At 43.4% G+C, this 142,744-nt stretch overlaps 8 protein-coding genes and 1 long non-coding RNA gene across 16 annotated transcripts; 3 read left to right on the top strand and 6 right to left on the bottom strand.

Moving 5' to 3' along the window:
- Window positions 1–724: 724 nt before the first annotated feature.
- On the bottom strand, window positions 725–2,537 carry LOC100694887 (beta-1,3-galactosyltransferase 1-like). The gene is made up of 2 exons (XM_013275980.3): window positions 2,398–2,537; window positions 725–2,330 (listed from the first exon to the last, which is right to left on the bottom strand). Exons 1-2 carry the CDS (start codon window positions 2,406–2,408, stop codon window positions 1,181–1,183), a joined length of 1,161 nt encoding a protein of 386 aa, XP_013131434.2. The 5' UTR covers window positions 2,409–2,537; the 3' UTR covers window positions 725–1,180.
- Window positions 2,538–34,544: 32,007 nt separating this feature from the next.
- Window positions 34,545–96,642, top strand: kiaa0895l. Of its 3 annotated transcripts, XM_025901483.1 has the most exons (8): window positions 34,545–34,746; window positions 35,348–36,102; window positions 36,192–36,335; window positions 37,786–37,918; window positions 40,212–40,517; window positions 45,645–45,742; window positions 94,868–94,956; window positions 95,117–96,642. In XM_025901483.1, exons 2-7 carry the CDS (start codon window positions 35,614–35,616, stop codon window positions 94,919–94,921), a joined length of 1,224 nt encoding a protein of 407 aa, XP_025757268.1. In that variant the 5' UTR covers window positions 34,545–34,746; window positions 35,348–35,613; the 3' UTR covers window positions 94,922–94,956; window positions 95,117–96,642. The 3 variants fall into 3 exon arrangements, with proteins under 3 accessions (XP_025757268.1, XP_005457435.2, XP_005457434.2); XM_005457377.3 differs by lacking the exons at window positions 94,868–94,956; window positions 95,117–96,642 and adding an exon at window positions 62,131–64,380 and having other exon boundaries at window positions 34,546–34,746; XM_005457378.4 differs by lacking the exons at window positions 45,645–45,742; window positions 94,868–94,956; window positions 95,117–96,642 and adding an exon at window positions 43,754–44,576.
- On the bottom strand, window positions 48,605–51,497 carry LOC109202177 (zinc finger BED domain-containing protein 1). Of its 3 annotated transcripts, XM_025902340.1 has the most exons (3): window positions 50,329–51,494; window positions 49,566–50,072; window positions 48,605–49,476 (listed from the first exon to the last, which is right to left on the bottom strand). In XM_025902340.1, exons 2-3 carry the CDS (start codon window positions 50,013–50,015, stop codon window positions 49,084–49,086), a joined length of 843 nt encoding a protein of 280 aa, XP_025758125.1. In that variant the 5' UTR covers window positions 50,016–50,072; window positions 50,329–51,494; the 3' UTR covers window positions 48,605–49,083. The 3 variants fall into 3 exon arrangements, 2 of the variants coding, with proteins under 2 accessions (XP_025758125.1, XP_025757965.1); XR_003215793.1 differs by having other exon boundaries at window positions 49,566–51,497; XM_025902180.1 differs by having other exon boundaries at window positions 48,605–50,072; window positions 50,329–51,497.
- LOC100690588 (casein kinase II subunit alpha') lies at window positions 64,728–82,236 on the bottom strand. Its single transcript, XM_003452587.4, has 13 exons — window positions 82,005–82,236; window positions 76,031–76,407; window positions 75,834–75,945; window positions 70,808–70,909; window positions 70,635–70,685; window positions 70,411–70,470; window positions 69,723–69,806; window positions 68,337–68,447; window positions 68,151–68,252; window positions 67,307–67,407; window positions 67,051–67,199; window positions 66,300–66,387; window positions 64,728–65,176 (listed from the first exon to the last, which is right to left on the bottom strand). Exons 2-12 carry the CDS (start codon window positions 76,135–76,137, stop codon window positions 66,314–66,316), a joined length of 1,053 nt encoding a protein of 350 aa, XP_003452635.1. The 5' UTR covers window positions 76,138–76,407; window positions 82,005–82,236; the 3' UTR covers window positions 64,728–65,176; window positions 66,300–66,313.
- Window positions 83,790–88,617, bottom strand: znf319a (zinc finger protein 319a). 2 transcript variants are annotated; one of them, XM_005457374.4, is made up of 2 exons: window positions 88,270–88,617; window positions 83,790–87,273 (listed from the first exon to the last, which is right to left on the bottom strand). In XM_005457374.4, the coding sequence occupies exon 2, from the start codon at window positions 87,103–87,105 to the stop codon at window positions 85,342–85,344; it is 1,764 nt and encodes a 587-aa protein (XP_005457431.1). In that variant the 5' UTR covers window positions 87,106–87,273; window positions 88,270–88,617; the 3' UTR covers window positions 83,790–85,341. The 2 variants fall into 2 exon arrangements, with proteins under 2 accessions (XP_005457431.1, XP_005457433.1); XM_005457376.4 differs by lacking the exon at window positions 88,270–88,617 and adding an exon at window positions 88,134–88,213.
- On the top strand, window positions 88,415–89,275 carry LOC112843579 (uncharacterized). Its single transcript, XR_003216086.1, has 2 exons — window positions 88,415–88,555; window positions 88,638–89,275. It is a non-coding gene; the product is annotated as an uncharacterized LOC112843579 (long non-coding RNA).
- A 3,233-nt stretch (window positions 96,643–99,875) lies between the features above and the next one.
- jph3a (junctophilin 3a) lies at window positions 99,876–117,119 on the bottom strand. Its single transcript, XM_003452599.5, is given in 7 exon segments — window positions 99,876–101,689; window positions 104,229–105,478; window positions 106,597–106,721; window positions 107,284–107,842; window positions 107,845–108,063; window positions 115,078–115,409; window positions 115,411–117,119. Coding segments are annotated over 7 exon segments (2,613 nt in total). The 5' UTR covers window positions 115,458–117,119; the 3' UTR covers window positions 99,876–101,608.
- Window positions 117,120–121,940: 4,821 nt separating this feature from the next.
- On the bottom strand, window positions 121,941–127,569 carry psmd13 (proteasome 26S subunit, non-ATPase 13). The gene is made up of 13 exons (XM_003452586.5): window positions 127,362–127,569; window positions 125,989–126,067; window positions 125,340–125,374; window positions 125,193–125,248; window positions 125,070–125,113; window positions 124,886–124,972; window positions 123,834–124,005; window positions 123,670–123,749; window positions 123,464–123,589; window positions 123,046–123,108; window positions 122,863–122,943; window positions 122,588–122,704; window positions 121,941–122,222 (listed from the first exon to the last, which is right to left on the bottom strand). The coding sequence occupies exons 1-13, from the start codon at window positions 127,460–127,462 to the stop codon at window positions 122,127–122,129; spliced, it is 1,137 nt and encodes a 378-aa protein (XP_003452634.1). The 5' UTR covers window positions 127,463–127,569; the 3' UTR covers window positions 121,941–122,126.
- sirt3 (sirtuin 3) lies at window positions 127,481–135,729 on the top strand. 3 transcript variants are annotated; one of them, XM_005457371.4, is made up of 8 exons: window positions 127,481–128,002; window positions 128,090–128,141; window positions 129,906–130,073; window positions 130,178–130,410; window positions 130,505–130,605; window positions 131,915–132,076; window positions 132,626–132,835; window positions 135,501–135,729. In XM_005457371.4, the coding sequence occupies exons 1-8, from the start codon at window positions 127,909–127,911 to the stop codon at window positions 135,522–135,524; spliced, it is 1,044 nt and encodes a 347-aa protein (XP_005457428.1). In that variant the 5' UTR covers window positions 127,481–127,908; the 3' UTR covers window positions 135,525–135,729. The 3 variants fall into 3 exon arrangements, 2 of the variants coding, with proteins under 2 accessions (XP_005457428.1, XP_013131450.1); XR_003214962.1 differs by having other exon boundaries at window positions 127,755–128,002; window positions 132,691–132,835; XM_013275996.3 differs by lacking the exon at window positions 127,481–128,002 and having other exon boundaries at window positions 128,099–128,236.
- The last annotated feature ends 7,015 nt before the right edge of the window (window positions 135,730–142,744 follow it).

Below are 142,744 nucleotides of genomic sequence, written 5' to 3'. Positions count from 1 at the left end.
CTTAGATATATTTAGCAAGTATAAGGATATATAAGGATTTACAAAATGCATGTAACATTGACAAACGCCAGTGTTGTTCCACATTAACAAGATCTCATAAATTGCAAACATGTTAAATACCAGTTTATCAGATATAATAGAATACATTAGTATTCAAATTACATAATTATGTAGGTTTAACATTAGGTAGCTAAATACAGTAGTGTCAAATTAACATGAGATGTGCATATGTTTTTCATGCTAATACAACAGCTTTTTTTTCTGTGCAGGTCTACTCATGTCTGAACTCATTTTCTCCACAGCAGTATGCCCAACAAACGTCAACAGTTAATGCTTATTATAGTTTTCTTGTGATTTGTTCTGATCATGTGATTTCATCTTCCTAGCTACAAATCATATCATAAACTGACCTGTTACAAAATGTCCCTTTAATACAATGTGAAGCCACAGAGGCCGGTCTGTAACTCGATAACATGCTCAGGCTTCATAACGTCGTAAGAACAGACGTGACTGCCTGATCTGACATGACTTTTAATTTGTTATTTATAAAGAGGGAGTCTCAGAATTATGGCCAAAGTCATACATATGTATGTGTATAGTATACACATACATGTTTAATATATATATATATATATATATATATATATATATATATATATATATATATATATGATATTGACATTTATATATATTTTAAATATTATATTTTAAAATAAATCAGCAATATTGTGTTTATAAGACATATACGATAATATTATACATAATTGCAATTATTCATTATGTAAACTTTACACAGTGCAGGTCAGTGCTGAGTCTCTCCATGAGTATTTAGAACGTAACTTATTTGCCAAATAAGAGACAAAAGTCACATTAACTAAAGTCCATTAGACTGTAGTCTTTTTTTTCCTACATTGATCCTGTTAACATCATCATTGTAAAAAAGTATGTGTCTGTTTTTTTTCTTTTTTTCTCTTTTGCTACCTTCATATTTTGTTATGTTAGCTACATGGATAGTACAAATAATAAACTGCATTTAATGAGTAGAACTGTGTGTAGATATAAAGTGTAACATTAGATTTTAATGAAAATTGAGATAGGGGAAGTTAAAAAAGGAAATATAAAATGTTCCAATATGCAGCCGTTGTTTGTGTTCTATTTGCATCATTGCAGCATTCTTAGATCAGCAGTACGGGCCGGGTTTTTTAAAATCTTTCCAAATGTGCACATGGTCAGTGGATGGATGAGTTGTGGTGGCTACTATACGGGAGAAGTGACATCGATTATATGCCAAAGGTAAAACATGGAAGTAATCACCGTTTGGGGGGTCAGTGGGAGAGATTCCCAGGTGTTGCATTAAAAGCCCTAAATACACATCCTCAATGTAAAGTGCTTTAACATGTCTGGATCCCTCAGTGAGCTTTTTAGGGAGGTCTAAAGACATAATGTAGCCCAGGCCCAGAGCATAGACAGGGTACACAGCTGGTGCATAAATGTCAGGTGGTACGTACCACTTAGAGTGTGGATCTCTCAGTACTGTACCCGATCGCACCACAAGTCCAGTCATGTAGTTTGTTTTTTGAGCATTCAAAAGCATAGTGACAAGATTGTGCACATTCAGAAACATGTCTGAGTCAATCTTCATGGCATAAGAAGCACCAGAGCAGTGCGCAGTCAGCCACTCCAGCATTACCATGGTCTTAATGGTGAGATTCTTGTAGCAGTCCACAAAGTTGCTCTGGATCAGGTCGTGATGCTTGTTGCTCTCCTGAAGCACCTGCTGTTGGACCTGCTCTGCTCCCGGCCCCGTGTGTAGCCCCAGTAAAAAGAAGAGTGTCACCACTTTGTCCTGCACAACCCTGTCGTTCCCCCAGGTGCTGCGGATGATGTCACGGTCTCGCCTATTGTTGGGTGCTACGGGAACCATCAGAACCACAAAAGGTTTTTCCTGCTCACATTTTTGTGGCTCATTGATGATGAAGCTGTACTCATAAGGGTATTCGACTAAATATGGTCCAGGAGAAACATAAGGAGCGACCACTGCAGTTTCTCTCTTCACTTCTGGTGCCGATGTCACATTATCAGTTTGAGGATGTGTAGATGAGCTGACATTAACCACAGAGTGGAGAGAGATTTTTTTTTGTCTCTGCCGTTCTAAGAAAATCCACAAGTCTGACGACTGATTTTGCATCCACATTTTTGGGTTCCAGTCTGGTGTCATTTCCCATATGCTGTAAATGAAGAATACACCCCCAATTACCAGAATAATGGCAAAATACTGAGTCCCGGATATCCTAAACCAACTTCTGCTCCGATCAGCGGCCATTTCCTGCCTAAGAGGAGGGAAAAGGCATTGAGATTATGCACATGAAAAAAATAGCACTTAAATAGTGTACAGACCTTTGTTTCATCTTATCATTCAGCCTCCACAAATTTGGATTTTTTTCTTCTTCAGATAATGAGAGAAAAAAAAAGATGTAATTCTCCTGAGAAATTCCTGCTGGCGCTTTAGGAATTTTGCTCTAAAGGCTAGACTAGGAATGAACATGTAACCATGACATTGGGGGACTTACTTTACCCTCTAAGGGAGCCAAACCTTTGTTTTCTCCGCCCCCTGTTTACTTTACCGATGAAGGGTTCCAAAGTTTCCAGAGGCTCTGGGAACGCCTTTGCAACTGAATTTGATTTGGGCCAACAACGCACATCTTGTGTGGATCTTTGATTGGGTGGAGTTTGACACGAGGTTGCTGAGTACAGGTGCCTTTTTATGGCTTTGTTCAGTTATAGTTTAGTTATTTTTTAATTTATTATCGACTGTCTAACTTTTAAACCAGTTTTTACACACCTCAGTTAGTTGTTTAAAGAAACTAGACATTTTCTGTAGCTACAGTTTACAGAAGACTTCTACACAACTCACATACATGCACCCTGTTAACAGACACACATACTGTCTGATAAGAGGGCAGCTGTAACCATACATTTATCAGATGTGTGTGTTGATAAAAAAAATAACAAAAACCACACTGAGCATACAGAATGATACCATGGAGAGTCACCTTGTGTGTGTGTGTGTGTGTGTGTGTGTGTGTGTGTGTGTGTGTACATACATTTGTGATTTATTAAGCTTTTTTTCTTTCTTTTCTACAAAGCATTCTGTTCAAATGACATTATACTGTGTCTATGAGTTACTGACATACTTGGATAGTTTCTGGTCAGCTGTGCTCAAATAGGTTTGTTGTTTTCACAGTAAACCCCACCCACTCTTACACACACTCAACCTTTCCAAAGGCTCTTCCCACAGCTCGGCTTAATACTGACAAAATCTCACCAAGTCGATGATACCCAGGCAGGTTCAGGCAGGTTCCTCTCCAAACACTGTGGAACACACAGCTGGATCACTGACTCTTCAGAATCTGAATGTTTTTATAGCCAAGCATCAGTCAGTTAGTTTTCTGTACATTTGACTTTGCTGCAGGCACATATTTTACTATAAAATGTCAGTGTTAGTGTGTTGAAATCTTTCTTTTCTGAATGTGTATCATATACGGCATTCAGTCTAAAAGGCAGATTTACAACAGAAGAAAAGATGGGATAAAGAAGCTGGAGACCTCTTGCAGAAGATAGCTGCAGATAACAAGTCCACTGTGCTACGTTTGTGCTGGTTTATGATAAACTAGCTATTATTTTGGAGTTATTGTGTTAAACTTGAGAGGCTCGACAGGTCCATGTATTTAGTTTGGCAACATTATTCTGATAGTTTTGTATTCTGCAAGTTTTTTTTCTCTGACAGAATGCATAGTTTATTTTAAATATTATACGTTACCTGTTGTTTTGGGGGGGGGTTAACCCTTTAAAGCCAGGCGTATCGTATTTGATACGCCTGGCTTGAGACTTCTACATCATTGGCGTGACATTTTTTAACCTCAAAAAATAATATAAATTGCATGACACGTTTTTAGTGACTAAATTGCAAAATATGGCTTATGTAGCAAATTAAAACTCATATGTGCAGATTAAAAATTGATATATTCTTATATATTTTGTCTAAAGGTTCAACAAACACTCTATTAAAATATTTAAAGCTTTCTGGCAGTTATTTCATGGTTCAGGTTTCAAAGGGTTAAAGAGTGTGATCATGATAAAAAAAAAAAATCAGATTATGGTTTATGTTTCATAGGGCTGCTCAATTAATCGAATTTTAATCTCGATTACGATCTGGGTTTTCAACGATCATTAAAAATGACTGAGCCGATTATTAGCACCTCCCTCGTGCTTTACTCTCGCGCTGCTCCGTGTGGCAAATCGAGCGCACCTCCCTGCGTTTCGAACACGTGTCACAACAATTAAGACAGGGGTCTGCAACCTTTAACACCCAAAGAGCCACTTGGACCCGGTTTCCACGCAAAAGAAAACACTGGGAGCCACAAATACTTTTTGAAATCTAAAATGAAGATAACACTGTATATATTGTTTTTTGTGCTTTGTGTGAACAACTAAAGTAAGTAAGTAAACTTTATTTATTAAGCGCTTTTCACAGACAGGCAGTCACAAAGCGCTGTACACAAATATTAAAATAAGCAATACAATCAATAGACATTATACACAATGTAAAAGATCAAATGTAAATAATGTAAAGAATATAAAATACGTAGATCAACAAAAGGCTTGTTTGAACAGAAAAGTTTTTAACTGCTTTTTAAAAGAATCCACAGAGCAACTAAGGTGTGTTGCTTATGTAATCCATGAAGTGCTACAGAGAAAATTACATTTTATTTATGTAATTAACACATTTTGAACTCTTAAAGAAATATAACAAAAGGAAAGACACCCAGCTGAACTAAAATGATCCATGTAGCAAACAAAAACTGTTGTGAGCCGCCACCCTTTTTACCTAAAAAGTAATTGGAAAAAAAGCTCTATGCCGCAGAAAAAAATAAAATAAATAATAGATATTTGCAAAATTCTGCCTAAATATCTATTTTACCTTGTTAATGTGTGTGGCGGGGCGTGGTCTGCAGTGTCGCTGCAGGGGAGTCGGACGCACCTGAGCGGCACCCGCAATCGCGCCTCGCCGCCTTAAAGCCTGTGCTCTCTCTGCTGTTGTGTTGTTGGTGGTGTGTGTTGGGCTGTGAGCTGAAAAGCTACAGCCGGCTGTATGCGTACAGCAACCGTGTGTGAAAAGTGCTCAATAAAGAGATGCTGAAAAGCGTGTTCATGGAAACATCGTCGGGTCTGCCGTGATGTGTTTACAATGAGACTTCTGGTCCCAAACCTCGGCGCACAGCGTCTGCAAATCGGGGCTTTCATCTTTACGCAGGACTGTAAGCTGTCATCTGTGAGGCGTGAGCGGTGTTTGTTTTTAACATAGTTCACGGTGGAGAACAGCTGCCGACATAATGTGAATTCGAAGATCCATAATTGGCCTACCTGGGGTTGAAAGTCTCGATAAATGCACGGCGTTTCTGCGGGTACACCGGCTTCCGTGAGTGTGACGCTTATTGTGAGCGATGAAAAAAATAATAAGATATCATTTTATTTTTATATTTCAAAATCACAATAATCTTCCAATTTAGAACTACAAGTTAAAAAAAAAAGAACTAAACACAAACAAAATGCACTTCAGCTAAATACTTCTAATTTCCATCCATCCATCCATCCATCCATCCATCCATCCTCATCCGCTTTATCCGAGGCCGGGTCGCGGGGGCAGCAGCCTAAGCAGAGAAGCCCAGACCTCCCTCTCCCCAGCCACCTCCTCCAGCTCATCCGGGGGAACACCAAGGCGTTCCCAGGCCAGCCGAGAGATATAATCTCTCCAGCGCGTCCTGGGTCTGCCCCGGGGCCTCCTCCCGGTGGGACATGCCCGGAACACCTCACCCAGGAGGCGCCCAGGAGGCATCCTTGTCAGATGCCCGAACCACCTCAACTGGCTCCTTTCGATGTGGAGGAGCAGCGGCTCTACTCTGAGCCCCTCCCGGATGGCCGAACTTCTCACCCTATCTCTAAGGGAGAGGCCAGCCACCCTTCGGAGGAAGCTCATTTCTGCCGCTTGTATCCGCGATCTCGTTCTTTCGGACATTATCCACAGCTCGTGGCCATAGGTGAGGGTCGGGACGTAGATCGACCGGTAAATTGAGAGCTTCGCTTTTACACTCAGCTCCCTCTTCACCACGACGGACCGGTGCAGCGTCCGCATCACTGCAGCCGCAGCACCAATCCGTCTGTCGATCTCCGGCTCCCTTCTCCCATCACTCGCGAACAAGACCCCGAGATACTTAAACTCCTCCACTTGGGGCAGGAACTCATCCCCGACCCGGAGTGGGCACTCCACCCTTTTCCGGCTGAGAACCATGGCCTCAGATTTGGAGGTGCTGATCCTCATTCCCGCTGCTTCACACTCGGCTGCGAACCGTTCCAGTGCGAGCTGGAGGCCCCCACCCGATGAAGCCATCAGAACCACATCATCCGCAAAAAGCAGAGATGAGATTCTGAGGCCACCGAAGTGAAAGCCCTCCGCCACTTGGCTGCGCCTAGAAATCCTGTCCATAAAAATTATGAACAGAATCGGTGATAAAGGGCAGCCCTGGCGGAGCCCATCACCCACTGGAAACGAGTCCGACTTATTGCCGGCAATGCGAACTTCTAATTTATTTTCCCAAACCACCCGGAGCCGCAGTATAAGGACTAAAGAGCCGCATGCAGCTCCGGAGCCGCAGGTTGCCGACCCCTGAATTAAGAGGACCCGAGGGAAGCTCGGAAAGCTAAGCAGAAGTTATTTGGAGAGGAGAGGATAATGGCTGCTGAAGAAAGAATGCCGTTGGTTGAAAAGAGAGGTAAAACGACTTCAGTGGTGTGGAAACCAATGTTCCCTCTAAGCTGCGCACGTGCGCAATTGCGCACTGCTGGCACGGTCTCTGCGCACAGAAAATCTGCGTTGGGCACAAAAAAAATCTAACCTGAATTGAAATTAAAATTAAAACTTTAACAATCCTGTTTTGCAGTGTTAGTCAGTGAGTGACTGGCTGCTCCTGTATGGGATTAGAACGATGCCACCTTATCCTATAGTCCAGCCAATAATGCGATTCACATTCGTATGTACGCAGCCAATCAACGTCACTGACAGGCTATGACAACGTCCTTATGTGCCGACACCGGTGTTTTAGCTAGCAAAGCGGCGTGGCTGATGTGCAGTGAAGCCACATTAATGACAACGTGTACAACCATTGGAGATGTGAGCAGGACAGACGGAACAACTGACGGAAAAAGTGTGGACTTTATACCAGTTTTTAAATTGTGTTGATCGGTCACGTAAAACCAGAGTTATGATAAAAATACATGAAATGTTTGTTTTCTTCCTGAATACTATCGTTGTTTATATTTACTGCGGGAAGAAACGGTAAAAACGGCGTTTTATAAGGAAAACCTCGAAAGCACTCTCCGCCTGTGAGCAAAAACTAAACCAAAAAAACCCCCACCCTTTCCTATTGGTCGAAAAAAGTACCGTGTCGACCAATCAAAAAATGATATGGCAACGTGGCATCTAGTTGTTAAGAAACGGGGGGAAGTTTTAGGAGTGACGGCGGTGTTCTGAGATGTGAGAGATTTGCGACGTTTAGCGCAAATCTTGTGTAGTTAGTGTGTAGTTAGTGTGTAGTGTAGTCAATAGTTTTGTTGTGTGTGTCAGAACAATGAGGCGGCTGCTGAGTGTTACAGGTGTTACAGCAGTGATACATCTGCTGTTGTCAGGCCTGCAGGTATCAGGCTGTTGTTCTCCTTTATCTCATAGTGGACAGAAATGATTTTTTGGAGTGGCACAAATAATTTGTGTGGCATCAGATTTGATGCAGAACAGCTGATTGTTCTGTAAATAGTTTGAAATGTTTATTTAAAAAAACGCCTTGGCTGCATTAAAAAAAATAAATAGCTGCAAAAAACTTTGTTGTTTGCCAAACTGAGTTACTTTTTTTAAGTAGTAACTATATAATTAATTGCCCAGCATTGGTCATTATATACTGTATTTGCAGACAGAGTTACAGACTCTCTCCCAGACCACAGACTCATAATACAAGTCAGAGCATTATGAAAAAAAAGAAAAGAAAGAAAGTTGTGTTTTCAAAATTGGAGTTCAAGTTATTTTTACTTCCAATAGTGTTAACATCCTACACAGGTCATGAACAGGATTTTTTACATTTTCATTGTAAGTGGGCTAAAGCAGTTAATTAAAAGTAGTCTAACATAAATGTAAATGCTGTAATTTGATTATTTTAATAAACCATGTAACTTGGATGGATTAGATGCTGGCGTGACCACAGTGCACACGTCTGATGTCGCTCACAGTGGTCCAAGGGACGCTCAGGGAGTTTGTGTGTTCGCTCAGACACATGAAAAATTAGAGGGAACATTGGTGGAAACATTATGGGTTCGTGGAGTCAGATGTGGATCAAATATTGTGCAGTATTTTGAAGTTCACTAAACATAGATGTTTACATTTTTCATTTATTTTTTATATTGCAAACATTTGCACTGTAATCAGTATTTGCACACTATTTTATATTATTTTTTGACAGTCTTTAAAGCCGTTATTCAATATATTGTTATTGTTAAATAAATATCGTCAAATAATCGAGATCTCAATTTCAGTGAAAATAATCGTGATTATCATTTTTGCCATAATTGAGCAGCCCTAATGTTTCACAACCTTTCCAGGGTAAAGAAAGGGGCTGGCTGACCTTTGATGACCTCTAGAAACTTTTATTAACATCTTTAAAACAAAAGCAGCAAAAATGTTTAACATCAGTTTCATTTGATTTGAAGGGGGGGGCAACTTCACTCAGGTAAATAGGAAACTAATGTGGAAGTGCAGAAGAGGAAGTAAAATGGTGTATGTGTGAAAGTGGGCATAAAAACTCTTACAGCTGAGCAGTTCCTGAAAATAAACGTTTGCAATTTTTTTTATAACACTGAGACTAAAATACAGAACCAAGAATATGTGACACATCAGTAAAAGGAGAAGTACAGCAAGTCTAATGTAATCAAACCCCTTCATAGTGGGTAAAAGGCACCCACTGACACCCAATGAGTCATTCCCTTTTATAGTATTAGCATCTAACGGCACAGTTTTAGAGCATTTATGTTGGAATTTCATGTTTTTACTGGCCTGTTTATAAATCATCACTGGCTACAAAATTAAGTTTTAGGACTTTAGTTATTAATTTAAAATGTAGGTCTGCTATGAGAATGAAGGTCCAGAGAAGTTTCAAAGTAATCCAGCGGACTTGTAAAGAAGGAGAGAAGCTGAGGCATGATGAAGAAGACAATGTTGAAAGTAATGAACATTCCTCGGGTCCATGTCCCTGCTAGTCAACAGATCAATTAATAACCTCAGTGACACAGGGCACAATTAATGGGGAGACAGTTGCTAAGTTATCCAAATGAGACTTCAAAAGCAATTAGTCCAGTATCCTAGGAGGACTACTGTTGCTAAGAGGTAACTGTCTTCAGAAGAAACCCTTGGTGGGTCTGGGAACCTCCAAGATCAGCCACTGTCCAAGGGAGCCCTGCTCCACTCTGCCTCCAGATCTTCCTACAGAAACTGACAGGATGTTTGCTAAGAGGAATCAGAGGCAGCTGAAATCCAAACGAGACTTCAAAAGGGATTACTCCTCTACTTTAGGAGAACTATTGTGGGTCCACGTCAGTGGGAAGCTTCGGGTTGAGGGGTTGAGCCACTTACCCAGTCTAACGATTGGACTGAAATCGTTAGACTGGGTAAGTGAAAACCTGAGGATAAACTGATCTCAGCTCCCAGGTACAGAGATTTGTAATCCCAAGAAGCAAGTTGAAAGTCTCTAGACTTTTCACTGGGAGGCAAAGTCCTTGCATTACTCTTTTCTTCCAGCTCAAGGTCACGAAAGTGGAAAGGACCCTTGGTGATCACGTAGCGAGTGGGGAAGTTGACTATAAAGTGGTACAACTGGACAAGGGAGGAGCCATTCTATTATATCACCGCAACCTCCTGGAAGCATGAACAGAGACTGAATTAGCCAATGTGGCTACAACAAGCTTTATTTAGCGTTTTTCTCTCCAGCTAACACAGTTAGTGTTCTTGTTATTTGCATGAAGCTTACTTGCTGTAAACACATAGAGATACAAATCTCGTTCACTGTGTCATCTTAAAAAAACAACAAATTTCAAATTTGTTTGGAACATATACATTTTCTGAGGCAGAGATCGAGTCTACAGTAGCGCAAAGTCTACGGTGACCGTAGACACTGTAGACTCTGGCCCAATAGGAGTGCTTAATCCCACTGTAGACTACCAATCATCTGTCGACAGAAGTTGTGTCACCAAAACAACAACATGGGGCATTTCTTTTATGTTTACAGTAAGTTATAGCGACACTAGCAATTCGTGTTATAAATCCAGATGCCCCTGCACATCGTCAGCAGGCTGGGTGAGACGTATGGTGTTCACCAAATCACCACAGGAGCTGCTCAGCCGAGTCGCTGCCCTCGCTCACGCACAGAAGGTATCCACGCGCCTTCATGTCAGCAGTCCCTGGTGGTGCTTTCGGTGGGATGATCTGATATCGTCGTGTTGGTATTGTTCCCAGATCATCATGAAAATGTTGTTCCAGGTTCAACATTGCAAGTCACCAATCACATTGTTGTGACGTTATTCTTTTGCGCGCCAAGCCATTCGTGCATTTATGAAATTCCAATGTTGCAAGGACAATATCAATTCTGCTTACCGTTTATTAAAGGGTTAGGGTCAGGGTCCGTTGATCGGTGGACAGAGGCGGTTTCTCGCAGCTTAAGTACAGTTTTTTGTTTTACGGCAGTTTTTCCCGAAGTCGCAAAACTATGACGTCACAAGATTCTGATTGGTCACTTGCAATGTTGATCCTGGAACAACATTTAGTATGATGATCTGGGAACAACACCAACACGACGATATCAGATTGTGCGCTTTCGGTGGCTCCTTACAAACGATGTGAGATATATGAAGTAGTAAGTGTATCATATTTTTAATATCATACTAGGCAGGTTTACTGCACTTCCATTTACTACACATTTACCCGTGTATGGCCTGGACTTCCTCCAGGTGCTCTCTCTGCTCTTTACTAATGGACGTGGCCTCTAGATCTGGTCGCCTTTAGGTCTGGTGAGCAGTCTGTGTCTATAATTCTACTGTTATGGGAAAGAGAAATATGTTTTATATATATTTTTATTAAGTTACACACAAATAGCATTCTCTGCCAACAAGCTCAGAAGACACAACTATGTAGAAACACATAACAGACCAGAACCAAAGAAGCGATTTGTACAAGCAGGTGGCAAACACAGGTTTGTGAAGTGTTTGTACCACACATGCCTCCGCAACAGCTTCAGTGTTTCCTGGGAGTGATTTGGAAACACTATCCATCCATCCATCCATCTTCATCTCCTTTATCCGAGGCCGGGTCGCGGGGGCAGCAGCCTAAGCAGAGAAGCCCAGACCTCCCTCTCCCCAGCCACCTCCTCCAGCTTATCCGGGGGAACACCAAGGCGTTCCCAGGCCAGCCGAGAGATATAATCTCTCCAGCGTGTCCTGGGTCTGCCCCGGGGCCTCCTCCCGGTGGGACATGCCCGGAACACCTCACCCAGGAGGCGCCCAGGAGGCATCCTTGTCAGATGCCCGAACCACCTCAACTGGCTCTTTTCGATGTGGAGGAGCAGTGGCTCTACTCTGAGCCCCTCCCGGATGGCCGAACTTCTCACCCTATCTCTAAGGGAGAGGCCAGCCACCCTTCGGAGGAAGCTCATTTCTGCCGCTTGTATCCGCGATCTTGTTCTTTCGGTCACTACCCATAGCTCGTGGCCATAGGTGAGGGTAGGGACGTAGATCGACCGGTAAATTGAGAGCTTCGCTTTTACACTCAGCTCCCTCTTCACCACGACGGACCGGTGCAGCGTCCGCATCACTGCAGCTGCAGCACCAATCTGTCTGTCGATCTCCGGCTCCCTTCTCCCATCACTCGCGAACAAGACCCCGAGATACTTGAACTCCTCCACTTGGGGCAGGAACTCATCCCCGACCCGGAGTGGGCACTCCACCCTTTTCCGGCTGAGAACCATGGCCTCAGATTTGGAGGTGCTGATCCTCATTCCCGCTGCTTCACACTCGGCTGCGAACCGCTCCAGTGCGAGCTGGAGGCCCTCACCTGATGAAGCCAACAGAACCACATCATCCGCAAAAAGCAGAGATGAGATTCTGAGGCCACCAAAGTGAAAGCCCTCCACCACTTGGCTGCGCCTAGAAATCCTGTCCATAAAAATTATGAACAGAACCGGTGACAAAGGGCAGCCCTGGCGGAGCCCATCACCCACCGGGAACGATTCCGACTTATTGCCGGCAATGCGAACCAAACTCTTGCAACGGTTGTATAGGGATCGAATGGCCCGTAGCAATGGGCCAGACACCCCATACTCCCGCAACACCTCCCACAGGACACCCCGAGGGACACGGTCGAATGCCTTCTCCAAGTCCACAAAACACATGTAGACTGGTTGGGCAAACTCCCATGCACCCTCAAGTATCCTTGAGAGGATAAAGAGCTGGTCCAGTGTTCTGCGACCAGGACGAAAACCGCATTGTTCCTCCTGTATCCGAGGTTCAACTAACGGACGAACTCTCCTTTCCAGCACCCTGGCATGGACTTTCCCAGGGAGGCTGAGGAGTGTGATCCCCCTGTAGTTGGAACACACCCTCCGGTCTCCCTTCTTAAAGATGGGGACCACCACCCCGGTCTGCCAGTCCAGGGGTACTGCCCCTGATCTCCACGCAACATTGCAGAGGCGTGTCAACCAGGACAGCCCTACAACATCCAGAGCCTTCAGGAACTCGGGGCGGACTTCATCAACACCAGGGGCTCTGCCACCAAGGAGTTGTTTAACTGCCTCAGTGACCTCGCCCCCGGAAATTGGCGCGTCATTCCCCTCATCCCCAGACTCTGCTTCCTCCTCGGAAGACGTGTCAGTAGGATTAAGGAGGTCCTCGAAGTATTCCTTCCACCGCCTGACAATTTTCTCAGTCGACATCAGCAGCGCTCCGCCAGCACTATACACAGTGCAGGTAGAGCACCGCTTTCCCCTCCTGAGACGCCTGACGGTTTGCCAGAATCTCTTCGAGGCAGTCCGAAAGTCTTTTTCCATGGCCTCTCCGAACTCCTCCCACACCCGAGTTTTTGCTTCAGCCACTGCCCGAGCTGCATTCCGCTTGGCCTGTCGATACCTGTCGGCTGCCTCCGGAGTCCCACAGGCTAACCAAGCCCGATAGGACTCCTTCTTCAGCTTGGTGGCTCCCTTCACCTCTGGTGTCCACCATTTGGTTTGGGGATTACCACCACGGCAGGCACCAACCACCTTGCGGCCGCAGCTCAATGCAGCAGCTTCGGCGATGGAGACGCTGAACATGGTCCATTCGGACTCAATGTCCCCAGTCTCCCTCGGAATGCTGTTGAAGCTCTGCCGGAGGTGTGCGTTGAAGATCTCGCGGATTGGGGCCTCTGCTAGACGTTCCCAGCGCACCCTCACTACGCGTTTAGGTGCACCGGGTCTGTCCAGCATCCTCCCCCGCCACCTGATCCAACTCACCACCAGGTGGTGATCAGTTGACAGCTCAGCCCCTCTCTTTACCCGAGTGTCCAGAACATATGGTCGCAGGTCTGGTGATACGATTACAAAATCGATCATCGACCTGCGGCCTAGAGCGTCCTGGTGCCACATGCACTTATGGACACTCTTATGTTCGAACAAGGTGTTCGTTATGGCCAAACTGTGATTTGCACAGAAGTCCAATAACAAAACTCCGCTCGGATTCAGATCAGGGAGGCCGTTCCTCCCAATCACGCCCCTCCAGGTCTCGCTGCTGTTACCCACGTGAGCATTGAAGTCTCCCAGCAGGACAACAGAGTCTCCAGGTGGGGCACCTTCCAGCACCCCCCCCCAGGGACTCTAAGAAGGCTGGGTACTCGGCGCATAAGCGCAGATGACCGTCAGGACCCGTTCCCCGACCCTAAGGCGCAGGGAACAAACCCTCTCATCCACCGGGAAAAACCCCAACGTACCGGCAGCAAGCCGAGGGATATTAGAATACCCACCCCAGCCCGCCGCCTCTCACCAGGGGCAACTCCAGACTGAGACAGAGTCCAGCCCCTCTCCAGGAGACTGGTTCCAGAGCCCAAGCCATGCATAGAGGTGAGCCCGACTATATCTAGCCGGTACCTCTCAACCTCACGCACTAACTCAGGCTCCTTCCCCACCAGAGAGGTGACATTCCATGTCCCTATTGCCAGTCTTGGCAGCCGGGATCAGTCCGCCAGGGCCTCCGCTCCTGGCCGCCGCCCAGCACACAATGCACCCGACCCCTATGGCGCCTCCTGCGGGTGGTGGGCCTGCGGGAGGATGGGCCCATGTCTCCTCTTCGGGCTGTGCCCGGCCGGGCCCCATGGACTAAGGCCCGGCCACCAGACGCTCACCCTCGGGCACCCTCCCCGGGCCTGGCTCCAGGGCGGGGCCCCGGTAACCCTATCCCGGGCAGGGTAAACTGTTCCCTCGATGTTTTCTTCATAGGGGTCAATTGGAAACACTAACAGAGCTATTATCTATCTGTTATGACAGACAAATAACGTTGTTAAGTGCGACTCATAAACTCAAGTTTCACTCCCTGACTGAAAAGTTTAAAGCCTAAAATGCTCTTGGTTGATATCTGATGACTGTGAAAGCCATGGTATATGATCACACCATTTTCATAATCAACTATTCAGTGAGCCCTCTTCAAATACTTCGTCACAGGACAAAGATAATCTGTCATAGCAACTTTGCACTGATTTTACGACTTTTTCCTTTGACAAGTGGACCCTAACATGGCAGCAAAGTGCAACGGTGGCTGTATCCCAATTCAGGGTCTGCAGCCTTAAAGGCCGCATTTTAAGGTCGATTACGTCACAGTGACGCGACGAAGGTTGTCCCAGTTAAAAGGCTGCTCGAAATGCAGCCTCAAATGCATCCTTCATTTCCCTTAATTTTAAGGATTGGTCGATGTATCCTTCATGGCCCAACATATCCCAGACTTCATAGCGTGGTGGTGGGTGTGGATAATTTTGCCGAAAAAAATGGCGGAAGAGGGGCGGCCGAAGAGTAAACTTTTAAAAGTAAGTACTGAATAATATGTCACTTATTTATGTGCAAATATTGAATAATGAAGAACATTAAAACATTACTGTTGGCCACATGTTGGCAAAGTTATGCTGGGTGCTGAGCACCCAGAGAGCTGCCCAGCCAGGCAAGATAAACTTTACTCGTAACGATGAGAAGTCTTCCCTGTCTCTGTCAGTCCCTGCATCCTTAAATGTCTCCAGTTGTCCCGAGTTCCCTCTGACTGTCTCCTTGGTGCATTTAAACCCCTGTTCCTCCCTGTCCTCGTCGTCTGTTGTCTTCATCTCCATTATCAGTCAGAAATTGCAGGGCAGCAGAAAGGAGATGGAGGAAAAATAAAAATGCAATCAACCATCAAATACTTTGCGAGCAACTTAAAATGTACAATAATACACTAAGGAATTCAAGAAATTCATACTTCGCCAAAATAATCAGTAATAAGCAGTTTGCAGACCACTTCAGGGGAAAAATCAACGCCATCAGATGTGATATTTTATCTTCTCGTGTTATGATTTTAAACACATCTGAGGGCTCGACTGTACCTGAGGAGACACTGGACAGCTTTGTCCTGGTTAATGGTGAGAACCTTAAGAAAGTTTTCTCCACAGTGAGACCCACCACATGTCTTTTAGATCCAATCCCCTCTTCACTTTTTAAAACACTTTATGGATTTTTTGAAGCTGAGCTTTTATACATGATGAATTGCTCTCTTCAGTTGGGTGTCTTCCCTGCTGCCTTTAAAACGGCGGTGGTGAGGCCCCTTCTGAAGAAGAGCAATTTGGATTGTAATGATTTTAATAACCACAGACCTGTATCCAACTTACCATTTTTAAGTAAAATTTTAGAAAAACTTGTTTTTACTCAGATTAATGATTTTCTGAATGATAGACAGATCCTGGAGATATTTCAGTCTGGATTTAGGGTGAACCACAGCACAGAGACCGCTCTCCTAAAGGTTTTAAATGATCTTAGATGTAACTGGGATTCCCAAAAGCTCTCAGTCCTGGTGCTACTGGATCTAAGCGCAGCCTTTGATACAGTAGACCACGCTATACTTTTAAACAGATTGAAACACATGGTGGGCCTTTCTGGTGCTCTACACAACTGGTTCACTTCCTATCTCTCAGACAGAACTTTTATGGTGAGTATGGATACATGCTCCTCTAAGATCCATAAAATGACATGTGGTGTGCCTCAAGGGTCGGTTTTAGGCCCTGTACTTTTTAATTTGTATATGCTCCCTCTTGGCAGTGTCATCAGGAGGCATGGAGTGAACTTCCACAGTTACGCTGATGACACTCAGCTGTACATCTCCGTGTCTCCGGATGACACCAGACCAATGGATGCCCTTTTTAACCTGGGTGTTATTTTTGACTCTGAGCTTGGTTTTATCCCACATATTAAACATGTAACCAAAACTGGATTTTATCATCTAAAAAATATAGCCAGAGTCCGCCCTATTCTCTCTCGGGCCAACACGGAGATGCTGATGCATGCTTTTATTACCAGTCGCATTGATTACTGTAATGCTCTGCTCTCTGGTCTCCCCAAAAAGAATATTTCACCTTTACAACTTTTACAAAACTCTGCAGCTCGTGTGCTGACGAAGACCAGAGGGCGGGCCCACATTACACCGGTTTTAGAATTGCTGCATTGGCTCCCCGTGTGTTTCAGGATCGATTTTAAAGTTCTTTTATTGGTTTTTAAATGTCTTAATGGTCTTGGGCCTTCTTATCTCTCAGATTTGCTTTTACCATATGAACCCTCGCGGACCCTGAGGTCCTCTGGTACTGGCCTTTTGACTGTCCCTAAAGTCAGGACACATACTCACGGAGAGGCAGCTTTTCAGTGTTATGGTCCTCGTCTGTGGAACAGCCTGCCGGAGGAGCTCAGGGCCGCAGAGAACGTACATGTTTTTAAGAACAGGCTCAAGACCCACCTTTTTAATTTAGCTTTTACCTAACGTTTATTTGTTTTATGATTATTCATTTTTTATCTTCTTACTCTATTTATATTTATATTGTATCCCATTCTTATTTATTTTATCTTTTTATCCTGTATATATTCTTATTGGGTCATATCTCCAGTGTTTCCTCGGAGGGGGCTCTCTGCACCGGGGCTGTGATCGACCGTGGCTGCTGGGGCTCTGTGGGTCTTCTCAGCCTGGCTGGGGGGCTTCTTGGCCTCCCTCCTGCTGTGTGCCCAGCCTGGAGGCTGCGGTCTGTGACCGGCTCCCGGTGCAGACGGCTCCCTGTGATAGTGTTTCCTCACCTGGCTCATGTCTGCCCAGCCCAATTTTACTCTTTGTGTGTGTGTGTGTCCATGATCATTTATGTTAATGAGAGTGTGGGGAGTGAGTTGGAGGGCGGGGTGGGCTGCTTTTAACCATGTGAAGCACTTTGTGCTACATTTCTGTATGAAAAGTGCTTTATAAATAAAGATTGATTGATCAGTCATCATAATTTTACCATCTCTGTGCAAGTCTGCAAATTTCTTTATTAAATCATAAGATTCTTAAATTCATCAAGTCTCTCTGTGCCTGGGTCCTCGTCACAAAACATGACATCATTGTTTTGTACATTTTAACACAATTTGTCACAGCTGCCGGGGCAAGCCGCGTGGTGTTGGAGGAAAAGGACCCAAAATGCAGGCAGCAGACTGATGAAGTGTGTGATGTTTATTTACAAAGTGGCAGTGGCAAAAACAGGCAACGAAGCATGAGAAATTACTGAAGGAAACCTAAACTGGGAAAAACTAAAGAGCAAACTTGAAACCATCATGAAACGGGGTGAAAGGCAGAGCGACGCAGACTAACAAATAGGACACCATGGAACGCAGATGAGCCGACAAGGAACACACACACACACAGGTAGGAGCACAGCTGATTCTAATACACAAGACAACCTGAGGATACAAGCTGAACACAGTGACAACAAACACAGACCTTCAAAATAAAACAGGAAATCCACAACACGAACAGGGCACAAGGGCACAGAATACCAACATCAGAATAAACTAGAACAGAAGACAATCATATTAAACACAAAACGCTGGGTCAACGACCCAACACCATGACAGTACCTCCCCCCCCTCCAAGGGCTGGCACCAGACAGCCCAAAACAAAAACAAACAACCAACCCTGGGCGGGCGGTGGGGGGTCCAGGACAGAGGGACCAAAACCAAACAAAAAGAAGCTCCAGTGATTCAAACGGGATGTCTAAGACAAAATCACACACACCGGAGGCCGGCCACGCGGAAGGCGGCGGCGGCGGCGACAGAGCGGGTCCGGAGGCCGGCTACGCGGAAGGCGGCAGCGACAGAGCAGGTCCGGAGGCCGGCCATGCGGAAGGCGGCGGCGGTGACGCCAGTCCGGAGGGCGTCCACGATGGCGAAGATGTCCTGCCAGCGGCCTAGAAGATGGCCAGCGACGTTGGGGCGCCAGACGCGGACTGGATGGCGGCGTGGCAGCAGCAGTACCAGGCGAGGATGAGGACGCGGATGCAGCTACATCTGAGGCCAAAGCTGACGCTGAACCTGGACCAGACGAGGATGAAGACGCTGAAGCTGGACCAGATGAGGATGAAGACGCTGAAGCTGGACCAGGCGAGGATGAAGACTCGGAGGCTGCTGCAGGCGTGGATGAAGACTCGGAGGCTGCTGCAGGCGTGGATGAAGACTCGGACCCTCCAGCGGAGACAGGAGGCTGAAGCGCCCCCTCGGACCCTCCAGCAGAGACAGGAGGCTGAAGAGGTGCCTCTGACCCTCCAGTGGAGACGATGACGGGCTGGCCGGGCTCTCCAGAACCCCCAGCGGACATGAGGACGGGCTGGACGGGCTCTCCAGAACCCCCAGCGGAAACCGTCACAGAACCAGCGGGCACAGGGGCCCCTGGCACACATAGGGCTGAACCAGCAGGCTCGTGGGCCTCTGGCAGGGAAAAAACAGAAGCAGCAGGTGCGCGGGCCTCTGGTAAACACATAGCAGACTGCAGCTGCGCGGAGCACTGATCCTGCTCAGGCAGCAACAGCCGGGTGCAGTCCTCAGCTGGGTTCTTAGCCTCCAGGGGTCCAGAGTGGGCTGAGGGCTGAAACTCAGCCTCTGGGGAGGCCCTGGAGTGCGTCACAGTCTCTGAACTGGCCAGCTTTTGTGGAATGATTACATTATTATTTGGTTTGTCTCTCTGCTTGGAATGAACGGACGAAAAACAGGTTGAATTGACCTAGCTTGTTGTACAGGAGGAGTAGGTGAAGATGATGGCTGAATAGGTGGCTGAGCTGAGGGCAAATGAAGTAAAGGTTGAGATGATAACAGTGGTGAAGTTGGAGTAGGTGGTGGAGTAGATGACTGCACTAGCGGGGACACAGGAGACTGAGCTAGTGAAAGAAAGGATGACTGAGCTTCAGGCTGGGCAGCCAACTGAGCTTGGTGTTTGGATGCAGGGCCCAGTAGTGGGCCCTGCATCCAAACACCAAGCACGCTCTCCACTGAGGAGCCGTAGAAGCAGTTTCCAGTCCAGATTATTCTTCCTCAGGACACGGAGGGTGATGCATTGAGTTTTTCCTTTCCAGTCACCTTTCTCACTCAGTATGTGTTAATAGACCTCTCTGCTGAATCATACCTGTTATTAATCTCTGTCTCTCTTCCACAGCATGTCTTTATCCTGTCTTCCTTCTCTCACCCCAACCAATCACAGCAGATGGCCCCGCCCCTCCCTGAGCCTGGTTCTGCCGGAGGTTTCTTCCTGTTAAAAGGGAGTTTTTCCTTCCCACTGTCGCCAAAGTGCTTGCTCATAGGGAGTCATATGATTGTTGGGTTTTTCTCTGTACCTATGAAGCGCCTTGAGGTGACTTTTGTTGTGATTTGGCGCTATATAAATAAAATTGAATTGAATTGAATTGAATTGAATTGAATTGAATTGGTGTACGGAAGCTCCAAACGGTGTACGGAAGCTCCAAACGCAATTTCATTGTTTTCTGACAATGACAATAAATATTTGAATTGAATTGAATTGAATTGGAGGAAGTGCAGCCACTTGGATCCCTGGCGGGAGCAAAAGTCTTCAGTAAGTTAGACGCAAACAGAGGCTTCTGGCAGGTTCCATTGTCACCAGAGTCAGCACACTACACAACATTTATTACTCCCTTTGGGCGCTTCCACTTCAACAGACTTCCCTTTGGAATAGCATCAGCCCCAGAACATTTTCAGCGTAGAATGTCAGTGATCCTTAATGGGCTGCCAGGCGTGGTTTGTCACATGGATGACATCCTCATTTGGGGACAGGATCAGCAGGAACACAACGCCAGGCTGCACACAGTGCTCAATAAACTGCAAGAGGCCGGTGTCACACTAAACCTGGAGAAATGTGACCTGAGTAAACAGGAAGTGAAGTTCCTCGGACACGTTTTGTCTGCGGCGGGAGTACAGCCTGACCCAGACAAAATTAGAGCGGTCACAGCAATGAAAGAGCCGTCAAACGTCAGTGAAGTGCGCAGCTTTCTCGGGATGGTTAACCAATTAGGCAAATTCATCCCAGGTCTGGCCGAAAAAGACAAGCCCCTAAGAGATCTGCTCTCGAAGAAAAATCAGTGGGTTTGGAGCTGCGCACAGCAAAAAGCATTCAATCAGCTGAAAGGCGATCTGACGTCAACTCCCATTCTTGCACTCTATGACCCAAACAAAGAGTTAAAACTGTCTGCAGATGCTTCCTCCTATGGACTGGGAGCAGTCCTATTTCAACAAGAGGGAGAGCAATGGAGACCTGTTGCATATGCGTCTCGTTCTTTAACGGAAACAGAACAGAGGTATGCTCAGGTGGAGAAGGAGGCGCTTGGACTAACGTGGGGTTGTGAAAGATTCAAAGATTTTCTCATCGGGAGACACTTCTCCTTAGAGACTGACCACAAGCCACTCATCAGCCTACTAGGACAACAAGCTCTAACCGAGCTTCCACCCAGAATCCAACGGTTCCGCCTAAGGCTCATGAGGTACAATTACACCATCTCACACATTCCAGGCAAAGCACTCCTCACAGCAGATGCACTGTCACGTGCACCCGTTAACCAAGACCCTGATTCTAAGGCTACAGCTGAACTACTGGATGACACAAATATATATGTGGATGAAATAGTCAAGTGCATGCCTGCTACCTCGACACACATCACACAGTTAAAGGAACAGCTTAAAACCGACAGCATATGCTCAGATGTCATGGCTTTTTGTCAGAGCAGCTGGCCAGAATACAGCCATCTCACAGGCCCAATTAAAGCATATTGGCCACACAGAGACACCTTAACGGTACACGACAATCTGCTACTGAAAGACACCAGACTAGTGATCCCTACTGCTATGCGCCACTCTGTCCTCATTGCCCTACACGAGGGACATCAAGGAATGTCTAGATGCAGAGAGAGAGCCAGGGAGACAGTATGGTGGCCTGGTCTGAGTGGGCAAATAAATGAACTTGTGAAAAACTGCACCATATGCATAAAAGAGCGTACCAACCCAGTGGAACCTTTAATGTCAAGCCAACTCCCGGAGAGACCATGGCAAAAAGTTGGACCAGACCTTTTTACGTTTAACAACAGCAACTATGTGCTTCTGGTGGACTACTACTCTAAATTTGTGGAAATAGCCAAACTTACTCCCACAAGATCGGATGATGTTATAGTGCATCTAAAATCAATCTTTTCCAGACACGGGATTCCAGAGCTTCTCTACAGTGACAATGGACCTCAGTTTTCAAGCCAACAGTTCAAAGACTTCGCAGCAGCTTATGGGTTCATGCATGTAACGAGCAGTCCAAGATTTGCACAAAGCAATGGTGAGGCTGAGCGTCATGTCCAAACTGTGAAAAGTCTACTAAAGAAAGCAAAAGACCCATATCTTGCACTTCTAGCTTACAGAGCAACCCCATTGGCTAATGGATATAGCCCAGCGCAACTACTAATGGGACGAAGACTGCGCACGCCAGTTCCCCAGCTTCCTTCTTTACTCAATCCCAGCCTGCCCAACAAGGCTACAGTGTTGACAAAAGCGAGAGAGAGAGTGATGAAGGACAGTGTTGCGTACAACAGGAGACATCGTGTGACAGAACTTCCTCCACTCTCACCGGGATAACCAGTGTGGATTACAGACACTAGGCGTGAAGGGACTGTCATCTCCTCTCACTCCACACCCCGCTCATACATTGTAGAGACCCCTTCAGGAGCCATCAGGAGAAACAGGCATCACCTCCAGCCATTGCCAGATGCCACACCAAAGTTACAAACCCCAAGTACACCAGTCAGTCCATCAGAGAACGCCCTGCCTGCTTCAAACCTATCGGCGGCTACAACTCTGACTCCTAAGATAACAGACCCAGGTCCTGTCAGAACTAGGGCTGGCAGGGGTTGTCATAAAACCACAACGATTGGACTTGTGAAAACAAACAAAACAAAAAAGAGGTTGAAGAGAAAGAAAAGTTTCTATGAAAGGTTCTAAGGAAAAAAAAGTACAGTTTTCATGTATGCAGTAAATGTTCTTGTAAGTTTGATGTTTTCAGCGAAAGGAGGATGTGGTGTAATCTGTTTGAGTTTAACCTGTTTTATTGTGAAAGGGGGGTTCGAGAACAGGAAGTAAACAATAAAGGTCGGAGTTTGAGTGCTCTACAGAGTGTCGCTTGAATCCTTGCCTAAAACCACGACAGGGGGAAGGGGGTGCAGAGGAGAAGTAGTCTTAAACCGAGCAAAGGTGTTGAGCTCCTCTGCGAGTTTGAGGCTGCTGTCAGGTGTTGGGGGGCTCTGTCCTTTGTAGTTGGTCAGGGCTTAGATGCTTCACACCTGGCGGGGGTTGTTGTCATTGAGTAAGCCCTCTGTCCTCCTCCTGTATATTGTAAGGTAGACCCAGTAGCGGTTTTTGATATGGGCGACACGGTCGGTTGCCCGGGGCAGCATCGTGGTGGGGGGGGCGGCATCACAAAAAAAAAAAAAAAAATTGCTCGTACTCATGCTGCCCCGACATCAGCAATCGCATACTGGGGATGGCATAGGCACCGATCGGTTTTCTATCGCCCATTTGCTGGGAGTAAGGGCGCCCTCCGTTTGCGAGGTGCGCCTGCTGCCTGCGGCAGAGGGAGGAGAGGGCGGGGCGGCGGGGGATTCTCTGGCTGGCTGGAGCAGCATCTAATAACCAACTCGCAAAATAAAAGAAAATAAAAACAAACCAACAAACACGAAAACAGCAGACATTATGACACAGACTTATAATCTGCACCGATGTTTTTTCGAAATTCTATGTGCGAAAACTGAGCGCGAGAGCCCTCAGTGCGCCTGCTCGCTGCTGAAGTCAAAGTAAACTTTATTGTCATCTCCGCTACATACAGTCCAGTACACAGAGAGTCGAGACGACGAGGCTCCAGTTACAGCAGTGCAAGTAAACAAACAATAAATATAAGAAGAGTAAGAAAATAAATATACACTTTAGGACTGGGGGTAAAGGGATCAATAACAATTTAAAATTTATATTTTATATTTTGATGATTTAATGTCTTACACACAACCCTTGAAAAGGGGAGGGAGACCTGCTGCCTCCAAATAGAGCACATTTCATTCATAATGTTGTAAATACAAGCCCATTACGTATTCTTGATCTGAATCCTGGGTTCAAAGCCATCAGGTGCTCAGTTTAGAAAAAAGAGAAAAGAAGAGGAGAAACGAGCGAAAGATACAGGTAAGCAGATGTGTCATTCGAAATTGGCAGGTCATCCTGAAACAATCAGAATCAGAATACTTTATTAATCCCTAAGGAAATTATGTGGGTTACAGTTGCTCCAAGAAGAAATGGTAAAAATAGTAACAGTAACAGACTAAACTCCAAACAATACATCATGTTACAGATTTTAATATTAATTAGTCATTGTCAATTGTTGATTTGTCCTGTTCTCATTGTATGACGAATTATGACGGCTGTTTGGTAGCTGTTTGCATACTATGCATACTCTCTCTCTCTCTTCATATGTGTGTGTGTTTCTCTGGTGAAATTCAGTATGGTTCCGACAACAGTTTTATGTTAATGTACAATCCTGTGTGTGTTGGGTGGGTTGGGGGGGGGGGGGGGGGGGGCAGAGGGAGTCTTCGCCCAGGGCGCCAAACAGGCAAGGACCGCCACTGGGTATACCCTATGTAACAGTGTTTATGTGGTATTATTCCACTTGCCACAAATGTCAGTGTAATGGGGAAACAGCGTCCCCCCCCCCCCCCCCCCCTCTCGGTGTGGCTGGTTAGGTGAGGCTGGCTGCAGTAATCGCTGCCAGTCTGCCGTAGCCATACGAGAGGTGAGTTGTATTGTTCCGCACACGATATAGCTAAGTAGTACAGACACATAAAACATGTTTGATTAGCTGATGGGCACCGAGTGTAATAAGTGCTCAGTGGACACATGTCCAACACCAGTTTTATGTACTTTTCATTTGTTTATTATTGTGTAAAACTGTATGCTAAAGCGGAATGCTAATGGGATGTTCTGCCGTAGTGTGCTGTGCGGAGTGGTGTGTGGCGAGCCTGTACACTGATAAAACACCGTTGTTTCCATTCAGGAAACAAAGTGGCAACGATCGATCAGAGACTCCTTGTCTTCTTAAAAACACAACACAACGCAGAGTCGAGGAGTCTGTTTGGGCCGAACTGTTGCAGCAGGATGAAGCAGAAACCGGTTACACTGGTGCCGTGACCCAAGCTCCTGCAATCCTGCGACCGCAACGGGGCCGTCTACTTCCTGGAAGGTGGAAAGGTCGCGGGAGACTGGCTTTTCTTAGTCCCGCCATTTTCTGCGTTCTTTAGAGACATTGGGGTGGGGTTCTGTGCTTTCTTCTTTTTTGGAGAGTTTTAAAAAAGAAAAAAAAAGGAGAGACTCATTGCTGAGCCATGGCAGATTTTCCCAGTTTTGGCAGGGGAAGGGGGGCAGTTGGTTTTACCCCTCTGCAGTCATTTGGCAGAGGCAGATCAAGGTTGCTGACAGCTCCAGATTCATCCACACCTAAGCCTGTCCTTACTGAGTTAAACGAAAGCCCTATTGATGTGAACTGTGATGATCTACAAAATGCTAGATCAGAAAGCAGTCCCACAAAAGAGAACCTTTATGCAGAGATTGCAACGCAAATTGGGTTTTCTATTGGGGAAAGCATTGCCTCTTGTCTTGAATCTCGGTTGGGCTTTGGAGTGGGAAACAGTGTTGTTGGGTCTGCCAATAATGTGTTATCAGAACCCTCGCTATTGAATGTGATTGTAAAGTCTGATGTTAAAGAACCTGTGTGTTTTAGAGGGGATGGCTGTGATACATGCAGTGTTCAGGAATGGGAGGAAATGATGATGACTTTTTTTGAGAGAAGAGGGGTACCAGTTGCTGAACAAGCTGATGATGTGCTAAGTAAACTGCTGGGGAGGGCACGAGAAATAGTCAAGGTGGGCATACGTAGTAAGCCATCTGTGTGTCTTGAGAGGGGCCCAGAGCCCATTTTTGAGATCTTAAAGCGGCACTTTAGTGACACTGCCTGTTCAAGCATGCCTTTAGCTGACTTTTATGCAACACTACCCAACTCAGGTGAAACCCCGTTTGATTACTGGCTCAGGTTGAACAGAGCCATGGAGGTGACAGAAGACTGTCTGAAGAGACAAAATAAGTCCTTTGCATATCTGACAAAAGAGCTGACTGCTATGTTTATCCGTCACTGCCCAGACTCAGAACTGTCTCTTATTTTCAAGTGCAAGCCCCTGCAGCAGTGGACGGTTGCTGATGTGCACGAGAAATTGCTGGAGCATGGCAAGGACCAGAAGTGCACCCCTCAGTTTAGTGCAGTCAGTGCCTTGAGTTTTCGGAGACAGGAGGTGAGTCCTAATGTGCAGCAGATGACATGCAGCAGTAAGTGTGTTACACCATCACCAACCTCTACCTCAGCACCACTTGCCGACCTTAATGCACAACTGATCGTCTTGATCATGTGATAGCCCTGTTAGAGAAAGTCCTGGAGGGACAGCCTCGACAAGCAAAGCTGCCTGCTAAGGATGATGTAAGGGCTCCCCGGAACCAAACACACAAAATCGTGCCTTGCGTGATTTGTGGTAACAGTGAACACTCTACGTATTACCACTGTAGAGCCCATCAGCTGTGTTTCATCTGCCATGCTGGCGACCACACACGGGCTCAATGCCCCAGGGCCGTGTCTGTCAGAGTGAGGGGGCCTGAACCAGCCACCCAGCAGCTGGGAAACTAGATGGCCTACATGTGGAGGGGGCAAGTGTTAGGCCTGAAATCGCCCCCAAAAAGGATGATTATAATGATTTAGAATCTGTATACCACACTGTTTGTGAGGAGTGCCAGTTAGGCCGGCGACCGATTTTTCAGAACACACACAGACTAAAACAGCATGATGAGCTGTTCTATGAAAATGTGACCCTGGGTGGCAAAGTGTTTGTTAAAGCCATGCTTGACAGTGGCTCTATGGCCTGCACCCTCAGCACCAATATGATGCCCCAACTATTACATCATGCAGTGCTGCAGACCCCCACCTTGCAACCCACTGATGTCGTCCTGATTGGACGACATCAGTGGGTCTGGACCGAGGTCAGTTATGGTTGGGAGAACTGTAGCGCATCTAAACAGTGATGGGTGGCTCCCTGTGAAAGTGCTGAACCCCTTTGACAAGCCGATAACACTGAAACGGAACATGAAGTTGGCTGACGTGTCCCCCTGTACAGCCCCACTGGCTCCTACTTGCAACAGAACATGCAACGGTCTACTGGCTCAGCTTGGTGCCATGATGAGCAGAGTCACCGATGTTTCCACTCTGCCAGATGATTCACCCTCACGGGAGGTGACAAGTGGTTGTAGCCCCTTACATGCAGTGCTCCAAAATCTGGGGCTGTCTGATATCGACATTGATTTATGTGCAGTTTCGCCGGCTGGCAAAGAGGAACTGGTTGGCCTTATAGCCCAGTTTGAGTGTATCTTCTCGAGAGACAAGCTGGATTGCTGCAAGGCTAACGGCTGCCTACATCAAATTCAAGTTGTGGACAACAAGCCATTCCGGTTGCCATGCCGACGTGTGCCGCTTAGTCTTAGTTTGGAAGAAGTCCGGTGAGTTGAGAATCTGTAATGACTTTCGCTGCCTTAATGCTAGAACTGTCAAGGATGCTCACCCACTCCCGCATCCGGCTGATGCACTGGCTGCATTGGGGGGGAACGGATTGTTCTCCACAATGAACTTAACTTCGGGTTATTATAATGTGGAGGTGCATGAGGAGGACCGTAAGTACACAGCATTTACGTCTCCATTTGGGTTGTACAAATATAATCATATGCCACAAGGGCTGTGCAACAGCCCGGCAACCTTCATGAGGATGATGCTAGGCATTTTTGGGGATCAGAACTTCCTCAGTGTGCTGTGCTATCTTGACGATGTTCTGGTTTTTGCCCCCACTGAAGAATTGGCACTGGAGCGCTTGCATATGGTGTTCCAGAGACTCCAGGTTCACAACCTCAAGTTGGCTCCAAAGAAGTGCCATTTTCTGAGACAGTCTGTGAAATTCTTAGGGCACATTGTAAATGCTGATGGGATACAGTCAGACCCTGACAAAATAGCATCCATTACATCCCTTACAGAGGCAGACCTTATGGAAGAGGGTTCGAGTGTTCCGTCCCAACAGAAGGTCCGCTCATTTTTGGGGATGGTAATGTTCTACCAACAATTTATTGAGAACTGCTCATCCATCGCAAAACCTCTGTTTCGGCTGACATCTGGGGATAAAGGCCCTCGTGGTTCACGGCGAAAGCACCGACTGGTGCGTACAAAGCTGTGTGAAGAGGACTGGACGGATGAATGCAGGGCAGCTTTCAATGAGCTGAAGCAGGCCTTGTTGGATCGAGTGCTCCTGGCCCATCCTAATTTTGAGGAGCCCTTTTTGCTCTCTGTTGATGCCTCCAGCAGTGGCCTTGGTGCCGTGTTGTCGCAAGTTCTTGCTGGGGCTTCTACATCAAGACCGATCGCCTTTGCCAGTAAGACACTCAATCATGCACAGTCCAAGTACCCGGCACATAGGCTGGAGTTCTTTGCATTAAAGTGGGCGGTGTGCGACAAGTTCCATCACTGGTTGAGGGGTCATCAGTTTACCGTATGGACGGATAATAACCCTCTCACTTACATACTTTCTAAGCCAAGACTGGATGCATGTGAGCAGAGGTGGATCGCAAAGCTAGTGCCTTTCCAGTTTGACATAAAGTACATTCCTGGTCCTAAAAATGTGGTTGCTGACGCGCTGAGCAGGGAGCCCTTCGTGCACCCCAGGGCCTCCCACCGGTTGATAAGGGTTCCATATAAAGAACTTCTGGCAGAAGCAGAGGCGGTCACCACTGGTGGGGTTCAGGAGGCCTTCAGATGGACTGTTCACTCAGCTGATAAGGCCTCAAGCAATGACCCGCCTGTTGTTTCTCAGTGCACGGCTGTTGCACAGACTGGAATGCTGACGTCTTCTGAGGTGGGAGCTGTCTTCCAGGCCCATAGTGAACATGAGTCCAGGGTGTGGCCACATGCTCTCCTTCTGCCCCAATGCTCTCAGACTGTGCTTACGACAAACCAGTCTGACTCTGAACCCTTCTCGCATGATGATCTAGTGCAGGGGTCGGCAACCCGCGGCTCTTTAGTCTTTATTTTGCGGCTCCGCCTGGTTTCGGAAAATAAATTAGAAGTATTTAGCTGAAGTGCATTTTATTTGTGTTTAGTTCTTTTTTTTTACTTGTAGTTCTAAATTGGAAGATTATTGTGATATTGAAATATAAAAATAAAATTATATTCTATTATTTTTTTCATCGCTCATAAGCGTCACACTCGCGGAAGCCAGTGTACCCGCCGTAACGCCGTGCATTTATTGAGACTTTCAACCCCAGGTAGGCCAATTATGGATCTTCGGATCCACATTATGTCTGCAGCTGTTCTCCACTGTGAACTATGTTAAAAACAAACACCGCTCACGCCTCACAGATGACAGCTTACAGTCCTGCATGAAGATGAATGCCCCGATTTGCAGACGCTGTGCGCAAAAGTTCGGGACCAGAAGTCTTATTGTAAACATACCACGGCAGACCCGACGATGTTTGCATGAACACGCTTTTCAGCATCTCTTTATTGACCGCTTTTCACACGGTTGCTGTAGCATACAGCCGGCTGTAGCTTTTCAGCTCACAGCCCGACAACACAACAGCAGAGAGAGAACAGACTTTAAGGCGGCGAGGCATGATTGCAGGTGCCGCTCAGGTGCGTCTGACTCCCCTGCAGCGGCGCTGCAGACCACGCCCCGCCACACACATTAACGTGGTAAAATACATATTTAGGCAGAATTTTGCAAATACATATTTTTCATCTTTTAGCAGCATAGTGCTTTTTTTCCAATTATTTTTTAAAAGTCAGGTCAAGGCTCCAAAAGCCCAAAGGCGATATGAGGGTGGCGGCTCACAACAGTTTTTGTTTGCTACATGGATCATTTTAGTTCAGCTGGGTGTCTTTCCTTTTGTTATATTTCTTTAAGAGTTCAAAATGTGTTAATTACATAAATAAAATGTAATTTTCTCTGTAGCACTTCATGGATTTCATAAGCAACACACCTTAGTTGCTCTGTGGATTCTTTTAAAAAGCAGTTAAAAACTTTTCTGTTCAAACAAGCCTTTTGTTGATCTACGTATTTTATATTCTTTACATTATTTACATTTGATCTTTTACATTGTGTATAAAGTCTATTGATTGTATTGCTTATTTTAATATTTGTGTACAGCGCTTTGTGACTGCCTGTCTGTGAAAAGCGCTTAATAAATAAAGTTTACTTACTTACTTTAGTTGTTCACACAAAGCACAAAAAACAATATATACAGTGTTATCTTCATTTTAGATTTCAAAAAGTATTTGCGGCTCCCAGTGTTTTCTTTTGCGTGGAAACCGGGTCCAAGTGGCTCTTTGGGTGTTAAAGGTTGCAGACCCCTGATCTAGTGGGACACCAACGGCGTGATGATGTGCTGTGCAGAGTGATCTCCTATGTGGAAAGGGGACGGAGACTCTCGAGGAGGGAGCGGGCAAGTGAACCGGTTGATACGAAGAGACTTCTAAAGGTTTGGGACAAGTTAACTGTGAGAGATGGTGTGCTGTATCGAGTCTCCAAGAATCCCGTCACGAAGACGAACACTTATCTGTATGTTGTTCCGCCGACCTTGCGTCTCGCTGTACTGAAAGGCGTCCATGATGGAGCCGGTCACCAGGGACAACAAAGAACGCTTTATCTGGCCAGGCATAGATTCTACTGGCCTGGTATGGCCAAACATGTATCAGAGTATGTACGGTGCTACAGAAGGTGTGTTGTTAGCAAGTCACCTGAGCCAGATGCGAGAGCGCCTTTGGAGAATATCAGAACATCAGAGCCCCTTGAACTGGTCTGCATAGATTTTTGGTCTGCAGAGGATTCGGCGAATAAATCAGTGGATGTGCTTGTGGTCACAGACCACTTTACTAAGATGGCTCAGGCCTTTCTGTGCCCCAATCAGTCTGCTAAGGCAGTAGCACACCAACTCTGGCATAACTACTTCTGCATCTACGGCTTTCTGAAACGCCTTCACTCAGATCAGGGAGCTAATTTTGAGAGTGTGCTTATTGCCGAGCTATTGAATGTGGCAGGTGTCCAAAAGTCTCACACAACCCCATACCATCCGATGGGAAACGGCTCCTGCAAGAGGACGAACCGTACCTTGGGCAACATGATTCGTGCATTACCCCGGAGAGCCAAACAAAGGTGGCCTGATGCACTGAAAGCTCTCACATTCGCCTACAACTGTACAGTCCATGAGACGACTGGCTATGCGCCATTTCTGCTGATGTTTGGCAGAGTGCCAAGACTGCCGATTGACGTGATCTTTGGCTCTGTTATTGAGCGCCAAGACATCATGGACTATGATCGATATGTCCAGACATTGAGGAGGGACCTCAAAGAGGCCATGGATTTGGCGCAGGAGGTGGCACGCAAAAATTTGAAGCGTCACACGGACCTCTACAACCGGAAGGTGCGGGGAGCCCCAGTAGTGATTGGTGATCGTGTCCTTTTGGCCAACAAAAAGGGACGTGGCAAAAGAAAACTTGCTGATCGCTGGGAGAGTGTTGTCTATACAGTTTTTGACAAAAATGATGAGAGTCACACCTTTAAGCTGATGGATGATTCCACAGGGCAAGTGAAGGTTGTGCATCGCAACCTGATAATGCCAGTGAACTTCCTCCCTCTCAGTGGTGCTTCAGTTCAGGATGATGGAGATGAGCTTTCTGAGTCTGGCTCGCTGATGGTTGGATGTGACGGAGAAGCTGTCTGCAACTCATCAGTGGGCACGGCTGAGTACAGAACAAGAGCTTGGGTGTCTGACTTACCGTCTGCAGTGTCCAGCGACTCGCTGAGGACAGAGGTTACTCAACCAGAAGGCAGCATTGTAGATCAAGAACTTGCCTGTACCAGTGTTCCCCCTGTTGACACTGAGGAGCAGGTAAATGCCACCTCTGGTGGTCAACATTCTGACCTGCTTATGTCTGTGGCCCCAGTAACAATCTCCTCTGTTTTGGAGTTGGCAGCCACTACTGATGGTGACCAAGACAATACAGCTGCTATTGAGGGTCATGTCTCAACCACAGTTGTTCTGCCCAACGCAGATCCGACTGATGTTAGCAGGGTGGTGGGGGCCCGTGCTAGATCGAGAGTGGGATGGTTACTTAAGCCTGTCTCCAGGTTGATTGAAATGATGCACCAGAAACCTGTTAAAGTTTGAATATTGTTGGATAACTGCAAGTTGATTCTATTGTTGTTGAAGTGGGACTTTGATCTTTAGAATTGAGACAGATTATTTGTCGTTGATTTTTCTGTGTCAGAGTGGCGTACAGTTATGATGTGATGAAATATGTAACTGGCATATTTTGTTCTTTTTTGGAAGGGGTCAACTTCTTCTTCTACTGATTCTTTTGGGAATAGTCCTCTGACTGAATTTTCTTTGTGACTGTACGACCTGGTGTTGCTGAACAGATTTATCACATGTTGATAGCTGTGGATTAGCTATTGGATTTTTTTTTTTTTAATCTTGTTTTTTTTGAGGATTATTGGGTTTTTGTCCTCTGTTGTGTTATGGTGATTGTGGTGTACCTGTTTTTTTAAGGGTATTATTTTGTTTGTGGTGTTTGTTTATTTGAGTGTGCAAGTGGAATTCAGCAGGGGGGAATGTAACAGTGTTTATGTGGTATTATTCCACTTGCCACAAATGTCAGTGTAATGGGGAAACAGCGCCCCCCCTCTCGGTGTGGCTGGTTAGGTGAGCTCTGTAGGTCTGTACACATGGCCTGGACTTCCTCCAGGTGCTCTCTCTGTGCTTTACTAATGGATGTGGCCTCGAGATCTGGTCGCCTTTAGGTTTGGTGAGCAGTCAGTGTCTATAATTCTACTGTTATGGGACCTGTCCTGAAGCACATGAGCACAGAGCCCAACACTGTTTTCCTTATGTCAGGGGTGGGCAACTCCATTCCTCAAGGGCCAATGTCCTGCAGGTTTTAGATCTCACTCTGGGTCAACACACCTGAATCACCTGAATTATTTCATTACCAGGCCTCTGGAGAACTTCAAGACGTGTTGAGGAGGTAATTTAGCCATTTAAATCAGCTGTGTTGGACCAAGGACACGTCTAAAACCTGCAGGACACCGGCCCTTGAGGACAGGAGTTGGCCACCCTTGCCTTGCCTATGGAGACTTTTTTGCAGTCCTGCAAACTCCACTGCGGCATCAGGGATGTTTGGATGTAACAATCAGTAGACAACACCGCTGTCTGCGTCGCTTGCTGATCAAAGCGTTGCAGGAAGACACAACGAAAAAGAATTAAAAAAACAAAAACACAAAAAGATGCACAGTAGTTGAAAGCGCTGTGCTGCCTCTCATGTCCATACGCACCACCATCTTATAAAAATAAATTAAAAAAAACAAATAACAAAGTTTTACAGTTTAGAGTAAAATGTCCATCATTTATGATTAATTTCTGTAATATTCTGGATATTCATAATTGAGCTATTTGTATATATTAAAGCTGTTTCTTACATTTTGTAACTTTGTAATATAGTTGCTTAATTTAAATTAGTTCAGTCTGTTACTGTTCTTAATGTCTTGGAGCTTGTGTAACCAAATAGCTTCCTTAGGGAATAGTAAAGTATTCTGATTAAGATTTTTCTCTGGAATAGGAGTGTGACAACTGATATTTCCTCAAATTTATTATCAAGTTCTTGCTGTTTTTCCTTTTTTATGGGACAAGTATGTATTTTCTCTGATTTTCATCTGATTAATTAGGGGCGATCGTGGCTCAAGAGTTGGCAGTTCGTCTTGTAATCAGAAGGTTGCCGGTTTGAGCCCTGGCTCCGACACTCTCGGTCGTTGTGTCCTTGGGCAAGACACTTCACCCGTTGCCTACTGGTGGTGGTCAGAGGGCCCGGTGGCGCCAGTGTCCGGCAGCCTCGCCTCTGTCAGTGCGCCCCAGGGCAGCTGTGGCTACAATGTAGCTTGCCATCACCAATGTGTGAATGGGTGGATGACTGAATGCAGTGTAAAGCGCTTTGGGGTCCTTAGGGACTACGTAAAGTGCTATACAAATACAGGCCATTTTAATTAGGTGCTTCCTAAAAGTCTTCCTTTGTTTAAATGGCTTTGGGATGGCCTGTTGGGCTGTGTTTTAATCCATTCAGTAGTGGCTATAGCAGTAATTGATATAATCCTCCTGTTGTGTTAATTTCTCCAATATATTAGATATAGTAGATTCTAGACAAACTCCAGTACTTGTCAAAAATTACATATAGTTTAGTTTTCTCTCAATGCCTCGATGAAGCTCCCCCTCAGAGTAACATCTTAGGATGAAATCCAATGTGGAGCAAACTTCCAAAACAGAAAGCTACACCTCCACAGAGCCTCTGGAAGTCTTGGAAAGTGGGAGTTTTCCTTACATTATCTTTTCGAAGGACTTTACTAATTTGTGAGGGCACAGTGCCTGTCACCATCTTTCATATACAGTCTATGGATAAGTAGCTTTGTTTTTGCTTGTTGTTTTATTTTCGCTTATTCTTTGTTGTTATTGTTTTTAAACTGAATACCGTTATTATTCTGTGTGAAAAGAGCTTTCGCTACGTAGCTTATGGCTGATGCTAATGGTGCTTAGTTGTGATAGTTGAGGTAGTTTGATAGCTAATTTCTCAGTGGATTCCATCAGGTTCCCATCCCACGCCGCTTTGTACGTAATGACGCAGGAGAGCGTCATGGACGGCGTACACTGCGTGACGCGTCATATCTTCCAACTCAACCGCCGCTTCCTGGCCGGCCCAGGCAGCCGCCTCAGGCCCCGCTCCTCACTGAACCGCTATCCGCTTATTCTTGTTATCACACCGACAGAAGAGAGCTCCGCTCCGGCTGCGTGGAGCTGCCGCCGGGATGAGCGGACGGAAAGGCTGAAATTTCCGCATCCTCCGCAGAAGTCTGGCCGCTTGGTTAGTGTTTGACCTCTTTTTATTTGTTTGGGGAGTTAAAGGCTTGCAGGGAACTGATTTTTTTTGTATTTGTCTTCCTCCAATAAGAAACGTTACTGTAAAACTCTAATGGCAGCTAACTCCACGGAGAGGCTCTAATTAAACTGCTTATCACAAGTTTTATTGTCGCAGGAGCTGAGCTCTGCCGTTTTCACCTCTGTTTTCTGTTTTTATTTTTTGTGTTTGCGCGGATATCATCTGCTGCCACTCATTTGAAACTCTGACACCCCATTTTCCTGTCCTTTCACACCCAGCAACATGAACACACAGTGGTACACTCACACATTTATCAGTCTTAATGAAGAAGCTGGAAACCTTCATTACATTTGTTTATAAAGGTGTTTAGATACATGTGATTTTTGAGTGGTTTATTGGCTCTTAGTAATAAAATTTTGAATTTAGGGGGTTTTCTTTGTTATTTCATTTCATGTTTACAAATATCATTTTCCCCATATATATGGATTTATATATCTGTACATGGGATTTATTATATGGTTGTCTATAATAACAATAATAAGTCTAATAAAATGAGTGGTGTACATTAATCTTGCTATTGTTACAGCAGCGCGGGGCTGAGCGAGGTGCAGCCTGAGGAGTAGCTGTTGTGGTGATGGTGTTGGACTTGGGCGCAGTCTTCATGGATCGGGTTGAGGGTGAAAGAAGCGCTGGGGACCTGTTGAAAACAGACGCTCGAGAAGATCCACCCAAAACTGTTAAAAGGTGTGGCGCCACAAAAAGGGAGACGGTGTCACACAACGGGCTCGCAGCCCCAACAAGCTGCAGCAGCCAGGTACTACAGAGAAGATTGTCAACATCATCATCATCAAAATGTGGGACTGCGTCCAGAACGCCACTGCGAAGGCCCCTCAGCCTGGAGGTGACGTCCCAGCGCATGAGAGGGTCTCAGGAGCAGATGGTGGACCGGAGGATCCTACAGCCTCCTTGGCGCAGTGGTACGGCTGCCCCCTCCCCCCGGCTCGTAGCCTGACCAGCCCCAGCCTGGGAGTGAGTGGCTGGATGCGCCGTAGTGAAAGCACCTGCTCCGTGAACTACTCCCTGGGGCTGCGGGCCAGTAAGGGGCAAATGCGACCGGCCACCTCCCTCCCTCATATTGCTAAAGGAGTGGGTGGTTCAACACTCCCTACAGCCACCAGGCCCTGCCTGCTCGTTGCCCTCAGACCTCTAAACTTGGAGCAGGAGAAGCAGGCTTTCTTCCAGTCTGACTACAAGTATGAGCCTCAGTTTGAGTATGCGCAGCCTGAGCCCAGGAGCGTGCTGGACAAGTACAGAGAAGGCTCAGGTCTCTTTCTTGAACAGGTGTGTCACATTCAACCAGTCTAACAGTCAGCTCTGAGCTCATGAGATGATGAGGATGGTGATAATGATGATGATGTGTTTAACTGCAGGCAGTTGGGATCATGGAGTGCGTCCTGAGGAAGTTTGGCTCCTATGAGAACTTTGAGGAGGTGACTGGTGGCAGCGTTCTGCCTAAAAGTCAGGTGTGGGCTGCTGTGCGCAAATACCTGCAGAAAGAGGGCTGTGTGGGGGAGGTGAGTGGAGTGGCCAAATTTTAGTATATCTCTGCAGGACAGACTATGTTGTTTCCATTGGCTTTTGTTTAATTCTGTAAGCTTATAACAAAGCTTGATGGTGACTAGGGCTGGGCCATATTACACCGTTCACAGTAATACCGGTACAATGTTAGGCAACGATAAGAAAATGAAATATCGCGATAGAATATGGGTAAAATGCGCATGCGCAGTGCCTTTGTTTTCATACGCATGGCCGAAAAATCACGTTAGCATTAACTATGAAGTTTAACATCCAGGCATCCATGAAAACAGAATTTATTACATTTAACAGAGTTAGAAGTTAGCAGGAAGCTAGCTCGCTAGCTTCCACCTAAACATGATATAGCATGTTCTGACTGAGAGATTTCTGAAAAATTCAAACGTACAGCTCTGCTATCACTTCCAACATAAATGAAGACAGAAAACTAAACAGCAGTGACGTTTGTAGGGTTACTGAAGTTGGGCTAGCTGCTATATAATGATGTGCTATGTGATTGCTAGCGACACAGCTATGTTAGCATAACATAAACAGTGAAGCTGGAGGATGAAGGCTAACTTTTTTCCACTCGATAAAAGTTAACGTGAGGGTTCCTGATGGTTAGGGACAAATGCAATCGCATGGCAGGATGCTGTAAACGGACCAAACTTCAGTCAGGAGAACAACTGAGATAATCCATCCACAATACGAGGTTAGTCATTAATACACTGCAACAACATGGGAATAGAGCAGCTGTGATAGAATACAGCATTAATGAATCAATGGTACAGAAGTGGAGGAAGCAAGAAGAATGAGATGAATCAAGTTTGATTTATCCGACTGCTTTGTTTCTCTTAATGTGTCTTATAATCCCGTGCACCTTATGGTCAGAAAAATACGTATTTGGGTTTTTTATTTGGCACACTGCAGTTTAATGTTGCAAAGCACCTCTTTTTAACTTCAGTGGATATTATACATGGTTATGCTCAGGATATGTCAGCCCATTTCTACTGGAAATGCCTTTTGGTTAAACTTTCAGCAAGGAATTTGCATTTGCACTGTTAAATTTTTATATAGATTTAATGCACATAAAAAAACAGCTGCTTGTTTAAGTGAAAATAAATGGATGGGGGGGGTTTGCACTAGTAAAGTTGTGGAGTTGTATTTTGTCTCGCATCAATTATATCGTCAGTTATATCGTTATCGCAAATTTTCAAATTAATATCGTGATAAATATTTTTGGCCATATCGCCCTGCTCTAATGGTGACTGATCAAAATGTGGCAGAACAGCTGCAGAAGTGACGAGCTAACAGTAAACCTATATCTACTGTATTACTTGAACCCTGTGACTCTGTAGCTTTAGGTACAATTTAGCTGAACCACTTTCCACAAAGGAGCGGATGAGCAAAATCTTGCTGCTGATGATTTTGTGTGCGTGTTTGTGTCTCCAGGTTGTTGTGCGTCTATCTGAAGAGCTGCTGTCTCAAGCTGTGATGGTGGTGGAAAGCTGCCGTCCTACTCTGACCATTAACCTATCTGGGGCTCGACAGCACTGGCTGGAGGGGATGCTGAGACATGAGATCGGTGAGCAGATATTAATACGTGAGCTTGGTAGGAGTCTTTCCACATTGTTTCTATTCCCCATAGCAGTTGTGACACAAAGAGGTAATTGATTATTATTATTATTGTTATTATTATTATTACTATGGCTGACATCATTAATGGTTTATAACAGCGGTCCCCAGCCCCTGGGCCATGGAGCGGTCGTTTGGCTCGGGTGTGAAATTGATGGTTTTCAGGGTTTTTACCATTAACTCTGTTTCCTGGGTCTTTAATGGTGTACACATTAAACATGTGTACACCAATCTATATTTTGGTTTTTATAACCAATTTTCAACTTCATGACAACAGCACGGGGCTGCGTTTTCATACAGTTAGCCTGGCGGTGTCAGAATGGTAGACAACAAGCCGACCGATGGTGTCATGCTGGCTATACTTCAATAAACGTCTGTGGTTGAATCAACAGTCAGTTGCTAAACTTGAATGTATTTTGCCTTTTTGTTTCTTTGATGTTGTATATTAGCATGCTAAAATATAGCTTTATGGTGTGTCACAATAAGCACAAAGGAACATTTTCTCTTGGTGCAGCTACTTGGGTGGCTGTAGCTCAGGAAGTAGAGCTGGCCATCTACTGATCGGACGGTTGGTGGTTCGATCCCTGGCTCTCCCCAGTCTGCATGCCAAGAATTTGGGCAACATATTAACCGATGAATGGGTGTAAATGTTAGTTAGTAACATTCATAGAAGAAAGTGCTCATGTGAACGGGTGAATATGGCATGTTGTATTAGGCGCTTTGAGTACTGCGGGAGAGTAGAAACTCGCGATATAAGAATCTGTCCATTTACTTGCAAAGATGTAGATTTTCATTGGACAAAACAAGCAGAAATGACTCTGCAGGACTCCACGGAGTCAGCTAAATGGACCTGGAGTGTTGACTCTGCCCCCCCCCAGACTTCACTCAGCGGGACAGCAGATTGAAGATATTCTCCCACAAAACGCTACGTCCAGATAAACAGAATCAACTTTTTGGAGATTGAAGATATTATTTCTAGGTATTTTTACGAGAGGAAAAAAGGTGTCTAGTAGACTAGTCTAAAAGGTAGAAAACAGTCAGAAAAAATTAAAAATGGAGCAAATTAAACTTTGGCCAAGCAAATACTGTGTGTGCCTATTCGGATCTTTATGGAACCATTTAAAACAAATCATGTCATAAATGTCAGTGAAGCGTTCTGCATTTGCTGCTGTTTAAAACAAGCGCACACAGTTTGAGACTACTCTGCCTATCCTGAGCTGTGCTAGCATCCACTCTTCCTTGCAGACTATGGCTGCTCCTGGCTTCAGTTGTTTTCTTGTATTCCAGCTGAATCAACCAAAGCTGACATACAGGTGCTAATTTTCATTTTTACACCAAACTGCTGTAGATTAGTGCCGATTGGCCTTGCTGTCATCTGTTTACTTTCTCTCTCGCTCAATTACAACATTAATTGAGAAAGAAAGAGGGCTGCAGCCCCGGGGAGTTTATGAACTCAGTGAATCAGTAACTGCTGTTAAACATTAATCATATAAGAGTAATACATTTAATTAACTACATTTCTGAAGGTGACTTTTGTTGTTATTTGGCACTATATACAAATAAAACCAAACTGATTATATGTGGATTTCCAAAGCCAAACTAGTAACGCGTTTCATGTTCGAGTCATTTCTAAATCATCAAGCGAAACTGTTTCACAGTCATTGAATTTAATTTCGGATTTCGCAGAAATGAGTAGATCTCAGACTTAATAAAGAAAAAAAAACTAAATCCATGAGTGCTTTGTTAAATTGATATATATGTATACAAGTGTGCACATGGCACTGCAGCAGACTGCTGAGGATCTGATTGTTAACAAAATTGTATGTTCTCTACATCAAATAAAGTTTGAATTGATGGAGCCTGTGATATTAGGAGTTACAGTGTACCTGCTCCAAACCCACCCATGTGTGTTCAGAGATTTCCTGCTGTTATGAGAATATCTCTGTTCTTCTCACCGGACTGCACCTTCGTGCTGATTCCTGAAAGAACCAGATTTTTGTCAGATTACAAATTAATCTGCGCGAGAGTTCAGTATAATGCCCTCATCGGCCCTGGGCTAAAAAAAATCACTGTTACTGTATGCCAGTTAGCATGCTGATAGCATTTGGGTCAAACCACAATGGTACGTCTGAAAGGTGACAGAGTGGTTTTTAGATATGCATTTTATCAAACTACAGTGTGAAGCATGTGCAGACGGCATGGAGGGGCAGCAAAGTGACTGCAGCCGCTTTTCTTCCTCTCAGGCACACATTATCTGCGAGGTGTGAACAACAGCGTGCAGCCATGGGCCACCGCCGAAGGCAGGAAGCAGTTTGGACTTAAACCAGCTAATCCCACAGAGGAGGGCCTGGCCAGCCTGCACAGTGTGCTGCTACGGAAACAGCCCTACCTGTGGCGCGCGGCTCTGCTCTACTACACAGTGTACCACGCCACCAGCATGAGCTTCAGCCAGCTCTTCAGTCACATAGCACGGTTCGTCCAGGACCCGGACGTCCGCTGGGAGTACTGCCTGCGAGCCAAGAGGGGACAGACGGACACCTCGCAGCCCGGTGAGCGAGCACGCCCAAACACACAGAAAAAACATGCAAAATTAATAGACTTGGCATTTTCCTAGGCAAATCTATAAGATGAATGCAATGAAATGTAACAGTATCGGGTTAGGATTTCATGCAGTGATTAACTTTGACTATTTCGGCTTTTTTTCTTCTATAACGAGTCTCTCCTGATTTGGGAAAAAGTCTAAAATAACCTTTAATATAATAATATGAACACTCAGACATAAAGCCTGTAATTCAAAAAATGATCCCAGTGAAAAACTGTGACAACGTGTTTTCGTGATGTTTGTCATATTGAAATGTTTCAGATGATCAAGCAAATTTAAATATTAGACAAAGATAACACAAGTAAACACAAATTACAACATCAAGTAACTGTGGTGTATCGCATCTTTGGAAGCATTTACGACTTCAGTTTCCCCAGCCACACCCAGGCCTGATTATTGCCACACCTGTTCACAAAAAACAAAGTCATTTGTGATCTATCAGCCTGGTTATTCAATGTTATAAAGCCATGTCTAAAGCTGCCAGATAACATTCTGATGATCCCCGAGACTTTTGAGAAAATATTCTGTGGAGTGATGAGACAAAAGCATGAATTTTGCTGTTTACCATAAAAACCTGAAGTCAAATGTCCGGCCTTCTGTTTGTGACCTCAAGCTGAAGGGCACTTGAGTTCTGCAGCAGAACAATGATTTAAAAAACGGTTTCTGGAAGCTGGTTCCACAAAACTACTACTACTACTTTAAATACTTGTAAATGCTCTAGGAATTACAAGTAAGCCTGCAGTCTGAGAGCAAAGAGCTCTAATGGGGTGGCACGGTTAGATGTGGCCTGATTACTCAGGACCTTGTATGTGGGAAGCCAACACAGGAGAAATCTGCTCTCTCTTTCTAGTCCCTGTCAGGACTCTTGCTGCAGCATTTTGGATTAACTGAAGGCTTTTCAGGGAGTTTTTAGGACATCCTGATAATATAAATGCACAAACTAGTTTTTTAACATCACTCTGAGACAGGATGTTTCTAATTTCACATGTTACAAGACAAATGTTTTTATTTCTTTCAATGCCGCTCCCTATATAGGTTTGGATTTTTTCCCCCTTAATAATAAGCACATTCATTTAGAAACTACATTTTGGCTACGTTCACACTGCAGGTCTTAATGCTCAAATCCGATTTTTTGATCAAATGGATTTTTTTGTCTGCTTGTTCACACTACAAATAAAATGCGACAGCAAACGCGCTCTAGTGTGAACGCTCAAAGCGGCCCGCATGCACAAAAGAAGACGTCACACACAACGCGCTCTGTTTAGACCCAGACCAACAGTATTGTTTGACTGATGGCCTTAATATAAAGACTTCGGACTTTACGTTTCCCAATTTTTGCTTTAAGTTATTTTGTTATTTACATAATAATGTAAATAACCTAATAATGATCCTTATTGCTGTTTTAGAGGAGCGGTGCTTCAAAGGATAGCTGCAGATTTCTGTCAGAATCTGCAGATTATACAGTACAAATAAAATGTTCACGTTGTCTTCCCAACAGTTTCACTGACATCTACACTAGATGGCCAGGAAGCGTTCGCGATGTCTTCTCCGGCACTGATAATTGGCGTCTGTCTTGTATCAGTGACGTAAAAGACAGATTTAATGCGACATGACCGTTCACACAGCAGTCGCTTTCTAAAACATCGGATATGTATCGGATTCAGTACCACATACGAAAGTGACCCAGATCGGATTTGAAAATATCGGATTTGTGCCGTTCACACTGTCATACCATGATCGGATATGGGTCGCATGGGGTCAAAGAAGTCGGATTTGATGCGCTTTCGCCTGCAGTGTGAACGTAGCCTTAGTGTTTACTTGTGTTAGCATTGTCTAATATTTAAATTTGTCTGATTATCTGAAACATTTAAGTGTGACAAACATACAAAAAATAGGAAATCAGAAAGGGGGCGCACACTTTTTTACACCACTGTAACTTAACACAGGTATTACTAGTGCTGTCAGCGTTAATCTCGTTAAAATAACATTAACGCCATAACCACATTAATGCAGCAAATCTCCGTTAGAGTCGCCCCGTGCGTCAGGCTGCACGGCGTCAACGCGTTAGCGTGTTTAGCTTGTTAATCCGGTTATGCCGTTAACATCATTTTAACGAGATTAACACTGACAGCACTAATAATTGGCTGTCAAGTGTCAGTGTAGCACTCAAATACACCATGCCTCTGTGGACTGTGGTGGTGGTTTTTTGGTCTCATTAATATCTGTTTAGGGTTCTTTTTCAGTAGAGATAAATGATAAAATGAGAATTATGAAAACCTCAACTTGAATGTTCAGATTGTTCACATTTAAATTTTGGAAATATGTGCAAATTGGCTAATCTATAGATATTATTAAAATCCTATTTCTGAAAACTTAATATCCCATAATAGTCTTAACTCTTTAGTCCTTGAAAGCCATCCATCCATTTGCTTCCGCTTATCCTTTTCAGGGTCGTGGGGGGGCTGGAGCCTATCCCAGCTGTCTTAGGGAGAGGCGGGGTACACCCTGGACAGGTCGCCAGTCTGTCACAGGGCCAACACACAGGGACAGACAACCAGTAACGCTCACATTCACACCTATGGGCAATTTAGAGTTTCCAATTAACCTATCCGCACTAACTGCATGTCTTTGGACTGTGGGAGGAAACCGGAGCACCAGGGGACAACCCATGCAAACACGGGGAGAACATGCAAACTCCACACTGTCATATTGTAGGCCTGCTTCTAGACCAAATTAAGTGGGGATGCATCAGACCTTAGTGAGGGTGGTGTCTGCCTTTGCAGCAAATCTGCTGTAGCAAACAGTGCTACTAACCTGGCAAAGAAGATTTTATTATTTAAGTATTTTCAACTCTAAAGATGTGTTGGACCACAGGATCCTTTATAAAGTTCTTAAAACTTTTGGAGGAAGTTCCCCCTTTTTTGTGTGTCTGCTGTGCAGGAACTAAAGGAACAATCAGGTTCTTAAAATCCCAGCTGTTGTGTTTTTGTTTGTTTTGTTTTTTTAGCTCAAATTTATGATAAGTGGTGCAACTCCAGTGTGTGCACGATACATCTTCTGGAACAGGAAACTTTGCAAAGTGCAAGGGGTACGAGGGTATGACAAGCAGATCCCACCTGAGATGTTTTGTATGCACCACAGTGGAGGGTGCGCCATAATGGTCTGGGGTGCTTTTCCCTTCAGGGGAACAATGGAGCTTCAGGAGGTGCAGGGGCGTCAAATGGCTGCTGGCTGAGTCCAGATGTTGCAGAGAGCATCCCTCCTGACTGAGGGCCCTCGTCTGTGTGGTAACGACTGGGTTTTTCACCAGGACAACTCTACAGTACACAATGCCTGCAGGACAAGGGGCTTCTTCCAGGAGAATAACATCACTCTTTTGGACCGTCCTGCATGTTCCCCTGATCTAAATCCAACTGAGAACCTTTGGGGATGGATGGCAAGGGAAGTTTACAAAAATGGACAACAGTTCCAGAAAGTAGACGCCCTTCGTGTGGCCGTCTGCACCACTTGGAGAAATGTTCCCACTCACCTCATGGAAACACTTACATCAAGCATGCCGCAATGAATTTTTGAAACGATCAACAATAATGGTGGAGCAACCCATCACTGAGTTCATGTTTGGAACTTTGATTTCTGTTTTGGGGGAGTTTACAGGGTTTTTTGGAGGTGTGGTCCTAAACCTTGATCAGCTGTAAAACAGCCTGTCTTAGTTTAAGCATTGTTTTCCATAAACTGCATGCTCAAAAAAATGTTTTGTCTCTCTCCCATTTCTTTTTGTTGCATGTTGAAGCTGTTCTTGGAACCTTGTTAATATCTAAACATGCAAAATATGATTTTTTTATTTCTACATTTTTTTTTTTTTTTTTTACATTTTTCAAGTTAAAAATTTTCACTTAAACTTCTGAATTGGGACTCTATTACAGGTACAGCGCTGCAGTGGTTTGTATCATATCTATCTAATAGACTCCAGTTTGTACATGTAAATGGAGAGTCCTCTTCACACACTAAGGTCAATTATGGTGTTCCACAGGGTTCAGTGCTAGGACCAATTCTATTTACATTATACATGCTTCCCTTAGGCAGCATCATTAGAAGACATAGTATAAATTTTCACTGCTATGCTGATGACACGCAGCTCTATCTATCCATGAAGCCAGGTAACACACACCAATTAGTTAAACTGCAGGAATGTCTTAAAGACATAAAGACCTGGATGGCCTCAAATTTTTGATCATCTGTGCTTCTAAATTCAGATAAAACTGCGTAGGGCTGCAACGATTCGAGTAATTCGAATTATTTAAGTTAAGAAATTTCTCGACCCAAATTCTTTGCTTCAATGCTTCGTTAAATGCACGGTTCTGTAGTGCACCATTGTTTTAAACACAAGCGAGACCTGCAATAGAAACATATTTAGGAGCAACACATGAATAAAAAGTTTGACAACATTAAGCCCACGCAGCCCTCAGTTTTAAACAAGCAGCAGCTTTCTTGTAACCACCATTAAAACTTTCCTGGGAAAAATCTAGAAGGAGTTCTTTGTTAATTTACTCAGCGCTAAAAAATCTCTGAAATATGGTGCTTTTAATGATGCTTACACTGAATGGCATTACTTTGGCCCCCAGTAACACTGCGAAGGATCTTGGAGTACTTTCTGACCAGGATATTTTCTCAAGTGTGCGTATCAAACAAATATGTAGGACTGCTTTCTTCCATTTTATGGAATATCTCTAAAATTAGAAACATCCTGTCTCAGAGTGACGCTGAGTCTTTACCTTACAATATATGTGCGTTGAGGCAACTGTTGTGATTTGGTGCTATATAAACAAAATTGAATTGAATTGGAAAAAAATATTTAATTGCCCAACATGACAAATAATCGTAATTGAAAAGTTAGACACAATGAGCACCTACAGGCTGTTTAAATCCTGTAAGCATCATTTTACAAGCTCTTCTGTTAATCTCGCTAAATTAAAGAGCTGAACAATCAGAAGTGTCAGCTGACCTTTTAATGAGCAAATCAAAGTGAACTCAAAACTGTAACTTTGATTATTATTTTTGTATATTTGTGTTTTAGGTTGCTTCAGCAAAGATCAGGTGTATCTGGACGGGATCCTCCGGATTCTTCGGCATCGAAGGACCATTGACTTCAAAATGTTAACTTCTTTAGGCAAGGTCAGTCAGACTACCCACAAAAAAAAAGACTTAGTGTCAGGAGATTTATTCTAAAACACTTCTTCAGTTGAGAATCAGAGAGGAGAAACACAGTTTTACTTGTATACAAGGGCAGCACAGGGCAGGGCTCTGTGACACGCCCTCTGAGCCTGCCCTGGTCTTTATTTATACATCAGTGGGTGTTTGTTCTTTACATTGGAATGTGGATGTTTAGGTGTGTGTGTGTGTGTGTGTGTGTCCCCATAAACGACTTCGCTAAACCTGCTGGTCTGGAAGTCCAACAGTTCATCTAAACAAAAGGCACTTAGACTAAAACAGACAGATACGTTTATCCTACCATAAAACAATAAGACAAGGTATGACCTCTCCCATGCTCCCAAAATGTGGGTATGAAAACCAGAACACCCTGAAATGCACATAAAAGTCCTTGCAGCCTTCTACAGATCACACATCCTAACACTACACAATCGATTATACACCTCTAAGCATATCTGGAAACTTATATCATTAAAAGCTTATACTGACTACTAAGTACAATTTTCCATTGACATTCCCTCCTGTTGTCAGTATAACTTTTAAGTGAGATATCAGTATGTAACATCTTGTTATACATTTTCTGTTACATCGTCATTAATCACACAAAGTCTTCATATTCCAACAGTCATTATCATCATTCGTCACAGCTACGTATGCAGCAACAGTGGAAAATATTATGCGGTTAATCATGAGTTTTAGACATGGCAGTATACATGTTACAAAGACACAAAATAAAAGTAAAAATACTCCAACTCCGATGAGTAGTCTTCTTAGCACCTGTAGCCAGGAACCAGTGTAAAGCAGAGAAAACCAGTCACTTGTATCACTTACATAGTCCTGATTTTGTGCCTGCTGGATCTCTCTCAAGGCATTCAGGGCGTCAGTCATGTTTGATGAGTGTACATTGTCTGGTATGTAAGTATGTGTGTGTGTGAATGCCAGAGTCTCCACAGACTACTAAGGATCAAACTTCTATCTATCTACGACTAATTATAAAACTCTGAGCATATATGAGTAGATATCTGTAAACATAAATGACAATCAACAATACAAATCTGACATTCTCCCCTTTCGGCAGTTATGCTGTAAAAGTCTGTAGTTATGAATACCTCATGTCTGACAGTGTTAATGCAACCATTTTTATACCCAGCATATGTAAACATACAGTTTGACAAACATATTAGCAGTTATCCAATTTCTCATTGATCTCATTCAATGGTAAACTGCATCCTACAAGTGAACAAATGAATTGTTAATGCTCAAAATAAGAAATTAACATTTTCAAGATCACTCCAGCTTGATGGTGTTCCTCCGCAAGACATGTAAATCACGTCTCTCTGCAGAGTGGTTTAAGTTCTGCAGGACGTCATAAATGTCTCTTCCAGTTGTTTCCATCACTGTCCATAGGACCAGAGTCCAAATGTATGTAGAATAGACATTCAAACATACCAGTTGGTTTTGTTGCTTGTCAACGTGGGTCTCAGCTATCGTGAAAGCTGCAGACCTCGTCAGCACTCTACTTTTATGGCCTCTGTTCTGTGGGGGACATTTGACTCCTCCATTGTCCATCCTCTGCAGGAAAAACCCTCTGTGGAAAGGGTGCTGGATCCAGTTATCTTACTGCTGTTATGATCCCAGCAGTCTTCAGAGTGCCATCGTATGCACAGTAGTGTCACTGCATTAGGTGATGTTCATAGGAAACTGCTGTCATCACCACCATAGCTTCTGGTTCCTGTGCTTTTCACAGAATCATGATGCCATCCTTGGACTCCCCCTGCGCTGTCGGTGGAGCTTGGCATGCTCCCCTCATCCTTCAGGTGCCCGTCTGTCGTCCACAATCTCCTCTGTTGGCCTCTGGAAATCCCCCTTGGCACAGCTCTCATTCCAACGCAGCTTCGTGGTCCTTGCTGTGGCTCCAAAGTCTGATCTCATGATGGGCCAACCAGCTCGACCTTTGACCTCAACCACTGCCTGGACTGTCAGCTATGCCTGGAATGGGTTTGCTTGTCACTGGGCCTCTGAAGATTTCTCAGGAGATTCCTTTCAGCAATACTCTGACTGCTGCACCTGTATTTCCTTGCTAGGAGGAAAAACTTCTATTTGGAAAGCATGTCAACCATCATCAAACCACATTCTTTAGTTCAGTGAGCTTCATTTATGGACCATCAAAGCCTCATCTGAACATGGATGCACCACTTTACATAGGTTTAATACCTGTTGATTAACTGTTAATCACACAAATCACTGCAAAAATAAAAAACATAGTTTAGAAAACATAGAAAAGATAGTTTCATGTAACTCTGTAATTCTGGACCCCTCCTCTTGACGCATGGACACTCCCATGAGTCAACTTGTCAAACCCAGATTCCTGTCTGAAAGAAAAAGGTTAGCTAGATCATGTCCCAGGCAACATCAGGGCGTCTCCTCCTCTGGAGCAGCACCACCCCGGACCTATAACCCTGCAATAAAAGATGTTAGTGTGTTTTGCATATTAAGTTTGCTTAAAAACTGGTTCCGCCTGGAGCCTGCACACACACCATCATGGCCTGGAAAACAAGATCTGGAAGTGAAATCAACCTTCACACTTATAAACAATTGTATCTAGGGCTGAACGATTATGGAAAATAATCTAATTGCGATTTTTTGCCCCAATATTGAGATTGCGATGCGATATGCGATTATTTTTTAAGGTCTTTGTCTTCTGTATTATTAAACAAAGACAAGCAATACATCATATAGTATGGCCAATACTATATTACATTAATTTTAAACTGTTCTTTCCTGGAAGACAGACCTCTGTTATGATGACATGAGGTGATGCATGAATTGATGACTGACATTTTTATTTAACTTCTTCAATCACAACAGTATATTTGAACATACACAATAGTTTATTTTTAGCTTACAAACATCTGAGCATAAAGTGCTGACAAGGAACCCTGGTGTAAACATTAAAATGAAAGTCAGTACAATGTGCAGATTGCAGAAATATACATAAAAAAATCAGTGGCTTTACCACACTCAGTTTTTCGACATCTGTGAACTACTAGACAGTCATTAAATTAAAAAATAATATTAAATAAATAAAACTAATAAATAAAAAATACACACATCTTACTGATCTCTGCAGTCAGTAACATTACACATAAAGTGCAAACATAATAGCAATTGTATAAACACACACACAAACACGCCTTTAAATTAAAACTGGCTGAACATCTTGATTATCTGCAGTAAGTAACAGCAACACAGCACAAACTAAAGTGCACAATGAGTATGGCTCAGCTAGCCATAATCATCCTAGCTCACAGGTTTTTTGCTAGGAAGACCAGCATATCTACTTTTGCTGGCTTTAAGGATGAGCGAGTGCAGGTCACTATATTCCCTCCAGTGCTGAACAGACGCTCTGAGGGGGCACTTGTGGCTGGCACACACAGATATTTGCGGGCCATCTTGCACAGTCGTGGAAAGTGAATGTTGTGCACCTTCCACCAGGCTAAGGGATCATCCTCTCCGTCAATGACAGGGGTCAACAGGTAACTATTCAACTCTGCCTCCACGACATCTTCAAGTGGCAGAGGCAAAGCTGAAGAGGCCGCACTGGTTTTAAAAAGACTACCAAGAGTCTTCTTTGCCTTTCCCCCAGAGGCCTGTGCACTTGGAGAATTTTGAGCAGTTTCAGTGCGAGACCTCTTCTCCTGCCAGATGGGAAGAGAGACATTAGTTTTGCAGTTAGCTTATATATAAATATTATGTGTTTGTGGAAATATAATTTTCAAGGATTTACCTGATTATGTGTACGTCTAGCCGATTCCACCATTTCTGTCTTCAGTCGGGCCTTAATGGCAGGAAGGTTGTCTGCGCTGATGTATTGCGTTTTGAACCTAGGGTCCATGAACGACGCAACATCCAAAAGCTCCTGGGTGTTGAGGTCACTATACTTGTCGTTGAGGTATGCCAGGACCTTGGTTTTAATTGATCTAGTCAGATCAGTGTCCTCAGCATCTTCAGCCAAGACTGATGTTGCCAGAAGATGGAGAACTGGCTTGAGGTAGGAGATGCTCACATACTCTTCTCCAGAAAGAGCATCAGTAAATTCGGAGAGAAGATGCAGTGCCTTATGAATGGACTCCAACACTTCAGCATCCTGCCAGGTTGGGATGAGGGAGCGTGCATGTCGGTCACCTGTCAATACCTGCGATATGGCTTTCATCTGTTCCAGCACTCTGGCAATCATTTTCTCTTTGGACCCCCATCTTGTAGGGCACTCAGTAATGAGAGAGTGCTCAGGAAGCTTGTTGTTACATACATCATGACATACAAGAACATAAGACCATAAGACAAAAACAAAAAAGAAAATACATAAGAAGAGGTGGGTACATCAGTGTGGGGTTGACATAACATATCTAGAATTAACAGCAGTAAAGAACAAGATAAATAATAGTGTGGTGTGTTTGTGGGAGAGAGTGATACACAGGCTCGCGCATACACACACACACACACACACACACACACACACACACTCTCTCTCTCTCACGGCAGTAACTTACCAATAGCAAGATGTAATCTGTGTCCGAAACACTGGAGCCTGGTCCATTCGTTCAGCTGTGCTGCTTTCACCATATTTGACGCGTTGTCCGTCGTTATGCAGACAAGGTTGTCTTCAGGGAGATCCCAACACGCAAGCCCCTCTCTCAGGCCAGCAGCAATGTTTTCCCCTGTGTGGTCTTCGGGGAAGTAGGCCGTTTGTAGGCTGCGAGCTTCGAGGTGGAGGTCTTCGGTAATGTAATGCACCGTCAGACTTTGATAGGGCTCTGCTGTACGGCTTGACCACATGTCTGTTGTCGCCGCAAAAAACTCAACAGCCTTTAACTCCGCTGCAACCCTCCGCCTACATTGCATATGTAGCTCGGGTATTGCAGTCTGACTGAAATACGTGCGGGAGGGCATTCTGTACCTCTTATCCAGTGTAGTTACCAAATTATTGAACCCAGGCTTGGTCACCGTATTGACGGGCATCATGTCTTTCGCGATGCAGTGCGTTACTGCTTTGGTGATTTCCACGTGCCGTTTTGAAGTGCGTTCATATGGCGTAACACCTTCAAACAGTTCGGTCAGTGATCCTTGCCGAGTAACGTTACTAGGTTTATTCTGCACACTACTAGATTTTTTAGCCATACATCTATCATACTCTGTTTTGTGCTGAGTCTTAAGGTGCTGGTACAAATTCGTAGTGTTTCCCCGAGATGTAGAAACTCTACCAAGACAGGTTTTACACAGTACCTGACTCTGTGCGACATCATCTCTTTTAAACCCAAAATATTCCCACACGGCTGATGTGCAGTTCCTCTTTGGTACTAGCATCCCCGCAGGCTCTGGTTCTGTTGAACCTGAGGCCATTGTGTAGGCTACAGCTTTGCTTGCTAGTTCACTCTCGGTAGACTGTTTCAAAACTTTGCTCCCCGTGTCACGTGACCAGAGTGCAGCCTCTGTGGTTAGACAATCTCGTTTGATCATATCACATGTTTTACTCGCGCATGTCACGTAAACAGAGTATAATCGCAGCCTTTGCGGTTAGAAAATTGCACTTGATCATATCGCGATATTATCGCAAATGCGCTATATTGTTCAGCCCTAATTGTATCATAAGAGTAATAAAGCATTCAGCATCAACAGGACAAGTATCATGTGCAGGTTTTCTCAAATCAGTAAACTACAATTATTGCCATAATTTTGCCTCAGACATGGATCATCCCATGTACTCAGTTAACATTAGTGTAATCGGTGACTTCCCTTAAGCAAAGTCACTCCACTTAGCTATCACTAGGAGCTCAGTAGTGGCCAGCTAATGAGCCCCATATTCAACTATTCCACAAACACTGCATCTCTTATTTGCTTTCTCATGTTACTTGTCCGTCTCTGCTGAATCCTCTACATGCACTCTTAGAAAAAACAAACATTAGCAACACACATGGACAATCCTGGAGGTCAGGCACATATTGACAGGGTCCAGAGGTGCTATAAAAAGACCATAAAGTTAGCCATCCATAGCTGTGGAAAGAAGTGACACTAGTTTCAACACAGGGAATGTTTCACATGTTATTCACATCGTCAAAGTAACCTTTAACATTTTCCCAACAACACAGTGTAACAGCATCACCAACTCATAACCTGTAAACACGGTTTTCTTCACACATGAACCCAGAAATCCTGTCGTAGAAAACATCAACCAGCTGTCCTGGTATAAATCACATGATCAACTCACATGAAGACTGTAATGCTGTAGAAAAGTTAGCGCTGCGCAGGTGTATACACACTTTCTCACAGTTACCTCTGTGAGCAACACAAGGTAGTGAATAACACCCCTGGTAGATGCACAGACACAGAGAGTGGCATTTAAAAGGTTAAATTGGTATAGCCAAAGGTCACGCAACCTCAAATGTTGCTGTCATCTTTCTGCTCCTGTAAAAAGAAACACACATAAATTCATCCACCCTTTTGTCCTGTCTAGGTGGAGGTTAACCTTGAGTAGTGGTCAAGTCTTGTCAGCTTTTATCAGCTTTTACCAGTCAGTCAGTTTTTTTTCTTTTCTCTCTTCCACTCATTCATGCATTCATTCATTCTTTCTTTGCTGATAGTGGAAACTATCGTCGCATTTAGTTTCCACTCTCAGCAAAATGACGTCATTTCAAAAAGAAAAAGAAGAACTTTAGATTGGATTACCTCGCTGAATCCTTTTTGACAGGGACTCTCTTTTTAATTGTCCCAGATAAGTGACTTTCTCCTGAGCCCATTTTAATGTGGAGAAGCTCACTTGCAACAATTTTCACGACATAGCGCTTCTGTTCTAATCGTGCAGATCTGCTCAAACAGAGATCATCAAACAAAACTTTCAGTCTGTGAAAGTATCAAAACAAAAAGGCCTCGTTCAGTCATGACACATGCTCCTCATCTCAGGAGGGTAAATCATACCATTAGCATGATTTATCATACCATCATACTAACTGGCAGGCTCAACTTCACAACAAAAGAAAAATCATCAGCTAGATAAACTCCAAACCAACCATCAGCCGCACAACACACAACATGAGCCTCATGTCTTATTAGCTATGAATTTAATCTGTACCTTTTACTCATTTAGGCCACAGATTTCATTTAGTTATCCTTTTTTCCCGTCATCATAAAACATGTGACATCATCAGGTATTTCACAAAAAACGTTTGTTCTTATGTATTCAGAGTTGTGTATCTGGGTGCAGGATTCACTCGCACATCACAACAGGAAACTCAGTGTTTTAGAGTCTCCACTCTAACAAACTCCAACACATCCCATTCACTCGTGCTAGAATTCAGTCACCTTTCATTAATCTAAGAACCATCAACTAATTTGCATATCAGCTATTAACCCACTAAGTTGACAGGACAACAGAAATGCATGTTCAAAATATCATCACAAAAATAGAATTTCCCTCATACAGTAAATTACTTGTGCTGCATCAGTCAGGCAGAAAGCATCTCCCAATTTACTATATTAACAACTAAATTTATTGTCTGATCACTGGTTGGTCAAACCAGAATCTTTTTTTTTCCACAAAAATTAAACTGTTGTCCTGCAACCCAGAGAGTTAATTGTCAGCATTGGATAAATTCAGCATTTGATAACAAGTCTCTGTTAAATTTACACTATTTTAACACTGATGAGAGATAACAAGCTGATCTTCATTGCATGTATGTTTGTGTTATTAAGCAGGTTTAATCAATGTGTCTGGAGCTGCATCTCCAGCAGGGCATGTTCTTAAAGCTGCCTTTCCTACACACTCCTCTGCTATTAATTGATCATTTTTTAACCAATGTGCTATGAGTCCACTGATCTTTGCATCACACCAGGTGACTTGGACAAGATGATAAACAGACTCACATGCTCAAGATGCTGTCTAATCTTCATGAGCTCTCTTGTGTTTGTGTTAGTAGGGTTAATGCATGTTCTGCTTGTGTGTGTGATTTTGTATATGTTTCTTTTTGCAGTGTTTCAGATTCCTTCACAATTTTCCACTTAAGCAGTCAGTTTTCTTTTCCCCAGGTTTGCTAACCCAAATTTTGATTTCCCACATTAAACAACAGCATTCCTCTGTGTTCTCACCTACTGCTCTCACTCTGTCCTCTCGCACTTCAACAGTCCAACAGCCGGCAGTTCTTCAGCTTTGTCCTCTGTTCCACTGTCTTTTCTTGCCATTTTCTCCAAAGGTGGCAAATGTCAAACTCCTCAGTTCTTTTCACATGCACAGTGAATTTGCAGCTTGTTGGAAACACAGTGCCATTCATCAATTCAGTCAGGATGATGGTTTGCTCTTCTTCTCTGATGCTGTTTGTCCACACTGCTGCTGCTTGCTGGGTCTCTCTGCTCAGGACTTTGCTGCTGTCTCTTTATCTGCCATGTTATTGCTCTTTGGAACTGCATTCCTTGTCTTCAGGGAGGAGTGAGAGCTCGCTTGTGAGGATGAGGGACACGGTGTCAGTCAGCCAAAAACCTGGCCTGAATGTTTCCAATGATGTTAAACTATAACTTTCTTCCGACTGCTGCATGTGGAAAATTGATTCAGGTCTGCTTTTAATCTGAAAGTGACAAAACTAAGACATTTTCATCATTATCATCACTGCTTAACCAACACACAGAACTCTCTCTGTCTTTTGAACTCTTCTTTCTTAAAAGCAGAAAATGAGATTGTAGTTGTTCTTGCCTGATAAACACAAAACCTTTTCCCTATGATTATTTTTCATCTACAATGTAAATTTTGTCTCTTTTTTATTTTTATTTTTTATTTTTTTGCGTAGTCACCTGCAGAATCACCGTTCTCACAATTGGAGGCTTAAAAGTTACTTTTACACAGCGCACACACACACTGCGACGTCAGGCACATTCACACTCACTTTTTCATCTGCATAAATAAAACATGTGGCTGTTGACATGTGCCATGGTGATCCATAAGTATGATCACAAGTTTATCTAGTTAGTTTTCAACCCAACAAAACAACTAAACAGAAACATGATGCTGATGCTATGAACACTCTACACACATGAGTCAAGATGCAGGAAAACTGCTGCGCATCTGAAAGAACTCACAGAAACGCTGCACACTCCAGTTATCATAGTTATCATAGTTCTGTTTCTCTCTCTTTGATGAGTTCTCAGCAGCTCCTGATCTGATAATGTGTAGCTTGCTCATCAGCTCAGAAGAGACAGCAACACAACCTCACACAGTGGTTGTGTGCTTTTCCCACAATTGCAAAGACTTGCACTTTCATATTCAATTCAGCTTCTCCATCATGTAGTTTTCAGCTGTTTCACACAGGGTTCAGCATATTAGTTGTTTTCACAGGCGTACTCTATATCTCAACAATGGCTCATAATAAGACGACAGTCTTTCAAACAGGTCAAAAGCCTCTATGCACGTCATTAGTTTAAATATTTACCTATTTTACTTCATCTCATATGTCATTGTACTGAATTTGAGCAACCCTAAACTTAATGCAGATTACTGTTACACAACGCACACACACACATATAGACATTTGCGCGCTTTTACAATTTGTTACGAAGTAATTACGGCTACTTCTAAAACCCAAGTCTAATTCGGTTCGTTATGGCGAATCCTAACCTATTTTAATTTATTTCACGAAGTAAATGTCAGGAGATTTATTCTAAAACACTTCTTCAGTTGAGAATCAGAGAGGAGAAACACAGTTTTACTTGTATACAAGGGCAGCACAGGGCAGGGCTCTGTGACACGCCCTCTGAGCCTGCCCTGGTCTTTATTTATACATCAGTGGGTGTTTGTTCTTTACATTGGAATATGGATGTTTAGGTGTGTGCGTGTGTGTGTGTGTGTGTGTCCATAAACGACTTCGCTAAACCTGCTGGTCTGGAAGTCCAACAGTTCATCTAAACAAAAGGCACTTAGACTAAAACAGACATAGATACGTTTATCCTACCATAAAACAATAAGACAAGGTATGACCTCTCCCATGCTCCCAGGATGTGGGTATGAAAACCAGAACACTCTGGAATGCACATAAAAGTCCTTGCAGCCTTCTACAGATCACACATCCTAACACTACACAATCGATTATACACCTCTAAGCATATCTGGAAACTTATATCATTAAAAGCTTATACTGACTACTAAGTACAATTTTCCATTGACAGAATGAGATTTAGAAGTATTAAATTAAACTAGAAAGCGAAAATTTCAGAAGAAATTTTAAGTGTGCCTATGCCGCTGGTAATCACTGTAGTTTGCCATTCATACAGCTACAGAGAGCAAAACTCAGCAGAGCAGCCATTCTCCACCATGAACTATGGTAAAAACAAACACCGCTCGCGCCTCACAGATGACAGCTTACAGTTTTGGGTAAAGATGAAGTGACTTTGTACAGCCCCGATTTGCAGACGCTGTGCACACAGGTTCATGAGCAGAAGTCCCATTGTACCACGGCAGACCCGACAATGTTTGCATGAACACGCTTTGAAGCATTATGTTATGGACCACTTTTCACACATGGTTGGTGTACCCACACAGCCAGCTGTAGCTTTTCAACTCACAGCCTGACACACACCAAAAAAACAGCCGAGAGAGCACAGACTACGCCAGAGAGGCGTGATTGCAGATGCTGCTCAGGTGGGTCCACTTCCCCTGCAGCGGCACTGCAGACCACGCCCCGCCACACACATCAATCACGTAAAATAAATATTTATGCACTTTTGCATTCACTTTTTGTTTTTTGTTATTTTTACACAGTGTTCTGAATGATTAACAATGGTCTACAGCCAATCTTGTGTATTATTATACAAACTTTGGTTGTAAGATGCCCTACCTGGCCCCCTGGCAAAAGCTTTGCTAGATCCGCCCCTGCACAGTTACCAGCTGTCAGCTAAATAAAAAAAGGAGCTTGGTGTTTATTTCTCTCAGAAACAGTTCATAACTTCCCTTCAACTCATTCATGTCACCTAAAAAAAAGGTAAACCTGTTTCTCCATCACCAGTTCAGCTCTGATGATTCAGTAAGGTCATCTCCTGGTTTCAACCAGCCGCTTCTACAGCTGTGGCTCCAGCAAACATCAGCTGATACTAGAAATTAAAAGCAAATGAATTCTAACAACAGCTGATGAAGCTTAAACGTGCTGCTGTGTTTAGCGCGATAAACAAGAGCGAAAAGCCGATCGTTGATCAGTTTCATGATTGAAGTTGCAACAGGCCAGAGAATGACAGGGGAGGCTTCATAAAGACAGAATAAATCGTAATATTTTCTCTGAATGTGGGATCTGACCCAAATAGAGTGCAGTTCATAACTTCTTACCTGAAATTCAGTTCAACTCACGCTCCTGCCTGTTAGCAACCACCGGTCGATCGGCGGTCGCCTCTCCGCCTCTTATGTCTCGTTCGCGGCATGTCCTTTCTGTCACACACTGCTGCCCTCGGTTGTAGCTCCACCATCTAACAACTCAGTTAATTTTTCCACATCGACCAACATCATCGGCCCATATAAACGAAAAATAAGTCCAGCTAAAACAGACTGTTGGCGAGCAATCGGGTGGTGAAACGTTTCAGGCGCCTCACTGCAAGACAAGTCCGGGTTCTTTTTCACGAAGGGTCGCTAGCGGCGCTAGCTAGCTAGCCGGCTATCAAGACATGGGATGTCTTGATAAAACGAGCAGATATTTGAAGTTTACACACCTACATTCTCGCCTGAATATATCTTAAAAGTGTATTTTGTGACCTAGAAACACGAATAAAAGACATATAAAACGAAGTGGTGTCCGCCATCGTTTGACTCGGTAGAGGCATGCTATGAAAAGCATTGCGGTTACCGTAACTATTCAATGGTTCGCGCAACCTTAAAACTTCCAATGGTTCCTGAAAGCAGCGAGGCTGTGCGCGCCATTGATATTGTCGTCATTACGGTATCCAAATAAGGGTAGACAGGATGTACCACTCCCGGCATACCACTAGAGAGAGCCAACACACCACAAATGAAGTTTGAAATTTGTTTCAGTGGGACCAAAAGATGGAGCCAACACACCACAAATGAAGTCTGTTTCTATGGCGCCAAAAGAAGAATCTTTCTAAATTTGCACTAAAATATTAATATTTAAAAAACTATAAAAGTCATGAACACCAAAAGTCGTACCATACTAGTCCAGCTCCAGCCGCACAAAATGATCTAACATATGTAACCCTATTGTCAAAACTGTTCGGCAGAGGAGCGCGGGAAAATTTTCACTAAAATATTAATATTTAAAAAACTATAATAGTCATAAACACCAAAAGTCATAGCACACCATTCCTGATCCAGCCGCACAAAATGAGGTAACATATATGAAGCTTGTCTCAAAACTGCGGGGCGAGATTCGCTGCAAAATTTCAGGCGGAAACTGAAGAATAATAATAACTAGAAAAATTTGCATTTCCTGCGAAAATGCTGTGTGGATGCCTTAATGCTGAAGCTGTCTGCTCAAAAACTGAAAAAGATGAAAAGTTGTAAAAAGTTGTATGGTGGTGAAAAAAAAACAAAAAAAATTGCCCTGAGCAGGATTCGAACCTGGCCCTCAAGGTCTCAAGGCAGCCACTCAGCTCACTGAGCTAAACTCACTCTGACAAAGAAGAGGTGGAGAGACGGACAATTCTGCTGAAATGAGCAGAAGCTGCTGAGAATTGTGCTGATAAGAGGAGAAAAGGCTGAAAATTTTGCAGAAAAGAGGTGAATCAGCAGAATTTCTGCTGAAAAGAGCTAAAGAAGCAGAACGTTGCACTGAAAAGACATGGATCAGCAGAATTTTTGCTCAAAAGTGTTTTTTCTGAAAACAGCTGATATTTGTGCTAATAAGAGGTGAAAAGGCTGAAAATTTTGCAGAAGAGGTGAATAAGCAGAATTTGGGCTGAAAAGAGGTGAAAATTCTGCTGAAAAGAGTTCAATCAGCAGAATTTCTGCTGAAAAGAGTTCTGGAGAACTCTTTTCAGAATTCTGCTGAAAAGAGGTTTTTGCTGAAAACAGCAGAAAAAGCTGGGATTTGTGCTGAAAAGTGGTGAAAAAATTGAAAATTTTACTGAAAAGGGGTGAAAAAGCTGAAATTGAGTTAAAAAAGTTTAACTGTTAACTGAAAGAAATGTTGCCATAAGCGGGATTTGAACCCCGGCCTCCCAGTCTGAGAACGGATGCTCATCTCACTGAGCTAAAACACAGGTCATCCCGGCAAGGAAAATCAGTGAGGCCACTGATAATATGGCAGAAATGGGCAAAAAATATTGCAAAAAAAAATTCAATATCTCAAAAAGTATAGAAGTTATGAGCACCAAAAGTCATAGCCTACATTAGCAGAAAGAGCAGAATTTTTTAAAGTTTGAACTGAGAAAATCGGCTGAAAACTGAGGGAGTAGTTAAGCGGCAAAAAACGTACGGAAGCAACCAGAATAAAGTATAATAAAGAACTAGAAAAATTTGCATTTCCTGCGAAAATGCTGTGTGGATGCCTTAACGCTGAAGCTGTCTGCTGAAAAGCTGAAAAAGATGAAAAGTTGCAAAAAGTTGTATGGTGGTGAAAAAAAAATGTCACCCTGAGCAGGATTCGAACCTGGCCCTCCTGGTCTCAAGGCAGCCACTCATCTCACTAAGCCAAACTCATTCTGACAAATAATAGGTGGAGAGACTGACAATTTTGCTGAAATGAGCAGAAGCTGCTGAGAATTGTGTCGATAAGAGGTGAAAAGGCTGAAAATTTTGCAGAAAAGAGGTGAATCAGCAGAATTTCTGCTGAAAAGAGGTAAAGAAGCAAAAAGTTGCGCTGAAAAGAGATCAATCAGCAGAATTTCTGCTCAAAAGAGTTTTTTTCTGAAAAAAGCTGAGATTTGTGCTGATAAGAGGTGAAAAGGCTGAGAATTTTGCAGAAGAGGTGAATAAGCAGAATTTGGGCTGAAAAGAGGTGAAAATTCTGAATATTCTGCTGAAAAGAGTTTAATGAGCAGAATTTCTGCAAAAAAGATGGAAAGAAGCAGAACATTGCGCTGAAAAGAGGTGAATGAGCAGAATTTCTGCTGAAAAGACTATTTTTTCTGAAAACTGCAGAAAAAAAATGAAAATTTTGCTGAAAAGGGGTGGAAAAGCTGAAATTTGTGTTGAAAAGAGTTAAATAAGTTGAATTGGTAACTGAAAGAAATGTTGCCATAAGCGGGATTTGAACCCGGGCCTCCCAGTCTGAGAACGGCAGCTTATCTCACTGAGCTAAAACACAGCTCAGCCCGGCAAGGAAAATCAGTGAGGCCACTGATAATATGGCAGAAATGGGCAAAAAATATTGCATAAAAAATTCAATATCTCAAAAAGTATAGAAGTTACGAGCAACAAAAGTCATAGCTGGCATTAGCAGAAAGAGCAGAATTTTTTAAAGTTTGAATGGAGAAAATCGGCTGAAAACTGAGGGAGTAGTTAATCGGCAAAAAACGTACGGAAGCAACTAGAGGAATAATAAAGAATAAAGAGAAACAGGAACTCAATAGTGTGGAAGCCCTTTAGGGCATCCACACAATAAAGAATAAAGAGAAACAGGAACTCAATAGTGTGGAAGCCCTTTGAGGGCATCCACACAATAAAGAGAAACAGGAACTCAATAGTGTGGAAGCCCTTTGAGGGCATCCACACAATAAATCCGACGAATAGTAATATGTGTGCCTCTTGGCATAGGCACACATAATCATAGATTGGATTGAGCTCCCTTCATTGTGTTGCAATATGTGATAATATGTACAGTCTCTGCCCTCCACATGGTTTCTACAGTTTTGGTCAGAAGTATTGAATGAATTGAAAACTCAAGGACTGGGTACATGAGTTGGAGTTTATGTTGAATGTGGTCTCCCTTCACCCCCGTCGTCCCCCATCTGTTTTGGGGATAACCACCACAACAGCCACCAACCACCACAACAGCCACCAACCACCACGCTCCTTGCAGCAGCCTGGAACCCTGCAGAACTAGGCACCAACTCTTTATCCTCTCAAGGATATTTGAGGGTGCATGGCAGTTTGCCCATTCAGGTCACATATGTTCTGTGAACTTGGAGAAAGCATTCAACCACATCCCTTGGAGTGTCCTGTGGCAGGTTCTTTGGGAGTATGGGGTGTCTGGCCCGATGCTTTGAGCCATTTGTTCTCTGTATAACCATTGCTCCCCTTTGTCACTGATTCTGTTCATAGTTTTTATAGACATAGTCTTTAGGCACAGCAAGGTGTTTGAAGGTTTCTGCTTTGGTTGCTTGGGCAGTACGGTGGCATTGTGGTTAGCACTGTTACCTCACAGAAGGTCGTGAGTTCAGTTCCACCATCAGGCCGGGGTCTTTCTGTGTGGAGTTTGCATGTTTCTTCCCCGTGTTTGCTTGGGTTCTCCCGGGTACTCTGGCTTCCTCCCACAGTCCAAAGTGGGGATAGGTTAATTGGTAACTCTAAATTGCCCATAGGTGTGAATGGTTGTCTGTGTCTATGTGTTAGGCTGGCGACCTGTCCAGAGTGTACCCTGCCTCTCACCCTTAGACACCCGGGATGGGCTTCAGCCCCCCCACGACCCTGAAATGGATGCTTTGGTGCCTTCAGAATCTCATGTCTGCTTTTTGCAGGTGATGTGGTGCTGTTGGCTTCATCAGGTGGTGGCCTCCACCTCACACTGCAGCGGTTCAAAGTCTGAGGCCATGGTTCTCAGTTAAAAAAGGGTGGAGTGTCTACTCAGGGTCAGGGATAAATTGCTGCCCCAAATGGAGTAAGCTTTTTATCCATTGAACAACCACCTTTAATGCGTGTTTGGGATCATTGTCTTGTGGAACATCCTGTTGTTTACAAGAGTCAATCACTTAGCTGCAGATTTGAGGTGAAGTTCAAGAATTGGGTGGTTATATCATCCTCTTTATGCAGTGTACCACTGTCAGCAAAATAGCTCCAGAGCATAATGCTACCACCACCCATTTAGTGCAATGTTCTTAGGTTTGAAAGCCTCGCTTTGCTCTTCCAAATATATCTCGTCATTATTGGCAAATAACTTAGTCTTTGTATCGTCTGACCATGAAACGTTTCCCCAGAAGGTATTTGGCTCGTCCATGTGGGCAGCTGCAAATTTCTATGTAAAACTTGCTTCACTGTGGACAGCGATCCTGGTTTTCCACCAGTTTCCAGTTAATGGTAGGCTTGAGCCTGTGTTGTTCATGAACATACTAATCAGTTTTCAGTCATTTGAGGGTACATATTGAAAAAGGTGTGGGAGCAGTGCTTTAAGTTTGGACGGTTCATGAATCCATGAGTCCTTTCTCCCTGACATTTGTAGGTGTCTTATGAAGATGTGGAGAGACTCCGACATCTGGCAGTGCTCTCCAAAACCAGAATCCCGCACTTCATGCGAGACCAGGAGCGGTACCTGCAACATCTGGACCACATCGTCACCATCAATGAGCTTGAGGATTCAACTCTGGAGCACCTTCTACCGTGACCATCCCACCCAAAGAGAAGAGGAATTGTGGTGTGGTGACCTGATTCTTGCTTAAGAGATCCAGTATTACTGATGCTTTATTGGAGCAATTTTGTTTTCTTAAAACTTGAATGACATGAACAAAAGGGACATACACACGAACACCTCTATCTACATTTCACTTGTGTCCAATGCATGTTTGTGTGGCTTTTCCACAGAGCCAAGTACAGTTTCTGTGCCCCGTCGCCTTTACTGCTATTATGAAATTACCTCAGTACTAAAACTTTATGATGTAATCAACTTTATATATGTAAACTCACTCATAATCACAGAAATGTTCACAATCACATGCTTTATTTATGCAATTATTTAATCTTTTTCTTTTTTTTACTTTGAGAAAACAGACTGAATGTTTCTGGTATTAGCTTTATACGTTCTTTTTTAGACTGCGTTGTTTTTATGCCTTTGATTATTTGCATTTTAAAAAGAAGACACCAAGGACACATTTCAAAACTGAGACCACGAATCTTAAAGATATCAAGTGCCAGCAGACTCAGTCTGACCTTCCACCAGGGATAATTAAAATATCAGTGTTATTAAGAAGATAATCAGCTCTTTTATCACTGTCTTAACAGTGTCCTTGGTGGTCTTTGATTATCAGAATGCTGCTGTGATGTGTGCCTCAGCCCCTGACCCCAACTCCACCCCACTGCGCAACAACCAAATTTTCCTTTGAAACATTGGAGGAATGATTGAAAATTTTGGGTTGCTTACGTTTATTGAATAACTTGCAGTTATATTACGATTTATAGGATTCTCTTATCTTTGTAGTTAAACCGGTTCTGTGCTTTGTGTTAAAAAAGGCAAATAAGGGTTTGCTTACCCCGAACTCAGACTGTCTAAAAATACTTTATTTCATCACAACTCAGCCTTGTCAGTCTGGTTTTTGCTATGTGCTAAAATTACAGTCTTTTCTAAACAAACAGTAAAAACTTCCTGGGTGGAAAAATGAAGTCACTACAGAACTTGGCAGCGTGTGTGACAATAGCTTTCTGTCTTCACCTCTGCAAACACTTTGCTGCTGAGTTGATGGGCTCAGTCACTCGTTTGGGGTCATAAATCTAAACTAATTAGGTCTGTAAATCTTGGTCATACCATAAAAATTGATAAAATCTATATCAAGTGAGTCATGACAAAAAAGTCCCTGATATTTCAGTTGAGCTTTGCAATGCTGCTTAATACCTTAATGACTCATAGTTAGTCCTGTGGCCAGGAATCAGGATCTTTATTCCCGTTGTAGCAACGAAACACTGAACAATGAAACTGAAGCTCAGTTCTCTCGCTGTAAGCAAAGACGGTCACACAATAAAGTTACAGTTCCAGCCAGGCTAAACATTCCCCGATTAGTGTGTGTCGCTGTTGGTGGCCTTTAGCTGTGGCTTTATATTAAACTGATGGAATGGTGATGGAATCAGTCTCTTATGACTCTGCAAGAGAGCAAATGTAGGTATTTCCCCTAAAACGTCTGTCTTTATTGGTAAATGTGCTAAAGTAACATTTTTAATACTGTGTTGGGCTTTTTGAGACTGTCTCATCCAGACCGAGTCGCTTGTTAAGGAGGAAACGGGGGTGTAGTGGGTGTGCCTTTGATGGGTGTAGCACTCATCTGCTGTAGCTAGCCATGTGTTTTGTAAGATGCTTTTATTGTGTTTGACACTTAAAACTTGAGATGTCAGTCAGGGCATTCATTTTGGGCCAAGCTGTCAGTCAGCACAGAGAAACCAGAAGAACCAGGTCACAGCAGCATCACGACACTAGCCTCGAGTTTTTAACTTGAAGATGAAAATACGGGGCCAACATGTGAACACTATGAACACGATGCATTTTAAACACTTGGATTTGAAGATCAACATGTAACCCAATTATATTCTGCTGTGTTTACGGTTTTATCCACGTGATAAGGTCAGATCTATAATATCTGCTTAACGGCAGCCTGGTTTCACCTAAACGAATGCACCGATTTATAAACGCACGAATGTTGCAGAAGTGTTATGTTGTGGAAAACAACTTGAATTTCCAGTTTATTTATTAAAATGTACATACACGGTTTCTGGTCTGTTTCATGTTGCACATCACTCATCAGGACAAACCAAACTCTAATCAGGATTTTTAGTTAAACGGTCAAGATTAGTCTTAACCAATACTTGTAGAAATGCTAAGTATACTTTAGAAGCATAAGCTTTAACGGGTTTTTTTTTTATAAACAATTATTTTAGTTGTCATGTCAGGACTCTGTGCAGTCCTGTAAGACACAAAAATAAGGTACAGTAGCCTCCAAGGACTGAGTTAGCTACTGACTACACTAAACATTAGAGACCAGGTCTCTGAGCTATGTGGACCGTAGTGTTTGAAGATAAATTTCAGTTCAGAGACAATAAAAGTCCAGAAGACACACCTTTAAATAAAAATGGTTTATTCTCTTTTAATATAGCTTTTGTTCTATCGATAGCAGAAAAGAGCCTCCACGCCACTCAGTGCTTAAAACCTGCAACTGGATCTGAAGTCGTCGCTGCGATAACCGACAAAGGTCTTCACAGCAATAACACCAGCTTGATACCCATCCAACAAGTCACTTTGCTCATTTTAAAAACAAGTGGAGATGTTGGCAGGTAGGAAGAGAAGGAGGAGGAGGAGGAAGGTGAAGGTGTCAGATCTGACTCCGGATCTGATTTATTTGTGACTCAGACCAAGCAGCGCAGATTCCCAGGGTTTTGTTGGGAGGAGTTTATTCCGTGCGTTTTTGTTTGTGCTGCAAAATTGACATCTTGCTCCAGTATGGCTGTTGATGTGGAGGCAGAGGTTTCTGCCACGAAAAGGTCACAAGTTGAGGTAATAAAGATTCTTCCTGAATGGACAGAGAAAAACAAATACTGAAAACTCATCCTGTAATCACAGAGGTGTGAGTAAGCAGAACACAAGCAAAAGGAGACTATTTAATATTCATAACAGGCCAGCTTTGTCTAAGCAGGTTCTGTTGGAGCAAATATTTCAAACTGAGCCTGTCCACAAATGCTGATGCACAGCTGCTGCTTTTTATTTTAAGGAACAGTAACTTTGGCTCGTGAAGGATTTTATTTTGAGTCAGGCAGTTTAAAATCATCCTAAAATTTTCCAGTATTGTTCCGCAGTCTTTCCCGGGTCACCACAGGGTGTCTGAGTAAATAAAGAAGCTCCATTTAAGGCAACCACAATAGAGTGCGTGAAGGGCCGGCTGAACAGGAAAGAAGATAACAGTGACGCTCAACATGAGGAGGAAGAGGTGAACAAAATCATGAAATTTCAAAACAACAGTGTAGACAGACCGTTGGCTGCAGTTTCAGTTTACATTGTTTGAATCTTGGTCTCAATCTTGGCCTTATTTCAGCTCACAGAGTGAACAGGCTGAGGTGCACCTTCCCCCACTCCTTCATTTCTACTCTTCACTACGCTCGCTGATAAAAGTCAGAATGTCTCCAAAAATAAAAAGAACTTTAGTTTTACATCAGTCCAAAGAAGTTTTTTTTGTCTTTATTGATTACTGTGCTCACTGTAGTAGGGAATAAACTTAAGGAACAACAGAACATACAAATGCACCCCTGGTAATGCAGCATGTTCTAACACTGCCCCCTGGTGACAATAAACTGCTACAACATGCAGAAAACAGCCTGAAGCACAAATGCACGACCACGTTACATGCTGCTAGATAATTCCAGACCCCTTCTGAAGAAGCTCGGCTTGTGCTGATTTTGGTTGATATTTAATATCCACAGTAATAATGTGTCAGACAGACTCAGACTAAAGCATCTGCATTTGGAGGAAAGCCCGTAGCTTCTGCGTGCTGCAGTGGCTGTAATCACTTCAAAAGCCAACAGTGAGCCTTTCATTCATACATGCACGCATTTGCATGACATGTAAAGTGGCACATCCAAGCTTTTGCATACCTCTACATCTCTACATATTATAAATAGAGTATTTGCTGTGTGCCTTACCTGTTCTCTGGTTATCATGTTGCATTGGAGCTGCTTATTGCCTTTGAGCCATCTGTGTTGGCATTTGCTTGTTCCTTCACCACAGGATCTGAGACATAAACACAAAATGTTTTCCGTGAGCTTTCTTGTCATTTGTTTAGGTCGTCTTCAGGCAGGAGGAAAGAGAGAGGAAGAGAAAGCAGACACAGATGTGGCCAAACAACTTTCTGACATGACTTCTGTAAACTCTTTGCTGATGAGTGCACGGGCTCTGCCACTTGTTGTGGGTCACGTTAAATTTTTAAAAATGTTTAAAAATTACGTCATGTTTAGTCCACATAACAGACATCTTTGATGTGGACTGAGAGACATTTTGCTTTTTATCTTTTAAAAAGCAAACGGAAAAGTGAATTTCTACATGATCAAAAAAAGAATTCTCCTGATTTTAAACAATGATTCTGGAAGACGAGTAAAGTATTTTAATATAAATGTTGCTTTGTCAGCATCATAAGGAGTATCAGCTGATCGAGTGAAAATATCAGATCAGGTCCACAAGGCTGAAGACGAACGGCCTGCTGGTGTTTCCGGTTACTGTGTGTTTGACCCCTGTGGTGACACATCGCTGCTTTATATTTGGTGAATGGAGTTAACGGATAAAATGGAAGAAGAGCTTGTATAATGTTGAGAGTGAAATCAGATGTGTGACTCATTATTTCAGCAGACAGCTGTTGTTGAGTTGTGCTGGGGCTCGGGCAGAGCGCGCGGTACTAACAGAAGTACGGGTGCTGCATGGCCTCGGCCGCCGTCAGCCTCTGCTGGTGGTCATAGCGCAGCAGCTTGTCCAGCAGGTCCAGAGCCTCTGGACTCACCAGGTGCTGGTTCTCTGATTGGATGAACTGCTCCCAGCGTTTCCGTGTTTGCCTGGAAACAAGTGACTATTAACATCTAGTTGAGCTGCCTGGGTGTGAGCTGCTTTCAATACATTTGAATATGTTTCAGCTGTTTTACGGGAAGTCGGCGATACTCACTGCCCCAGCATGTCTTTGAAGCGAGTGTCCAGTTCTATGTGATATTTGTGCAGGTAGCCAAAGAGCTCATCGGTGCCGAGAACCTTAGCGATGCGGACCAGCTGGAAAACAAGATGCATACCATGTCAGTGCGCCCCCTAATGGCTCAAATATGTCAGTGCACTGTCACAACAGAAGACACTGTTTATGAAAGCAGAAACAAAGACAACACAGTCAGTCAGTGGCTTTTTACATCCCTGTTGATCGAGACCTGAACTCTGACCTTTTAAAAATAACATGTTATCTGTTGGCTGTTTTATCCTAATTGAGTGAAGTGTTGTTACAGTTAGTGTAGAAATGTCTGAGTTACAGCTTTCAGGGCATGAAGTGGAGGCTGACACAACAAGCTGTAGCCACCTCCTTTTAAATCAGCTCCTTCCACTCACTGTTGTCTGGATTTTTCTTAGAAAACACATGGCTTATATTCAGGTCACTACTATGTATTATTATTGGCTTACAATTTATTATGCAGCTGGATAGTGTAGTGGTAAGACTACACACCTTCGGAGCAGGAGTCACAAGCGGGAGTCACAAGTTCGATTCCCACCCGGTATCCAGTAAGGGTCCTGGCTAGACCCCTCATGCTAAAAACAAAAAGCCTTGGAATGGCGCGGCTATGTCTGCAGCTCGGACACAAGAGTTTCACTACATGTTGTACTCTGTATAATTGTGTATGTGACAAATAAAGGTTGTTTGTTGTTGTACTATAGTTAAAAAGCATAAGTATAACCCACCAAAGCATTTTTGTCTCTGACCCTGCAGGATCACATATTTCTGAAAAACCACTTCATGCTGTCTTTCTTACCTGGTCATAGTTGTCCTGGCCATGAAAAAACGGTTCCTTCAGGAAAATCATACTGGCCAACATGCAGCCGAGACTCCACATGTCCAAACTGTAATCATACATCTGAAAGAACAACACAAAACTGAAAATGAGCTCAGAGAAAACTGAGACGGGCAGGTGACCGTGTTCTACTGAGTGGAAGCATACCTGATAGTCCACTAGCAGCTCGGGGCCTTTGAAATAGCGCGAGGCCACCCTGACATTATATTCCTGAGCGGGATGGTAAAATTCAGCCAAACCCCAATCTATAAGACGCAGCTGTCACACACAAACAGAAAAGACAACATTACACACAGTGTCTTGTTGAACCATTCTGAAGGTTCACATTGTGGTTTGACAAAGTTACAGCTCAAGCATTAGCCGTTCTCCCACTAGGACCTACTCACAGCTCGGCAGTGCTCGACATGGTTTTTAAGGTTTTCCATTAGGGGGTAGTACCTGGTACTTCGTCTTGATGCGTTCTCAATCATCCAGGAAAGTAAATCTCCAAAAGTTGAATCTGTTCATCTGGACGTAACGTTTTGTGGGAGAAACGTTTCGTCACTCATCCAAGTTACTTCTTCAGTCTCAGCTGACTGCAGGTTTCCCCAAACCTTATAAACAGTACATTTGCATAATGACTGAAACCAGCCCACTGAAGGAACAATGGGCTGTGAGGTCAGTTCCTTAATCATAATTATGCAAATTCCCAAGGAGGAACGCTGGTTTGAGCGCGGAGTCAAGGAGGCCATTTACGTGAAAAGGGAAAGACCATCTCTGAATCGAGGAGGGGGCCTAAGGGTACATCTGTCACCATCTTACAATGCTGTGATTGCAGCCATTCCCCAACTCTCTGTGAATGGGACTCATGGCCATTGATCAGTGTTCTTTGATCAGTGGGTTTTGGTCAGTGATTGTTGATCAATGGTCATGAGAATTTGCATAATTATGATTAAGGAACTGACCTCACAGCCCATTGTTCCTTCAGTGGGCTGGTTTCAGTCATTATGCAAATGTACTGTTTATAAGGTTTGGTGAAACCTGCAGTCAGCTGAGACTGAAGAAGTCACTTGGATGAGTGACGAAACGTTTCTCCCACAAAACGCTACGTCCAGATGAACAGATTCAACTTTTGGATACCTGGTACTTCTATAGTACCCACTCAGCTGGGGTTCCAAGCGATCAACAGACAGCATGTGATCGACTGGTTGGTCAGTTATGTCACTCGACGGGGCGTGAGAGTGTTTCCTTCACGAAAATCAAAACCACCATTTTTTTAAGGATCCGGAAACGATGGAAAGCCTCACAAAAATGAACCCCGTCACCCAAAAAACCCACAGAGTGAGCAGCAGGTGTAACATCGCCTCGACTTCCTCGAATGTCGAGTACAAATGACGTCACGTGGCTATCACGACTGTTAGGTGGCACTCAATTGTAATTGAAAATGAGTCGAGCCGAGTATGTCCTAATGGAAAAAGGGCTACAAGTGTTTGCAGTCACACAACTCGCCAACATTCCAGCATACAAAACAACCCATAGAAGCATCAGCAGCACCTTCCTCAGCTGGTGGTCAATCATCACATTGTGCGGCTTCACGTCCCTGTGCATGATCCCCATACTGTGACAGAAGTCCAGAGCCTTGAAGAACACACAGAACAGTGAGCTGCTTATCATGGTGGCGTTCCATCCAAATGTACCTCCAAAAGTCACTTTTCCCCTCCATGTGTGTCCCACTCAAATTCAAATGTTGTGCGCATTCAACATATTCATAGATAGCATTAATAAAACCACTGAGGCCATCTGCTTTGTCTGCTAATGCTCAGGACAGCTTATCTGAATGAATGTTTAATGACGTTCTATCATCAGTGAGTATTGCCGGAGCATATGGACTCGTGTGTTATCATGTGACAATACTGTGCAGGCTGTTTAACAGTTACAAAGTTTAGTTGCTTTAGTTTGTATTAAACTCAAGTGTTTAACAGTCGTATTACGACTTTACTTAAACCTTCCTGGATAAACAATACAGAGGATGCTTTCATATTTGACTCGTGCTGTGTCATTAGATATAATCCTGGCTCGCTACTGTTGCACTACAGTGTTGCTGCTGGCACCTTGTGGCGACAGATTCACACTCTGAATTAGGAAGTCCCTCAGTGACCGCAGCACATTTGAAGAGTGGTACTCTACTCTTCCACTTTGAAAAGTGAGGATCAGTTTACATGTGAAAACAAAGTAATATTACCTTTAGAAGCTCATACATGTAGTAACGGATATCGTAGTCTGTCAGCTTCTGGTAAAGCTCCTGTGGACCACACGAGAGACATCAATGTAGGAAAAGTGTTCTGATGTGAGCAGCTGGCCTCTACACATGTGGAACATTAACTGGAGGGTTATGCATGTTATTAATAATGGACATCAACATGTTTGCATGGATGGTAACCCTGCTGGTAGTCCAAACTTGAGTACCTTAAAATCTGTGTTATTGATGTACTCAAAGACTAGCGCTGGTGTTCTGGACTGCAAAGAGAGGACAACACATGACTTCACTGAGGAGAACAGCAGGTATTACTGAGTTACAAGCATGACTGGATTACCATGGCTCACACGCACGCATGCAGCTGCCGGTTTTCACAACTCACCACCGGGTCTTTGACCGTGTCCACCAGGCGGATGATGTTGGTTCCTCCTCGCAAGTTTTCAAGAATTTTGATTTCGCGTTTGATCTTCTTCTTCTTGACAGGCTGAGTAGAGATGGACACTCACAGTCAGCACAATGGAAATAAGTGGAAATTAAAATAGGGCGCTGCTGAGAGAATGCATCTTTGGGCATCCAAACACACACACACACACACACACACACACACACACACACACACACACACACACACACCCCAATGGTATTTCCAACATTATGCTGCTCATTTAAAATTTTTAAATGTTCTGTGGATAACAGAAATAGTTACAATAAAGCTGCTACAATAACCATGAAGTGACACCACATACACAGTGAACTTACCTTCATGTGCATCATGTGTTAATAAAAGCTTGTCACGGCACAAAAATATCTACTTATTAAATATTCCTGCTTATTTTTTCTAGATCATCAACAGCTTCTTTATGTTCTTTAGCTTCTTTATCTTTATATTCTACTTAAGGGTTTCTGTTCCTGTAGCATTAACTGCATAGTTATTTGGTAAAATGTTGGGTATTTCATTCACTTGGCTGTTGATGCCACAGCCTCTTTTTTTGTTTGTTTTTTTGTTAACTCCTGTCCTGTCTGGCAGCTTATGCAACCAGAATTATGATCTGAATGCACTGTTGAGCCAAACAACTTGTTTTTCCAATATCAGCTCTATAAATTCTCCATAGGCTCCTCTGGTATACAGTTTGATAATGTCTAAGATGGGACAGGTAGTAGAAAGGGGAAAAAAATAGGCGGGGGGGGAAATAAAACGACAGAGTACAAACAGAATTGCACAATGCATCGCCAGTTAATGCACCTTAAAACAAAAGCAATAGGTACATAAATCAGTCTTTCTTTGGTGTGTGTGTGTGTGTGTGTGTGTGTGAATGAGAGCGAGGAGTTTGTGTGTATGTGTCACATAATACACTTAAAAATGAGTGTGAGAAGCATTACTACTCCCCTAGAGGGGTGGGAGTCCAGGACCAGAGGCGATGGGCAGCCAAACCCACTAGAGGCCTGCGGGGCCGAGTTCAGGATCCCAAAGCAACAGCAACGTCCAGTGGGGAGTGGTAGGGAAGGTGAACCCCTTCCTCCATGACCAGGCTCAGCAAATCCACCCACATGACTGCTCTACCCACTGTGACATACGCGACCCACAGCCCTCCATCAAGAACCTACGTGTATGAACAATGTGCCATATGAGGGAGCGCTGGGATATGTAAGACCAGGAGGACTAGAGCACTAGCCCAGAAGGAGAGAAGCAGCAAACAAGTGGCTCAGTATGCACCCCATTTCCCACGCCCCACCACAGGGGTGTGCAGATGAGCCCAAAGGAACCACTCAATTACAACAGACACAAAGCAAAAGGGACACGGCACACTGATCTGGGTCTTGGACAAGCTGCACCCAGCAACAGCTGCTCTCCTCACCTGGACACCCTACCCCACCCAATGGGCTTACAGTTACCCACGAGCCCCATGGTGCAGACCGGACGTCCCAACGTGCGCCAACACACACTACACTGCAAGGCAGTCAATGGGGTGCAGACCAACCCTGTGCAAGAAGGTACCCAGCGAGACACCAGGCAACCCTGGGCACCAGGTCTCCCAGCCTGGGATCAGGACCCACCACCCCAAGATTGCTAGGCAGCACCCACCCCAGTCCCCACCCCAGCCCCCACCGCTACCAACTGAGGTAGAGACCCAGACTAGGGCTGGACCATATCACACCGTTCACAGTAATACCGGTATAATGTTGGGCAACGATAAGAAAATGTAATATCGCGATAGAATATGGGTAAAACGCGCATGCGCAGTGCCTTTGTTTTCATACGCACATGGCGGAAAAAGCATGGCGGAGACGGAGAATGAGAAGGGCGAAAGTGGATCGTTGAATGAAACAGATGAACCCGAACTGGTTTGTAAAAATGCTGCAACTTCAGTGGTGTGGAACTGGTTTAGTTTTTGTCCGTCAGATACACAACAAAGCACTATTTTTGGTAGAGCATGCTAGCGGGCCGTCGTTATTATCATGTTTTTTGGAAAATACGGCACACTTAAAATCAGTCCTTTAATTTTTCTGAAAATCGACAGTGCCCCGTATAATCCCGCGTGCCTTATGTATGAATTCTGGTTGTGTTTACTGACCTCGAAACGATTTTATGTACACGGCGCTCGAAAATCTGTCAAATGTTTCAGTACGACTTTGCTAAGCTACGAAGCCGCACCGCTTGATGGATTGTCGGAGCATTACGGCTACTGTAGGCAGGCAGGAGCCTCGTGGAGTGATATGTACTGTGCTTTAACATAATATCACCGTACTGTGTGTGTATAACCTCTTTTTAAGTTTTGTGGATATTATACATGGTTATGCTGAGGATATGTCGGCCAGTTTACACTGGAAATGCCTTTTGGTTAAACTGTCAGCGAGGAAATTGCACTGTTACATTTTTATATAACTTTAATGCACATAAAAAACAGCTGCTTGTTTAAGTGAAAATACACTGATGGGGTTTTTTGCACTAATAAAGTTGTGGAGCTGTAAAGTATTTTATCTCGCATCAATTATATCATTATCGCAAATTTTTAAATATATATCGTGATAAATATTTTTGGTCATATCGCCCTGCCCTAACCCAGACACCCCAAAACAGCAACTGCAGCTCCCAGGGAGATGCCAGATCCCAGTAGTCCCAGAGACCACCCTCATCCTGCTGCAAGTCATACAGGGAAACGGGACTACAACCAAGCATCCCCACTAAGTAATGGAACTGATCAGTGGGACCAGAGAGAAACACATTCATCCAGCTGGTTTTCTGAGGGGCAGGCATTCTCTCCAGACTGATGGGATCCAGAAGTAAATTGATGCCACAGCCTGTTCATAAACCATTTGACCAATAGATGATGCCAGAGTACAATGTAAGGTTTGACAGGTTAAGAGAAAGTAATCTGAAAAAGAAAAGTCAGCAAGTGCCAAAAAAGCCTTAACAGAAGACATTTTAAAAATGCTTCTGGATTTGATGAGCTTTTCAGAAATGGATAGCTGCCAAAGCGAGAAGACTCATGTTACCACAATACAAATTATTTCTATGATTAAAGAGCAAAAACAAAGGATGACTAGTAGAGATTAGAGATGGACCGATCCAATATTACGTATCGGTATCGGTCCGATACTGACCTAAATTACTGGATTGGATATCGGAGAGAAATAAAAAATGTAATCCGATCCGAAGTATCATAAAATCACCTCACAAAACGCGCTACTTGGCGTAACCCAGCTCGGCGCATCGGAGCAGTATGTGTCACGTGATAGAGCGGCTGTTGTCTGCGAGACCTGTCGGCGGTCTGTTGGAGCATTTGGAGCATCGCTACATGCTTCCTAACCGCGGCATTTCATCTCGGCGAAAACCATCCCAGAGAAGTAAAGCAAGTGTGTAAGTTCATCCCTGAATGTTTGCACAGTATTTCCACGTTAAGCTTAACAACTGATATATTGAGCCACAGCTGGACTGGCCATCGGAGTTGCATATTGAGGTGAAAAGGAAGCGATTTGTCCCGTACTTCAGCTAGAATTAAAAAATAGACACAAAGCTGGAGTTATTCTGTCTTTGCTGCGCAGTTGCATCTACTTCTCTCATTCACTCCCCCTCCCTCTCCTGTTATTACTTCAAACATGAAACTGATCAATGATCAGCTGATCGACTTTTCTGCCGCAAGTCCTGTCTTTCTTGTTTGTTTATCGCCCACTTTGCGCTAGAAAGATGAGACCAGCGGATAAACAACAGCAGCACGTTTAAGCGTGATAACCTGTTGTTAGAATGTATTTAATATTACTTTCTAGTATCAGCTGATGGAGCCACAGCTGTAAAAGCTGCTGGTCATGATGTCGGTTTGGATATGTGGTGAGAGGGAAACATGCAGATGAAACCAGGAGATGTCCTTACTGAATCATCAGAGCTGAACAGGTGATGGAGAAACAGGTTTACCTTTTAGGTGACATGAATGAGTTGAAGTTATGAGCTGTTTCTGAGAGACAAATAACACCAGGATCCTTTTCTAAGTAGCTGACAGCTGGTAACTGTGCAGGGGCGGGTCTAGCAAAGTGTTGCCAGGGGGCCAGGTAGGGCATTAACAGGGAAAGGGGGGCACAAAGAAATACTTTTCTTTGTTATGTCATTTAAAAACTTTGAATAAATGATTATATGAATCTTACAACAAAAGTGGTCATCTGATTAAAATGTATAGAAATCCATCATTGTATATAGTAACTAATAAGTCTAATATACACCCGAGTAAGCTATAGTACTTTTTCCTTTGGGAAGATACCATAGTGCAGTCTGCAGTTCTGTTGAAGAAAGATATTGAATCTATTTAATTATTGTAGAAAAATAATTGATTTCTGTGCATTTGTTTTACACTTGCATTAAATTAAAGTTGATTACATCGATTAAGGGTGGGGGGTGGTTCCCTAATATTTTTGCTGGGAGTTGGCAACCCTGTTAGTTATGTTGCTTAATATTTCCACTAAGTACTCTTTAAAATACCAGAATAGGGAGGATGGTTTAGGTTTAAATTTATCAGATTGATCAGTGTTGCTGAACTATAAAATGTTTTGGGTGCAGTGTATTTTTTGCAAACAGGTATAACAGAATAGCTTCAGTCTCTTGTTTTTTAAAACTTGAGTATGAACTTATACAAAATGCAGCAAGATATTTATAAAAAACAGTATTATTGATTACAAAATACGCTATGTCAGATTCATATCGGTATCGGCAGATATCCAAATTTATGATAGCGGAATCGGTATCGGACCTTAAAAAGTGGTATCGTGCCATCTCTAGTAGAGACTGTAGGTATAAAAGGTAAAAAAAACCCAGACACACACACACACACACACCCGTACACGTACACGTACACACACACACACACACACACACACACACACACACACACCCCTAGCAAAAAACTCAGTCTACTGCTTACCTTCAGGATTTTCACCACCACTTTCTCATTATTGGTCACATTTATGGCCTCAAACACTTCACTGTACTTCCCTCTGCCCAGTTTACGCACCAGCTGATAGTTGTCTTGATTACTGAGAAAGAGCAAAAACATTTTGGCAGTGATTAAAAATTCATTAAAAAAAATCATGCTCTCATGAAGCCAACATGTATATATACCTCCAGTTTGGCACATGAGCATCGTAGTCCCAGTACTCTCTGTTCTTCTGTGTATTAACGTCGGTGTAAACCCGAGCTTTGCTGATGGTCGGTGTGGGGCCAGGCATTGCTAGCTTTGAGGATCCGAGTCGAGGACCTTCACCGCCTTCTAAATACTTGCTGGCTCGATACTGGAAAGCAGCACACCGACTCTCCAGAATATGCGGCTCTAAGGTCCCTGACCCGTGCTTACCATTGGCTTTGGCTGCTCGTGCCCTCTGATGAAAGCTGTCAGGCTGGTCTGACACAGTCGCCGTGCAGACTGACAGAGCTACAATGACTGACTGAGTGAAGCCCCTGAGCAAGGTGTTCAGTAGGATGGGATGAAGAGCCGCCAGCTGCAGGAAGACAGAGGAGAGGAGCATAACTATGGGTCAAAGTAAAGTCTTCAAAGTAAAGCTCAGGCTCTTTGGAAATGTGTGAACATTTCCATGTGGTGGCAGATAGCTGCATAACATTAAGGACACAATAACACAGGTCAACACGTCAAAGTCATCAGAGATAAGTTTATGTGGGTTTTTCATGCCGATTTCAAATCTGTGTTTAGTTTTTTTAGCGCGTACAGTTTCTGTGATGAAGCTAGTTACATATTGCATGATAGTTGGTATAATTAGCCTAAGCGTATTGCCAGATTTAATGACAGTTCCCTGTGTTTTATGTTACAGACTGCATTACCTGTGATAGATTTCAGTTGTTACTAGGGTTGGGCCATATTATACCGTTCGCGGTAATACCGGTACAATGTTAGGCAACGATAGGAAAATGAAATATCGCAATAGAATATGGGTTAAACGCGCATGCGCAGTGCCTTTGTTTTCATACGCACATGGCGGAAAAGCATGGCGGCAACGGAGAATGAGAAGGGGGGGAAAGCGGATTGTTGAGTGAAACGGATGAACCAGAATTGGTTTGTAAAAATGGTGCAACTTCAGTGATGTGGAACTGGTTTGTTGTTTGTCCGTCAGATACACAACAAAGCACATTTTTTATGTAGAACATGCAAGCGGCCGTCGTTATTGCCGTATTTGTCGGACTAAGGTGCTCATAAATCTGGGAGTAATCTGGGTCCTAAACTCCGACAAACACTGTGGCATCACTGAGAGTTTAAAACTGTCTAAATTCTTTCATCTTTAATAAAATGTTCAGCGTTGCTGCTTTACCAGGTGTAACTATGAAGTTTAACATCCAGGCATCCATGAATACAGAATTTATTACTTTTAACGGAGTTAGAAGTTAGCAGGAAGTTAGCGGGAAGCTAGCTTGCTAGTTTCCACCTAAGCATGCTATAGCATGTTCTGACTGAGAGATTTCTGAGAAAATTCAAACGTACAGCTCTGCTATCACTTCCAACATAAATGAAGACAGGAAACTAAACAGCAGTGACGTTTGTAGGGTTACTGAAGTTGGGCTAGCTGCTATATAATGATGTGCTACGTGATCACTAGCTACACAGCTATGTTAGCATAACATAAACACAGTGAAGCTGGAGGATGAAGGCTAACACTTTTCCACTCAATAAAAGTTAACGTGAAGGTTCCCGATGGTTAGAAACAAATGCAATCGCATGGCAGGATGCTGTAAACGGACCAAACTTCAGTCAGGAGAACAACTGAGATAATCCATCCACAATACGAGGTTAGTCATTAATACACTGCAACAACATGGGAATAGAGCAGCTGTGATAGAATACAGCATTAATGAATCAATGGTACAGAAGTGGAGGAAGCAAGAAGAATGAGTTGAATCAAGTTTGATTTATCCGACTGCTTTGTTTCTCTTAATCTGCCTTATAATCCCGTGCACCTTATGGTCCGAAAAATACGTATTTGACTTTTTTATTTGGCACACTGCAGTTTAATGTTGCAAAGCACCTCTTTTTAACTTCAGTGGATATTATACATGGTTATGCTCAGGATATGTCAGCTCATTTCTACTGGAAATGCCTTTTGGTTAAACTTTCAGCAAGGAATTTGCATTTGCACTGTTAAATGTTTATTTAGCTTTAATGCACATAAAAAAACAGCTGCTTGTTTAAGTGAAAATAAATGGATGGGGGGGGGGTTTGCACTAGTAAAGTTGTGGAGTTGTATTTTGTCTCGCATCAATTTTCTCGCATCAGTTATATCGTTATCGCAAATTTTCAAATATATATCGTGATAAATATTTTTGGCCATATCGCCCTGCTCTAGTTGTTACCATGCCTAGAAATTGTATCAATCATCCAGACAGTTTCTGTTATGTGTGTGGTTCATTCACGACGTCGCCCAATTACCACAGACCTTAAGAAGATGTACATGTTGTACTTTATCCACTGGGTGACCAGGATAAATCTTGGGCTCCACATGTCATCTGCAGCAGTTGTTCCAATGGACTGCGTGACTGGCTAAATCTGCGACTTTGCAATCCCGATGGTGTGGCGGGAACAGCGAGATCATCTCAACGATTCCCATCTTTGCTGCGTGAATATAACCGGATTCTCACAAAATTGTATATCCCTATCTGGATTCTGCAATAAGACCTGTTCCTCATGATGACTTAATTGCCTGTTCCTGTACCGGCACATGATGGATTAGCTTCTGTAGAAGGTGACGAGGAACACGGTCAAGGTGCATCTGGTTACAATCCAGAGTCATCAGATCCTGATTACATGGCCAATGAAGATTCAGAACCAGAGACTTTTACACAAGCAGAGCTGAACGATCTTGTTTGTGCTCTAAACCTGTCAAACGACGAAGTAGAACTTCTTGCTTGGAGGTTTAAGCAGGATTTGTTTGCCAAGGGTGTTACTGTAACTCACTACAGCAGTCGAAGTCATAACTTGACAGTGTTCTTCACTGCTGATGGCTCACTGTGCTATCGTCATGACGGACTCCTCAGCAGTTTGTCACGATAGGATGTTCCAGCTGAATGGCGTCTCTTCATTGATTATTCACAACGAAGCTTGAAGGCAGTCCTACTCCATAACGGAAAAGCCAAACCAAGCGTGCCGATTGCCCATTGTGTTCATCTAAAGGAGTCCTATGACAACACAAAGACGCCACTTGAATCAGTTGCGTATAAAACTCATCATTGGAACATCTGTGGTGATCTGAAAGTGATTGGTATGTTGATGGGAATGCAAGGAAGGGATATTTATAGGTCTGCAGATCAAGTCTGTTTTGCAGGATGAAAGGTACAAACAAACTCTCTCAACAGCCGAGTTTGAAGCTTGGGTGGCGTTCAAGTGGCTCTGCGAAAACTTTCTGGGCACCCACAAGTCTCCTGGATACAAGGAAGGAGTACAGCATCTGCTCGATTCCTACCAGAAGCTGGGCCGTCGCATGTCATTGAAGATACACATCCTGCACTCACAATTTCAGTTCTTTCCAGAAAATGTTGGCATGGTGAGCGATGAACAGGGAGAGCGTTTTCGTCAGGATATTCAGTTAATAGAGCGTCACTACCAAGGTTTCAGGAATTGTAGCATGATGGCCGACTACTGCTGGATGCTGTACCACAACAATCCGGACACAGTATACACAAGAAAAATCATATGCTAAGCGTTTTTGAAGAAACTGTGGTAGCTGAGCAGTTTTTATGTGCTTCTTCATTTCACTTTGTAAATATACTTGAATTCATCTTGCTATTCACCAAAGCTCCTATTTCATTCACACATTATTTGAACTTTGCATTTACCAATTTTAGATGTCTTATGTGCACAGCAGTTGCAGTCACCCACAGAGAAAGAAATTCACCTGGACCAGATTAAAGCAGAGACTACTGCTCCATGATTATGGCCAAAATATAAACATAAGAATTTTAACATATAAATGCTTCCACATCCATGTCACGCTATATTCCAACTAATATACAAATCGTTACTTCAAAATAAAATTCATCCTCAATCACGTGAATATCTTAAAAAAAATATATGTATATGTGACCAAAAAAATTACAAAAAAAGTTTATCACAAAGGCTTCCAATTTTATAATCTGCTGCATTTGTGATAATTTCTTTACAGACATATAAGGTGTTTATTCACCTGTTTCAAGTAGATCTTCACAAAGCAAAGGTGAAAGCCTTTCACTCCCTTCACTGTACCTGCCTGATGTGAATAAAACTTGCAGAAAAGTACTCAACAGCTTTGAGATCCCTCTACAGTTCCCCACGTTTTGCACAGTAACAAAACCTGCACAAGACTTTCACATATCTTTAGACAATAAATCTTTGTTACCTGATGTTTATTGGACACGTCTTTGGCCAAATAAAATCTGACAGCACTGTTGACTTCACTATATCTTTGGCATTAATTTAAGAACCACATGCTTATCTTTTGCTTTGCATTATATTGGTTAGTATGCATTTTCAATATCGGTTAATCAAGTTCATTTAATGCTGGAAGGCCAAAATTGTGATTGAAATTAAAGCTGATTAACAGTGGAACCCTATTAGAGACTTATCAGCGTGCTGTCGAAAGTGATTTTCAGAAGAAGTCTGTACAATTCAGGTTCAATCAGGTCAAATAATTGTGTGCAGTTGCCTTTTCTCACATGTAACACATGACAGGACAGCGCAATGCAGGTGCACTGTAAAGAACTGGAAACGCTACATTTGCTTTAGGGGAAAGTGCTGCCTGAGTAAAACATGCAGGAGGAAGGACTTCACCAGACTGTGACCTGCTCTGATTTCACATGCAAGCACATTGTGTAATGCATACAAATGTTCAGTGCTGCAGTGTGTGTGTGTGTGAGAAAAGATATTCCTGTCAGCACCTCTCAGGAGTAAGAGCAGTTTATAGTCATTTTCCGACTACTGGTGATTTTGTGCCCTTTTCTATTATCACTGTGTATCCATTTGTGGTTTTGGGGGTCATTTTTACATCTTACCTTAGTTATTTATTCATTTATTTATTTATTTTTAAATCTGTAGTAGTTTTAGTTAATTTCTTTGTGGTTATTAACATTTTGCTTCTCTTCATTGAGCACAGCAATCAAGAACTGGTCTTAAGAATTTCAAGAATGAGAAACATGCCTGCCAATCTGTCAGTCCCAGCATGCATTTCTGACAGTTGTGCATTGCTAAACAATGATGTCACGTTCGTAGCAATGGAACCTTTTTCTCCTTGTTATGTTTCTCCCCTGCATTCAGAGTCACAGATAATAACATAATTGTAATTGTACTGATGTGAATCTGTGCAGACCTTTGTTGTCTCTGTTCATTTTTGAGTATCTGTTGTCGTGTAATCTTTTTGGGGGCTGTTTCTTTCCTTTTCACGTTGACCATGTTCGGACTTTTTGTGTTTGTGTAGCAGTTCTCTCTGCGGAGGGCAAAGGTTTCGCTTGAATATTGGGAGAAACACAATTTAAGATGAGGAAATGAGGGTCCTACCTCAGAAATTATTGAACATCAGACGATTTCAGGAGAATTTTGTAGATACATATATTTTACTTACTGAGGGTACAGGTCTCCCGCGTTCCCCCTTTAAAACTACAGCTATTTGCGATTTTGCAGGTGCAGTGCTGGGGATCCTCGCATCCCTTGGGCTCGTGCCCAATAGGCCTGTTTTTAATAATCTATCTCTGCCTGTTTTGAACCAGCGCCATAAACACCTTTCTCTTAAAGACAAACCCTGTGGAATCCGTCACAACACAAGAATTTTTCACCATCCACATTTACACTGTATAACAGAAACTGTAGCATCCAGTCCAGCTGGTCACCACTAAACTACCGTAGCATATCTTAAACATACGCCTAACGCTAACTAGCAACGTTTACCTAGCTAGCTTCCTTAGCATAAAATCTTAAAAGGCCAACAATAATGGAGCAAGACAAAGACGATGGACGATGATTTTTCTGTCTTTATGCATAAGGGACACATACACACCACAGGCTGTGTGCCAGTGTGACTTTTCTGTGACGAGAAATCAATAACGGGGCTAAAGTTAGCCTGCTAACCTCGTCGTAGAAATATCCGAGCTCGGAGGAAGTCCGCCCAACATCAGAGTTAGCTCGCTGGCTCCCGTTATACGTCGCTCTTCGTGCAGCGAAGCCGCTGCAGCACGTCTGAAGTTATTGTAATGGGTGTGATATTCACACTGTCAATGATGTGATAGTTATTTCACTGGAGGGGTGGTGGTGGTGATGGGGGTACATCTAGCAGCGGTTCGTTAGCAGAAATAGGATGATCTTCCCTTAGACAGCCAACGTCACCCGGAAGTAAAGCAAGCCTTAAACGACAGATGTGAAAAAACAAGACCCCCATTTAAACGATTAATTATTACTAAATATTTTCCCACGTATTATTTTCCTTTAGTAACTTTTGAAAGCTGCTTGACATTTACCTGCATTTATTTATGTTTGTTTTTAGGAGCAGGGTAGGCAAATATATTTACTCCAGCACAAATTTGCTGCAATTTTATACTTTCTTCTTGCAATCCACAAAAACTATTTTGTCAGTCTTTACTACACGTTATTTTACAAATACATATTAATATAATATCTGCATCGAAAATAAAGCAGCGGATGGTGTGACAGCGGAGTATCTGCTTTTTCGTCCTCTTCTTGTCCTGCCTGGCATCTCCGTGTTCAACATGCTTTGTCCAATAAACTCACTATCCCTCATCTTCAAACCATCACTGCTTCGCCTCACTGTCTCCAAACTGCTCAACCCCCATGTCTCCCTAACATCTCTCTTCATAACTCCCAACTACAATCTTCTTATCTTCAGCTCTGCCGCTGAATTGCTTTTTGTCGGAGCCACTGTCCCCAAACTACACATCAAGCAAGTTCACACCACCATCTTGTAAATTTATCCAAACTACAAGTTAAGATTAAGTGATTTTCAGTTACCAGATTACTAGTATAAGTTGATATAAGCAAATTTATAATAATAATAATAATAAATAACTAGTAGGGATTTACTGTTGATTGTACTGCAGAATTTTCCAAATTACATTAAAAACAGCTACAATTAAAATTCCTACAATACCTAAAAAGAATACGCTGCTCAACTAAGTTTAGTAAATATTACCTATTTTATGTAAAACCTCTGGTCCCAATTTGTTCAGTGGTTAAAAAAAATAAATGGATTTTTCCGTGTATTTGTTTATACCGTTATTCTTTCCCTACTGACAGACAACCTGGCGTTTGGCTTGTGTACTCTAAACATATTCAACTTCAGGACATTTATGTTAGTACATGAGGAAGAACAAGACTGCCAAGACACATAAACAGCAAATAAACATTAAAAAACAAAATGACAGAATATCATGCCAATTTTATTTTTTCATATTAATCTGAAGAATGCAATGGGATAGATCTCTTTTCAGTGAGCTACTGTAAGGCTTTCCTGTCTTAATAGCAGGTCAATTATAAATTAGTAACAGTTGCACCTTTTTCCCTAAAAACTCACCTCCATGTCCACGTACACCCATCAACGCAAACTTGACAGTACAAAGCAAATTCAGTTTACATTAGAGCTGGAATATTATGATTCAGTTTTATGGTAAATGGACTAGTTCTCATAGCGCTTTTCTACTCTGAGCACTCAACCCCCTTTCAAACACCCAGCGCTGCCGTATTTATTCAAATAAATCTGATTGTAAGTAGAATGTAGCTTAACCTGCCTTGTGTATGGTTGGCTTGAATGGTCACACCATCCCTGATGTCCATCCTCTTTAACCTTCATCATTCATTCCGCCTCCTGATAATACAGCTGATGAAAACACTGTACACTTTAACTGTCATAAGGGTGGTTTATTTTAATTGTCTGTATACAGTATGAACAGGAGCCTATATTTGATATCCATATGTGTAAATCAGTGCTCCATTACAATTGCTAACCCCATACTGCAGCGTGAAGCAGACTCACCAGGATCTTTAACCATGGCACACAATCCATCCATCTCACTTTCCCATTGCTAATCCCAGCTTGTGATCTTTTAAACCCCCAAATCCTTCTTTTAAATATACTGCAAAGATTGTACAGAATATAGAAATCCACACAGTAAACTAAAGGTACACACACTTTTTTAAAACTTTATCCCTGGTACAAACCAACACATAAGTGGCAACTTTGAGGCTAGTCATACTAATCTGCTGAACATCTGATCTGGACCAAGGGGAGGCTAGAATCCCATGAAAACATTACAAGGCCAATTCTTGAAAAATAATAATAACAATAATAATAATAATAACAATAATAATAAAAATAATAATACTTTTGTTAGATCTATCGTACAGTAACTAATGTAGCTAATTTGTGGCAAGTGAGCAACATAATGCTTTGAAGTCCTGTCGGGTTAAACGTCCTTCTGGAAATGGAACTAAAGTGCTTGCAAAATACAGCAAGCTCATTCATAGTAAATAGAAAAGCAGGTAACGTAAGCACTATACAGATCTCAATGTTTACATAGCGTATACACACAATCTATAATATAACAGAGTAGACTATGCCATTAATCAGTAGTCATAAATATTACATTGTGCATGTTCTATTGCACATGTCAAGTGTTCGTATGACATAATAGGTATAGGTTAGTTACCTACATGTCATCTGTTTTAATACAAAGATGCAACAACACACATTTCATAGGACACTGGCTATACATTTTCACAATCCACTTGTATTTTTTCCTTCTTCTTTGATGTTTTTCTAAATAAATCAAATCTATAATACAACAGTGATATTAAAGTGTGATAAATATTCATGCACAAACAGATGATACTACCTAAGACCTAGCATGTGAAAAGATACTGCAGCTCAAGCCAACTGCTGGAAGGGAGGACTTTTCTTTGCGCTATACTGGACATAAAATTAAACACCACAAAATGATTGATTGGTTTAAAAAAAAACAAAAAACAAACAAAAATAAAACAGAGAAAAAACAAACAACAGAAAAATGAAGGCACAAGGATTGCAGAGGAGCCTACACATGTACTGGAAACAACTATCGGGACGTTCTTGCCATCTTTCTTAACAGAATCAAACGGGTACAAAACAGACGACCACATGCAACCACAGGATAAGGTCCCACACAGTATTAAACAAAATCAAGATCTTTCCACGTTTGACATTACACATTACTCTTTCTCTGGCATTAAAAAAAAAAAGAAAAGGAAAGGAGAAGAGGGAGCCTAACCCCCTCTGGCAATTTACCTTTTACTCAGAGGATGAATTAAGTCTTAACATTACTGATGCTAAAACTCATAGTTAATGGGGGCATGTTCTAAAATACAAATGAGCAAGTGGAGGCTGGCACATTTCCTGCCCAGGGCTGGGCAGCAGCTCAGCTCACGGGATGCAGGGAGCTTCAGGAAAACTCTCGCCCTCTGCGGTGTGCTGGACCGTGTGCTCCTGCAGGGCTGTGAGGTCAACAAAACGCTCACCACACCACACGCACTTAAACTGCGTCTCACGCGAGTGCACACTCTGGTGCTTGGCCAGGTGCTCACGCTGCTTGAAGCTCTTGTCGCAGCTGGCGCATTTGAAGGGCTTCTCCCCCGTGTGAACGCGGCGATGGCGTTGCAGCTCGGACGAGTACCTGAAGCGCTTTTCACAGTCGGGGCATTTGAGCGGCTTCTCCCGCGTCGGGTCACAACGGTGCTGGACAAACTCGGAGGATGACACGAAACGCTTGTCGCACAGCGAGCACTTTAGCGGCTTCTCTGTGCAGTGAGAGTTCTGGTGGCGCTGCAGCGTTGAATTCTTTTTGTAACCTTTGCCGCACACGTCGCACTTGTAGGGTTTCTCCACTTCGCCGCCACATTTGTGCCGCAAAAGTTCTCCCGACTGACTGAACGACTTCTGGCAGGAGGCGCACTTAAAGAGGCTTTCCATGCCATGTACCTGCTGGTGGTACAGCAGGTGGGATGGCTGGAGAAAGCCCTTATCGCAGAGGTTGCACTTGAAAGGGCGGTCAGCTGGGTTCTTGTGAGTGCGACGGTGGCGAACGAGGGCATACTGCTGTTTGAAGCTCATCTGGCACTCCTCGCACTGGAAAGGTCGCTCCTCAGAGTGGGTGCGCTCGTGTTGTCGCAGGTCAGACGGCCGCTTAAAGCTCTTTCCACATGACCCACAGCGGAAAGGCCTCTCGCCTTCTGGCTGGCATTGATGGTGCAGAAGCTCAGATGACTCCTTAAAGTGCATCTCGCACAAATTGCACTTGAAAAGGTGCTCGCCTGAATGAGCGTACATGTGCCGCACGAGGTGGGAGCGGTGTTTAAAGCTCTTCTCGCATACAGCACATTTATATGGTCTCTCTGAGCTGTGCGTACGCTGGTGGTGTGCCAGGTGTGAAGACTGACTGAAGCTTTTATCGCACGTGTCACATTTGTATGGCTTTTCGCCAGTGTGTATCCTTTCGTGACGTGTCAACTCTGACAAATGGCGAAAGGACTTGTGGCACACGGAGCACTTATATGGCCTGTCTGGTGCAGAAGCCTCAAATGCAGGAGGAGACGAGGCACTGATTGCTGCGCCTCCACCGGATGTCTCCCCGGTAGAGGGCTGCTGAGGGTTGGCAGCTGACGACGTGGGGGTTGCGTTTCCAGAACCCGGCCGGTAGGTTTTCTCACAGATGGAACATTTCATTGGATTGTTTCCGTTGCCATGTGAGTTGTGATGCTGAGCCAAGGAGGTGAGTAATGAGAAACCCATCTTACATACACCACACACAAAAGGCTTCTGTTCCACCTGCACACACTGATGCTCTAAAAGGTCTGTCGCCTGACTGAAGATCTTCATGCACTGCGTGCACTGGAAGGATCTGTCTTGAGTTACCATACACTGGTGCTCATGGGGGTTGGCCAGGTGAGATATGTCGTGGCCACAGGCTCCGCACTTGTGCCCTCTCTCGCCCCCTACCTGCAGCGAAGGCTGCTGAGCTTGAACAGCATGCTGCTGGCCATGCTGGGGCTGCTGCAGGGAGGTGTCTGGCTGCAGGACGACTCCATACACAGCACAACCCAGAGGGTTGTCAGTCCCTTGGGGAAGCGTGTGCACAACAGAGGGTGGAGCCACTGCATGCTGCTGTTGCTGTTGCCACGCCTCCGTCATCTTCCACTTCGCATGCAAGGGCTCAGCACTCAGGAGATGACAGGGGAATTTCAGTCCCAAACTGAGAGAATGGTGGATGTGGTTTTCAAAAATGGAAATGAGCTCACTGACAAGAGCTCAGTGCAATATCTCTGTTTACACGTGTCCTCTGAGACTAGGGGAGAAAACCTGTTTGGAAAAAAGAACATAGATTTAAGTATGATTGGCCAGCGAACACACAAAAGGGAGTGTAAAATATTAAAGCATACAGTTACCACAGTACATAACACTCAATAGAAACAGCAAGCAAGTAACATCAATTTACAAAACTTACTATTGGCTACAAGTAATACGAGCCTGCCTGAATTTCAGATTTAGACTGTGGTGAGGAAAAACTGAAAAATACCCTAAATTTGAGGCCTAAAACTTGTCCCATACTTATGCTAGAGACAGAAGTCAAAGTACTTCGTACATTTAGTTAGCTAATGCAGATGTAGAGTGCATGTATGTACTTCTCCTCCAGAAAACCCTAAAACCCTCAGCTAAGCTAGCTTCGAGCATTACCATAACCATAATTATTTGGCTCGGTCTAATTCCTGAAACGTAACTCGGGAAATTAATAGACGAGTTTTTCCAATTACAAGTATGTTTTAAATGCAAGTGGTTTACGATTCAAGGTTTCGTCTACTCGGCCTTGAAAATAAACGCTTTCTTACAGCGTATTTCATTATTTTTTCCCCTCGGTTCAAGGGAGTAGCTTGCTACCCGACGTTAGCTTGTCAATTGCGATAGCTAACAGCTAACCATTAGTAACAGCTAACGACACTAAACAACTGGACTTCCTTAGCAAATAATACCGGTTTTCTTTCACTGGAAAACCACTCTAACTTCCCATATTTCTTCGTCATAAACTGCATATCGTGTCGTAAGTCAAACATTGCAAAAGCGACTCAAGTACCACGGGCTTTAAGCTATATTTTTTGGTTTCAAAATGCCGCTTCATGACAGGCCACAATAGCGTTTATACTGGTCTAACATTTGATATGAACCTTCACTGTATGCAGGACCCAAATCAAACTAGGCCTCCCCGAAGCTGCGGGAGGAAATCCGCCTCCTGCAGCGGAGTCTCGCACGTTTGCAAAAAAAAAAATAGCATTCAGAAAAAACGAACTCACGATAACTTACTTGAGGTGCTTAGCATTGCTTTTCACGGCCGTCTTCGGCCTCTGGTCGAAAACCGTCGGTGTTTTCTGGACTCGGAGGACCAGCGGTGGAAGGGATGCGGTTGAAGCCGGACGCCATCCTCTAGCAGACGGACGGACACCGGAAACCGCCACGCAGCGAGCTGTCGCCGCTGTTACTGCGATACCATGTTAGAGAAGCACCGAGGAACCAAAACGAGCTCCGGTGGAGATAAAACAACTCTCGCTGATTGTTGGAAGACTTTACAATCCACCACAAAAGCTAAAAGGTGTTGTTAACGTATCAGAAAGTCTACTTCCCCGTTTTGACAGTAGGGGGGAGTGTTTCAACTCTGTACGGTGTCTCAACAGCTCCATCGTGTACACCATGAACCCCCACAGTCTCAACTGAAACCATCGTTTTCAACCGACAGACAAAACCGCACAAGTTAGGTGAACTTCTCAGCAGCGATACTTTTGTCTAATATAAAGCTCATTTCACTTAATGTCTTCCCCCAAAACGCACCGTTGCCTAAAATCAATATTAAAAGCAACAATTTTAATAACAATGTATTTATATTTTTCAACATTGTTGATATTGTTCACTCACCAACAGGAAGAACATGTTTCTGTGTGTCACAGGAAGAGCGAGGCAGCCTTCCTTTTTTTTTTACATTCTACATTTGCTCAAGTATTTTTAAAAATTAGAGTCCACAGATTTATTTCTAAAGTTCTTATAATAACGTGGGGAAAAAAACCTGTCTATCTAGAAAGATAAATAGACAGATGCAAGAAGCGTGCAGTTTATTTAGTAAAATATGGTCTTTATTACCGCCAAAGAGGAAGATAAACATTGTTATAGCGATGAGTTTGATGGGTTCCTCGGCATCACGCTGGGATCCACATGCAGCATAGAATTATCACCTGTGTCCTTTTATCAAAACTGAAAAACATCATGTGTTTTACTTCAAAGGTGGCAGACTTTTTAACATGGGCTTCAGCTTTCTTAAGCACTTTTCAAACTGTTTCTTTGGATATAGGCGGCTTCTTTTTTTTTTTTAACTTATTTTCAGTTCAGTCCTTGTATGTAATAATTTGAGGAATTGTTTGTTAAGCCACTGAACACTGACCTATGAATCATTCAGCTGTGAAAAAGGACACAAGAAATGAACTAGTGTCTTGTCTGCACAAGTTAGCAAACACCCAATTTTAAATTGCATCTTTAGATGCAAAATCATATTATTTGTCCCAGTTTCTGTCACTGAATCGATGAAAAATGCGATAAATTACACTGCTTGACATGTATAAAAGTTTATTTTCCACCAACAAAATGATTCCTAAAGCTTTATTAGCTGAAAGCCTGGCTCAACATTGTCCAGGGTGTCCTTAATAAACTGAGGAAGGTGGACAAGTGGAGGACAAAAAAATCACCAAAGCCTTATTAGACATTGTCTCACTGGAAGCATGGCTGTCAGGAAGCCATCTGAAGGCAGTGAAGTGGCAAGAAAAGAGTGAGGTATGCCACATTATACAAGAACTGGACTGGAAATTGTTGGCAATAGGTTTTGTGTAGTGAGGAATCCAACTTTTAATTTAAATCATTATCAATATGTTCTGAGGAGGTCAGGAGAGAGGTATGACAGTCTCCACCTTCTATAAAACATGGTGGAGACTGTGTCATTTCAGTCAGTGGTGTTGGGGATGTTGTCATAATTGATGAAATTATGAATGATATTGATCTACCATGCAATACCATCTGGAAGGCAACAGCTTCATTCTTCAGCATGAACCCAAACACACCACCGATGGAGTAAAAGCATACCTGGGTAGAAAAACACTCCAGTGATGGAGTTGCCTCCTCAGAGCCCGTCCTTCAACACCGTGGAAGCCGTGTGGGAGCTTTGAAGCCTTGAGCTATGGAAGTTGTTTTGGGGTGTTTTCCTGACAAGAGTCGACCAGCATCCAAATACAAATGCTTCGAATGTACATCAGAAAGACTGGAGAAATATTCCTGAAGACAACTAAAAGAAATGACTCGAGAGGTTTCAGGTTCAGACTGTGGTGAAGCCTCAAAGTGGACACACCAATTATTAACTTTCAAGTCTGTTAAAACAACACAAACTGTTGTTGCCTTATATAATGTATTTTCACAGACTATTTCCCTGTTTCAATTAATCAGTTATTTAACATTTTCATAGCAAAATGTAAATAAATGACTCAATAAAATAACATAAAATAAATAGGCTGCATAAGCTTCATTTCTTTGGCTTGTTATTTTGGCCAAATGCAAAACAAAAACTCGCTCCATATAAAGATAAGTGTTGCCGGAGCTTCAGACTTAACATTTTTTTGTACTGACTTTGAGCTCATTATTATTCAAAATCATTGTTTTAAAAACTTTTTATTATATCACCCAACATTATCATCATTATCATTATCTTTTTTTTGTATTTATTTTATTTTATTTTCAGCTGTTACAGACATGACTGGGGGATAGGACAGGGAGAAAGAAAGAGGGAGAGAAAGACAAAATAAAGGGGAGAGGAGATGGTGAGAAAGGAGGGAAAAGGGAAAAAAGAAAAGCAAACAAACAAACAAAAAGGAAAAAAAAAACACCTGGATCACCTGTCGAGAGAAGAAAAAAAACAGAAGAGAAAACCAACAAAAAAGAGCAACATAATAAATACAACACCATCACAATAAACTAGCTAACAGTAGATAACAGTTGATACTAAATATTAAATGTTATTGTGCAGCACGCAAGATCAACAGCGCACAATGTGCTTTGAGGTAGCAGCCAAGAAAGGTGTAGCTTGTGTCTGTGAACACACGTGTGCACAACTGTGTGGATCAGCACGCTTGTATTCAAAAGGTTTCTCCATGTAACGATCTGGTAGGGAGTGTGGGGAGCCATAGCCCCGTCCCCCAGGGCATGAAGCAGGTATGGAGGAGATCCAGGCCCCAGACATCCAGAGGGCCCAGAATACGAGGACCCGAGGAGGACCACCAGGGGGGCAACCGTGCCACCCTCCCGGGAAGAGCTGAGGAGAGCCCCAAACACCCAGCAGCCACGGAGCAGAGGCCAGAGGGGGTTGCAGTGACGTCCCGCCGGGCTCTGCCGGCAGCCAGCTGTGCCAGAGAGGACTGGGCCTCAGGCCCAGAGGCCTGAGGGCGCCCCACCCCTGAGAAGGGGCCCAGCCGGGCCACAGGCACCAGGCCCTGCCAATCGGCCACCAGGAGTGAGCCGGTACATACATGAGCTCCCAGCCCCAGACACCAAGAACCACCAACGCACCAACGTCTGAGGGCATCAGCCACTGGCAGGGAGTGTGGTGAGGGGAGATAGGCCTCCATATCTTGGAAAGCCTGAGATGTTCCCAGAGAGGTGGAGTCTAAGACCCAAGCTGACATATAGACACAGACGAACAGGCGCACGGAGACACAAACGTGCATTCCCACCCCCATGTACACAAACAAATACTCGGCACTCACCCGACGTGGAGACAGACATAAATAGACACTGTACACACAATCACACTCCCCAAACATGCTCTATATCCCAGGTCCAGGTACCCTCACCCCCAGAGGGGCAAACTGTACCTAGACCCAGGAGATGTAACCCTTCTCTCTGGGGTGGAGGCAAGCAGACCACCCCTGTATCTGCAGTAGCAGGGAGGACCTGCATCCCAGACCCCAATCTGACGGCCAGCACCTCCTCCCAGCCCCCCAGCTCCGACGGTTAACAGAGAACAGGGATGAGTGATGTATGTGTTATGAGAGTGTGAGTAATGTGGATGTCTAGGTTGCGGAATAAAATTGAGGCACCAGCGGCCAGAAGGGGACAGAGGGAGTGCCTCCCTGCACCCTGGTGACACACCTGCACCCCAAGCCTTGCGTGTGTGTGTGGGTGTGGTGGAGCGGGAAGAGGGAAGAGGGAGGCAGCTGAGGATGGGGAGGGAAGAAAAGGAGGGGCAGGTGGCCCCTCCCTGGGGCCAGCTCCCCGGCTGCCCCCGTACGCACCCCAACACCCTGGAACCCACCGGGGCAAGGGGGCCCCAGGCCCATCCGGACCGGGGCCCACAGCCGCAGCGCCGCCCAGTCCCACAGAGTGCGGGGCAGCCCACCCGACCCCACCGCAGAGAAAACTGCACCCACCCCGTCATCCAATCTTCTCCCAGACTACAAAAGACAATACACACCCAGGTTGAGTTCATTCTGCACCTCTCCTATATCTCTCCACTACCTGCAGAGTGAGTTCCTGGAGAGAGGAGACCTCCTGCAAAGATATAACAGCCTCCCCACCAGTTGGAGAGCCCTCCAGTTGGGCCGATGCACCAGAGGTCCCCCGCACCGGGGCTGAGCCCCATGCACCCACCCGCCCACAACCCTGGCGACACAATAACCAGGACCCAAGCCCCAAGGCCCAGCCAGAGCCCCAGCCCGGGGCGGAGCACCCCCAGACCCCCAAGCCCCCACGTCCGTCCCGGACTCACCCAGGGGCAGCCAGGCTACCAGGCCAGTAACCAACGTCCGCCAGCACAGACCCTCCCCCTTCTCCGCTGTACGCAGCCACAAGCAAAACACCATGTAAGAGCCACCAGAGCCCCTAACCAGGTCATGACCACAACCCCCGGGTTAGGCCCTCCAGGGAAAACGTCCCTAGGGAATCCCCCAGATGACCTAAGCCCGTCCCTACCCCCATATCAACCACAACAGCGAAGGCAGGACCAAACCATTTTGCAATAGGAAGTGATATTGATTCATCTATTTTAGAAAGTGTTCTGTATATTTTAGAAAATAATTTGGGGGGGGGTTTAGATTAAAAAATTGTACCACACTTCTTGGTGTTTGTAATTCAGCTTCACTGGGATTAAATTTCGTTTTTACTATGGATTTAATTTGTTGATATTCCAAAAATCGTTTCTTGTTGATCCCATATTGTATAACTAGTCTGTCAAACAAAATACAGTCTGTTCCTTCCAATATATGTTCTAAGTATTTGATTCCTTTACAACTCCAATCTGGCAAGTTTATCATATTATTGTTTTGTAATATGTCAGGGTTGTTCCAGATAGGTGTACATTTGCATGGGATTAATGAAGACTCTGTTATTTTTAGAAACTCCCACCATGCTGTCAGAGAAGAGCTGATGTCGATGCTTTTAAAGCATTCATGTCGTTTGATGTTTGAGCTGACAAATGGTAGGCCTGAAATTTCTAGATTATTACATAGTGCCTGTTCTACATCTATCCAGGGTTCATCTAAGAAGGTGTGTTTTAACCATCTAGAGATGAATTGGAGCCTGTTGGCTAAAAAGTAGTGATTAAAGTTAGGCAGATCTAGTCCTCCTTTATCATTGGTCTTTTGTAATGTTTTTAAGCTTATATGCGGGGGTTTGTCTTTCCAAAGGAATTTAGAAATATATGAGTCCAGAGATCTGAACCAATCTTGTGATGGCTTATTTGGGATCATTGAAAATAAATAGTTTATTTTGGGCAAAACCATCAGTTTTATAGCGGCGACCCTTCCCATGAGTGCTATGGGTAGAGATTTCCATCGTGATCGTGGCTCAAGAGTTGGCAAATCGTCTTGTAATAGGAAGGTTGCCGGTTCGAGGCCCGGCTCCGACAGTCTCTGTCGTTGTGTTCTTGGGCAAGACACTTCACCCATGAAAATGGAGAGAGTAATTTTTCCAGAGTTAACATTATTTTCCTCTAAAAGAGTCATTTTCACTCATTTTGGATTGTAATCATTTCGATTGGCCGCCAGAGTTGGAGCAAAAAAACAGAGGAAATTCCATTGGAGTAATATGTCATGACCACGCCCACTACCATTTCCTAAGTTTCTGCTACTATCCCGCAGTGGAACATAGACAACTGTCAGCAGTGAGCCAGGTAAGTGAGCAAAGTGCTCAATAATGATTTAATTTAGGATAAAATGGGGAATTTCTGTTTCTTTGAAAGGTCTGTAACATTACAGCTTGAGAGTTTGTGGGTCTTACATGCTGCATAATTGGCAAGGTTGATGCTTATGTTAGCTTCTGCTAAATTAATGTCGTTAGACTACTCACAGACAGCATTAAGGTATATATCACTAAACTAAATTTAGCATTGCTCAATAGCTGCTTTAGGTAGTATAATTGACCAGGGTAGTGTGTTTTTAGCAAATTCGGTGCACCAATGTTTTATCCAAAAAAGGTTGGTGAGCACGTGTTTTACTCCAAACTGAGTCATGAAAATTGACTTTTTTACCTGATGTGTGTTTTATCGTGGATTGATGTTTGTGGATGTTTCACCTGTTCAGTTAGAAAGCACGTGTGGTTTACTCTGAATTGAGTCGCATACACGACTGTTTTCGCCTGATCTTTGGTTAGGAGCATGTGTGTTTAATGGAGTGAATCTTTTATGTGTACTGGTGTTAGTTTAGCAAGCACGTGTGTTTTACTCGAATTGAAAAGCATACATGGTTGCAGTCTGCACAAGTGTGCAGTTTTAGATGTTTCTTAAGCCCTATGTGTTTTGTGTGTGCCTGTGTTTTGTTCAATTTTGTAAGTATTTGTAGTAAATCTAATTATTTAAAAATATCCTTTTCATATCATGAAGGATGCAAGCTGTGCGAGTGAAGTGCAGAGAACAACAGAAGTACATCTGTTTTGAGGGCCAACTGACCTACAGATCCTTTTTGGAATGTGGTGAGTAAAAAATGTCAACATCTCCTGCGTGTTTCATAGTGTGAATCAGTCAAGCTTTGGGGATGATGTTATAATAGCTGCTATACCAACTGTTTAGGTTTATTTTGTTCAATTTATTTCATTTAACTTTCTTTGCCTTGCAATTTTATTATGTTCACAGTTGCCAAGAAGTTCGTCATCCCAAACATATGGCTTCTCTAAGATACTTGATCCAATTGTGAAGGATATGAAAATCCTGGAGAGGGATGGAATTACGATTGCCCTGTATGATGACCCAGTACATGGAACTATTGTCCAAGTTACTACTGACAACTTTGGTCTTCACTGTCTGTTTGGTTTTCTAGAGTCATTTAGTACCAGATATTGTTGCCACCTTTGTCTCGCTGAGAAGGAGGACTTTCAGAGTTTACAGAGGATTCACCCAAGATAATCATGCGAACTCAAGCACTTCTTACTGAACATTGCCAAAAAATGGAGGCAAATCCCTGACTTCCTAATGCGATGGGTGTTAAACAGTCTTGCATTCTAAACTCATTGCAGTACTTCAATACATGTGAACATTTCTCTGTTGATATTATGCACGATATCTTGGAGGGAGTCGCACAATATAAAATGAAACTGATTATGTTACATGCAATAGATCAGTATACAACATCAAAGGAAGTGGACACGAGAATTAAGAGCTTTAATTATGGCTACATGGAACAAAACAACAAACCACCTACAGTGAAGTTGGGAGAGGACTCAAATGACTTGGAGTTAAATGCCATCCAGTCCTGGTGTTTACATCGGCATCTACCACTCATCTTTGGAGACTTAGTTTGTCCAAACGATCAGCACTGGTATTTGCTACTGCTGTTGTTTCAAGTAGTGAATATTGTATTTTCAGCAGTGTTATCAAAAGGTATCACTATTTTCTTGAAACACCTGATTGCCAAACACCACAGGTTATCCAAAAGTTTGTTTCCACACAAGAAGCTGCTACCAAAGCATCACTTCATGATGCATTATCGTACACGTATACTTAAAACAGGACCACTTTTGCATAGCTGGTGCATACGCAATGAAGCAAAGCACAGCTTCTTTAAAAAAACAATTGAAAAGTTTCAAAAACGTAACTAAAATGTTGGCAACAAAACATCAAAGTCCTATTGCTTTCAGTTGGCAGACATTTAAACCCCAAAAGACTGACCACTGGACCAGGTAACATGCTTTCTTGAAATGCATTGGACTGGGGCTGTGAGATGGCAGAGACTCTTCAGCTACCAATCAACACCAAGGTGTTAAATGTTAGATGGGCAAAACACCATGGAAATATTTATCGTGCAGATTTAGTTGTTTGTATAAAAGTCCATTTTGAAATGCCAGTTTTTCACAAGGTCTACAATGTTGTGAAGGATGAGAGGTTATTGTTGATTACTTTTGCACTGCAAACAGTGTGTCTCAATGAGCATTTCAATGATTTTCAAGTTCTGTGTAAAAGAGACGGACCTTGTGTAATTTATGCCAAAGAGCTTTTCTGTTGTAAACCATTTGATTTACAGGTGTCATACAGTCGTGGTGATTCCAGTTTTTATATTGTACCACACTGTTTCCTCTGAACAATAAAGGTGGCTGTTAAAATAAAAATATATTTTTCTGATTTATTTATTGTACCTTTAAAACCTTGCAGTGAATGATTGTAATACAATTACATAGTGAGTGAAAAAAAAAGTTATTTTTTCTTCTATTAATAATTCTATTCTGAGTAAAATTCTGTTCTATTTAGAATGAAATTATGGTGTTGTTTTTATTTTATACTAAACTGAGTAAATTATCATCATATAGAGTAAAATATTTGCACTAAATAGAATATATTTAACTCTGCCATAAGAGTAAATTTTACTCCATTTAGACTGGGACCAAATACTGTCTTTCTTAGAGTAGAATTTTATTCAATTTGAGTAAAATTTACTCAGTGAATTTTACTGTGTACTGTTGGTGGTCAGAGGGCCTGGTGGCACCTCTGTCAGTTCGCCCCAGGGCAGCTGTGGCTACAATGTAGCTTGCCATCACCAGTGTGTGAATGTGTGGATGACTGAATGTAGTGTAAAGCGCTTTGGGGTCCATAGGGACTAAGTAAAGCGCTGTACAAATACAGGCCATTTACCATCTAGCCAGATTGCCTTCTACTGTCTTTAAAAGTGGGATGTGGTTTAATTTAGTTAATTGCAGTGGGGTAGATGAAGAATTGTGGAAGGAGCAATTAATCGGAAGAACTGTAGATTTTGACCAGTTAATTGAATAATCTGAGACTCTTGAGAAAGAGTTTATCAAAGCAATTACCCCAGAGAGATTGGTTTTTGAGTTTTGGAGAAAAAGCAACACATCATCCTCATAAATGCTGATTTTATGTTCTACATTCTTACATTTTATGCCCTTAATCGTTGCAGCCTGTCTAATTGCTGCTGCTAGTGGCATCCCTGCCTGGTGCCCCTCAGGAGACAGAAGCTGGAGGATGTTTGGTCTTTTTTTTTTTTTTTAACACAAGCTGTTGGGGAATTATATAATATTTTTAACCAGTTAATGAAAGAGTTTCCAAAACCAAATTTGTGTAAAGTTGCAAATAGAAATTTCCATTTAACTCTGTCAGATGCCTTTTCTGCATCAAGAGACAATATTATGGTTTCAGTGTTTTTACTGCATGAGTAGTCTCTTAAATTAAATAATCTATGCGTATTTGTTGATGAGTGCCTCCCTTTTATGAAACCTGTTTGGTCAGGATGAATTAAAAGGGGGGTTATCTTCTCTAATCTCTTTGAGAGAGCTTTGCAGATTATTTGGAGATCTACATTTATAAGGCATATTGGACGATAGCTTGAGGGAAATACAGGGTCTTTGCCTGGTTTTAGTAAGAGACTAATATTTGCAGAATTCATATTTGGTGATAGTCTGCCATTTTCCTTGATTTCCTGCAGCATTCTGTGAAAAATTGGTGCCAGAGTAAAATTCTGCTGGAAAGCCGTCAGGACCTGGAGCCTTATTATTGGGCATACTTATCAGGGCTTCCTGGAGTTCACCTGGTGTCAGTGGCGAATCCAGTGCCATTGCTTTGGTGTCTGATAATTTTGGAAAAGTTACGTTGTCGAGAAATTGATCAATTTCGTTTTTAGATGGGTTTATTTGTGGTGTATATAAAGTTTCATAGAAATCCCTAAAAATTTTGTTTATTTTTTAGGGTCATATATCATATGACCTTTTTACTTTAACTGATCCAATACAGTAATAGCAAACTGGATCGATGTATAGGCTAATGGTTCTGTTAAATGCTGGGTATTTATTATATTTATTATATGTGCTCCTACAGCTTTGAAGCTTTGAGCTATGGAATTTGGTTGCATTTTCTTTCACCACATTTGGATGAGTGGTTTGAGTTGGGAGGTTATCAGGCTAGCTGGCTAACTAACCTAACTAGCATTACTTACTGTCATATTAATGGAATGTTAATACTGACTAGAAAAAAATATAAAAATACAAAAGCTTAAAACTCAATCAATAAACTGTAACACTGATTCTTTACAGTGTCTTGTCAGCCCATTTGCATCCCCAGGGCATTATTTAGTAACGGCGTGTCTGTGCCCTGACCCACAAGGTCATGACAAATTTGGCTGTTTCAATTTGACATTTTCAAAAGAGTTACTGTTGTATAACAGTGCATTTTACACTAGAATCTGGTCTTCTCTTAAACTTAACCACTTACCTTTTAATGGCTAAGCCTAACAAAGTAGTTGCTGTTGCTAACAGATGAGCAAAGTTAAAGTAGTACCTCAAAAAGCAGATTTTTTTCATCTGGAGTGTTTTAAGTGGGAGAAATGTTTCGTCACTCATCTGTCTGACTTCTTCAATCTCATCTGACTGCAGGTTTCCCCAGCCTTAGCAAAGTAGTAAGTAAAAGTGAAAAAATAAAAGCGTGTCCCAATCAAATCTAAACCAAAGGCTTATATACCTGCAGCTTATTTCACTGCTTCACCTCTAAAGGTCCAACCATGGGCTCGGAAATGGAGAAGACTTCTCTAGGCAGACAATAATGCTGCAGCAGGTGCATCAGGACAACAACACCAGAGGACACCTTGTGCATAACATGGCATTAATGAGAACGTGTTGGTCTTTTAGTAGAAACAAATGCTAAGTCAGACAAAATACACCAACCTGTCAGAGTGGCCATGCCAAAGATTACAGCTGTAATATTCTTTAAAGAGGTGAAATTTATTTAAATTGCCCCACATACAGTTGGCATTAATGAGGATACGATCTCTATAGACTGATACTGCTCTAGACTCTAAACATGTTTATTTCTGCTGTAAAGTTGGGCATTTTAATATTTATGTCTATGGGGATTGTCTATAGGTGGCCACTTCAGGAACTGCAATTTTTGCAATGGGGTGTCAAACATAAGGCCCGGGGGCCAGAATTGGGCTAGCAAAGACTCCAATGTGGCTCAAAGGATGCCTTTGGAAAATGTGGACATGTTAGACTTTTAACTGTATTTTCATAAGTTTTAGAGCTTTTCCTACAGTTAAAGACCTGCCTATGGCCATTGATACGACACCAAAACAATAAAGTGATATATTTCTATATTTTACACATTTAGTTCTTCCAATTTAAGGCCAAAGAGTCATGTTGACAGACTGCGTTCATATACTACAGCAGTCTTTCTTTACCACATAGGAAAGTTGCACTTCTTTTTCTTATATACCTCTTATATACTGACAGAAAGGGAAGTTTCACTGGTCCACTTCACATGAGACCAAAGTGGGCTGTGTAAAACAATGTAAAATGAGTTTGACATAAAGTGCCGGCAGATAGCTTTTAGACTTCCCCCTCAACATGTAGTCTGTACTAGCTGTAGTATGGGCTGTAGATGAAATTACTTTCAGTAATAATATCAGTAATAACCACACCAAGCTCTTTAATTTCAAACATTTCATTATTTTCTCCACATTAACTTTGAAACAACCTCATAAACCAAAGAGTAAGAAAGAGCATGCTCGGGCATGCAATGATGTCACAACATGATGATGCCACTGGGTGCGAAGTATAAAACATACAGTAGCAGAGAGTTTCTTTTATATCATTCATAAACTCGGGACATTTCAGTATCCACTGAGAGTTAAAAGCTAGCGTTTATTTTACACTGCTCTCCATGTCTCACGTAGCCTTGTGTTGCTGGATAAGAGAGACAAGAGGGAGAAACTCACAAACTGACACCAGATTGAGCAGGCTAAACAAACATGCTGGAAACAAAAATCTCATCCGGTCCCAAAAAAACAGTTTTCTGGAAATGACACCGTAGAAACCCCATTTTTCCCTTTTTGACTGGGAGAGAGAGACAAAACAGTGCATGCCATTTCAGGGTGAAGAGGGAAGGGCTGATTGTGTGGAGGGCCGTAGGATGGGGATCGCCTTTTTTTTTTAATTTTCAAGGTTATTTGTCTCCTCTTAGCCTGCCCGTGGGGTGTTTGATCTAGGGTCGGCTTTTAAATCAATTTGAGAACCAAAATGAATAAATACGAGGCACTCAGCATTCTCTCTGTCTTGCAAACTGCAAAAAGTAACAAACTTGAAGAATAATGACACATACACTTATATATTAGAATTAGTGATTATAACATAACAGTCTCAAGGCTGTACAAAGGGGCAAGGCTGATACCTCTCCTCAGTATGTCAGCAGTTAAATGTTTTTTTTTCTTTTGCTTTTTGTTCGGTTTATTATGCACGCAAACGTGTTTATGTGGTTCCACTTTACTTGTAATGAATTCAGAAAGTTCCTCTCGGATTAGACCCAGGAGGGCTTGGCATGTGTTGGTCGCTGGCATTTGATTTCGCAAATCAAATATGATTTGGTCATACTCTGTGATTTTGGTTGAATGTGAAGTCTCTGACAATCGAGAGGTGACCATCAGGATGAAGTGCGCACAAATGAAGACAGAACAGTGATGTTAAAGGGATAGAAAAATGCACTTTTTAAAATCTCACACAGCCTCATGCAATGGTTGCGTGTTTATGTAGTAGGGGGAAAAAGAGAAAAGAATAATGACGGAGCCCTTTAAAATGGATCTACTCTTGCAGCATAGTTCTGTAGCGCATAGTGCGAATAGAGACTGATGGATTTGAAGGAAAGGAAAAGGGTTCAAAGGCAAAAGGGGGCTTAGGACTGAGTGTGTTTCTCATGATAACCAGGAAACATGGGTTGCTATATTCTTTTCTAGACTGGTGGAAAAATGGGCAACAGTGCCTGTGCCATCTCCAGTCCACTGATCTGTCAGTGACGGGCAGCCGTGCACGTGAGTCCGAAACAACACGCTAGTCTAAAGCTGCGTTTTCTTACTTTCTCCTGACTCTAATTCAACCGCCTTTTAACATGTGGATGTTCTATGGAAGTTATATCGTATGAAAGTTCAAAATAAGCATTTGAAAAGGAATGGTGTCTTTGTAGAAACTGAAATGGGCTTCAACAGAGGTGAAAAAGACAGTAGCAACAATAGAAAGGCTCTGCTGTGTCGTCACTCGGGCTGCGGGCTCCGGTCGAATAGACAGAACGTCCATCTCATTAAGTAATCATATAATATACCGTAGTTATCAATAAGTCTTAGTAGATCATACCTGTATAAGCTTAAATAAAGAAGTGAATGAAAAGAATGGCTACTCCAATATTGAGTAAAATGACCATAACCACCAGAATAGAGCTGGAGCCCTAGGAGACAAGAGAAGAGAGAAAAAAGCAGTTAGTCCAGTTACAGCACCGACGATCTCAGTGGAAACACAAACACAGCCACTCAGACTCCAGTCAAGATTTAACAATGGAGACAACAGAGGTTAGAGGTTAGAGTTGGGCTGCACTTTCTGCTCATGTGCACTTTGCCTTAAAGATTTCAGTCTGGGCAAAATAACGTAATAGATGTGAATCTCAATTATATTTTATGGCCTGCATTTGTATAGCGCTTTACTAGTCCCTAAGGACCCCAAAGCACTTTACACTACATTCAGTCATTCACACACTGGCAATGGCAGCTACATTGTAGCCACAGCTGCCCTGGGGCGCACTGACAGAGGCCCTCTGACCACCACCAGTAGGCAAACATGGGGTTAGTATCTTGCCCAAGGATATTTGTCATGCAGTCAGGAGGCAGCCTGGGATCGAACCACCGACCTTCTGATTAGTGGCTGACCTGCTCTGCCACCTGAGCTACAGCCACCCCTATTTTATGTGTCGTGAGTCTGCTTTTTTTTTACTTCATACACTCAAAACACAAGGTTTAGTTACTTAATTACTTGTTTAAATTCTTCAACTGGTACTTGTGTTTGTGGTTTTCTGGACATCTGTTGAAAGTATCTTATGTAAGCATGCACTCTGGTGCTCTGTAAGAGGAAGAAGAAGAAAACCCCGCCCCCCAAAAAATGAAATTTGAAGAATTACAAAAATAATACCCTAATACCTAAATGTTTTTGTGAAACTCAAAAAGAATACTTGGTAACTTGATGTTATGCTGATTATTTTAAGGCTTGTTCACAAAGTTAACTATGTACTGATCACCAGAAAACCGTCGCTGTGGTCCGTCAGAGGGCACGCTTAGACCTCACTGGTGCAAACTACATGTAAAATACATTTACAAGATTTTTGTAAACACAACTTCCTCATGATAATGCCAACCCCACACATGTCCACGTCTACCTATGGAATAAGAAGGCAATAACAACGGGTGCGTCATCTAGTGGACACACTACAGGCTCTGGCTCCTTGGTGTCGTTCTTGCAATCATCCACCATGACTGATGCAGGAAAGTCTTGTACTGAAGACACTGTGTAAATAATGCATTTATAAGGGAAGAGAAATAAGGAAACGCTTCTAAAACCAGAGCACTTCTGGATTTCGGTTCCATTTTAGACCCTTTGTGGTGATGGACTTTTGAATTGTGTAGTGGGAAAATTGAGTTTCTCAGCTAATCTCACAGCTACACACCTTGTAACACCTGGTAATCTTTTTTTTTCAATCAATTTAGTGTGGTGACTGGAAATTTTTTTTTTAAAAGCCACAGTGTCACTCATGAAGACCTCAGGGTGCCTTTTCATGGACCCTTATAGTCTGTCTGTAGTTTTTTGGAGTGTCCTTGTAGTCATCTGGTAACATTTTGCTGTGGTGTCCCTCCTTTTGTCATGTTTTTTTGAGTCTTTGTAATCAATTTGTGTATTTCTGTAGTAACTTTGAGTCAGCTGAAGGTGTTTTACCACCTTTTGTTTTGGTTTTACGAGTCTGTGTATTCATATTTTGCCTTTTTACATTCATACAGAATCTTTGTAGGTGTTTTCAGACATTTTTCAGTCTTGAGATCCTTTCGAGTTATTTTTTTCATTATTTTACCTTTTTGTAGTGTTTGCCGTCCTTTTGTTGTTTTGTGAATCTGTAAGCATTCAGTTTCACTTTGTGCTCATTTTGATTCTTTCCTTAATTGTTTTAGGAATCTTTTGGCTAGTTCATACCTTTTTGTTGAGATGCTGTTTTGTTTTTCGATTGTTGTAGTTTTGAATCTCTGCATGCAGGAACACCACATGTTAGCAGTTTTTGGGAAGTTCTTGGATCAGTAATCTGTCCATTGAAAGTTCCTTTGTTCAGTGTAAAAATAAAAAATGTAACAATGTGGGGTTAATTGTGATATTTTCGTACCTTTGATTCTTATCAAAGTGATAGATATTTTCCAACACAGGCGTCTGTGCAGGTTCTCGGTCACCCCGAGTCTTAAGAGCTTGAAAAGCTAGAAAGGAGGTGAAACGTCTCCAAAGAACTTCAGGAAGTCCAATTGTCTTCTTTTTATGCTCTTAATAATTTCAAGACAGATGTTTATCTGCTGTGCTGATGATTCAGCAGCGACTTTCATATCCCACTGTCGTCTAACACTGGGAAAAATGATTTTTCTTGACTTTTTTTTTTCAAATTTCCTGTCTAATAAATCTTGGCATTTTGAACACTAAAAGTCTATTAATCTGAAAAATCATTTGATTCTTATCATTGAGGACTTTACACTGGCACTGTGACTAAAACGTGAAGTTTAGGTAAACATATAGCTCTTCCTTTAAATATTAATTTTACACTAGTTTTGTTGCATTTAAGTAAAATATGTAGGTCTTATCGCACAGCTCTTTTTCTTTTTTTATCAGTGTGTTGTGGCGACAGCAAACGTTTTGTTATTATCTGTTAAAAAATGAACCATTAGCCTGACAGAGCAGTGCGGACTCACTGAGTTTGATTTGAGGGTGAATTGCTCTCCTTCCTGCTCCAGAGTGATGGGCTGAGACTTTAGAGGCGGGGAGAGGGTGAGGTCCCTGTGCAGTGGCCACTCCTCCAGCTCTGCCCCCACATTCAGGTTGTCCAGCATCTGTACAGAGTCCATGGATCCTTCTCTGACTGGTCGAAGGCCTCTGGATCGCAGCCTGTTGTTCTTGGGGGCCGGGGACTCTTGTCCCAGCCCCCGAGAAGTCTGCGAGTCCGGACAGTGCAGCCTCATGTCGACTGTATAGTCATTCATCTTCTCCTCGTCCTGCTCTGTCAGGCGCGAGTGGGCGGGGCTCCACCTAAGAGTGCTTTCAGCAGTCCAGCCCCCGGTGTGGCCGTCTAGCCTTTGGTCGATTACAGCATGCTCATTAAGCTTGTGGTTGGAGTGGTTGTGCTGCTTTGGATGGTGGTTGGAGTAGACGTGCTCTCGAGGATTGTAAAGAGATGAAGAGACGTGGTCCTTGGCATTGTGATTGGACGAGATATATTCTTGGGGCTTGTGATTGGAAGAAGCATGCTCAGAAGTCTTGTGATTGGACGTGTTGTGATCCAAGGCCTTGTGATTGGATAAAATGTGCACCTGTGGCTTGTAGTTGGAAGAGGCATGCTCGCAGGTTTTGTGATTGGTGGATGAATGATCCCATGTTTTGTGATTGGACAATGAGTAGTCTCTTGATTTGTGATTGGAAGAGGCGTGCTTGGAGAGCTTTTGGTTGGAAAAGGAATGCTCCCAGGCTCTGTAGGAGGAAGCATGGTCCCGGGACTTGTGATTGGAAATGGATTTCTCCCGTGACTTGTGGTTGGACATAGGGGCTTGTTCGTGGCCATTTATTTGTCCCTCCTGCTCTTCCAGAAGGGAGGGTGTAGTGGAGCGACTGCTACCCGCTCGATCCGGATACATGTCGTCGCTCCAATTGTTAGCCCCGCCCCTCGGCAGATCCATCCCTCGCCCCTCTACCAGCACCTGGATCTCAGCCCCGCCCTGATCGTCCACGGCGCTCTGGCGCATGAAGCAAGCATTCCTGGGGCGATGGGTGTGTTTGAGTGGACTGTGGGGAGGTGAGGTGGGTACACTCAGCACGGGGCTAAGATCAGGTGTTATCACAGGTGGCGTGGTGTCGGGAGTGCACAGCTCTGGACTGTCTGTTCCTGTGGAGATGACCTCATGGTCTTTGTCCTTGGCGCCCTGGTGTTTGGGCCGCTGACATTCGAGCCCTATGAAAACAGGAGAATAGCACCAGTGAGGTGATTTGGCACCCACCCAAAGCAAAGCCTACAGCGCGAGTATGTTTGAGTGTCATCGGCACACAAAAGGAGGAGAAGAGCTGCAAACAAACGGAGCCTCGTGCTGCCAGCTTAGAGAGGATTATGAAAGTGAATATACTTGATTTAATTTGAATTCTCACAGGCTAATCCTTTGTAGCATGGTGTTTATTATGAGATTAAAATGTGTGTAGCACTAGGCGTACACTTAAAAGCAAATTCACACTTACTTTATTAATCTGTAAAGGTTCCAGCAGGCGTACTTTTGCATGTAGGTTTTAAGAAAATTTGTGCATTTGAATCATTTAGCTATGACTCATAATTATCTCAAACAAATCTCTGCAGAAAATCTAAAAAACACAGAGTACTATAGAATCAGTGAAGCTAAGAGAAAAGCCTGAAGGCAAAAAACAAATAGACAGGTTGTGATACCTTTGTTTTATATTTATAGGTTAATTATTTTGCCTCCATAAACAAATAGTTTGTTTATGGCTTTAAAATTGAGACGAAATATACCATATACACAAATATCTAAGCAATTTGCTTTTTTCTACCATTAATTGACTGCATAATTTGCCAAATGACAAATTCATTTACAGCATTTACTACAAAAAAATGCTTTTTTCCTTCTTTCCTTTTGCAATGCTAAAATTGCTTTTTATGGCTTCCAGTTCTATAGAGGTCTGTGGAAAAATGGCTTTCTGTCTTGACCTCTGTGAGCACAGGCACACATCTGAGGTCATATCGGTCATATTGAGAAACACTCACAACAGGGCCTCAGAAACCAGTCGTCCATCAGACGGGGAAGGCCACAACTCATCTAAGCTAAGCTAGTTAGCATTTAGCTCTTATTTATGCATGCTACATATCATATAACTCATTTGTGAAAGCAGGATCATAACAAGAACATGTAAAGTGTGAAATTAGCTTAAGCTAACATTATCTAGCTAACTGTTACTTGCTACCGACCCCGTTGGTTAGTTTTGGTAAATGGTAAACAGACTGATTCTCACATAGTGCTTTGTTACATTTGTTACATTTAATGTACTGACACTTGTGCATCTACTAACCATTGCCATAGATATGAAAGGAGGGTGAGAGCTCTTTGGCAGCTATCCGAGCCAGTCGACACTCCTCCGTGGCTTTCTGCGCCACACCTTCTGCGGCCTCTGCCTTCCCACGAGCGTGGCTCATCCTGAACAGGACAGGCAGAAACAACAAAGTCAAAACGTGTGTGTATTTTACGATAAATTACTTTGTATCTATGAAGTAATAAAAATGTTCTCCTAAACAATATCCAGGTATTCGTAATATCGAAGTGAAACTTTCATACGAGACTGCAAAAAATACGTTTTATCGAAAAGGAAGCAAGACTGTCGGTCAAAAAGTTTGCAGTTAAAAAAATGTAGCTTGATTAGCCTTTGAAGGGCTAAATATGTGCTATGGCTCCCTATGAAACAATATAGACAATATAAAGCACTACCCCACCACACAGGAACAGATAATTGGTTAGTAATGCAAAGCACACCATAGTTTGTAATATACCACTTGTTCTTTTTATTCACGCCAGTTTTGTCAAACTAAGGGCGACGATTAGGCCTTGGGCCGAGGGTCGTCACCAGTGATGTCTTAGACTTCAGAGGATTTAATGTTGCTTAATCTTGCTGGGTGCACAGAGGTGTGTCACCAGCTCTATCTAATGAGATACGTTCAAATTATTCCTACGAAAAGGTGACCAGAATAGTGGAAGGTCTAACCTCGACACAGCAATCTCTGCTTTCTGCTTGGCGATGTCCGCGGCCTTCTCCGCAGCTTCCACAGCTCGGTCCACCTTCTCTCGGATTTTACTGGCCCTCAGTGGGATCAGGTTTTTGCGTTTTCCGCTCACCAGCACATTCTGCTTGTATTTTCCCTCCTCCTTGGTGCCATCGGGGAAGGTGGTGCAGCCATATCCGTGCCTCTTGTTGCCCACCCATTCGCCTGCATAATGCAGGCCATCTGAGCGCCTGCTCACGCCCCAGCCAGCTCTCTGGTCACTCCTCCACTCTCCAGCATACATCTCAGTGACAGTGGCATCCACAGGAGCTCCCTGTTCACTCTCACTGGTGTTGGAGTGGATGTCAGATGCAGCAGAGCTGACGGTGCTCATGCCAGCCTCGCTGCAGAAGGAGCTCTGCTTGCTGAGCTGACTGGCTAGGGAACTTTTGGACTCAGAGCGCCGAAGCTTCAGGCCACTTAGGATAGACTGCCGAAAGCGGCCTTTTCTCTTTCTCTGCCGTTCGGCCTCACTCGGTGCCACAAGAGCAAACCCACCCGGCCCACTGGGCTCCCAGCCAGTCCGGCCACCACCCCATCTGTAGGCGTGGTGGCAGTGCCGTCCTCCAGCACAGCAGGAGGGCCATGGCTGTGCTCAGAGCGGAGAGAGTTTATAGATGTTCGCAGAGGGAAGAGGATGACAGCTGCCATGCCGTACGGCACACTCTGTCGCACACCATAGCCGTGGCGCATCCCTCCCAGCCACTGGCCTTGGTAGGTTCCTGAAAGACAGACAGACACAGCACGAGTCAGACATAAGAACTGCATTTTATTTGAGTGTCCAAATATCTGTGTGTAAATTCATTCATTAGTTAGATCATTAATTGAATTCTTAATGGACCAAACAGGAGATTAGTATGCATGAGGAATACACTAATGTATGCTGACTGTTATACAGTAATTGCCAAAATGATCTTTGCATTACTCAGTGGAAGGTCTTTGCAATCTCAAAATGCTCACTGAGTAGCAAAGTTGGTGTGTAGGGCTAGTTTCAGGAACAGGATGGATTACCGAGAACTGGCCAGAGGGCTCCCGTCCACGTCTAAATCTTGTCAAACTGCCAAGTTTTCAAAAGATGTCAAACCCCAACCTTCACATACTCACATAGCACAGGCTTAGGAGTTGAGTTAATTTAAGAAAAATTCCCTTCAATTGTAATCGGCCAGCCACCTCGTGCATCAGCCTCATAGGTAATGTTGCTCTGTGTTTAAGGCCGATTCACATGTGTTAGCATGCTAACACTTGAGGCTAAAAGTGAGGACACGGTATAACACCCAGCTCTGTCTCAAAGCTCAGTATTTAGCATGACCTGAAACCAGTGGATGAAACCATAAAGTCATGGTAAAGGTCAAAGGGAAAGGTAGTTTCCCTCCAATGGGTATTAGAAAGAATGCAGTTACAGTTTAATTGATTGGGGTTTTTACTCAAGCATTATGCTAATTTTTGTCACCAAGTAGTCAGAAATGCAACAGGAAAATGCACAGCTGTCTGTCAGAAATAGCAACTAATTTCTTTCATTGTGAAACAGGAAACGTCCTGGTGACTTATATGACAACACTGACACTTCTGAGAAATGCCACATATATTTAGTTTCTGTGTTGACTGTTTATGAAAGTTTTCAACAAGGTACAGTTAAATCTGCAATAAAATTAAAGCTTGACAAAAATGTGTCTGGACTCACTGTGAGCACACCAGAGCTTTGCATACTAATTTGCATCTGTGTGTCAGTCTAAAAATGCCATCCCTGCCTCATGTGGATCGAAATGTATAAAATATTCCATAATGTGAGGAGGCTGCTCAGCATCCAATCTAATATGTGATGTGTTTGTGCATCTTTGTGTGAAAACTACACACTGCCAAGAATAAAATGTTTCAAACACAGCAGTGCTAACTTGAAGCAAAGTGGCACGGCATTGAAATAATATAAACACTTGAAATAAACTGGGCTTCTCCCAGTCTGCAGAAAATACACATATGTACTCTGTAAAAACAGGAAAAGCTGTAGTGGAGGAATCTTTATGCCTGAGCTGTTGAGGATTTGGCAATTTAAGTGGAGGAGGTGATCAGAAGACAAGCCAGCGTATTATGATACAACAAGGGGGTTGCTGTTGCTCTGAAATCAGCCATGAAAGTTTATATATGTAAGGCCCCTCTCTCACTATCCTCCTCTCTGTCTACACCAAGAACAAAAAATCAGCTCCAGTTGATGTTCAGACCTCCTGGAAGAGGGCAAGCTCCTGAGCGCAGCTTCCAACCAAAGCAGGTCTGCTCTAAGGAGAGGTCAGCATCCTCTCCTCAAATCCCTGAGGTGATCAGAGCAAAGGGTGAAGTAAATCTAATGTTTCATGTTTCTGGGAAGGAAACTTAACAGCGTGTTAGTTTCACTTACAGTAGGACTCACTCCTGATTATAAAGCTGGAGAGGTTTATATCGCAGTCAGCCTTTTAATAGCTGTCTGTTCTTCTCTGATGCAGGTTGGGTTTAGTAGGTGCTGCTACAGCTGCTTCTGATCACAGCTAGTCATCAACCTAGCAAGCCAGCCACAACCAAGACTGCAAGTAGTAAATTTTAAGGATTGATAATTCTGTGTGTGAAAGAAAAATTAAAGATGTATCTTCAGGTCACCTGTTTTCTACACACAGTAGTCCAAAACTGAAAAAAAGAGTCGTGATTCAGTTTTTAGAATGGCCGATTAATTCAGCCTGACTGATCCTTGAGTGCTTGTCAGTGTCAGTGTGTTTCCTGTCTTATTTTGATAGTCCTTGTGTCATGTGCTTGTGTTTAGTTCTGCTTCCCTTGTCTCTGTGTTTAATTTGTTCCAGTTGAGTTTCCTGACTCTCTCCACTTTCATAATCAGCTGTCTGTGTATTTATTGCATCACTTCTCCTTTGTCCTTTGCCGGAGCTTCAGTTCACCTTCCTCCACGTGTCTTGTCCTTAGTAGGTTTTCCCAGTCTAGCATACGCCTTCGTTGCCTTTTGTCTTTTATTTTCTATCCTTATCTGATCTTCTATCTTTAATAAACAGCCTGCCTTTTGTTAAGATCAAGTTCTGTCTTCAAGTGTCTGCTTTTGGGTCCTCTCTTCAAAAACAAAACTATCTGCACCAACGGCTCGTTAACTCTATAGTTTGAACTTGGTTACGAAACTCTATTTAATGTCTGATGTAAACATGCCATGTGGCACACATGAAGTTCATTTCATAAATTCTGGTCATTATTAGAGTTAGAAAGGAGGGTAGGTATCCATAGTATGCTCATTAGCTGCTGACCTGTCAATCACAAGTTGCTTCGCAGTCACATCTACTCCTTACTCATCACATCTGGCTTCACAACACCAAGACAGCAGTGGTAAAAATGGTCAGCTCAGGGCTTCATAATGAGACGTCGCTAATCAGTCTGTGATGTCTTGTCACATGACTTTGTCCATTTCATTTCTATACTGCCAATAGTCTCTGGGTCTTTCTATCTGTGCTTTTAGCAGGCTGTTTCCATGTCTGGAAAGCTGTTGCTCATTTCCAGAATAGGCCTGTGTCATAGATGTCCCAGTGACAATGGTAAATGGCCTGTATTTGTATAGCGCTTTACTTAGTCCCTAAGGACCCCAAAGCGCTTTACACTACATTCAGTCATCCACACATTCACACACTGGTGATGGCAAGCTACATTGTAGCCACAGCTGCCCTGGGGCGCACTGACAGAGGCGAGGCTGCCGGGCACTGGCGCCACCGGGCCCTCTGACCACCACCAGTAGTCAACGGATGAAGTGTCTTGCCCAAGGACAAAATGACCGAAACTGTCCGAGCTGGGGCTCGAACAGGCAACCTTCCAATTACAAGACTCACAATGAGTGAGTTAGCACCCAATATGGGTGCTAACATGCACTTAGAAGCTGCTCTTAGAACAATATCAAACCCCCCAATATTGGGTTTGTTCATTCAAACTAGGTGAAATGAAAATAAAAGAAACACCAAACATTACATAAACAAAACACTGATTTCCACTATTGGCAAAGACAGGGGTGGACCATTAATTTTCCTAAGGGACCACATATGAAACCGGGACTGCTGAGGAGGGCTCCACCAATAGGCTGAACTCAATTCTGCTCAATAGATTAGAGAGCAGAATTTTTTAACCTATTTTCTTTTAAAATACAAAAGGTGCTGCTCGCCACTAGGCAAAGCAAACAACTGCTTTGGGCTCCAGATCAGTGGGGACCCTGAGGGATAACAAACTTTAAATCACAGAAGTAGTATTGTGAGTATAAAAACAGAGGAATAACGATTAAATACAACGCTAAGTTACCACATGCTGTGAGTCTAGCCTTAAATGTGTGGAGAGACACATGAGTAACCCAACTACCACTAGCATCACATTATTTCTTTTACTTTGATGTTAGCAGAGCAGCCCAGTGTCCAGTGTGATAGACTTGCTATGGATAGATATATAGATGAAAAAAGTAGTTACAGTATTAATGTTTCTTAATCAGTTAAGTTGCTGTGCATTGTTACTGAAAAAAACAAACCCAATGTGTCTACGTTATTGAATATTTTACAGGATGATTGTTGTGCTAGTTGGTGTCAGATTATTTAAATGTGTTAGTGTGACAAATATTGAAAAAATAAATTAATTAAAAAACTTTTTTTTAAATTATGAAGCGAGCAAAGCGCTGTGCATACACAACAAGTTTACTCACGTAAACACACCCAGAGAGGAGTTCGGTTATGACCCACGACAATTCTCATGTCTTAAAACACCCAAATGCCACATGCAGTCTTAAATCTTTATTTTGTTCCAGAGAACATGTGCCAGGCTGCTCTGACGCTGTTTCCGCTCAGCTCGAGGCTCTTCCTGAGGTTTTTAAGGATTTCAGTATCGGAGCTGTCCGCGGTGCTGAAACAGGACAGGGGCGGCTTTTGCACGAGGCTGCTTGTGGCCTGCTATGGTCGCCACATTCGGCTGTTATGGTTTTTAATGGGCACTTGCTCTGTTGACAGCTCTGTCAGTAAACCTTTCTTATGTGTGTGTTTTATTTGGGGGCGGTCTTTGATGGAGAAAACCTGCACATTTATTGGTTATGTGGAAAATGTGTCAGCTCGTGCGTGCTATATTCATCTGTCGGTGGTCTCCCACGTGAGCGGAAGACAGGAGCAGAGCTGTCGCGTGACGCAGTCTTTTTCAGTTAAAATAGGGCGTATGAACCCGTGCAGCCTTCACACTCGCGCTGGGAGTCGGTAAAAAAAACGATCCACCGCCTCCCGGTAAACAATCTCCACCTTCAGCCCGCACGCGCACACGCAGTGTTTTTATTCCACCTGCATCGCTCACTGACCTCTCGCTCCATCATCCGGGTGCTCGGAGGTGATCAAACGGCCTACATTACAACCCCCCAAAGTCAGAAATAAAGGGAAATGACAGCGGCAGCGAGCCAATCAGAGAGCAGGAGAGCCGTGCGAGCTGGTCTCTTGTGACACGTTGACCTGCTGTATCAGTGTTTCCATGGAGACTTTAATTGCACTGGGGAGAGGGGTGTTTTGATAAGTCTGTGTGTCTAAACAGGAGTCACGACTCAAAATGGCTTAATTTCTAATATTAGAGGTGTCCTGTTTTTAAAGCCTGTTTGTGTTCTCTTAAAATCTCACGAGAAAGGCTCCACACGGCGCGAGCCCGGACAGACAGCACAATATCTTCTGGTGTCTTCTGTCCTCTTCAGTCGTTTTGCACATTTCTGTACATTATTTTGATATTTTTGGTGTTTCATGGTAATTTATTTTATCTCTTGATAAAACATTTTTAAAAGTGCTCACTTTATGGCTCTTGGTTGTCTCTTTATATTCTCCGTGTGTGTGTGTGTGTGTGTGTGTGTGTGTGTGTGTTTTGTTTTTGTAGTCAGCTTGTTTCTGCTTATACTGATTTAATTTTTCTTTGAGGTCAATTTTCACCCCTTTGTAGTCAATTTATGCATCACTGTCAATTTATATCTTTTTGTAGCTGCCTTGTATCATTTTGAAGTCAATTTGTGTCTCTCTGTTTCCAAGTTGTGTCTCTGGATTTTGGGGGTTTTGTGTGTCTTTGTAGGTAGGGGTCACTGTTTTACCGATTTTCATTTCCCAGTGGATTTTTTTCTTGTTTTGTTTTGATCATTTAGTGTCTCGCTGTGGTCAGTTTACTTTGTATGTTTCTTTTTGCAGCTCTTAAGTGTCTCTTTGTAATTGTTTCATTTCCCTCTGTAGTGATTTTTCGTTGTCTTCCTGTGGTGATAAAATGCTGTGAAACTAAACCTGGTTCACAAAACAAAGTTTCCTCCCATGGAAGACATACAGTTGTGGTCAGAAGTTTGTGTTACCATGGGCGTAAATGTCATGGTAACTTTTTCAATGATTTGTTTGAACCGTGCTTTCCCCAGCTTGGATTCAATGCACATCTTTAATGGGTTCACAACTTTGAATCTCTTTTTGAATTTTCTCTAATCTACACAGGTTCAAATAAATACATATACCCCCACTAATAATTGGTTAAATGTCCCTCAGCAAGTTGCACCTCAGTCAGATGCTTTTGATAACCATCAATAAGCTCCTGGCGTAATTCTGACTGGATGTTTGACTGCTCTTCTTGGCCGAATTAATAGGGTTCATTTCAAGTGGTTGGTTTCCTGGCAAGGACCCAGCTTTCAAACATAGTCCGAAAATCTTCAATAGAGTTCAGGTTGGGGCTTTGGGAGAGCTTAACCTAACCCGAGAACCACCAAGGCTCAAGCCGAACTGGAAGCTGCGGAAACACCAGCGTTCCTGTTCACACTGAAGCCACTTTTATTTGGTCACTTTGACAGGAGCCATGTTTGGAGGAGTAAGGGTGAGGCTTTAAGAAAATTGTACCAACTGTCAAGCATGGTGGTGGTAACATCATGCTCCGGGGCAGATAGAACAATAACAGAAAAGGAGAATTACCAAACAACTTCATCTCAAATCAGCAACTTGCCAGTCGAAACAATTGGGAGTTCCAGCCGGACAATGATCACAAACAAACATGAAAACTGGTTTTGGAAGCTTCTGGAATGGCCTTCCTACAGGATCAACCTCAGTGAGGGCAATGTGTAAAAGCCAGGTCTGTGCCAGAAAAACAGCTAATTTAAATGAATGCTACCAATTTTGCAAAGTACAACTTGCTAAGGGAAATTAAACTAAATATTAGTGGAAGTGTATGTGTAACTTTGACTCTGTGTGGATTGGAGAAATTCCAAAATAACTAAACTTGTGAACCCTACTCTTGTTTTTTAAGTCATTCAAAATGTATTTTGTACAATCGAGGAAAAAGGAGAGTTTAAAGAAATCATTAAAAGCCACAACTTACCATGAAATTTGAGCCCATGATGAGTGGAAGTGAACTTGTGAGTACAGCTGTACCGTTGCACTCACACTATCGATACTTTACAATTGCACATTGTCCTAAATATGGCCTTTTAACACCTAGGCCTCTGCTGTGGTGCCCAGTAGGAGTCTTTAGTAACCTGTCTGTGTTCATAGATGTGATCCGCATGTTATTTATGTGACCTACATTGGAGATGTGATAAAGTGGAGCTAAGCAGATGAAAAAGTAAGCAAGCTGCTCCACTTGCAGCTTGAAAATGAGTTTGTGGAACAAGCTGGAATGTTTTATTCAGAGAAGTTAAAGTGGACCAAGCTGCTCTTTAAGCTGGTCTGACAGTCATTGTAGATATAGGCTGCTCTTAGCTTCCTTACCTCCGTCAGAATAGGTTTCAGTGCCATATCCATCCTGCAACCCATTGCTCCATGTCCCCTCGTACCGGGCCCCGCTGGCCGTGCTCTCCAGCTGCCCATATCGACCTTTGAACCCCTGCGTCCACTCTCCTCTGTACTCCCAGCGACCCTTGGTCTCCACTCCGATGCCATGCCGCTTGCCCTGTGCCCAGGTGCCCTTATAGCTGTTTCCACTGGGCCACGTGTACACGCCCAGGACCTCGAAGCCGTGGCTCCAGGCCCCAGCGTACTCACCCTGACCCTGGGGTCCTGTGCAGACACCTCGGCCATGGGCCTTACCCTGCTCCCACCCCCGCAGTACGACCCCCGTCATCAAAGTCAAACCTGCCTCCAGTGGACATGCATGAAACAGGTTTAGGCAAATCCTTAGAACGTCAAGAAAAAGAAAAAAACAAGGGCCCGTTTCACTCAGAAGGAGCAAGGAGGGAGGAGGCCTCGTTTAAATCAGGTAGCATAGAGGTTCAGGGCCTCGAAACTTCCTCTTCGCTTAGTTTAGTATGTGGAACGCTAGCTGGGTGTTTTAAAAACAGCAGGACAGGGCCCACGGAGCATTGCCTCATGACGGAGAAGCAATCCGAGCCTCAGCGATGGGTCTGGAGTGACGTACACAGCTGCCGTGCATGCTGCTTCCCATGGGCATGCGGGCTCAGAGTGCTTCTCATCCTCCTCCTCCACTTCCTCCTCCACCTTCCTGCTCACCACGCACCCTCACAGGCCCTTCGCCTCGGCCGTGCAGCAGGGCGCTCCAGACAAGCGAGGCCTAGGCTTTTCCAGCAGTCCCGCAGGCCCACAGAGTGGCGGCGGCGGTGGCAGCAAGTGAGCGAGCTTGGCTCAATTACACATTAGAGCATCCTCACATCCCTGCATCACCAGCTCACAGGGATGGATACAGGACAGGGACACTGCTGCACTCATACGCCATGTTTTTTAAAAAACTGGAGGAGTTGAAGATATTTTTCTATTGCTTGGCCTGGATACAGGCAATCCAGGCTAATGCTCAGAGACACACATCCACAGCATGCAAACGGACTCAGTCCTGCACACACGCCTTGGCGGACATGAAGCAGTGTGAATATCTCCCCGGCTCTTCTTCCCCCTTTTCCTCTTCTCTGCTCGGCTGGGATCCAGGCGACTCTCTCCAGTGAAGATGAGGGATGCAAAAATCAGAGGCGGATATTATTCCTCTCCTTTCCCCTTTGTCTTCTCCATGCCAGCGCTCACCTAAATCTGGATTGTTGTTGTAATATCCCAATTCCACCAAGTCATCTGTCCTCTCTTGTTTTTTGCTCTCTCTCTCTCTCTAAAATCTGCTCATTACAGGACTGTTCCACCCCAGCCAATACCCCTCCCCCACGCACACGCACACACAGCGAACACACACTCCTTCTCGGAGCTCTTAAAGAGATAGAGACAGAGGGATGGTGCAAATAACTGCATGTGCAGAGTTTGCTGCTCTTTCCCTGTGGGAATACCGCCTGCTTTCCTAATTATCCAGCCTCATTTCTCTCTCGCTTTCTGGCTCTCTCCCTCTGACACTCATCCTCCTCCCAGACTGAAACCTGGTCAGTCAGCAGTCTGTTTTCCTGACAACTCCAGGTTTGTGTGCTCCTTAATTGTTGTTGTTTTTTTCATTTTCATCTCAAAAGCAAACCAGTGCAGTGTAGCTTTCACTCGAGTGAACACCACACAGACCCAGAGCGACCTCCTTAAATGCTAACAAGGCCTGAAAATAAGTGTTGCTGTGGTATGAACTGGAAAACCAGACATCTACATTTCTAGATTAGTTATCCAGTAAATGAATTCCCAATCACTGAATTGATGATATTGGAAAGTTTTGTGTCACAACGTTTGGGTGAACAGGAAATGAAGGACTAAGAGATAATCTACAGGAAATAGATTATGAAGGTCTTATGAATATTACATTTGCTGTATCTTTTATTCATATAAGTTTGGAACGTGACAACAGAACCTCACGTAATGCCAGGTGCGCACAGCCAGAACACATAAAGCTTTCTCTGAGACACATATAGGCTAGAAGGAAAAGGTGTGACATTTTGTGCTGACCCAGATAAACGAAAATATTTATAACGTTATAATTAAAATGAGCAAAATTCTAAAAAAAAAATAAAAAATAGATAAATATGTTTTTAACACCTAAAACATAAAAATAAAATATAATTCATTCATTTGTAATGTTCACTTATTCATTTTCAGTTTTTTTCAATATTTAAAGATGGTTTTTAATTTATTATTTTTTCAATTTTTCTCTATTAATTCTGTTTGTTTTTTTTTAACATTTCTTTCACATTCCTCAGTGTTAGCCACATATGGTCTTAACTGATCTTAATTGATCCTAAAAAAAACTATAAACAGATGTCTTTTTCATGAAATCCAGGTTTTTGCGCTGATTTTGTGCAAAAATCAGAGCTAGAATAGAAAAGACTAGATTAGACTAGACTAGACTAGAATAGAATAGAATAGAATAGAATAGCCCTTTATTGTCATTGTATATGCACAACTAACTTATGGAAATTATAGGTAAACCTGTTTTTAAAAAATGAATGTAATTCCACAGCAGTTCTTGTTCATTCATTCCCTCATCTCTGCTCATCAGTGCTCAGCATCTTATCCTCCTTTTTAGTTCAAAATGTGTCACAGTCCAAACATTTTTTAACAGAACTGAACATTTTATATTTTCACTTCTTCTAAATGACGTTTAATTGCAGTAAAATAGCTGATTGAAGCATACTGATACATGCCAGACCTCCATGATGCTCTTTTCTGCCCGTTAACAAAGAGAATACATAAAGGAATATGGACCCAACTTAAGGTCCAAATGACCTAAATGAGGCAGAAATATAGCTTGAAGGCATCGTGGTAGATTGTTTTCTGAAAGAAAAAAGAAAAGAGAGCAATACTAGATACAAGCAGATATTCAGTGTTACGGTCTGATTCTAATGTGGTTTTATCTGTTAAGGGGTTTGTTTAGTTCTTGCTTCTTATACAGTCTTAACCACAGGTGTAGAAGAAATGGGTACTGTCTGCAAATGTACAAGTTCCAAGGTACAAAACATGTTAGTGGAGAGACTTTAGGGACAATTTAGCACACAGTATCTCACAAAAGTACAGCCCTCACATGTTTTAAATATTTGGATACATTTTTTTCATGGGACAACATTGAAGATTTGACACCTTGGTACAATGTAAGGTAGTCAGTGTGCAGCTTGTATAACTGTGCAAATTTGCTATCATCTCAAAATAACTCAACATACAGCCATTAACATCTAAACTACTGGCAACAAAAGTGAGTACAAATGTCCAATGTGTCAATATTTTGTGTGGCAACCATTATTTTCCAACACTGCCTTAACTCTGTGTTAACTCTGTAACTCTGAGTTCACTGGAGCTCCACAGGGTGCCACTGGAGTCCTCTCCCACTCCTCCATGATGACATCATGGAGCTGGTGGATGTTAGAGAGCTTGCGCTCCTACACCTTCCATTTGAGGATGCCCCACAGATGCTCAGTAGGGTTTAAGTCTGGAGACATGCTTGGGGAGTGAAGTACCTTTACCCTCAGTTTATTTAGCAAGGATGTGTGTTTGGGGTTGTTATCATGTTGGGACACTGTCCTGTGGCCCGATGTCTGAAGGGAGGGGCTCATGCTCTGCTTCAGTATGTCACATGTTGGCATTCATGGATCCTTCAGTTAACTGTAGCTCCCCAGTGCCAGCAGCATTCTTGCAGCCCCAAACAATGACATCCCACCACCATGCTTGACTGTAGGCAAGACAGCCTTGTCTTTGTACTCCTCACCTGGTTGCTGCCACACCCCTGACACCATCTGAACCAGATAAGTTTGTCTTGATGTCATCAGACCACAGGTAATCCATGTCCTTAGTCTGCTTGTCTTCAGCAAACTGTTTGAAGGCTTTCTTGTGGATTATCTTTAGAAGAGGCTTCCTGCTGGGACGACAGTCATGTGATGCAGTGTGGGGCGTATGGTGACTGACAGGCTGACCCTCCACACCTCCAACCTCTGCAGCAATGCTGGCAGCACTCATACATCTGTTTTCAACAGACAACCTCTGGATAGGACGCTGAGCACGTGCACTCAGCTTCTCTGGTCGACCACAGCGAGGTTTGTCCTGAGAGGAACCTGTCCTGTTAAACTGCTGGATGGTCTTGACCACCGTGCTGCAGCTCAGTTTCAGGGTGTTGGTATCATTCTTATAGCCTCGGCCATGTTTATGTAGAGTAACAAGTTTTTGCCATGTTAGACTTTCAGTGACCAGTATGAGAGAGTGAGAGCAATAACACCAAATCTAACACACCTGTTCCCCATTTGCACCTGGGACCTTGTAACACTAACGAGTCACATGACACCAGTGAGAGAAATGGCTAATTGGGCGCAATTTGGACATTTTCACTTAGGGGTGTACTCACTTTTGTTACCAGCTGTTTAGACATTAATGGGTGTGTGTTGAGTTATTTAGAGGTGACAGCAAATCTACACTGTTATACAAGCTGCACACTGACTACTTTACATTGTTTCAAAGTGTCATATCTTTAGTGTTGTTCCATGAAAAGATATGACAAAATATTTAGAAATGTATGTAGATATTTGCACATTTTATTCTGACCATGAGCGGTAACTTGTAAGTCAGCATATCCAAATAGTTTATTTATGTCTCTGTTGATGTATTTTCAGTCAAGTTATATTTTTTCTACAACAGTATGTTTTTATATGTAATACGATTCATACATATTCTTTCCTGTTAATGCAGTCATCGACTGGTACGGTGACCAAATCACTGGTAATGGAACGCAGAGAAACAGTGAAGAAAACCAAACAAATGGAAATAGGCCAGCCTACCAGGCAGAAATTAAAGCACATGATGCTTTCTCTTTTCTTCAAAGGTTTAAAGCAAAGAGTATTATTAAAGTGTAGCACTGTATTATTAAATACAAAGTTAATGCTGGAGTAAAATGTAATGAATGTGTAATAACTGTTCCCACCAGTTAGTTCCCAAATAAAAAAAAAACAAAGGTACATAAGGTGATGTTAGCATTCAGATTTGCTGTTGGAGGAACCTGCAGGAAAACCTTACAGCTGCAACAGTTGCAACCCAAAGAGCGTAAAAGCAAGCAGTGCTCCTCACCAGCAACTTTATGCACCTCAGCAGGTGTAGTCGAATTTAACTGTGCTAACAGCACCAGACTGAGATGCTGTTTCTGAGGAACTACTGGACTAAATGTTGTACACCAGATGAAATCCTACTGATTTATGCTGCATCCAGAAAGAATTAAGAGCACTAGACTCGATCCACCTGTTGTCATACAGTCTTACTCTAAAATTATTAAATTCAAAAGGTTTGCTTGAAATTCTTGCAAATTTATTACAAAAAAATATGAAAATACAACATTGAAGAAAAGAACAGTAACGGTCATTGGGACATTCAATACAGAATGTTTCAGAATGTTGTTTTTATTTTGAATCAAATGTGCAAGAATTTCAAGCAAACCTTTTGCTTCATCATTAGGGGGTATCGTGTGTGAACTGTGAGGTGAAAAATGAATTTAATAATTTTGGAAGAAGGCTGTAAGAGTATGTGGAACACGTGAGCATCGTGGATACTTTCTGAGAGCGTTTTCATCCTGTTGCTTTTCTTCTTATGCCTCTGTCAGGCTGCCACTTTTCATTTGACTTTCTAAAAACGTAATAATTGAATAAGTATCCTCCATCTACTGCCGTCATCAGCTCCATGTGTTCAGTGGCTGGTTTATACTGATACTGCTGCACATTACATTCCCAAAAACAAAATAAGACCTTGTTATGTAATATTTACTGTAATAATTATGGGATTGTTCTAATCTTGAGAAAACAAATTCATAATTACAAGATAATGAAGAGGAGAAGAATCAGAGTGCGCGATGAGAATAATGAGGTTTTAAAGGTTTCGTGGTCGTCACAGTACTGCAGTGATTGTAATCACGGTAGAAGTTGGTATATTCAATTTCACGCAGTTTTTTCCTTTCATGGTACGTTTTGTTACTTTTTTGGAAAATAAATAAAAATACAAGCTGTGTATAAAAGACCAAACATCCCCACTTGAGAAGTGAAACAAAAAAGTGACCTGTGAATATTTCCTGGTTTTATGCGTTTAGTCACATAGACTAGAACAACGAGGTCATTTCTTTATAACTTGACTCGTGAGTGGTAGTCAGAAAGGAGGATTACCCAGGTTAAGGTCACTGGATGACTTGTCAGTTATAAGCAAAATAGAAAAAAGGTCCCTGAAGTGTTATTTTATTTCAGTTCACACAAATGATTGATGCTGTATTTGAAAAATTACAATAAAATGTGAGCTTTCCATCCTGAAGCAGGTTTATATGAGACCATCTCGAGTGGCCTCTGTAGTGCACTTGGTTGAACTGCTGCCAATTTTCGTGCAACGTGATCAACATGAAATGAGAGTTCACAAGATACGATTAATCCTCGACTGCTGGCTTTGTCGTCAGTCATCATCCTACTGTAGTGATCATACTGTGTGTATGCCGCCTCCACCTCAACAGGTGGGCCAGTCTCAACTAAATCTTCCACAAAGATTGTCTGTTTCTCTCTCTCTCTCTCACACACACACATTACCAACAACTATATTTTTAAAGAAATGATTATAAATTAAATTCTTTGGATTTTGATCCCCTGTGAATGTGATGAAGAATTTGAAAGAGTACTGCAGGCAAAAACTGCATATAGAGGTTCAGCTAATGTTACTGATGTTTCAACTTTCTATACATGGATATAGATAATTAGAAAGATGGATGTGATTTTATAAAGACTTTATTGGAAGTTTTTGCTGAGTCCAGTACATATGGTATTCCAACCAAACGTATTTTCTTGTAAAATACTACAGTGTAATTTACAGACTGTTAATAAATGGTGACAGTAACAAAATAAAACAAAACAGATGTGTGAAGCCTTCCTGTGAGGACTCGGGGTCAGTCCTGCTCAGGTGAGGATGTCGTGGGCCTGCTGCTCCACCAGCATGGCCATGTTCTTCACGTCGCCGCACCAGAAGTCCAGACGCTCCTTCATCCCTTTGATCTGAAGCAGCGACCAACAGGAGAGAGTCAGCCAACAGGTACAGTGATCATAACTACTGTAGACATTTCAGGTCCTCTTCCCAGTACTGGGTGACCTGCTGTACAGGGTTTGATATTTCTATTTTTAAAGGAGAACAAAAATGAATGCAGATAAATAAACTGCTTGGGTCAGCTTGTCGGGGAGGTTGCAGATTGCCCTCTGGTGGATAAGCTTTGTAACATCGACAGTCATAATATGGTTGAAGGGTGTTTCTTGTCTGTCTTCTTTATTTTTGAACTTTTCACCTATCAGCTGTTATAAATGCTCATACCCACATGAGTACCAAAAAGACAACATCAGTAAAAGCTGGTATCACTGTGACCAACCTGCTGCAGGTCCAGCACTCTGGGCTGCACCCAGGTCATCTGCACCTTCTGGTCCACCTCGTCAATGTTCCCTTTGATCAGGCCCACAGACAGAGCCTTCATCACAAGCAGCTCAACCTACAAACAGACCAATACAACCATCAGCCTACACGAGGATCAGCTGTATGTGACCAGCATTAGGACAAACAACATTATCTCGAGTTATCAAAGGTGAGCATTAATTTTATTATCACAGAGTTACACCCTGATTAAATACACGTGCTGACCGCACTGACCTCATTAACGGCGATTTTGGCACTCTGAGCGATTTCAGTGAAGGTCAGCTGTCTGTGATTCGCAGGACGAGTGAATGTCATCTGGAAGGGAATGAGAAGATGCTTCACACGCCGCAGTTTATTGTGGCCAAACTGACGTCGTTACACATCAGTGTTTACAACGAAACTGGCAAACCATCTCACCTCCATGACGCAGAGCAGCTGAATCTTCTGCATCAGTTTACCTTCTTGTGACGCGAGGTCGGGCTGTGATCAGCAGAGAAAACAGTGAGTTGTCCCACACATACACGTGAATACTTTTAATCCAGAGATGATCTGGCACAAAGATTTTTCAACAAACTGCAGTCAACACTGGGAGAGGACAGGCAGAGGTCTTAAAAACAAGCACTCAGCACCTAAAACTGAAAAATTCAAACTTTATTTACAGAGGTCTTATTCATGTTCGCCCGAGGTTACCGTTACTTATTTGTGACTTTTAAACAAGGTTATTGATTATTTCCTGCACCTGCAGAAACTCCAGTTCATGTGTCAGAATAAATTCAGCTGTTATAGATGACAAATCATCATTACACACATCTCAGGTATTAAAATGAGTCCCCACCTGTTGGCCCCAGGCAGACTTTAAGCTCTGAAATTTCTCCACATTGCCTGCATTGAAGGCATACAGCGTGTCAATGAGCCACTGCTTGTCTGTGTTCCTCAGGGACTCCAGCACAGGATGCATCAGCTGCACAGAGAAACCACACAAGTAATCAGCACACGCAGGTCGAGCTACACAACCTGTGACTAACAGAGTTCAAATCCCACCAGCTCTCCAAAGTTGTAAACTCCCTCTCCTAAGAGTCCAGCCAGGCCGAGCGTGAACGCCCTCTCCTGCCTCTCTGTTTCTGTGAACAATTACAAAATGAACTGAATACGAGTGACTTGCTGTGTTCTGACTGACACGCAGCTTAATTCATGCTGTTGTTTACCTGGAAAGCATCTGATGTCCACACAGCCCAGGTAGCGCAAGGCGTCCTTATAGTAGGCAGCGTGGTCTCCAACGAGGCGATAGTATTTACTGGAGAGGTCATAAAAGCGGCCGTGGACTGACGTCACTCCAGGCAAGTTATTCAACGTTTCCTCAATTTCTTCAATTTCTTTCTACAAGTGAAAAAAAGGGAAGGCGATAGGTGGATGGATCACTGCTTTTAAACCAACCTGAAGCTGTTACACCTCGGGGGTTTTCTCCTCTCCACACACACTTTATTTACAGACTTAGATCAGGTTAACACCCCGTTTTACCACAGACTGTATAAAAAAGATGGAAGGTGATGTGAAAGTGCCCCACGCCTGTGTTCTTCTTAATGGCCACAGAGGCAGCAGCTCCTCCGGCTGCAAAGTGAAGCTGGGTTGTAAACACATCCTGCTTCTGACTTTTTTTTAAGATTTTCATTTGAGTCCTGTTGTTTCTCTCACAGTGACAGTCAGAAAACAGCTGCAGCACTGTGGAAGCTTTCAGCTTCTTTTTGTCCATCGGTGAGAGACCACCACCCAACATGGGTGGAGCCCATTCAGCTCTAACTGGAGCATTTAAGCGAACTCAATTGGAATACATAACCTTATCAATCTTATCTCAACTGACTGTCTTTGAAATACAGATTTCACTGATTCCCTCTTCTCCAAACGCTTGGGTGTAAGGGTGTGCTCTCATCCTAATTTTGGAGTTTGTGAACGGTGATGTCTGTGAGGAAGGAGGTGGAGATGTCACATTTTTGTACGATAAGTGCAAAGATTCGAGGAAGAGAAAATGTCAGGTGTGCATGAGTGTGGCAGCAAGAAAACGATGACTTAACACCTACGAGTTATTTCAAGGATATCTACACCCAAGTGGCATTTGGACTGCACTTGTGGGTTTAACAGCTGCTGGTTTTTCTCACGCTAACAGGCAGAAACAACACGTGAACATTACAGGCATTTGGAAATTCTCTGTCGCATGCTATATCAGAGCAAGGTGTCGGCAGACTTGAGCTCAGAGTTTTACCTTTGTGGCAGGAACGTCGTTGATCTCAAGTCTAAGATTGCCGATGGCGGTCTTGCAGAGAATCACTGCTTCCTCGCTGCTTTTCACCTGAACCAGGTGGAGACGCGCAGACGTTTGGTCAAAAGTGCACTTTACAGAATGTAACTTCAAAACAACCTGTCATGCTGGTGTCTGGTCAGCTTACCTTTTCCCTGGTCTTTTCAAGAAAAACGATGGCATCTTTTTGATCTAGACACAAACAACATTGGATTTTAATGCAGAAAAAATGAATTAAAAAAAGAAAGAAAATATTCCCATTTCTCCGTACCTGACATCTGTCTGGCAACAAACAGTAAAATCTCCACCAGCGACAATGGATTGATTCTGATAAAGGAACAAAAACAGTAAATTAACAGGTAAAAAACAGTAAATACTTGTAGGTGCTCTGTTTAGGACAAGTGGACAAACAACTCACCTGTGTTCAAAGTCACTGATGAAATTTTCATAAAGCTGGAAGAGCAATAAGAAAAAGATTGGCTTAATTAGAGAAGGGCTTAAATCAAGAGTCCGTATAAACTATGAATCATGCAAAGCTAGAGTCCAGTAATAAAAACAAGAAGCTGTGAATGAGCAAACAGGTAAAGTATGTAAAGATGAGAACCCCCTCATGTTCAACGCTGCAACGTTTTCAGGGTGAAGCAGTTCAAATGGACAGAGGTCAGCTTGTATTAGCAGTAATTCAGATGTGTTATAGCTAAAAATGATCTCCAAACGTAAAACAAGTTTGAAGTGAAAGTACAAACAAGTACTGCAAATAATATACGTTCTGATGTGAACATGGGGCGTTAAAAACAGACTATCCTCTAGTCTGCAGCACAGTTTTGAAAAGGAGGGCAGAGGAACAGACTGGCATTGGGTGGCCAGCGCTGGCCCTGCTACCGAACAACCACAGCAGTGCGTCTCAGTGGGACTATCCAGTGCTGTGAAGCTGCAGTGCAAACACATAATAAATCACCACAGTCTGGTGCAGCTAAAACAACCTGGATTAGTGGAAAAACCCCAAGATCTGGTCCAATGAGGCACACAGGCCTGTGATGCCATCAGCTTGAACTCGTTACAGTTACCTGTATAATACCATCGCCTGTTTTGAAGCAGGGATCTCTGACAAAGACCATCAGCTTCAGAGTCAACTGATGCCACAATCTAAGGGCAGAACAAAGAAAACAGTTAGTCAAATCAGTCACAGTTCATTTTAATTCATGATATCAGCCAAAAACGACATCAAAATATGAGAAGAGTCCAATGAAGAGCCGAGAGACTTTATTCACCAAAAATCCCATCTACACACAACTCCAACGCCCCCATAGAGTAGTACTCATTCTATGGACTTCTATAGACCAACAGGGCCAAACAGATTGAGCACTACCTGAATATACACAGAATCCTTTGGAAACGAGGAAACAAGCTTTATTGGTCACATACACAATCATACAGAGTACAACATGCAGTGAAATGTGTCTGAGCTGCAGACATAGCCGTGCCATTCCAGGGCTTGGTATTTGGCGGGGCGCGGCAGGGGGGTAGCCAGGACCCTTACTGGATACTGGGAGGGAATGGAACTTGCAACTTCCGCTCCAAAGGTGTGGGGTCTTGATAGCCATACAGGAACAGAAAGCAATTATCATTCCTGAGAACAGTCGTCCAATGGGATGACATGCATATCTGTGCCAACGAAGGTCACCACGTGTTACTTCGATGCACTTGACTGCTGGTGTTTTAATGGTGACGGTTTAACACTACAGTCTATGCCACAGTGTCAGAGGCCACAGTTCTCAAAGCGTCCCCCTAACAGATCCACCAGATTCCCTTAAGGTTTCTTCTTAGTTTGTCTCCCCCTTTATAACATTACAAATCAGAACTTTCAGTTAGCCTGTGAACTTCAATTACAGACCATTGTCGGTTTATAAGGGTTAAAAAAGGGAAAATTGGCCACTGCATAGCTAAAAGGGCCGTCTTTAATTATTCGCTTTGTTTGAGCACTGTCAAAATACCAAATGCATGTAGAGTCAACTGACACAATAAGGAAAAACAAATCCTGATATCATGGAGGCGAGAAATTAAATGTTTGTTTCGCCATTATTGCTTGTCAAACTGATTAAAAGATTAATAGACTGTTTGAACAGTTACAGGTTGTTTTCTTGTTTTACGGTTAATTGACATTGTTAGTAGGGATGCACAGTAACAGCTACAAAAACCTTTGACAAATAGACTTCCGCTGCCCTAAATATTAGTGCTAAACTCAATTAGTGTTTAGAAAACAATATCATTTTGCTCCGAATTTAAAGCTTAAGCTTACTGCCAACGTGAGCTAAAGCTATGCTACAACAGCTAACCTCAGCTCCTTGCATGACTCAGCTTGCATTTCCAATGAATGGGCTAGCTAATGTAAGCTAGGCTAGCGCTAGCGGCTAGCTACCACTTCTTACGACTTTTGTACCTTTTGTTGTAGAAATCCTCCAGCGCGTGCCACTCCGACGCCAACTCCGGCGTGGGGCTGTTACTCTGCTGCTGCTTGAGGTACCCAGTAACATCTTTCATGATAGCGACAAAATATAGTTTAATCTATACTAATACGTGTTGTTGAATTTTTAGCTAATGTCAAGCAGCCTGTCGTGTTGTGGTAATGAGACAGCGCCGCTGCTGCCAGGCGCAAAGAATTATGGGAAATGAAGGAGGTGTTTTGTTTGTTTGTTTTTTTATTGCTAGCTAAGATTTTCTGTAACTTAAGTTGTTTTGGTGCAGTCAGTCGCCTTATGTTTAATGCTATGGGATATATTTTTAATAAGCAAACGACAGATAAATTATAAAGGGCAAGTTTATAAAGGGCAACTGTTAAAAAGGAGGTCATAGGACACATTTCTGCAGGCAGTCATTCTATATAGCTAGTTTCAAAGGAGCTTAAATCGGCTTGTGTAAAAAGGTGACAGCAAGAGCCATGCAGTGAAAGTGTGCGTGAAGTTCATTTTGAATCCTCCAGCTTCGCTATGGCTTCTTCTGTTAGCTGCTCGTTGTTATTGTCACCTGCCAGACTCTGTCGAAGTCTGCGGTCAAGAGCAAGCTGGACGCTCTCCGCTAAAGGTTAGTGCACAGAGAGAGCTCAAATGATCATGCAACACAAACTGCACGTATGACCGATTATATTTGACACAAGTATTGTTTTTCTAGGCTTCGATCAAAGGAGCTCGTTTCCAAGTGAAGGTGCAGCAGTTCTGTCCAGGTACCTGCATGGATACAAAAAACATGACAGCGGAATCCAGGTGATGCGATATCGGCATCACCTGGCTGTCAGCGCTGCATGTAGCGGTATTTTTTGTGAGTCTAATGAACATTATAAGTATAGGGATGCTGTGTGATGTCCTATTATGAGTTACTCTGATTCTCGTTCCTAATGTTGGATCAGTGGGAACATCAGTGTATCTTCTGTCCCTGTGTCGAAGTGTCTCTGGGAATGATTCTGAACTCCGAGTTGCCCCTGGTGTATCCATCGGAGGGTGTGTCGATGACAAATTAAAAGTGCTTGTGTATAGTGATGACAGTACCTCCTGTATGGAGAAACAACTTGCATACATTGCTCAGGTGTGATTTTCTTCCATACACTCTTCAAATGTCTGAAGGTTCCATGGGCCCTCTGCCCTTTAGTTCTTTCCATAGATGTTCATTTGGTCATGATTGGCTGGGCTATTTGAGACACTTTATTTTCTTTCTCTGAAACTCCCAAACACAAACTAAACAACGTAGTGTATGCTGTGCAGTGCAGCGAGGCATGCTCAGACCTCTACACTGGAGAGACCAAACAGACACTTCATAAAGGTTCACATTTTGGACAGAGAAGACAGAGAGAGGTAGTTTGAAAGAGAAGTCAAAGAAACCATCCTTGAACAGAGGGCGGGGCTTATGACAACAACAGTCTGCCACCTATAATCCAGTTTTGAGAGCCCTTCCCAGGTGCCTTAACAGTGTCACATCTTGTGTCAGTTCATCTCAGTAGGTCACACGATGGGTCAAGGTCCCACAATGGTTTCCCCCGAAGCGTCAGCTGATAATGCCCCACGCCCTTTCTTCGCACCTTGGCTCATGTGATGAGGCCCTTGATCAACACTGGGTCAACAACCCTCTTAAGGGATGACTCCACCTAGGGCTTAAATACTTGGGACTCTCCACGATTTACTGTTAGAACTGAAGAAGCTTCTCTGATGAGAGGTGAAACACCTTCAGGAAACTTAAAGAACTCCAGTCGCTTTTCTTTCCAAGCTCCTTAGACCCCAACAGTGCTCACTGGAACTTTCAGTAGTTTAGAAACTCTTCTGTACCCAGTGCCATCAGTATGCTTTGCAACAACAAAGCTGCAACAGTCTTGAGAGAGCTGCTTGGTTTTATCCCTCATCAGATGTTTATTGTGTGATACTTTGGTAATGAGACACCTTTTTATATGACACCAACTGGGACTGAAGCAGCTGATATTATTTGCACTTTCTAACTGACAGAGTTCAGCTGCTGTCATGACTTCATGTGTTTAGTACTTTTTCCCTGTCTTATTATTATTACACATAACTTAATTTATGGACATCTATGCTTTGATTTCTTTGCATGTGTGGATGAGTTGTTACCAACATCCGACTTTCATGTCAATAGCACTGTGACAGGAGTGACGGACCTGACCACACGTTTCACTTTCCAGCACACTTCTGTATTCGGTTGCTGCTTTCCGAATCCCCAGCTGCAGCTTTTCAGCTGCCAGCCACACATACACAAGAACAGCCTCACGACCCAGTTCATACTTTCTAAGCAGGCGCGTCGGTCTCCCTGCAGCTGCGCCACAAACCACGCCCACCACAAGCACCTTTAGAAATACATTTACTTAGAAAATTGGTGACATGTTCAATACTTACTAAACCTGCTGTATGTGAAGCACAAAGTGTTTTGAGTGCTCAAATTGAGTAAAAGGGTGCTATGTAAGCACCAGCCGTTTACTTTTTCCCAGACATGCACGATCTCTCTGCCGAGGGTTTTTCTCATACGGTGGAAGTTCGTCAGCTAAGCAGCAGACCCTGGAGGATATCGCAAAGAGCATACGGGAGCAACAGTTCAACAGGGTCGTGGTGATGGCGGGAGCTGGGATCAGCACTCCCAGTGGCATCCCAGATTTCAGGTAATATGGCTAGCTGTGGTTTCCTGCCCTGGCGTCTACCCATATCAGTAAAGACAAGGTGTATTCTGGTCTCGATCAACAGTTTCATTTGGATTCATTTGCAGGTCTCCAGGCAGTGGTCTCTATGACAACCTGCAGCAGTATGACCTGCCTTACGCCGAGGCCATATTTGAGATTAGCTTTTTCCACCATAACCCAAATCCCTTCTTCGCCCTGGCCAAAGAGCTGTATCCAGGAAACTACCGCCCCAACCTGACACACCACTTTGTATATCTGCTTCACAAGAAGGGTCAGCTGCTCCGGATGTACACACAGAACATTGATGGCCTGGAAAGACGTACGAAGTTTAGTTGTTTGAAATAACCGTGCATCACAGAGACGGTGACAATGAACTTGATGTGCTTGTTTTCTGTGTTTATGCCTCTTTCTAGTAGCAGGGATTCCTCCTGAGATGCTGGTGGAGGCCCACGGCACGTTTGCCACTGCCACCTGCACCGCTTGCTTGAGGAAATATGAGGGCAAGGACCTCAGAGTGAGTCAGAACGCACTATTGCATAAAAATGATTCAGAATTTGATTTTCTGGGAGTGTTTTTTTTTTTGGAAAAGTTGGATATTTGGGATGTGATGAACAGTGCTACTCATACTGGTGACACATTTCCTCTCAGGGCAGCTTGTGGCTGTAAATTTCATGTTGCTTTCATAGCTGAATTATTAGTTCCAACTTTGAAACTAGTACACCGACACTAGATAATGGAATTTAAAAATGCTAGAAAAACCTCAAAGTGTTTTTTAGGAAAACTCATGACAGTAGGGACGTGAGATTTTTAGAGGTGAATGGAATTTTTTCCCAGTAATCAGTGATGCCTTCAGAGGATTGAAAGTTACCTGTGCCATGTGAATTAATATAAATCAGGGTCAAAGTTTCCTCCGTGCTAAGGGCTCTACGTGCCTCACTGTATCGGGGATCGCAGACAAGCTTGAGTTTTGTTCTGTTTTGTTTTTTATCAAGTGTTGGTGTTGTGAAAAATGTCCTTGTTGTTTGTTTTGATTTAATTGATTTTTTGCTAAACAAGCAGGGAAGAAAGCAGCGCTTCCTAAGTTGAATAGAATAGAATAATCCTTTAATTGTCCCACAAGGGGAAATTTGGGTGTAACAGTAGCAAGAAAGTCACATATACAAACAAACAAGTACACAAGACACAGAACAGAAACATACACAATTTTTACATATTTACATCAAGGACAATTGTTACCAAAAACAGAGTACTGTACCATTATTAAATTAAATAAAATTAAATGAATATAAGAGGCAAACCCTGGTTATAGTGTGAATCAGCTGATAGTTGGCAGGATAATAAACCAGTGACCAGACTGAGATGTTGAGCAGCTGTTCAGCACATGATTAGGATATGTGTAGTGTTTGTTCCGTTCGGATTTTCAGAGTTTGCGTTGCTGTAAGACCCAAACTTCACGTCAACTGTGTGGATTTATGCTTTCTTCTGTTCCTCTGTAACAAGGATTTTGTTTGTTTGCCCTGCAAGTTTCAGATGAGCTGAATGCATTTGTGTTTTTTCTGTCAAGTAATAAAAACAGGCATCTGCTGTCTACAAGAAATATGTTTTTCCCTCAAACTTGTACAGGTGGACTTTTGAGTTCTCATAATTCATTCAAAGAATTTGCAAATAAGCAATTCTTTTTCTTTCTTTTTTTTAACTGTATTTTTCAGGTTGTATTTTCATTGAAATCTGGTGTATTTGTGTCATACTCTGATTAGTTTAAAACATTTAGGTGGGAAAAAAATCAGTTGTAGACAGTAATTTGACATTTTGTGTTTTGTTAGCCAGACGTGATGAGTGGGACGGTCCCCAAGTGTCCCACCTGTAAGGGCGTGGTAAAGCCCGACATCGTGTTTTTTGGTGAGGAGCTTCCACGGCACTTCTTCAAGTATATCACAGACTTCCCACTGGCAGACCTGCTGATCATCATGGGGACGTCACTGGAGGTGAGCTTCAAACTCAGGCAGGAAACACACTACCTGCACACAGTGAGGTCTGTAAGTGTTCAGATTTTAAATCAAACAATCGAAACGTGATTGTTCAGACTTTCATTCAAGGGTTTTAACAAAAACGCTGCATTATGAACAGAAGACCTGTTTAGGAGTCACAGCCATTTTCAGAGGCTCAAAAGTAACTGGACAAATTAAAATCAGTTTAAATGTAAGAATTGTTACAACACTTTGGTGAAAGTCATTAACTAACATGGATATAACAGCAAAATAACAAAAAATGCTTCTTTGTTCAAATACTTGATGCTATTTATAAAAAGAAGATGTGACGAAGTAAAGCTGGCGGGTGAAAAACAACGTGGCTCATCTTCTGTTTGAAATGTTTGGTTGGTAACTTTGTAGTATGATAAAGTAACCACAGTATAACCACTGCATGTCCATGGGACCATCTGTTACAGCTGCAACATGTACATGCAGTGTCACTGCATCATCTACGTTCTTGTTTGAGGGTTCATAAAGGGCTGCAGTTAACTCTTTGCTCTTTAGGTGGAGCCTTTTGCCAGTCTTGCTGGAGCCGTTCGCAGTTCTGTGCCCCGTCTTCTCATCAACAGGGACTTGGTGGGGCCGTTCACCTGGAGCCGCCGGCCTAATGACGTCGTGCAGCTGGGTGATGTGGTGAGCGGTGTGCAAGCTCTGGTTGATGCTCTTGGCTGGACTCGGGAACTCGACGCTCTGATGGCGGCCAGCACTGAGAAAGTGAGTGTGTCATTTAGGTTTTAGAAAATCACGTCAAAAATCGTCACATCCCGGCTGCCTTGGGCCTTTTGGATAGATTTCCTGGCTTCGTCCCAGTCCAAAGACATGCAGTTAGCCGGGTCAGGTTCATTGGTGATTCTAAATTGCCCACAGGTGTAAATGTGAGTGCGAATGGTTGTCTCTGTGTTTAAGCATGTGACAGACTCGCAGCCTATTGAGGGTATACCCTTCCTCTCGCCCTATGACATTATTTCCCCATGAGCCGCGGATATTCTCGTCACCACGCTGGGCGGGCGGGCGATGTGGGCACCCAAGTTTGTGAATGCAGTACCTCGAGAACAAAGCGACGTAGGAGTTTCAGATTGATACCATGGTGTCCCTGAAGGTTTTCAGTCATCCACGTCATCGTAGTCTAACGAGGTTAGAAAGAAGAGCGTCTGGGACTCTCCACCACCTCTCGGATGAAGGGTGAAACGTCTTCAAGCAACTTAAAGGAGTCCAGACGTTTTTCTTTCCAAGCTCCTTAGATTGATACCATGGGTGTATCTACTAAAAATTGCTGACCAGTTTGAATCTTAGTGACCTTAACTTAAAGGTCAAGGTCAGAGGTATGTGATAACTCGAAGGAAGTCACCTAGGATTTGAAATTCACGCCATAGGTGCATCCCCTAGGAGGCCTCGGGGGACCACTGCCAGTGTTTTTTACTGAGTTATGGTAAATGTTGTTATTTAGTACCTTTCTCTAACTGCTTTCTAATGCACTCATCCAGTCTCACACACATTCAGACAGCGCCTTTATCTATTTGTCATTCATATGTGACACAATGACTGCATTGGGACAACTCAGGCTTCAGTTTCTCGCCCATTGATACCATCAACGAAACCATCTGATTGGTAGATGACCTGCTCTGCCACGTGAGCAATAGTAAAACATTATATAACCAGAATATCTACTAAAGCGGACCAGATGTGGTCATTTATTACAAATGATTTGTCACTGAACTGTAGCAGAGGAGCTTTGAATGAGTCACATTTTTAAAAAGTCTTAATTTATCTCATATTGGACCTTTCATCCTTTCTTATGACATCTTTACCTTGATTGGCCGCCCCTGTTTCAAGTAGTCACAGGGTTTACTTGGACAACTTGGACAACTTGGACTACTGAAGTCTTGACCTTATTTAATAGATAAAGAATATACCTGTTCAACAGAATGCGAAAATAAATGAATAAATAAATTAAATAAAAGGAACACTTCAGAAACTCATCAAATCAAAAAGATGGTGCTGGATCTCCGCTTGGACTGGATAACGTATCAGGAAGCAGAGGATGAAAGGATGCCACGCTGCTTGATGGGTGGAAATAAAAAAGATCAATTATCAAATTTATCAACCTACAGAGGTAGTTTGATCATTTTAAAGACACTCTGAAAGTAAAATATGATGCGGCAGGCTAGCACGTTTTGACGAAATTTCTTTGCAGCAACTCAGAATGGTACTCAGTGGTTTGCCACATGCTTGTATGCAAGCCTGACAACATTGGTACATGTTCACATTGAGATGGGTCAGGATCTGGATCAGCTCATCGCTGAGCTCCTGGACAGTCTGAGGAGAAACCTGTCAGATTGGGATGGACTAAAACATCATGTCCCAGAGGTTCTACTGGGTTTAGGTCAGGCGAGCGTGGGGGACAGTCAGCATCAGTTCCTCCATCCAGATCTGCCTGCATACTCTCATACCATAAGAGGCTGGAGGAATCCAGGACCAACTGTACCAGCGTAGGGCCTGAGTGATGGTCCAAGGATTTCATCCAAATACCTAATAGCAGTCACGGTGCCGTCGCCTAGCCTGTAGAGGTCTGTGCGTCCCTCCAGTCCAGCAGCCATGCTGGATGATGATAATGTTCTCCACAGCTTCTCCAGACCTTTTCATGTCTGTCACATGTGCTCAGGGTTAATCTGCTCTCATTTGTGAAGACCACAGGGTGCCATTGGTGGAGCTGTTTTGATATTCAATGGATGAATCACACGCCATGGTGCTGGGCAGTGAGGACATGGTCCACTAGAAAATGTTGGGAAGATGACTTGGTCAGAGAAATCAAACCAGCGACCTGCTGGAGGTCCTTTTGTAGCTCTGGCAGTGCTCATCCTGTTCCTCCCTGCACAAAGGAGCAGATACCGGTTCTGCTAATGGGTTAAGGATCTTCTGTGGTCCTGTCCAGCTCTCCTGCAGTACCTGCCTGCATCCTAGAATCTCTTCACTGCTCTTGAGACTGGTGTGGGGAGACGCAGCAAACATTTTGGCAAAGACATGCATTGATGTGCCATCCTGGAGGACTACCTGTCCGATGTCTGTAGGGTCCAGGTATTGCACTGAGCTACCAGTAGCGACCCTGACCCTAGCCAAATGCAGGGGTTATAAAAACAGTCATAAAAGATGAGGAAGGAAAAAGTGTCAGTGGTGTCCACCTGTAAAACTATTCCTGTTTTGGGGGTTGTCTCATTGTTATCCCTCTAGTGCACCTGTTGTTAATTTTATTAACTCATTAACAACAGTCTCTGCTACTGAACTGATCACATCAATATCCCAGAAGTTTAACTGAGCACAGTATTGAGCACAAGTCTCACTGAAAACTTCACTAATCAAACTGTATGTACTTTCTCTGCAGAGTGCACCAAAAAAAGAAGAGTGACACAAGTTCACGACATCAAAAAACGAGGTTTGACTTTCCATCAAACACACAAACTGTAGGATCAAATCCAGAAGACTCGAGGTTTACCAGGATTTTAAAAATGGGATCAGTGGAAACTATCAGACTGGTAGATAAAGAATTTGTATAGTGGAAATGCTGTGTAATTAATGCTCAGTCAAATATGAATAAAATACTGTATAACAAAGTTTTGTGTGCAGTAGAATTCACTCTGCAGTAGCAATGTTCAGTACAGCACACAGTATTGTACAGGTACAGTACTCACTGGTACTTTATTAATATCTACTTTATTTTATTTGGAAATGCACAGTTGACAGACCCAAGCTATCCTGTTAATGTGCCAGCTTTATTTTCACCTGCTGTCTCAGGGAGGTTATTGGCATGAATAGAGCCTTTTTCATTGGAGAGTATGAATCCTGAATTCTCCTGCTCACCATCTTCAGCTCATGCTTAATGCTAGACTGTGTTAAATACTGAAACACTGATGTAAATCAGTAAGAACAGCTTATGAACATGGAGTAATACCAACAAAATGAAGGCTGTGTAGAATGTGAATTAAAGGGTAAAATAGGGATTATTCTTCACAGACGGATTAATCCACACTGAGTGGACGCATGTGTGCGTCGATGGTAATGAAGCAACAGTCATTGTACACAGTTGGAGCTCTTTGTCAGACAGCTCGTGGGTTCTGATACACTCATGATGTCAATGTTATGTTTGCTTTTTGGTAAGACTGCCAAAAACGGTTATTAAACAGCAGAGGGAGTAAGAGGGCAGCCTAGACTGTAACACACTCCTGTTTGAATCCTGCTAAGTGCTGTAAAGAATAATGGTAACTGCAGCTGAGACCACATTCAACTACTCTGTTTAAGATATAATTAAAAATGAAAAAAGAAAAAGTTTCTGATGGATATATGATGAGTGCAGTTTCTCCTTTTCTACAGTTTTATCTGCTCATCATTCCCCCGTATACACTTACTCATCGCTTGTACATATAGTTAAAATAAATTTGAATTTAATTTTCATGCAAACATCTGATGTTCCCAGATGTTTGCATGAGGAGTAAACAGGTTACGTGTGTGTGTGATCTGATGTGCATTTGTACAAACTCAAACTCCTTGCACAAACAAACAGGCAGAAGTTGCTCTAAAGAAGTGGTTCTCAAATGTTTGGGACACCTCATTTCAGAAACTGAAAAAAAGGACAATATTTTTATTAATCCTTATTCTGCTGTCACACTAATGAAGACAGTGGCTGGAGACCAGCGTGTGACCAGTGCTACTGTGACCGTGTGCAGTAAAATTGCTTTTTAAATGATTGGTTCGAGGACTGGGTCCAGCCAAGCTGCTTGTCTGTAACTGGCAAACTACTTACATTAAAAACGTAAAAGTTGACACAGAAATTGCAACACAAATAATGACGCAGTTGCAGCAGGATGGAGGTATAACTCCTCAGCCACCTTACTCTTATATTGGAATACCACCAGCCTGCAACCAGAGGAGTCGAGTCCCCTATTGCAAAGAGACACATCACAAACAAGTTGCACTCACTGACTCAGACTGATTGCACCATTTTAATAATCTGTCTGTGTTTATATATCTGAGAGTGATTGTAGTCAGTCCAGATTGTTTGAAGACAGATTGTCATCCTGTGCAATCACTCTCAATCACCCATACATTGATTTCTCAACTTCTGGGTAGTAGTTGGTCTCCACAAGTATTTGGTCACCACATCTTTTCACCACATGTGAAAAGATTCAATACAACCGCCACGTTTTCCTTGCTGCAAGGATGTTGCCGTCTACTTTTACTGCAGAGCAGGGGTAGGCAACTCCAGGCCTCGGGGGCTGGTGTCCTGCAGGTTTTAGATGTGTCCTTGATCCAACACAGCTGATTTAAATGGCTAAACGACCTCCTCAACATGTCCTGAAGTTCTCCAGAGGCCTGGTAATGAACTAATCATGTGATTCAGGTGTGTTGACCCAGGGTGAGATCTAAAACCTGCAGGACACCGGCCCTCGAGGCCTGGAGTTGCCCACCCCTGTTCTAGTGTGAGTCACCAACAAAACAGATTTGAATAAAATGTAGTATAATAACGTCAGCAAACAGTTGTTTAGTTTCACTAAAAATAAAACCATGCCATTCAACTTCAATTCATGGGATTCTGGGTCCTAATACTGGTGCCCACTCCACTGTTTCCAGTTGCACCTAGAAAGTAGATGGTGTGCAAGAAAATTCGTCTCTTTTTCTTTTTTAAAAAAAGGCCGTTTCAGGCGGTTTAGCTGCTCCTGGCGTTTGTATTGTGTGTCAAACTGAGTATCCACATGAAATGCTTCAGGGTTCTACTGTAAAAATTAAAACTGAAACACCTTGGCAGCTTTCGTCATCTCCAGGATGACCTCTGTCAGCATCCAGTTCCCTGTACTAAAACCCAGTCTGTGTTGGTAATAAAATGCACCCAGTGCTGTCATTCAAAGGCTTCTGAACGTGACACATTAAGTCGAGAGGTTGTCTCTCACTGCTATCGCTGTAATAAATGCAGCATTGTTGTGTACATTTGGGAGAATTGCAAAGAAATCTTACAGAACAGCTCCAGTAACATCATAATTTGTTGTTGTACAGCTTTTATTTACTCTTTAATTGACAGTTTTTAGAGGAGAGAAAACTGAGTTAACCTTGCTGAGCTCTTCATAATATGCAGTGAGTTGGGCTTTGTATTTGTGCAGAACAAATTTGATCAAATTCAGCTTTAGCTTTTTAAATCCAGCTCTCACACCTCACTCCAATTTTCACCTTCCGTTTCTCCTCAACCTTGGAAGAAATGTGTTTTATGGTGCTGCTGACATCTGTGTAACAAGAAATAGAGCATGATATCATCTGCTGCAAGGCTGTAATGTTTCCCTCCTTTCATTTTAGTCTGTGTGCTTCTTAAAGCAACTTAAGTACGCAAGTCAAATCCATTGCAGGTGTCATTATGCCCCAGATTCATAGGAATGCCACTGCATTTAATAACCACACTCTTTTTTCTTTTCTAGTTGTGGTTTCAAAAATAGAATAGAATAGCCCTTATTGACATTGTACATGTACCATGAAATTATGGGGTCTTGGTTGAATGGTTTTACAGTGGGGTCAAAAGAGTAATTTTTTAAAAGTTTGTTCAGAAATATCACAACAACAATTTTATAGACTAGTAAAATAATCTTTTGCAAACAATTGTAGTCCTTAGCGGATGAGTCCAACCAACCTTGGTGTGTCACGATCGGGGGAAACACGCGAATTAAACACAGTAATTCGGCGTGCCCGTGTGGCGTGCTGGTTAGACCCAAAGGCTAGCGGTGGGTTGGGACAGGCACGCAGTTACTCTAGTAACAATCGGTGCACGAAACACAGCTTCGGAACCGACGTTACAGGCGAAGCGCGAACGGAGCCGGGATAAGGAAATGAGTTAAGAGAGATAACACTCACAGTCACTAAAGCAGGCGGAGACTGACGTTGGCAGGGATTCGGAGCTCCTGACATGAAGAGAACGATGTCTGAGTGGAGAACAGGTGGGTGGTGTCTCTCTTTTAAACCCGACCGTGTGGTCAGCTGACCACTACCTGACAGCCCCCCCCCCCCGAAGACCAGCACCTGACGGTCCAGGACGGCTGCGGTGGAAATCCGAGATGAGGGAGGGATCCAAGATGAAGCGGGACGGCAGCCTGGAGCGCTCCTCAGGACCATAACCAGCCCAGTCCACCAAATACTGGACCCCCCGACCCCAGCGACGGGAGCCCAAGATCCGCCGGACAGTGTAGACAGGATCCCCATCGACGAACCTGGGCGGGGGCGGGGCCAGGGAGGGAGGCGCCAGCGGGGAAATGACGTGCCGCTTAAGCTGTGAGACGTGGAAAACAGGATGGACCTTCATGGCGGATGGAAGCCGGAGACAATAAGCAACGGGGTTGAGCCTGGCAGTGATCTCGTACGGGCCAATGAACCTGGGAGTGAGCTTCCTGGACTCGGTACGGAGCCTCAGGTGCCTCGTGGAGAGCCAGACACGATTCCCCGGCTGAAAAGGATGACCCGGACGGTGGCGGCAACAATGTTGCTTGGTGTACAGAGCATTGGATCGGGAAATGGCAACCTGAGCCTTGATCCAGGCCAGACGACAGCGGCGGACCATTCGTTAAGCAGCAGGCACCTCAACCTCCACCTCTTGATGGTCAAAGATAGGGGGATGGAAACCATGACAGACTTCAAAGGGCGAGAGACCGGTGGCCGAAGAGACGTGACGGTTATGAGACAGCTCAGCCTACAGCAGTTAACGAGGCCAAAGCGATGGTTGGGCGGAGACGAAGCACCTCAAAAAGCGCCCCAGCTGTTGATTGGTCCGTTCGACCTGCCCGTTGGTCTGAGGGTGGTAGCCGGACGAGAGGCTGGGAGAGGCTCCAATCAGTCGGCAAAAGGCTTTCCAGAACCTGGCAGTGAACTGGGGCCCCCTGTCGGAGACGATGTCCTTGGGGAACCCATGAAGCCGGACGACATGTTCCAAGAAGAGCTCGGCCGTCCGCCTAGCAGAAGGGAGGCCAGCCAGTGCGACCAGGTGCACCGCCTTTGAAAACCGGTCCACAAAGGTGAGGATGGTGTCGAGACCGTCCACGGACGGGAGGCCGGTGACAAAGTCAAGGCCGACATGGGACCAGGGACGTCTGGGCACAGGGAGAGGGCGAAGGTCGGCAGCTGAAGGCTGAGTTGAGGACTTGTGTCACAGGCGGAAACAAATTCACGGACGTCCCGAGTCATGGAGGGCCACCAGAAGGCACGACGGAGGAGTCGGAGGGTCCTGTTGGGCCCCGGGTGACCAGAGATTGGAGAGGAGTGGGCCCAGAGCAAGGCCTCCTGACGGCACCGGGAGGGGACTTAGAGCCTCCCTGCAGGGGTGTCAGGGGGAGCTGTTCAGTGACCAGGGCGTCCCGGATGGAGTCCTCCAGGGGCCACTGAAGGGGGGCAGCAAACTGATGAGCAGGTAGAATGGGTCCGGGGCCCGAAATGCCTGTATTGCGTCCGGGGAGAGGCGGAAGGGTTTTGGCAGGTTAGCTGGTTTGATGAGGGATGTCAGCGGGGCGACAATGGTGCTGAAATTTCGAATAAAGCGCCGATAGAAATTGGCAAAATCCAGGAAGCTCTGCAGTTGCTTAAGGCTGGAGGGCTGAGGCCACTGGGTCACGGCTTGGACCTTCTGCGGGTCCATGGTCAGGCCGTCGGAGGAGATGGTGAAGCCGAGGAAGGTGGTGGACCGCTGATGGAAAGCACACTTCTCCAGTTTGCAGAACAGCTGGTACTCGAGCAGCCTGTTCAGCACGGCCCTCACATGACGAATATGGTCCAATTTGGTGCGGGAGTAGATCAACATGTCATCTAGATAAGCAAACACCCACCGGCCTAGCATATCACGTAAGACATTGTTGATCAGATGTTGGAAGACAGCAGGGCTGTTGCAGAGACTGAAGGGCATCACGAGGTACTCCCAGTGCCCGTTAGGGGTGATGAAGGCCGTTTTCCATTCGTCCCCTTCCCTGATGCGCACCAAATTGTAGGCTCTGCGTAGGTCCAGTTTGGTGAAGATGCAGGCCTGGGAGAGGGAGTCAAGTGCGGTTGACAGCAGGGGAAGAGGATGGCGTTTCTTGATAGTGACTTTATTCAGGCCCCGATAGTCTATACAGGGGTGGAGGCCGCCATCTTTCTTCTTGACAAAAAAGAATCCAGCAGGAGAGGTGGAAGGGCGAATGAAGCCCTGTTGGAGAGCCTCGGCAACGTACTCCTCCATGGCCTTAGTCTCTTCAGGAGACAGAGAGAACAGGCGACCACGAGGGGGCACCGCTCCCGGGAGGAGCTCAATGGCCATGTCGTAGGAACGATGAGGAGGTAGAGTGGAGGCTCGCCTCTTACTAAAGACCTCAGATAGGTCGTGGTAAGCCGGAGGGATCTTATCCAGAGCAATGGGCTCCGGGGGAGAGGCCTCTTCCGACTTGGGGTTCATTTCGGTCTGAGAGAGAAGGCAGCGGTGTGGACATTGGGGACCAATGTTCCCTCTAAGCTGCGCACGTGCGCAATTGCGCACTGCTGGCATGGTCTCTGCACACAGAAAATCTGCGTTGCGCACAAAAGAAAAATCTAACCTGAATTGAAATTAGAATTAATACTTTAACAATTCTGTTTTGCAGTGTTAGTCAGTAAGTGACTGGCTGCTCCAGTATGGGATTAGAACGATGCCACCTTATCCTATAGTCCAGCCAATGATGCGATGGACATTCGTATGTACGCAGCTAATCAACGTGGTTGACAGGCTATGACAGCGTCCTTATGTGCCGACAGCGGAGTTTTAGCTAGCAAAGCGGCGTGGCTGATGTGGAGTGAAGCCACATTAATGACAACGTGTCCAACCATTGGAGATGTGAGCAGGACAGACGGAACAATTGACGGAAAAAGTGTGGACTTTATACCAGTTTTTAAATTGTGTTGATCGGCCACGTAAAACCAGAGTTGTGATAAAAAAAATATGCAATGTTTGGTTTTCTTCCTGAATACTGTCGTTGTTTATATTTACTGTGGGACAAAATGGTAAAAACTGCGTTTTATAAGAAAAAAGGCTCGAAAGCACTCTCCGCCTGTGAGCAAAAACAACCCCCCCCCCGCTCCCCTGTCCTATTCGTCCAAGAAAGTACCGTGTCGACCAATCAAAAAACGATATGGCAACGTGGCATCTAGTTGTTAAGAAACAGGGGGAATTTTTAGGAGTAACGGCGGTGTTTTGAGATGTGAGAGATTTGAGACGTTCAGCGCAAATCTTGTGTAGTTAGTGTGTAGTTAGTGTGTAGTTAGTGTGTAGTGTAGTCAATAGTTTTGTTGTGTGTGTCAGAACAATGAGGCAACTGCTGAATGTTACAGGAGTGATACATCTCCTGTCCGATCCGGGGTTCCGCGCTCACCGGCGTTGGCTGACGTTGCAGCGAGGTGACGGAAGCGGAAAGTTGGATGACAGTTTCGGTGAGAGATTCCACTTTTGTGCTCATCCGATCTACCACACCGCGAAGGTATAATACTTCGGCTTTCAGCCGTTCGAATTCTGCCGGGTCTATGACGGGCTCAGACATCCTGTCACGATCGGGGGAAACGCGCGAATTAAACACAGTAATCTGTGCCCGTGTGGCGTGCTGGCTA

The sequence above is a fragment of the Oreochromis niloticus genome, linkage group LG1 (assembly GCF_001858045.2).
Source record: "Oreochromis niloticus isolate F11D_XX linkage group LG1, O_niloticus_UMD_NMBU, whole genome shotgun sequence".
In the NCBI taxonomy this organism is placed as follows: Eukaryota; Metazoa; Chordata; class Actinopteri; order Cichliformes; family Cichlidae; genus Oreochromis; species Oreochromis niloticus.
The sequence above is the reverse complement of the archived record's forward strand: the minus strand, read 5'-3'. Positions and strand labels throughout refer to the sequence as shown.

What these genes read in the sequence shown, in the direction of transcription:
- kiaa0895l (XM_005457377.3), top strand. Translation starts at nt 35,614, where the DNA reads ATGTGGGACTGCGTCCAGAACGCCACTGCGAAGGCCCCTCAGCCTGGA. An exon ending in AAGAGGGCTGTGTGGGGGAG is followed by an intron (nt 36,336 to 37,785) that starts GTGAGTGGAGTG and finishes TTGTGTCTCCAG; the next exon opens with GTTGTTGTGCGTCTATCTGA. An exon ending in TGTTAACTTCTTTAGGCAAG is followed by an intron (nt 45,743 to 62,130) that starts GTCAGTCAGACT and finishes TGACATTTGTAG; the next exon opens with GTGTCTTATGAAGATGTGGA.
- LOC109202177 (XM_025902180.1), bottom strand. Translation starts at nt 51,295, where the DNA reads ATGATCAAACGAGATTGTCTAACCACAGAGGCTGCACTCTGGTCACGT.
- LOC100690588 (XM_003452587.4), bottom strand. Translation starts at nt 76,137, where the DNA reads ATGCCTGGCCCCACACCGACCATCAGCAAAGCTCGGGTTTACACCGAC. An exon ending in TTGACCACCAGCTGAGGAAG is followed by an intron (nt 68,448 to 69,722) that starts GTGCTGCTGATG and finishes TGTGTGTGACAG; the next exon opens with CTGCGTCTTATAGATTGGGG. An exon ending in TTCAAAGACATGCTGGGGCA is followed by an intron (nt 67,200 to 67,306) that starts GTGAGTATCGCC and finishes ACTTGTTTCCAG; the next exon opens with GCAAACACGGAAACGCTGGG.
- znf319a (XM_005457374.4), bottom strand. Translation starts at nt 87,105, where the DNA reads ATGACGGAGGCGTGGCAACAGCAACAGCAGCATGCAGTGGCTCCACCC.
- psmd13 (XM_003452586.5), bottom strand. Translation starts at nt 127,462, where the DNA reads ATGAAAGATGTTACTGGGTACCTCAAGCAGCAGCAGAGTAACAGCCCC. An exon ending in ATCAGTGACTTTGAACACAG is followed by an intron (nt 125,249 to 125,339) that starts GTGAGTTGTTTG and finishes TTCCTTTATCAG; the next exon opens with AATCAATCCATTGTCGCTGG. An exon ending in AGTCTGCCTGGGGCCAACAG is followed by an intron (nt 123,109 to 123,463) that starts GTGGGGACTCAT and finishes TGCTGATCACAG; the next exon opens with CCCGACCTCGCGTCACAAGA.
- sirt3 (XM_005457371.4), top strand. Translation starts at nt 127,909, where the DNA reads ATGGCTTCTTCTGTTAGCTGCTCGTTGTTATTGTCACCTGCCAGACTC. An exon ending in CTGGACGCTCTCCGCTAAAG is followed by an intron (nt 128,003 to 128,089) that starts GTTAGTGCACAG and finishes TTGTTTTTCTAG; the next exon opens with GCTTCGATCAAAGGAGCTCG. An exon ending in GGTGCAGCAGTTCTGTCCAG is followed by an intron (nt 128,142 to 129,905) that starts GTACCTGCATGG and finishes ACTTTTTCCCAG; the next exon opens with ACATGCACGATCTCTCTGCC.